Source organism: Centropristis striata, chromosome 15 (genome assembly GCF_030273125.1).
Source record: "Centropristis striata isolate RG_2023a ecotype Rhode Island chromosome 15, C.striata_1.0, whole genome shotgun sequence".
Classification (NCBI taxonomy): Eukaryota; Metazoa; Chordata; class Actinopteri; order Perciformes; family Serranidae; genus Centropristis; species Centropristis striata.
In genome coordinates this window covers 29,006,430-29,150,608 of record NC_081531.1, presented here as the reverse complement: position 1 = coordinate 29,150,608, position 144,179 = coordinate 29,006,430, and the positions used below count along the sequence as shown (strand labels likewise).

The 144,179-nt window shown below is 38.7% G+C and overlaps 1 protein-coding gene across 2 annotated transcripts; it reads left to right on the top strand.

Moving 5' to 3' along the window:
• Positions 1-23,636: 23,636 nt before the first annotated feature.
• On the top strand, positions 23,637-136,190 carry gabra3 (gamma-aminobutyric acid type A receptor subunit alpha3). 2 transcript variants are annotated; one of them, XM_059351564.1, is made up of 11 exons: positions 23,637-24,050; positions 60,131-60,237; positions 82,312-82,433; positions 86,170-86,237; positions 108,009-108,229; positions 114,084-114,166; positions 115,751-115,894; positions 120,084-120,236; positions 125,300-125,505; positions 133,079-133,117; positions 133,261-136,190. In XM_059351564.1, the coding sequence occupies exons 2-11, from the start codon at positions 60,152-60,154 to the stop codon at positions 133,579-133,581; spliced, it is 1,443 nt and encodes a 480-aa protein (XP_059207547.1). In that variant the 5' UTR covers positions 23,637-24,050; positions 60,131-60,151; the 3' UTR covers positions 133,582-136,190. The 2 variants fall into 2 exon arrangements, with proteins under 2 accessions (XP_059207547.1, XP_059207548.1); XM_059351565.1 differs by lacking the exon at positions 133,079-133,117 and having other exon boundaries at positions 23,639-24,050.
• The last annotated feature ends 7,989 nt before the right edge of the window (positions 136,191-144,179 follow it).

Sequence of the window (144,179 nt, the reverse complement as noted above, 5' to 3'; positions counted from 1 at the left end):
CTTTCCCGCCAATAAAGTCCTTTTGAAATTAAATAAATATTGATTAATTCTATCCAATATTGGACCTAATATTTGGAAGGAATTGATTAACTTCCATTTCATAAATTTAATGCTTTTAATATGTGTTATTAATAAATGTCAATTTGGTAACACTTTATATTAGGGAACACATATTCAACATTAATTATTAGCTTATTAGCATGCAAATTGGCTCTTAATTAGTCATTATTAACTAGTTATTAATGCCTTATTCTGCATGGCCTTATTGTACAACCAGCAAGCCATTAACTTCAGAATGATTGCTTATTAGTAGTAAGTAAGGAAGTTGTTGTATATGAGTTACGATCTTAATATGCTTTACTTTGTATGGACTTTATAAGTCTCTACGTATCGCTGAATGAAACCATGGAAACAGCAAATAGCCACCTTCTCCAGACCTTTGACATGACTGGTGGCTCCTTTTGGATGATTGGATGAGGATTGGTAGATTGTAATGTCAAAACTCTACAAAGTGGTTCACTTTGCACCATTGTTAGTCTACCAGTGACCCACTTTGTAGAGTAATGATTGACATTACAATCTACCAATCCTCATCCAATCATCCAAAAGGAGCCACCAGTCATGTCAAAGGTCTGGAGAAGGTGGCTATTTGTCGTTTCCATGGTTTCATTCACCGATACGTAGAGACTTATAAAGTCCATACAAAGTAAAGCATATTAAGATCGTAACTCACATACAACAACTTCCTTACTTACTACTAATAAGCAATAATTCTGAGGTTATTGAGGGAAAACTCTTAGTTAATGGCTTACTGGTTGTATAATAAGGCCATGCAGAATAAGGCATTAATAACGACTTAATAATGACTAATTAAGAGCCAATATGTTACTTATTTGCATGGTAATAAGCAACTAATTAATGTTGAAAATGTGTTCCGTAATATAAAGTGTTACCGTGAATTTTTATGTTTGTTCAATGTGTGCCTGTTATTCCCTTGTAAAGCTTATTATTATTATTATTACTATTATTATTATTATTATTATTATTATTTATTTATTTATTATTATTATTATTATTATTATGTCACAACTTAAAATTACAGACAAATTAAATGTCACTTTCTAATGTCAGCTTCTATTTATTTTCTGTGTGTGAAGAGTTTAATGTATTTTCAACTTATTTAGAATATTTCTCTCACTACATTGTTTTATTTTATTTTTTTCATCCCTTATAGAGTTATCAACTTGTCTCTGTGTTGTACTTGTTTATGTACTTCTTTGTACACTTTTGCTGAACAAATTTTAATCCTCTGTCATAATTTCAGTCAGGTCTTGAGGACACTGCAACCAAGATTTTAAAAAAATTATGTCACTTAATCAATAAATGGTCAAAAAGTTGCTGATAAGTGAGAATTGATAAGATTATCGATACATTTTCATGTATTAATACAGTCATTTAATTGCTCTGACACAAAATTAGGGTTCTTTTAGGAAAATATTTCAAAAATGAAATGTCTTCAAACAACATTTCCATGTTATCGACATGTCCAGTAAACTTTCCATTTAAAACGAAATTTTTTAAGTGAAAGTTTTGATGTTTTTTTTAAATGTATTCTTTAGCAAGGTTGTGGCACAATAATATTGAGAATGAATTTTCTGTTTGTATAGTCCATTTCTAACCGACCATGAAGTTCTTTCAATTAAAATTGAAACATTCCATGGTGTGGGCGGCCCAATATTTTGAAGATGTTCAGTTTATTATGATATAAAAGAGTGAAAGATTCAAATAATCTCTTCCAAGGTTTGGTATTGTTGCTTGGTAAATGTAATATAATGAAAGAAATAGTTGCTTTTCATTTCTGTCAACTGACCACTTGGTTAATTGACAACATATGCCTGAGTCTTCAGAAACCACTTACATCCAAATAAAGGTTGCAACGAAAACAATTTCCAAGGCATATTAGTAAATGTATCACAGCACTGCACAGCGGAGCGCAAGAATATCCATCATACTGCTCTCTCACAAACAGGGAGAAAGACAGCACAAGAAGTTGCTGTCACATTAGCTGTCCAAAAAAGAGAGGGAGCAGACTGCACAAAAGCTGTTTCCCTAATTCATTTTGGATGTTAGGTGCTGATAGCAAAAACAATTACTGTAGCTATAGGCAGCGATTTCACCGGGTGCTCTGGTGCTACAAGAGCACAAATAACAAAGCAACAGAGCCAGAATGCCCCGGCAGATTAAAGTGTACCAATGAATGAGTCTGTGAGAACAGGACAGGCCAATCAACGTGAGTGGATACGATGCTATGATGAGTGAGAGCTTTATAGTCGGTAAGAAAAACTCACCTCCCCATTATATACTGTGTTAAAAGCAAACCTGCACAGGGTCATGCGAACATAAAATCTCAGCATAATAAAGGACGGGAAAATGGTCGACAGAATAGTAGAGAAATACCAGTACACACACTAAAATACCTTCAGCTTTGCCCCCCTCCATCACAGCTTAGTATTAAAGCTGCACCAGCACCACGATTAAATTATCATGTGTGCTGGGCCCCTGCAAGATCATCGAGGGTTGTGATACAGTAATAAAAAGCAAAAAAGGAACAGGATGAGGAAGGAAAAGGGAGACGTATGAAGAAGTAGAAGAGCTTCTGTACTGTAGTGTGAGACTGAAAAATAGGCCAAGGCTAATCCCCAACATTACAGCTCAGCATATGATTAAGGGGTGCTGGAGTAATTGCGCAACCAAGAATGCCATTTAGTCATAAAAGTGATATTATTTTCCAGATTTAACCTTTATCATTCCACGTTTCTTACATCTACGGTAAACACGGTAAAAGCTCGAGCTTACGCGAACCCCTAAAACTAATTCTTTAAGCATGTGAGGCTGAATATTCATGTTTTGGTGGCTGACTAAAACCTGGACAAGCATTATAGCTCAAATCATTTCAAATACTATTTGATGTGTAGCCTTTCATGAAAGAATGTAATTAAAAAGAGCTTAAAAGAGGATAAAAAACAAACAGCATATGTAAAGAAGAATTAATTTAGGAATAAACCTCATTACTATTACATTAAAATCATTTTTAAGTAGCATGTTCTTGGACAGTCCCTTGTATTTTCCTGTCATCACACTTAATTAATTAAATCCCTAATTGAATATGATTAACATTAATCACTGCCAGAGATTTTTGTTGGAATGCATCCGATGGAAATTCTTCACAGCATCACTGTTTATTTCCAGCAAAAACAAGCCAGTCTCTTGAGTTCAGCTGTTGGCATGCTGAGGGGTTGTTCCAGTTAGATAAAAAGAAATACCCAACATGTATTCTTACAATCAGCTGTGATAAAAAAAACATTTGGCAGGTGCTTCAGTTATGGTGTTGGGAGAGTCGTGCATGCACAGCTGGGCCTAATCCAGACTTGTGATGTAAACTATCGGAGGTTTACTTTTTTCTTTTTCTTTTTTCATTATTTTGATGATAACACACTTTACGTGATCAGGTTGCAGATGTATGTGCGGTGTCAGAATCAGATTTTGAGCAGACTCTTCTTGCCTTGTCAAGCTGTGCTCACTGTTCCTGGGAAAACACCAGACGGCTGTGTGTGAGTGAACAGCTACACAGTGCTTATTGGAAAGTAGAAATCAAGAGGTAAATATTTTAGTGGAGAGCTCGTACATTGGGTTGTCAACCCTGACTCCAATATTTTATTTTTATGGAAGTATTCTGTGTTTTCCTCCCACAAGTAATCACCATTAACACGTTCCCTCACCTTAACCAAGATGTACAGTAGTTTCATGATCTTACAAGGTTTCCCTACTGATTTTACACATTTCAGTCTGAGGGACAACAGAGCATATGTGATAACATGCTGTATAAAACCTTTTGTGGCTCCAAAAGTACAATATCTGGCTACAAGTCACTACACCCAAGTCATTTTGGGCTAAGTCTCAAAATAAAAGTAAATCTGGGGATGTGGAGTTGAAATGAGCTAACAGACCTCTGTGCCGCGCCTCATCTCTGCTTGAGGCTTGCAGCTCAGGGCTACATTAGCCATATGTTCGCCATAAGCACACATGCTCCTATGTATACGTGTATTTGCATTTTTATGTACTATCATTGCTTTGTTTTATTTTGTATCTTTGATATCTTAGTTTTCTCCTGAATTTTCAACAAATAAATATTTCTAAATCAGCCACAAACAGTCAACAGCCGAGTTGCATTATGGGTAATGTATTGTAGGCACACTGTTTTGAGAAGCAAAAAGAATGCATGTAATAGAATGTGGAGTGCTAAATCAACAGTTTGCATGAACCTGGTCTCACAGAAATCCGTGAAATAGCCACGGATTTCGCTTAACTCAAAATCCGTGGAATAGCCTCGGAATTGCTCAAATTTCCGTGAAACTGACACGGATTTCGCTACAATGCAAGTTAAAGACAGTCATATCCCATGGCCATCCCATTGATATTTTTTCCTATTGGTTTGTTCCAAGTCACGTGACTTTCAAGGTTCCGGCGGTCAGAACAAAAAACATGGCGGACAGTTCTCTCATTTTTAATATTTTGACTTTGTTTCTGCATAAAAATGGATTTTGATCACATTTCTAGCAAGAAATATATGTCTTATTTTCTAAATATTCACTCAGTGAATGTACATAATCACTTTGAGGTGAAGATCTCGCCAGAAAAATATGACTGTCATTAACTTGCATTGTAGCGAAATCCGTGTCAGTTTCACGGAAATTTGAGCGATTCCGTGGCTATTCCACAGATTTTGAGTTAAGCGAAATCCGTGGCTATTTCACGGATTTCTGTGAGACCATGTTGGTTTGCATATAGGCTTTAAACAATTCAAAAATGTCTGCAGAGAAAATTTTATTTTTCCTGTATACATTTTCTATCCAACATGAAGAAAACTTATGTTACAATACGTTGCATGAATGTGATTCATAAGAGATAAAGTTGCAGTTATTGCAGAAGGCGACTTAGCTGGTGGTTATGGTTACATGTCCCACTAAGATAGTTTACAGAAATCCACTCAACATTAGTTGTAGAGTTAGAAAAACAATATTTATTCCTTGTTTCACAAGCAGGTAATTCCACAGAATCCTCTTGTTGGATATTAAAAACTAAAGAGGACAGGGTACGCCATGAAACACAGCTAGTCTAGTCTGCCTTCTCTCTTCCGAAGTTTTAACAAAGCAAAATGCACAAAGGTGGGCTCTCTTAAAGTGACAGTACGCAATTTTCAATCAATTAAGAAAATAGCCTGTTCCAGACATAAAATGTATTCTTAACACTCTTAAATGTTGAATATATCAAAATATGTAATTATTCAGTGTAATCAGTCCACTTATTAATCTTACTTCAAATATTATCACTGCAAAATGTACAAAGAAAAGAATAGAATTAGAAAACTAGAAAAAAAAACCCACAAAGCTTATCTTTGTCTCAAACACTATTGGTTGGTAAAAATCAGCTATAGAGGCATTATGTGTGATTTAAATGCATAACATACAAAGTTACAAGCACAATTGAGGCTTAAATGGGCATTGTATAATCTTTACTCTCCTGATTGGTCAAAAGTACAGCAGCTGCATGTTGCACTAATTGCTGCAGGTAGAGTGAATCCTGGCTGAGAACGGAGCAGAGGATGAGCAGAACTAATCTAAACAAGAAGAGATGAAAGCAATGATAGCTTTCTGGAGGTCAGTAAGAGATAATAAAGGAGAAAGAGAAAAGACCGAATTCCATCTCTTCACTTGATCATTAAAACAGAGATTGGAATGGGTCTCTTGGTGGCTTAGCTCACTAAAGCGTGCACCATGAAAGCAGCATCCCACTGTTGCATACCAGCATTCTTTCTCTCCAATCAATTCTGCCTTTCACTTTTAGATATAAAATAAAGCTGAACAATGTCTGAAAAATATCTCTGAAAAAAATCCAATAGAGTGTCTGTTAATATAGCAAATAAATCAATTGTTAGTAATTCAGATAGGTATTCAAATGTGCATCCAAAGATATGTTACTGTGGCCCAGTCTCCCTGTAGGTGTGAGCACCTCCAGACAGCGGTAATAAGCACTTGCAGCTAACAGTCCACACACAGCATCAAAATTTATATCCCACCACACAAACCATGCTGCTGTTTGTGGCAAGATCCCTGACAAGCTCTCACAATTTATACTGTTCCACCATCTGCACGGCTGGGAAAGCATCACTGACAAGGCTAGTGCACTTACGTTGTCAGATGGAATGCACTGCAACATGTCAGTTCAATCCCCGAACAAGAGAAAGATTATGCTGAGAATATACTAAAAGAGTGGAGCAGTGATTCTAATACATCTTCCCCATCCATCTGACTTGCACCCATCAGGCAAATTTGAACTTACTTGTGTGATGGGGCAAAGGGCTTCTTCTGACATTACTTCCATACTTTCACAAGTTTTATTTCTACTTTGTGTCAGCAGTTCAGCTGGAACAGTTATGAAATGGGGGCATGTCAATGTCCAATTTGAAAGAGATAGTGGGACTGGCCTTTTCTTCAGGAAGTAAGTCTTTGTAGCCTTGTTGTATAACTGAACACTTGAGAGTATAGAATACAAAGAGATAACTAGCAAAGACAGGGCAGAGATACAGGGAGATACTAACAGTGTTTGATTAAAAGGTGATCATTCTCAACTTGTTAAGTGACATTGTTGAGCCTGATAACCAGACCCAGAACGGGATCTGCATTTTTATATTTTTACTTATTTTATATTTGTCGGCAGTGATCCAGAATGAAAATCTGAGGAATTTAGCTCAGCTTATTTCAGCTCAGCCCAGCCATCTCCACGTTGGTTTTTGACATTAGAGGTGAAAGTCATGAGCAACAAATTCAGGCCAAGACACGATGAATGTCGTATATTTGTTCGTCCCTCAGCTTCGCGTCAGGCTGAACAATGCCCCTTAGCCGTGGTATAATCCCAACATACCACAGCCTGTCGTGAACTATTGCTTTTATAAAACGTTTACCAACTATGGCAATATTAAAGTGATGGACATGTTCCAATTTAAACAGTGTCTATTAACACAAATCATCCATAAAGCGCTGTTATTACAAAGAAATAGTCCCTCCTGGCCGGCAGTTGCGATGGAACGTTCTTTGTTGTTGCTGCCCTGTTAGCTCATCCTAAAAAAGCCTACCGGTTTAGCCTTATCCCCACAGTCAATCCAACCTCATTGACTGTGTTATCAATCAACTAGTAATGTTTGAGGGCCGACACTACGTAGTTAGTCACCATCGCCATTCCTTGTGTCTCTGGAATGCGCCCAGTAGAAAAAACATCCCCGTCACCAGTGTGGAAATTGCAATGAGTTTAGGGGGACGATTCCTCACTTCGACAGCACAGCAGCATGTCCTTTATTCATATTTCATTTTCAACTAACCAAAACACGTATGAACACCCAGATTATAAAAAAAGGTGTGCTACCTTAAAGAGACAGCGTCCCTATAACGTAGCATCAGAGACTAAGCATATATAGCTGAGTAAATTACACAGTATGGTGAATTATGTCCAGTGTCCACTACAATTTGTCACATGTGATCATAAAAGGTAAGTCGGTGCTGTTTGTCGCTGTCCGCGGTGCTGAACTCTCTCTTAAGAACATTCACTTGTACACAAAGACTGAAAGGATATAGATTTTCAGAGGTTCTCTCTCCATTTATTTAGTCCACAGTAAGGCCACCACGGAGGTTGTTGACCATACATGTTTCCATTTTGTATGCTGGAAACCACTTTGATACTAATGGGAGATTAAAGAGACTCCCGCACCAGCTGTTTTGGTTGCTTAGTCACGGCAGGAAGTCCCAAGCACCTCGTATAAAAAGATGAACGCAGAGTGCTGTAGAATCTTGACAAGGAATTGGACGTCATAGCCCTGGTATACGGGATTTATACCACAGCTAACAACCAATCAGATTGCTGGATTCAAGCCATCCGTTTTATAAAGCACTTTTAAAAACAAGATTAAAGGCCAAACCACATGCCCTTTATCGACCAGGGCAGTTTGAGGGCAGGTTTCGAGCCAATGCCAACGCCTCAAACCAGTTCTTAGCATTTTGACAGACAAAGAAATGGCTCTCAGCCAGGAAAATTGGTTGCAGCTTGACACCAACTCTTGACCACGAACTGCTTACGTCAAGGGCTGGGGGGTGGGATTATCGTGACCAACAAGACCAATGAAAACAATGTGACTGCTATTTTTAAAAGCACAGAGCTTCACTATGGATGTGAATCAAAGCAGTGGTCGGTGGAGGAGTGTGGTCCTCGACAGAAGTTCAAAATAAACATGAAAGAGCTTGGAATGGTTCGCTAGTTGAACCAACTACCCTTATACAAAGTGCAGCTGATACTGGTGGTCATATCATTAGCTTTGCAGGTATCTGATAAATAAATATTGACCTGATAAGAGCACTAGGTGAAGAGAGGAGCCCAATCCCTCTTCAGAGGAACAAGAAAGTCAAATTTCATAGTAACCCAATAATTGTTGAGATATTTCTGTCTGGACCAAAGTGATTGGTCTGTCCAGTTGGTAGATAAACATGCTATTAATGATGTGAAAATAGCACAGTGACTTATACCACCTGATGAAAATTACAGCAATTGCAGCCTGTCACTTGCAACCTGTTATTTTAAACTGTGGTCACAGATTTTTTTAAGAACATCAACAAAAGAGGCAAAAGTGTCCAGATGTAGGAGGTAACAGCTGGAGCCACCGCCTCAAACTCATTTCTATTGTGTGAGAAGCAGAAAACCTTCCATATGACAATAGCAAAGGCACTAGAAATGAGCTCCTCTCCAGTGCAAGGTAGATGTGGAAGACCATTGTTCAATTTCTTTTTCTTTTCTTTTCTTCCACCATATAATTCTGTTACCAGTGTGGGGTTAATAAGACCATTCTTGGCTGCATGAATGCATGCTGCAGGGAAAACTCCCCACTGTGGTACCTGAGGGAAAGTGGTATTCATCCCGTACTCCACTGACACAATCCAGGAAAATCTGATCATTAGTAGTGTATGTCTTCGAGATTGAAGTCTGCATTTCTCACCTCGACATTACGGCCCCCTGGCCCCAGTGGTTAAATTTATGGAAAACAAGCTTGCAACAGTACTTCTCTTCTGCTCTGTGCTCAGAGAAGACATAAGAATGATTGTGTTCAATATGAAACTTGTTATTCAAAATAGTGTCCTGCAGTGTGATGGCACAGCCCCCTCATTATCAAAATATTCATTCATCAAATTCAGAGGACGGAGAGTCCTTAAATGTTGGGCCATGTGTACGGTTTCAACTGAGTCACTGTGAAAACCTGACACGGTTTTCTAGTAATTGCCCCTTGTGGGAGCATATAAAGAGGAATAATGGTTCCAGTGTGCTTTGTTGGAGCCAGACAGTGTTATTAGCTACAATGTTTCCACTCAGTAAACAGAGCATCTCCATGCTGTGAAGGACTGTAATCAGAGAAATTAAACAACAAAAGTAGCCCTCAGACCAGACCACAATCTGTTAAAATGTAGCATAGAAGTTATTTATAGTTGATCTTCATACATTAGTTTCATTCTGACAAGTTAAGCACTGGATCTTTATATGGTTTTAAAAATATACATGATAGTTTGATGTTCTTTAAGAATGCTTTTGAAAGCTTTGAGGGCATTTTGGAAATATATTTAAACAGAGGGAAATAGCTTGTCCGGGTCTGCCATAAAGAAATCTCGCTCCCAGCACCTCTGAAGCAGACTTTTTAAAACACTGTATTTAGTTTGGTTAAGACGTGCAAAATCACGGTGTAGAAACAACATGTCCAGTCTTTTGGCTAATCTAAATTAGTTAGCTGTTGGGGGTAGATTTGTACCTACTGTACAGATATGTGAAGACTGGTCTCCCCTCAAAAACGCCCTATAGGTTGTTTGTACGGGCAGCAAAATACGACCCATATTTACGTAATGGCGTCGATGCAGAGTTTAAATGGCGGAAGTCGCTGTCGGGGTCGGTGGGACATACAGACGTCGGACTTTTACCCAGGATAAAGGGGGACAGGTCCCATGTGAAAACAAAAGTAATCAGTGTGATTTAAACTAGGGCCGGGACTCGATAAAAAAAAAATTAATCTAATTAATTAGAGGCTTTGTAATTAAATAATCTAAATTAATCGCATTTTAATCGCATATAATTATTTGACCTGAGAACAGTGAAAAGTCATTTTTTTCACATGGATTTTTAGCATACCATTGAATAATGACTGAATACATAAGCTTAAGCAACAAAAGTATTGTTTATTTTTGTTCAAGTCCAACAGACCAGTGCAATTTTGCCATTAAGTGTAGCAATAGCATATTTAGAAATAAGTCTATAGTACATTTCAGAAATTCTATAGCTTGCACACAACCATGCTCTTATCGACGCTTCCATCCGTTAGTTTTTTGTAACAAAATGTCCCATCATCCACGGGGCCAACCAAAGCATCTCATCAGCTTCTTCCTTCATGTTCACTTTGGTTTGTTGTTGTCTGAACTCATGAACGCTAGTTGGTGCTCCAGTATAATCGGTCCACCTGAAACTCATCCAGTGAGAAATGTTCCGCGGTGCAAAAATAAGTGTGATTAAAATGAGTCAATTTTTTAACGCGTTAATATCTGTGTAATTAATTAATCTTAATCTTAATGCGTTAAAGTCCTGGCCCTAATTTAAACATCACTGAACTTCGGTGCCTCACATTTGTATATTAAGCTTTTACATAACTATGTCACGTTGTGTATTATGTGCCCCTAGGGTGAAAAAGAACAGGTACAGATATTCATTTATCCCCACTTCCATTAGGGAACTAAACCTGGTTGAACGATGATTGTGATGTTGATGGTGATGTTGATGTTGATGCTGGGGACCTACGTGGTTGACACTTCACCTGACATTGCCTTTTGTTGTACTATTGTTTTTTGTTTTGTTTTTAGATATATAGATATATTGAGGCTGTGATCTGAAAGTATGTGTGTTGGAATGTATTGTTTTCATGTCTTTTATACACCTAGACTGCAACCAAATTGCCCAAGTTGGGACAAATAAACTATACTTGACTTGACGTCACCCGTCATAACTACATTTTAACACTTAACACGTATTTATTGTTTGAACTGTCTCTATAACACCTTACCAGGCAGATTTTTGCCCTAAACCTAGATCAGTGTTTTTGTGGCCTAAATTCAATGAAACTACAGCCTCAAACTGTACGTGTATGTATGACGTGCATAATGACGCATGCACTATTGTCTTAACAAATGATCTTGTTGGATAAGGGAGCGGTATCAGTCTTCTACTTCAATGAACCGTTTCTATTTAATTAGGTTAACCTGCTGTGTTAAATCCTGGTTTTGAGAAGCTTGTTCCTAATGGTGAATAATTAGTTGAAACAATCAGCAAAGGTTTTGCTAATTGACGATCTTCTGGTATTGAGGAAAAAAGCCAAATATTTACCACAAATTAAAATGTGCAGATTTTCTGTTTTTCTCCATTTAATGCTGGGTTGTTGTTTTTTTAAATCTTATTTTATAGACTAAAGGACTCATCAAAAAACAATCAACAAAAGAATCTATGATAAAAAACTAAATTATTACCCCTGACTGGCAGTGACCACTGTTCACAAGCATAGCTCTGCTTTCTGTTCTGGTAGAAACCACAGGATGACTAAGACCTACCACAGAGTTGCTTTTGTTGATTTAATATGCTTCACTGGAGTCCTTGCTGCTGTCTCAACTGCACATGGACACACTAGATACTGTCAAGCCCACGCATACCTCTGTGACACACACACTCACATACACACACACACACACACACAAACACACATGCACACACACAGATACAAACCAGCACTTGTTTGTGATCTTGCCGTGGCTGTGCTGCTGTGCTTTGAGTTGAGACTAGGCTTGCAATATTCTGGGAATTTTAAAAGTTGGAAACTTTCCATGTGAATTAACGGGGTTTATGGGAATAAATGGGATTAAATCAGGAATTTACCAAATTGAAGGTTGGCTCTTAACAGGAAACTTAAATACAGTTGGGAAAATATATTTTTGAAAAAATGACTAAAACAACCAGATTTCATGCAAGTACACTTGAATATCTGCTATTCTTCAATCACATGCACAAAGCACAATGCTTACTGCAGGGCTGCTGAGGCCACGCCCCCTGTTGAGGCCACGCCCCCTACATGCACTGTGCATTCCGCCATCACATGTTCAACTATTTACATGTTGAATGGGACTTTTGGGGTGATTTTTTTTTTTTTTTTGAATGGGCAGGGTTAGGGGGTATGGAGGGGGAATGAGTAACATTTAACTGAACATTTATGTTTTTGTTGTTCAATAAAATAATTTATTGTTAATTAAAATAATTAAAACTTGGGGGGGGGGGGGGGGGGGGGGGGGGTGTGTTGATCATTGTTTCCTTTGACAGGTCCAACACGAGGCCATACTGGTGCATTGATCATAGGGAGAATCCGAGCGCTGACAACATAATTGCTCCAGAGCTTTTCATTACCATTTCTCCTTCAGTGATTGCAAAGGTCATGACCTTTCTTGTCAGCCTCTTTCTGCCAACATGTTGATCAATTCCAGTCATCAGGCAGGCTTTATTGATTGTCAGAAAATGGGGTGTAATCAATCATTTTTTAATTTCTCAGGAATTAAAGATCCAGTTGTGATTTAGGTGAACCTTATGATTGTGAATATAAACCAGAAACCGCTATACATACATGGATGAAGTGGATTAGAATAAAACAGTCGGCCGACTGCATTGTATGAACCACAACCTGCCATTACTGTATACCACAAACTACTGTAGACCACCTACGGGTTCCCTTTAGCTGAATTGTTCCACTTTGTGTTCCAGATACAGTAAAATCGTTTCTTTTCCACCACAGCAACTCTTTGCTGCTCTTTTTTATCTGCCTCTGAAGATGCCTTTGGCTGTTGATGAAAGCCCTGGCCACATTTTTTCAAGCTGTAAAGTGTTCACTGTTCAGCTCGGCTGCAGGCTCAGGGTGTTTCCGCTGCCTTTATGCTCTTCCTTCCATACGTCTGATCTAAAGCGTTTACTGCATCTTCCTATGGCACGCTGAGCTCTCCAAAGTAAGCAGAGAGATGAATGATGGACTACTGCAGAAGGTCAAGTCTTACAGGCTGCCGTTTGTTTTCTTTGGCACAAGAGAAAGTTGATTTTTATATGCCTGCCATTCCCGTTCCCCTGTGTATCCAGACTGCCCTAACTGGTGCCTACTCAATAATTCTTTCTTATTTTCTTTCCACCTAAAATGCCATAATGATATATGGTTGTCTCTCATAACACATCAATAATTAATTTCTGTTGGTTTACTTTGAATTACTACTTCCATGCGCTGCAGCAAATGGCTTCGCTGCCAGAGCCAACTCTATCTTCAGAAAGACTAACTCTGCATGCTTTTAGGAGATATCGCAGTTGCTGCTGTATCTCTCCTCTTTCTAGATAAGCTTCTTTGCTTTTTCATCTTCTTCTTCATTGAACATGGGAAACTGTGTCTGCAACAAGGGATTTATGAAATGATATTTTACAAATGGATTTGAATGAAAACAAAACAGAGCTGTTCCCATTTAAACTAATAGTACTGTGAATTAGCAAAGTGTATTAGTGTATTGGTGTTTTGGTGTATTGGTTAGCGGTGGGCTGAAATATCTAAAGAGGAACATATCATATTGCTCCATCTTCTGATACATTATAGATACGCTGACGCTAAATATCAATATTGGATTAGCCAGGAGTTTGACTCTCCAGTGTCCCTACTTCATGACTCTTTGTGGTGAAGCTTATTAAAGGAATGAGTGTGAATGCAACTTGCAATAGAGAAGAACAAACTAAAAAAGTGGAAAGTGGTGGACAGCAGGGGAAGCAAATCAGAGTGGGTTTTTTTGGTTGTTGGAAACTGAATTACACCATTTTAAAACATTTTAGCTGGGAGTAGCTGTGCCTTTCTTGTAAACAATTTAGCCGCAGCACTGTTGTGTTTTCTGGAAGCTTATGGCTATTTTGATATGATGGCTCATGTGGACAAGTTGCAGTCAGTGTTAGTGTGTGTGATAAAGACCACAGACTCGTTGCACTTAGTTGTTCAATTTCAGTTGTCCAAGTTTTGTGAAACTGACACCAAAATGCAGTGAATAAATATGTAATTCCCATTTTGCTGCTTCAATCACACAGATATCTAGATGCATTGTAGATTATTGTTTTGCAATGCATGAGTTAAAAAAAATCATGTAATCACTGTATTGTGATGTCATCGTTAAACTGATCAACATATAAAAGTATTTTATTGTGAGTTAGATTAGCTTAGAAATACTTTAATGATCGCCGGGGGGAAATTGCTCTTTGTTACAGTTGCTGCTGTATAACAACAAAAAGAAATACTTCTGTAAACTAATACAGGTCAAAAGTAAAAAGCACTCTACACTAGATTTACAACAATACAAATACAAATGGTATTCTTAACTAAATAGAGATATGTACTAATAGAAATATAAAATGTAGAATAATCCAAAGTAAAATATAGATATGTACAATAGAATAAAAAAGAAATATGGAAATATAGACATGTACAAACATGTAAATATGTAAAAACAGTGTAAGACATTGACATATTACACATGATTCACATAGAAATTCCAGATTGCACTGGTAAATATTGTAAATGAAGTTATAGATATGGCACAAACGAAAGCAAAAAGTAAAAAAAAAAAAAAACAGGAGCAATTTCAGCAGACTGCATGCAGGTTTTGAATGCGCACCAGAACCAACCCTTGTATTTGTGTTTTGGTGTATTATTGTGGTATGCATATTGTATATTTGAATGTATTTCCATTTTCGGAGTGTATTGTTGTTTTATATTTTATCATGTTGTGCTCCATATGAGCAATTTGGCCTCACAGCAAGAGTCACAAGCTCAATGTTTCTATGTTCTCCCTGTGTCAGTGTGGGTTCTCTCCGGGTCCAAAAACATGTAGAAGGGGGGTGAGGCAGCTTTCAGTTATTATGCTCCTCACCTGTGGAACAAACTGTAGATCTGAGGTCTGCCCAAACGGTAAAAACACTATTGTTTACTGCAGCGTACTCTTAACTTTAACACTTATCTGCTGTACTCTACTGCCCTTACTTTTTAACTACGCAATGTTTGACTTGTGCTTTTTATTATTTTATCTATTTTCTTATCCTGCTGTATCTTATTTTATCTTATTTGTATTTTTATTTCTATTTCCCTTTTTTGATTGACTGTTTTTACTGTTTTCAATTGTGTCTTGCTGTTTTAATGTGTATGTAAAGCACTTTGAATTACCTTGTGTTGAATTGTGCTATACAAATAAACTTGCCTTGCCTTGCCTTGCCTTGCCTTGCCTAGGTTTAATTGGGGACTCTTAAGTTGCCCGTAGGAGTGAATGAGAGCATGAATGGTTGTCGGTGTCCAAGTGTCTGCCCTGTGATAGTCTGGCCACCTGATCAGGGTGCACCCTGTCTCTTGACTAATGTCAGATGGACATAACTTTACATTTAGCATATTTGACTGGAAGGTAGAAAGGAACAGTAGTGAAAGTATACTTAGTTATAGTATGTTTAATCTATTTAATAACAAACACTTGTGCAAATTAAAAGGATGATTTTGGATTGGAGAAAAGGATTCCTGGCAGGAGAAAATTCTTTTAGGAATTGTCCATCCCCCCAAAAAATCTTGAAAGCATAGTTTCTGCTTCGTAAAACCCACATCACAACTGCAAGCTCTTTGAAGCCTATAGAGCTGCCAGCAGACAGGTTCTTTTTCAGTGATGCTACATGGAGCTCAAACCACCAGAGCCCGTCTGGAGATGTACATCTAAGAAATAGTTACTGTGTGATTCTTTTTTACTTAAGATCAGACCTTATGTTAAAGAAAGGTACGGATTAAACATCCCTAGATGAAAACCCGTATACTGCCGGTATGTGAAGAAGACACCAGAGGTTAGGTTACTGGCCTTACAGTTTACATGCAGTAAAATGTGTGCACCTTGCCAACTTTTCTTACAGGATCTGCGCTGCATGTCACCCTCCTAATTCTTCCTGTTTTCATCTGTGTGGTGTAGACAAAAAAGCCTCTTAATAATATAATAAACAATAAGCGTGAATTTAAAGTATTTTTCCATCACAAAGCTAATCTAAAATCACATTATTGGAATATGGGAAATACATCTCATCACTCTCTCTTGTATTAAAAAGAGGCATTTATAATGTAGCTGTTCTTCCAACATTATTAGAATTTTATGAGCACTGTCGATAGTATTCATCATTACTATTACCGTCTTTCCTCACAGAGCCAAGGTTTTGCTGAATTTCTTTGCTTTAATATTAACATTAATTGTACATTATTTATTATGTCCTTATTATTCTATTTAACTTCAGCAGCGTATATACTCAAGATAACTGAGTGATTGATGCAACTACACAGAAAGAGTTCTGAGTTATAACTGCAGCATTATTCAGTTTCACCCCATGGGGTCCATTTCCAACGTTTCCTTGAAATAACAGTTTGTGCTTGTAGTGACATTATGAGAAGATTCTTAGATTTACTTTCCTTTCTAGGAGTTTTAACACAATATTTTTTAGGCTTTGGGCGCATCTTGTTATCCCAGATCACATCTTTTAACCATCGTCAGTTTTTAGGAGACATTGAACAATTCCAAACACTGGGATTAAGTACCAGAAATGTCCCATTATCTGCAACAGGATGTGGTGATGATTTGAGAGTATTGATCAGTAATGATCACATTGATTCTATCTAATGAATGTGCGTTTATGGCTGCAAAGGCTTCATGGGAGATGAAGACTGGTCTCCCCTCAAAAACATTCCTATAGGATGATAGCTCAGCCATGTTTACACCACCCTATAGCGGCTGTAGGAATTATGAATGACGGTGATGCAGAGTTTAACCCTCTATGGTACAATGTTGCCCTCAGACAACGTTCCCATTTTTGGCCTGTCAAATTTCTATAATGCATGTTTTTGAGTGATGTGATACTTTAAAAAAGAGGGAAGAGTATAGGGAACCAATAGCGACGCTTTAATCTGTCACATGACCTCTGGGAGGCCATATTGAAACACTATTTTGCAGACTTTTCCAAAGGCAACAACTTTGCCATTTTGCGCCACAAAAAATCACTCAAAACGTCATTTCCTGGCCCTTTTCCATCTGGAAAAAAATAAATTCCTACTGATAGGTGAGTAAAGATTAATTTCTGATAGTTTCATACACTTAGACTGTTGAAGACATTCATTTCAATGGGTCGTTGGTTCAATGGTTCAAAGTTTCCTACAGGCAACATTCAGACAAGAAAGTGGTTAAAAAAGTTCCTTTTATAATATTTTTGAATGTAAAATGTTATATATTGTACCCTGTTGAAGCTACTGAATCTTTTACACATGTTTATTAAATAAATGATGTTAAAATTAATTTTAAAAACTTTCTTTTTTCACTTGTACACCGTTATGGTACAATGTTGCCTACGGACCACAAACCCCAAAAACTTCCCAAAAAAATAATTATAAAATATTTTCAGATTATGTTTATTTAGTCTATTTAAAGACAAAAAAACACTCCCATCATTTTTTTCCTAACTGGCATCATAATGTGTACCATAGAGGGTTAAATGGCAGGGGTCGCTCTTGTTGGACTTTCACCCAGCAGAACAGGGTTTGTGTTCAGTGTGAAAACAAAAGTAAACGATAGGATTGAAACATCACTGAACTTCTGTGCCTCACGTTTGTCACGTCACGTTTTATGAAACTATGTCACTTCTGGTAGTCATCTCACCCATGTCACATAACTACTTCTTTTCCGGCAAATACGTCAATTTATTTACTGTTTGAACTGTCTGACAGTATGCATTTTCGTTGTGGTTTGATGAATGAGGAGAAAAAGTGGAGATGTGGTCGTTCAATGCACATTTAATCCACACAATGTCAATGATCAGTCAAGTCAGTCAGGTCAATGATTCAGTTCTGGCTTTAGAATGAATGAAAAGGTTACAGAGACTGGAACTTACATACTCGTCGTGGCATGGTGCCAGTTATTCTGGTACATATATCATTTTATATATAATTTCCATGACAATATACAGTCGTGGAAAAAAATATTAGACCACCCTTGTTTTCTTCAGTTTCTTGTTCATTTAATGCCTGGCACAACTAAAGGTTAATTTGTTTGGACAAATATAATGACAACAACAAAAATAGCAAATAATAAGAGAGAACAATAAAAGGAAGAAAACAATGGTCTAATAATTTTTTTTCCATGACTGTATGTGTTTATGTGTGTTCAGGTCAGTGGAGACACAAGTCTTGTTTCTAAAATACACACATACCTAAGTATAAGTTCACGCAAAGCTTGTGGATACATGAAATAATTACTAAGAAATGCATCCTAACTCTGTCTCTTACATCTTCTTACCAGGAAGATTTATATCCTAAATCTAGATCAGTGGTTTTGTAGCCTAAATTAATTAAATTAAGCATAATGACGTGTGCCCTATTTTTTAGAACGATTTGCTCCGTTCAGTACCGCAAAATGCTCATATGTGTCATTATGGGTGGTATTGACAAACGAACTATTCTGTCATTAAGGTAGGAGATCTTGTTGGGTAGATGACTTATTATAGTATGTAGAACATGATTTTCACTTAATAATTCATTTTTTAAGACAGATGTTTATTGATGCTGTTCATCTTAAAAACTGCTGCAGCTTCTGCATGTTATTAAGATGTGTCTGTTATCAATATACCAATTATTCGAAAGAAATAGATTCATACCAACAGTCAGGTAACTTATGGTGTTTAATGTGTTCTGTGCTCGACAGTTAAATAGGCTATAACACACTTCTGGGAGAGTTAGTGCTCACCTAGTCTCACGGGGCCACATAGACTGTTTATACCTCTGGGGACAAGCGTAGAGGGGTTTCAGTTTAAATATGTTCCTGGCCTTCGTTTCAGCCATCTAATCAAGAACTGATTAAGGACCTAGAGAATGCAATGAGCTTCAATTAACGAGGTGATGGGATAGAAAATCAGCAGCACACCGAGTGCCAAGAACCAGGATTGAGAAGCATTGCTGTCGAGCGAGGTGTTTGGCCATGAGCACCTCTTGTCCTCAGAGCAGCCACACATCTTGTGTGGAAAATGCCAGAGTCCCATCTGGGATTATTTTTGAGCTAATATGGTCTGAATTCAGATTGCTGCTGAGTGTTTGAGAGGGTTTCATCTGTGCAGCAGGGAAACCGAGCGGCAGCCGTGATGTCATTATACATTTAAATTAACATGAGGGTGATCTATATGTAACCTTTACAACTTTAGGTCATTTCACAGCACCCTGCTAAATGACCTATTTTGTCACTGTGTTTAATGTAAGACTGTAGGAGACAGGGAAACGGTTACAGAGAGTGGATAGATTGATGGATGGAGCGAGGGCTTGTTAACAAGCAACAATATCTTTCAAAAGCAATTAGCATCAAGCTAACAGTGTTTATGTGCTGAATCCCAAAGCACTTGGTGATTAATTATAAAGTTGACAATGATTTGCAACGCTTGATTTTTATGTGATGATCACAGCACTTCTTTTGTACACTGTAACTCATCCTAAAGCAATATACAGCAAAGTTAAATGTGCACATTTCAACCAAAAACATTTCTGTTATGAAGTGAAAACTTTAGTTATAAGAATGTTTACACGGTTGTATTCGGGCGACAGACTGTCTGCAGGTTTCCCTGTCAGACACAATGATCAAATCCTCCTGGAGGTGTGCAGAACAGAGCAGTGCAGGTCATTATGGGGGACAGAAACATACCACTGTCAATGTATTTGATAACTAGGGAACCAGGAGAGGAAGGACTGGTGAATTCACACAATGATCAGTGTGGCAGAACCACTGAATGGCAGAGGAGCTGACAGTTTCAATGAAGAGCTGACAGCTTCAGTGAACTGCCTGGCATTGAATGCTGGAAGTAATTAGCACTAATTGTGATAAGTTGATGGCCAGCTGATGTGGCATGCATAACTTGTGTTTCCTGGCTGAACCTGTGCATTATCTGGAAATGTATACATTTAACATGTGCATGGCATAGTTGTATGCATAGTGACTGGATTGATTGTTCATTAAATTAAGCACCTACTTAGAGCCGTCACAAGGGGGCTCCATGGTGAGATTTCACTGATTGATGTCATCTGAAGACACAATGCAAGATTGTAACACGCTGCTTCATCTTCATGAAAGAAAAAGCGTCAAGTCTTCAAAACATCTCTCCTTTATTTATTAGCCCAGACAACCCCCGCACCTGTGGCTCAGACCTGGCAACGCACACAACAAGCAGAGCGCTGGCCCCTTAGGGTAGAATCCTCAATATGTGATAATAAATGTAAGAGAAACAAAATACCTCATTTTCAGGAATACGAAAGGTCAGAAAGGTCAGAGTCATTAGTCACAGAGAAAAGATGAAAGCAGGAGAAAACACAAAGCGAGAGATTGGATGGAACAATGAGATGACTTTTAGTTTCGGATGCATCTGTTCGCATCTCGGAGCTGCACAGTGAAACTTTTTGGCTGCCAGCATCTCTTGAGGCTTAAGTGTTTGGCTCAGAGTAACCCCCCAGAAGTAGATCGTATCGACAATAAGGATTTCTAAATCACATCCAAAGTGACCTGTCAACCTTTAAGTCTGCTTCTGGAACAATGTGACAACAGAGATTACAGTGTTTGGACCTGGAATTTGCAGTATTTGATATATTTATGAGCTGATAGTGTTGAAAATGCCACAGCTGCTGAATATTTCCCATAAATTCCCTGTTGTATGCTCCTATTTTTACTTTACACTACATAATATTTATCAAGTGCATTTTAATAAACCAAGGGTACTTTTTCTGCATACATTTTTTTTTCAAAAGCCAATACATCTTTGTCCGCAAGCTGGGACTAATTAACAAAAGCTGCCGAGACATACACATATCTCAGTGTCAGTTTTCCAGAGTTTCTAATTATTAGCTGGAGGACATGATTATGAAAGGAAGCTGACTATAAGGAACTTGGTAACTGTAGAAAGCGTGGAAATGGCACACTGTGCTTAATTCATTGTACTGCTCCAGCTTAGCAACATATCTTAAAGAAAGTAAGGAAAAAGTGTGGTGTTAAATGTCAGCTTTCAGCTGGCCGTATTTGCAAGTAGAGGCTTAGGTTACACATGAAAACAAAAAGGAAGAACAATTTTAGAAATAAGCCGGAAGGCATCGCACAAAACAGGTGGCATTGATGATATAGGCGGAGAGCCATTTAGCTTTGGGAGGTGTGGATGATTTTCGCCCCAAAATAAGCCCGCAGGACCTGAAGTCAGACACCCAAACTGTGTCTCTATTCATGGCTCACAGGCTCCTTGGCAGAGCTGGCCGGCGCTGCTCCCTCTGCTCGCCCACAGGAGCTCACAGCAAATCAAGTTTATTACGGCCTCTAATTACAATTACAGTCTCAAAGGGCTTCACAATGAAACAATAACTGAGAATGATAAATGAAAATGGCACCCTCAACCTTATACCCTCGGTGAGAAGAAGGGGAAACCCTTCCACGGCAACTTAATTAGGGACAATGATGCAACAAAAAAACCTCAGGGTGGACCTCACAGAGAAGAATCCCGCTTTTCACTTTCCCTTCAGAAAAAGCTGTGACTTTTTGTTTAAGTTTTTTTTTAAAGGAAGCTGTGATAAACAGGAGTTTTTTGGGGGGGAAATCAAGCTGTATTCAATGTCATGCTATGGACTATTATGAATGATACGAAACAAAATAAACTGAAATTTGGTGCAGACCTCCACCAAAGCAAATGATGCATGCATGTCTTCCTTTGGAGGTCCCATTTTCAGAGTTGGGAAGTCATACTTCCAACTTCACTGTCTTCATGTGCTTTAATGTGAAAACAACAGCAATGCTACAAAGATGTGTTGTATTTTATTGCTCCGAGCATTTAAGAACATGCTGATAGCAGTTTCCAGTATTTGATTATTTGACAGTGAAGACAGTGAAGAGCAAAGGAAGCTCAGGTGAGCCATATGCTCAGTAAGTTATTTTTCTAATTCATTTGAAACCACATGAATGCAGCACAAATGTGCTATCTTGCAGTGTAAAAAGAAATGCATATATCTGCCCTGTGATTCGGATCTTATCCAAAATTAAACAGTTAACAATTAAACAATTAAACCATGCTGCACCCTTGACCCTTCCACCAAATTTCATGCAAATTCGGCAAGTTTTTTTTTCCATAACCGCTGATGGAAAAAAAAAACAAATCGAAAGCATAAGCATGTTGGCTGTGGTAAAAAAATATATAAAAATAACAGTTTTGGAATAACAGTGAACTATTCAATTAATTATTTCAGAATTTGCCTTGTTAAATTCATTGAAGACTAATTGATGCCGTTTTCATAAGTCACCTAAAGGTTTGGGCATCATCTGAGATCATATGGTAACTTAAATCTCAGAGGGCTCGGCTGCAGAAGTTGCTCATTTATTACTCATGAACATTAAGTGTTTATGTGGTTTTCCGCTCGCTACAGTAGTCTGACTGCATGAGCATCCCGAGCACACAATTTAAACTCCATTGTAAAATAAACTGCAAAATCTTTTTTAGATCAAGGATAGGAGAAGAAGACAGAAGAACATGACATAATCTAGGTTGCAAATTATCATGGAGCTCTCAGCATGCCCCTGTCTCTTCACCTGTCATCACTGTAAATTGAAAAAGCAACCTCTATTTTAGATTTGCATGCTTGTCTAAGAACTACTGGACCAAAAGAATATGAAATCAACATGTGTGCTATCTAACATGAAAGTAAACGCAGCGGGGTGTCAAAGAGGGGCTTGTGCACGGTAAGTAAACAGAAAAGGAGCCCGTGTTACCTCAGCAATTAGCAAATCCATGGAGCAGTAATATTTCTCTCGAATGTGAGATGAAATCTGACAGGTCGCTCATATCAGTTTAGTCTCTTCTGACTAGTTGTAATATATTTCATCTTGTACCTTGAATAGCAGAGCATAAAATCAGGTCAGAGACTGCTTGCTGCTCACACTAACTCACCTGGGAGTTGGCACACTGCAGACGCAGGCTTGTACTATTTGTTGCTGCATGAGCAGGGGTTAGAGGTGACTTTACGGGACATGCCCTGCACAAGGGCACCTTGAGCACGTTTCGAGTTGAAGGAAAGATGTCTCATTTTTCTTTCACACCCCCTCCCCCTCTCCCCCCCTCAGATTTTCCCCAGCTCCTCTCTCTGATTAGAGCACACACCACCCCCAAGGTCACAGAGTGGGGATGATCTGCGCCCATTTCCTACTACTGCAATGACTCAGATGAGATTGCTATATCACTGTCAGCAGCGGCTCACAGGCTTGGCATCTCTCTGTCAGTCGCGGTTGGACCTCGGGCACCTGCGTCAGTGCTCAGACCGCGGAGCCCGCTGAATAAGTGGGCCCACTCACCGCTGTGTCTCGCCTGGGAGCTTGTTGTGCAATAACGCACAAGGAGGGGGGAAAAGAGTCCCTTCCAGCTGTCGAGAGCAACACTGACAAGCTGGTCGGTTAACAGTGAGCCCTCCCGCAAATGTCCACCGCATGTCCATGTGGGCATTGATCCGCGTGACAGATCACCGCCTCTAAAGCAGCCTCGGGTTCAGGGTTTGCCCCTCCTGACCAGCACCAATCTGAGATGGGTAGAAGGAGGGGGCGGGAAGGTTAGTTTGAAGAGGGCAGAGCTTTGCAAGAGGACGTCGATTTCCCTATTATTTCACCGCTGAAAGAAAAAAATCCAAACCCAGTGGACAATAACAGCTGAGGGAGAAATCAGTCGGACCAAACGTCAGAACCTCATTAACTCCAAGGAAACCCAGTCGGGAGAGAGAAGAAACTGCTAGAACGCATCCTTTACTGCTGCTGGTGAGATTATTATTTCTTTAAATGCTTGTCATTACCTGTGCTGTGTTTTATGTCACGTCATTTATTAGGGGTTTAACACATGCCGCTGCCGGGATAATAGCCGGAGATGATTAAAAATGTGCTCCGTGGCAATGTTTCATTCACATGCAACAACTGCTGTTTGTGTAGCTACCGCAGTATAATTGATGGTTTAACAGGTCTCCCTCTCGCATGCTGAAGTGGAGACGATGCTGATGTGAGGATGCGGCGCTGCATGTACACTGTTGTCTGGCATGATGAAGATGTGCTCAGGGAAATTAACTATTGTTTGAGCACTGCGAGCAACAAATGTGGGGCTTTTTTGTGTTGGAATGCAGTTAACACAATGGCGGTGTTAAATGTTTTTTCGGAGAAGCTTGGCTTTCCCAGGACAGTCAAAAGACAACACAATGCGACACTACGGCAATTGTTACTTTCCGTTAATGAGCAATTAAAAACAACGGCGCGTTTCTGTTCATAAATCCGCACCTGAGCTGTGACTCCAGCCTCGTGCTTTGACCCAGCGTGCTGGAAATGCTGTCAGAAACAAGCTACCGCAACCAGTGACAAGACCTTGGAACAAAACCCCGTTACAGCGAAGGGTCTGGCAGCTTTCTGCGTCCCCGCTCACCCCCAAAACAACACTGACTAATAAAACCAAATGCCTCTGTTGCCATGTCTGTGTGTCCGAGATGATAAGTTTAACTGACGCAAAAACCTCAGATTTTCTCCATAATGACGACAACAAAATAACATTTCCATGTGGCCACGCGTTTTTCACTTAACAGATTTGTTATCTTAATAATTCAAACTCAATATAGTTGTTTTGCTGTAGCATATAATGAGGAAGCATAAGCCTTCCTCATTAAAAAACATAATCCCTTCTTGAGAAATCTGTGTGTGTGTGTGTGTGTTTCTGCTTCACTCTCTCCCTCTTTATCCCCTCACCCCTCATCTCTGTCTGTGACCATGCGTGCATGCTATATAGTGTGTTAATGGCCACATATGCTGAGCAATGTCCTATTGGAGCGATGTTTCTACATAACACCAGACCCAAACAGCTTAAATAATTCAAATGTAGCCGGAACATCTCACCCCTGTTGCAGAAACATCCAATATCCAAGCCCCCCCTCTCTAAAATCAGGTGAAATTGGGTCAACACAGAATTCACAAACAAGACACACTCTTTTCTGTTGTATTGTTTGTTTGCTGCCCGTGGAGAAACCGAAATGGGCAACAGTCAGGGGTAGTGTTGGAGAAGGTTCCTGATTGTGCACCCGTGCTCTTAAAGATGATTTTTTGTGATGCATCTATGCACAATGTGGTATTTGGCACTTTTCCAGACGACATTATAAACAAACCTGTTGGCTCTGCATATTTAAAATGCGCATGCATGGGTTGAAAAAGCAGGCTTGGCGTGCAGACACTTCGCAGCAGAAGAATTATGATATTGCATTAATTTCTGCTTCATCTTTTCCTGCTTTTCAACCAGCCAGTGTCAGAGGCCATGGTCTGGTCTTAATTACTGGACATCACCCAGATGAAGGTTATGAGAAGTCTTTCACTTGGAGGATGATTTTCCACTCTCCGCTCTGTCCTTTGCCTGCCACATTTTAACGATCTCCTCCTCTGCACATCACATATTCATGTATTTACCACACCTCTCATTTGATGTAATGCACAATCATCTGTAGCTTCTTGCAGCCTTTTTCCCCCCACTGCCATCTCTCAGTCTGCACGCCACAGGGCTCATAATGCGATGGCTCCCTGGACTCATGAGTGTGACCACAAGTAAATGACTTTTCTCAGCCAGTTTCTTCATCTGTTGAGACATTCACAGCAGAGAACCCCTTTTCACAGCAAATGGCTGCGTGGTGGAAGGGAAGCAAACTCAGATTTATTGTCCAGCAGGGAATGTGTCAGGCAGAGCAGATTTTGTTGAGGGAGGTGTTATCTTTTTCCGAGAGCTGCAGATGGATATGTTGTGCTTCTGCGACTTGCTGCCGTGAACCTGCTACATCTGAAGTGCTGTGATTAGAGGATATGTTTGTAATTGCTATTATTTGGATTCAGCATGCAGATGCAGTCAAATAAAACGGGTAGCAAAGAAAGAGGCAGATTGTTGCGAGGATTAGCATTTCCATATTGTTCCTCGAGGCACAGTAAGGCATGATGCAGTAAAATGCAAAGTATCTCAAGTGATTATAAAATAAACGAGGGTAATGTCTCCCAGAGTGTCTTTTTTCTTCTTTTTTTGCAGGAGGCAAATATTCTGCCCATAAGTTATGTTAATGTTTACAACATGTTTTGGAAATGACTTACTATACTAAATAATAGGTTCACCCGCTGCTGCTGTTTAAAAAAACACACATTGCCCAGCACAGAAGCTTGTTTTGGAGATGACAATATGTACTGAGATCCACCGCACAGCTCAAGTGGAGATGAAGCATCAGTGATGATGATAATGATCACAGCTGACAGGAGGTAATCACGAGAGCCCTTTAAGTATATTGAAGCCTCGGCCATGATCATGTCAGTCATGACCGAGAAGCTTGGAGGGGGAATTTACAGCCTGGCTCCACAGGGGCAAAGATGATGAGAAGTGGAACAAGGCAGGACAATAAGAAGGCCGTGCTGGGTTAATACAGACAGGGAGACTCACTTACTTCACTTATTCAGCACAACCAAACATAATTTGTAGAATGAAGTGAAGAAATTGAATATTTTAGAGTTGTGGAGTGCTTTTACATTACTCTGAATTTCCCAACATAGTCACTGCTTCCAAGAGTTTTACTTACATCGCTCGTTCTCCGGCTTGGTGAGCTTCCATCATTTCGCCATTTATGTGCAGGAGAGGAGTTAGATTAATCACTGAAGCTCTATTCGCACAGGAATAATGTTACCTCCAGACGCCCACTGATTTATGATAATTTCCGTGATTGTCACTGATCTTAATACTGCACAAATTCTCTGCCATTTCTCTAATTTTTTACGTAAAAAAGCTCCACAAACAAATAACTCATATTACTGTATGCTGGCAGAGACAGAAGAGACCTGACAGCGATCTCATGCGAGTGCACATCCCAGGGATTTAGGGACTAAACCTGCTTGCCAAAATTGCATAAAACATTTTCAACAAGTACATAATGTGCAGAGCAAATCATCGACTATTGTTTGATGAAAGACTGTTGGAGCTGTCACAGTTTCACAGTAACTCCGTTGTTAGATCATCATTGAGATTAGATTTGTTATTCAGAAGTCTATTTTGTAATTAACTGTGGACTGTTTCTCAAAAGAAGTTTTTGCGGGGTCGGAAAAAACATAGAAATTAGACATTTGTGCAAAATTTAGCACACCTGCCTCTAAATGACTCCATGAACACTCATCATGTAAGAATACCTGATGAGGAGGATCTGTTGTCACGGCAGATGTTAACCTTTTGTTAAGTACAAAGGAAGGAAGGGAGGAGGAAATCGCCTTCACAGGAGCTTCTTCCACTGTAGAAAGAAAAAAAACAACAAATCAAGGATCAGAAACAGGAACAGGTATTTGATTTATACTTTTTAAGATCGGAGTCACTATAAAATATGTATTTGTGAGCCATAACCACAACACATAATGTCAAAAAACTAAAAATCTCCTCCTGCTTCCTTTTAACTGGCTGACATACTGCACTGCCAAATTTTTCCTGGGAAAATGTCAACACAGAATCTTTCGGTCTGCGTGCTGTAAATCTCTTTGTCTGATTTTTATGGGGAATTGGAGCGATGACAGGAAATAGAAGCTGTATTGGAAAGGTTGATTTTCAAATGTTATAGGTAACAGATTACTAGCTACCATCTTAAAAAGGTAATAAGTAATTTAAAATTTTGAATCACTCCATCAAAATAATGTAACTTATTACATTTTACTTGTTTTTTTTATTACAAATGTACTCATACATTACCGGAGATCATTATTTGGGACCATTATTATAACTATAGATAATGCCAAAAAAGCTTGCAAAACTTGCTATAGTTGAATAATGATTTTATCATTAGCCATACTACAGCTTTCATCTGAACACTTCATTTTTCTGGCAATGTTTGCCCTGTTAAGTCATATTCTGTAAATCAAAAAAGCACACCCTTTAGCAAATGCTAAATGATTCTTTATCAGTGATCTTATTCACAAGTAAAAAAAAAAAAGCCACTTCACTAATTTTACCTTTTTTTAAAGGAGCTTACTAGCCCCTTGGTTGCCAACTCTAGACCTCTACACCTCTACCTGCCTTTTTTACTACTTCACACCTGAACCAGCTCAGGTTCAAGCCCTGATCCAACAAAAAGAGCTGCTGAGTTGCATCAGGTGCATCAGATCGTAAAATCGTAACATGATTAGAATGTTACTAACTACTATTGTTGTGTTACTGACTTATTTTCACTGCTCTGGGCCAAAAAGCTGACGATGACAACCATGCATATGGTAGAAGGGCTACTGTGAAAACACTCTCATGTTATGAATTCACAGTGTGTAGAAAATTAACATTTATAACAGGCAGAGCGCTTAAGCGACAGTCTTCTTGTACTTATTCTTTAACTACCGAACCGTTTGGCAGTCAGTCAGTGTGATGGTTTTATCAGTGCTTATCATTGCACATTAGTAAACAACTAAGACATTTTGAAATGATTCGCTCTCATCTGCAATTTTATGTACTGCTTTTCTAAGATGTGAATATTGTATCAATTACAGCACGCTTTTTTCAGTAAATTTAACAGATTACAATCACATTTAATGCAATTACGCAGCACCGTTACATGCAACTACCAACAACACTGATTCAAAATCATTTCTAATGGTTTCATATGTTTATGTAGGTCATCTAGAGGCACCAGTATTAAATATGAGCCTGTTTCATAACCAGCTAGAAACTCCTTGTATTCGCTTTAACGGTGCACGACTTTCAGGGTTTACTCTGACCTTTAAGGTTGACAGCCAAAGTCTCTCAAATGTCATAATCTTCCTGGAGCCTAAAGCTTCAAAATCACGACTGGCTGTATTGGCAGAATGTCTGCAGATCCTGAGAAACTCTTAAAATGTCTGACATCCTACACATTCAAGACCTCTAATGGTGTTGAAGAAGGATAAGTGCTGTATTTAAAACAGTGAAACCTCTTAAAATGTTGTTTGCTCAGTGAAGAATTGCTCCACTCGTGCATTAATTTGATCAACTGGCACCAAAACGGAAGTAAAGCATTCAGTATTGGACTTCTGATTGAAGTTGGCACTATACTTAAAGGTGTTTAGGCTTTTTAGAGTGGCCAGATTTTGTCCCTGTTCCAGATCAGTTGAGAAATAGTGCTTGAAGGTTATAAGCAAAGACAGTAGGTGCATATTTTGTGAATTAATGCACAAATTGCAGTTAAGTGTGATGTGTTCAGAGAGTGGCAGCGCACTCATGGTGTTTTTGAGGCTGCAGGCACACAGGAATAGACAATTAAACCCTTCCATGGTTGCATAACCTTCTGTACACCATCCAAAACAGAAGTTTTTTTTGCATTGTTTCTCTACATATCTCTATGAAATGTAGCCAACAGTGAGATAAACAGCCATTATCCTGCTCGAACACATCACGGTGACCATCTCAGTCACAGGTCTCCCTCGGTTGCATTTATAAAAGCTTCTGGTGCTGCTTTAGTCGCACACAGTGGAGTAAAAGACAGCGCACACAGCTGTTGCCTCAGCCACTTGGTGTTTTTGGCTGAAGATATGGAGAGGGGATTATTGGGGAGCCGAGGGTCCCGAGGGCTTTCTACGATGTCAAGAGGAGAGCGGAGCTTTAATTGTCTCAGGATTTTTTAAATGGACCTGATTAAATTGTGTGTGTCATGAGTGTCCCGAGGGGGACACCAACTTTAACACTGATCATTTTTACTGCTGGGAAACTGCACTGGATGTCAAGATATAACTCAATCAGTGGGGCGGGAAAGAGCACACAAGTTTTTGTGGCTATTCTGCGACAGCCGGATCCTCGCTGCACAATACTTAAGAAAAACAGTAAATCTGGTGTGTGTGTGTGTGTGTGTGTGTGTGGTCCTGATTTGGCAGAGCGCACTGAATCTTCAAAATTCAATTGTAATTTTAACATATTCCTGACTGAGTGAGCATCTGCTCCTGTCACGGCGCAAAACAGCAATAGCATATAATCAAACATGCGAACAAGAGAAAATTTTCACAATATACCCTGATGTTCTGTAGATAGTGAGTTTGTGCTTGTAACTGATTTGGCCAGCTTCATATCATCCATCAAAAATGTGTAAATGGCCCAAAACATTTTATCTAAATTATGTGTACTTTAAGGGATGGCCCTGGCTTTAAGATAAGACTTCCCTCACAAACCTTGTAATGTCAAATAGTATGTGGTGTAAAACGGAGCTTAACAGTTGTTGTTCAAGTATTTTTCCATGTCCCTGCTCCTCACTAAATCTATTTACCTCTGACAAGGAGGCTATGTGTAGATGGTGAAAATGGACTGCACTTGAAGAATGCTTTTCTAGTCTTAGCGACCACTCAAATCGCTTTGCACTGCAGAAAGCGCTAATTGACTTATTGACTCATTCACTCATTCATATGTGAAATCTACTATACTACATCAGGAATCACACACTGGTGAACACAGCATCGGGAGCAAATGGGGCCAAGGATACTTTGACATGTAGGCTGCCATGGTCAGGGATCGGACCACCTACGATCAGTGGGCGACCGCTTTACCAACTAAGCAACAGTTGGTTGAATGTGTTTTGGTGTTGCCCAGTTCCCAGCAAAACAATTTGGCATTTTACATTTCTGCAAACCCAAAATATGTTGTTTGGGAAAATGTTTGTTATTCTTCACGATATTCTGACAATTCTAATACTTTTGATTATTGAATTTTTGTCCAGGAATGGTATTGAGGTCTCTCAAGTGAGTGCCCTTCTAATTTGGTAATAAATTTAAAAACTCTGAATTTTGGACTGTTGGGCAGGGAAAAAACAAGCAATTTCACAATGGGCTTTAGAAAAGTATGGCACTGCTTTTCCAGTATTTTTTTACATTTTATCGACAAAACTATTGAGAAAAAAACAACCTAGAAAAACAAATATTGGACAGTGGAGTGAGTTCCTGCCTGAGAAGCAGAAGGGTTGTAGTTTAAGCCATGTTTTGGACTCTTCATTACATTATACAGCAAGTTGAACGTGCACTGTTTCAGGCCATGCAGAGGACTGCAATGTTCTTATGTAACTCAATGTAACTCAAAGCTCATTTCTGCACAGAAATCAACAGCTCCCTTCCTTATGAGAAAGCTCACTGAGACCATAGTATAATTTTTTTTATTTTTTTTATCATACGCTGCCAGATGATTGTGGGCATTTTAATGTGCGTAGCATTTGGCCACCCTCATGCTGTCTCAGCCTACTCTTTGTTGCACCAGGTATAGCAAAGAGACATTTTTTCCACAGAGATTATTTTACATCACTATTGCATTGCCATGCTCCAACATGGTGTAGGTGTGATGATAGCTGTTGAAATGTATCTTTGAAATGCACAAGGGGATTTTACAGTTTAAATTATAGCATAAATTGTTCCTGTCAAGAACAATAACTATCAGATTGTATGCATTTACCACAGGAAATCTGTTAGTCAAGGCTATAATGACTGACTAACCTAAATGCCTCAATAAACAGAGGGAGCCATGGGGATAACAAATGCAAAATGCTGAGATCAGACAAAACTGCAGGGATATAAGAAGAGTGAACATCAAAGATGATGAAAAAGAGCTTAATTGTGATGCTGCGATGCTGGAAGATTGTTCATGAGCTAAGAGCCCTGACTGCAACAGCATGGACACCTTTAGTCTTTAACCTTGACACAGAAACTGTCAGGAGGCTCCTGTCTGAGGGTTTTTGTCATGAGGGACGTTCAGAGACAAGTTGGGGCGAGGTCATTCAAAGACTAGAAAAACATTAGCAGTTCTAAAAAGCAATGAAAAACAGGATCCAGTCTTAACTTTAGATAGCGCAGAATTTTTGAACATGTAGCAGCTTCATAGTGAAGAAAAAGTTAAGATAAGTCAATATTGAAATAGCAAGTCTGAGCACTAAAATGCTATTAGGATATCATTTAAAGATCATATTTTTTTATCTCAACCACAAAATGTTCACAACTAATGGAGAGATAACAATAAAACATGATTTTCTCACATTTCATGACGCTGCGAGTCCTTTTATCAAGAGACCGTGCTACTTTATTACATTTGATAGACCATGAAAGTGAATTGTAGACACAATATAGCGCAACAAAATATTGTCATATATCTAAAGTTTACTTGGTTGCAACCAGCCTGGCAGAGGAGCTTTTATTAACATCACATCCTGCCTGAAAAGGTACACTACAAACATGCACTGCACTTACTAATGCACGAACAGCACCTGCAAAGGACCTTTACAGCAGCTTAGGGGCATACCTATGAATACTGATTCCATCCTTAGGTAATCCTAAAACTGGGGCTGTGCAGACTCTCATATAAAAATAAATGTATACTGTAAATGTCATTGCAGCCAGTGCAGTTTCAGTTTGTCCTTATCCAAGTTAAAAAGGAGAATGGAAGCTTATCTTTATATTAAACAGAGTAATTATATATTTAGTAATTTTATGTCCACAAATGTAAAAAAAAAATGTAAAATAAAATACCAGTCAGACAAAAGGCTGAAAGGATAGTATTTTTCTGCAATCAGCAGGGATGGCCTCTGAATGTCACTGAGCCGGACAGTCAGGCCTCGATACATATCCATGAACATCACCAACAAGTGAAGGGACAACTTTGTCGGACTCTGACACCCACATTAAACGAGTTTGACTTCATGCCAAGAATGTGAACACAGTTCTGTGTGAGGACAGAATGACTAGCAGCAGTGACTCTGTCCTCCTGGAAAACCTATCACAGGTTAGTCTGGAGAGCAGGGCCCTGCAGCAGGGCTGGAGAGCAATGCACTTATAATCACTTTTGTTTCAATGGAATCATCAAGATTATATGATGATCCTGTGAGACATGATTCATAATTGCAATGTTTAATTTGGTTTTGGGCTGGAGCCAACATTTTTTTGCATAATTAATGGTCTTGGGCCAACACAACATAAAAAAAAAGTTTTTTAGAATGGCAATCTGAATATATGAGAATGGAGAATCATTTCACTTCCTGATTTGTCTGATGGTCATAACCCCAAAAGAAAAGCAGATGAAAAAATCCAGTTCAAATCCAGCCCGAGGTCCCCTTACCGCATGTCTTCCCGTCTGTTTCCCCCTTCCATTCTATCACTATCTAATAAAGCAAATATGGCAAAATAAATAATCTTTAAAAGCAGATAATTCTCACATTTGAGATCTAGGAACAAATAAACTTGTTGAAAGGGCCAGAGACACACATATACATACGTATATGTATATACATATACGTATACGTATATATATATATATATATATATATATATATACACGTATATATATATATATACATGTATATATATATATATATATATATATATATACATATACATATACATATATACATATATATGTGTGTGTGTGTGTGTGTGTGTGTTTGTCCAATTCCTGTGAATGCAATATCTAAGGAATGCCTTCAGGGAATTTCTTCAAAATTGGCACAAAAAAAGAGGCATTCATTCATTCTATAACTATTCCAATATCACATGAATGCAGCAAATGAAAAGTAATTTGTGCATCCAAATGTAATGGGTTCTTCCTTGGCCCATCCTTTACCATTCCACCAAGTTTCATTAAAAATGTTTTGAATTGAATTGAATTTTTCTGTCATCCTCCTGGAAAACAGACAGACAAACTGCACTGAAAACAACTACCTCCTTGGTAGAGCTAGTCACACAAATGTCTCATAGTTATGATAAAGTGATGACATTTTATATCCCAGGTCAGCTTACCTGTGACATCATTATGCTAAAACATATTTCTGTACATGAGTCAACACCATAACTCAGGAACAGAAGGGGAACAGAATTGGTGACACGAATATTGAAACTGTGCTGACTGCATAAATCTTCTGTGCAGCTGGGTTCAAGATGTGTGTGAAGCATCCACATTTTATAATTTGTGGCTTCTTTACAGCAACATCCATATGCGAAGCTTTGTCCGCTGGCATGGCAACAACTCTGTGTTGCATCCTGTGGCTATGGTAGTCCAGGTGATTGTTATTGCTTCATGTGACCGAGCTCCCCAGCAGTCCTCTCTACTCTTCTGTAAAAAGAGTACTGGACAGACATGCAACTTGACTGGTTGGCATTCAAGCGCGGGTTCCTTCGTCTGTAATTCGTGTTGTTTTTTAACAGGGAGGACCAATTAATGGGAAGTCTTTAATACTGGTTGTTAGTTTTTTTTATTTCATGTAATGTAGTTGATTTGTACCATTTCTTTTTCTTTTCTTTCTTTTTACCATCACTCCAACTATACAGAGGGGCCATTGAATGTACCAAAGGACAATTGTACGAGAAAGCAGGCTCAAGCATTGTGTTATTAATATATATATTTTTTATTATTCATTAGTATTTTATCTTTCTCTCTCGTCATTTCTTTTATGTTTTTTTCCTTTTATCTTTGGGTGGTTGGTTGTTAACTGATGGTTAGACCTGATTTCTGTCATGTCATGTATTTTTTATGTTGTTTGTTTTGTATTGGTGGAATGTATGACCTTTTGTGGAATAAAATAAATAAAGAATAAAATACTATCAATACAGCTGCCGATTAATTTACTTTTAATTGGCTAATCGTGTGTTAATCTTGGATTTGATATTGTATATATGACCATTACAGTGTACTGATGTATGTATCATGAGGATGACATTTTGACCATTTATCATGTCCTTTACTTCATTATTGACTTTCTTTCTGGTCCCTTCCCAGTTGGTGACCACATCTTTAATGGCCGTATCAAGTCATCTAGTGAATCATTAATGGCCTTCAATCAATGCCTGGCTCTTTGTTGTCAGTTGATGCCCCCTGCTTCCCAATGTTTCTGTAGATCAAAGCTTTTCATTCACAATCTGCATATTGATTCTAAATGGCTAAACTCAGGTTGTTGAATTTAAAAACGTCAAATACCAGATTAATGTAATGTAGTTGTGTCATCACATTCGTGTATATCAAGGTGCCAAAAGTTTTTGATTGACATGGGTTGTTTGTTTACTCAGAGCCAGTAATCTTGCAATAGCCTAAAGCTTAAGTAGGCCTACCATATAAAAATGAATTCAAATGTGTAGTTATTTTCTGTCTTAATATGGTCTGTGCCTGTTGGCTGTCTTCTTGAGGATGCTCCTATTTTCACAGCAGACTAACAGGCAGGTGCACGCACACACACACACACACACACACACACACACAAAACTTGAATGACCCAGTGCTTTGTGTTGAGTAACGGTCAGGGTTTTCAAGAAGTTTGCAAGTTTTCAATTATGGATGAGGAAGGAAAGAAAAAAAAGCAGGACAGCCTTAGTGAATACAAACTCCAGTGCATGAAAATAAATTATTTGCACTCAAGCAACATCAATTCAATCAATGGCCAATGATTAACAAAATGACAAAAACAGTGAATCAGTTATTTTCAGTTGACTGACTAATTGATTAATCAAATGTTTCTGCAGTAATCACAACAAACTTTGAGTTTTGAATTGACTGGGGATGACTATTTTGTGTGTGAGTGGTCATGTGTGTTTCATGAGTAATTTCTTGGTTATCTGAGTATGTCTTTGTGAAAACAGTTTGAGAAGATGAAAGCACCGAGGCCTGACATTAACAGTACACTCTGCAGAAAGTTTCAGTTGCAACATGATACAGGCTGGTAGGCATGAAAGACTGAACAATAAACTGCAGAACCTCCTGAAAAAGCACAAAAGAACCAAGATACTCTGTCTTTACAATACCTTTTCTAGCATGGGTCTACTGGGTGGTATTAATAATTAAATACTGCAGTGCATATTGTCACCATGTATTTGTCAGGAAATGTTGGGGAGTGTTGGCACAAATACTCATGTCTATTATATTACTATGTGGATCCAAGCAGCGCTCCATGTTATTCTACTCTTGAATCACGAACCTGTGAAACATTCACGTCTTTGAACTCATCGGAGAGAATGATAGGAACATTATATTCGCTGCGAGAAGTGCCTCAGGAATTGAAAGTACTTGCCACTTTGTTAGAAGCATCCGCTGCCGTTTATTTTGAGACCAGACTGTGATCTTACTAGTTTACAGTATATAAGTGGTACCAAAATAAATGAAAGCTACCTCTCCTTTCAGAGGCAGATGGAAAAAAAACAAACACAGGCGCACTTTGTGATGATTTCTGTAGACTTCACCAGTAGACACATTTTAAAGACAAGGATTGAAGTGGATTCCTTGAAAGAATTGTTATCAGTTACTTTTAAATAAGACTTACTCTGTAAAGTAACTAGTTACTTTGTGCAGGTAATATCAGTAAAGCGTCTATTTAGCCTTACAAACTTTAATTTCCCAACCCCTCACCTGCATGAACTATATCAGGGATGGGCAACTTAAATGCTGGGGGGGGCCACAATTTTTAATGGACACTACCACAGGTTCCACATATAGGACCATGCACTTAACCAGATATGATAAAACTGCAATTTTAAATATGTTTACAGTGCAGTAACTTAACATATTTCATGCTCAAATGCATGTTTAACAGTATAAATAGGAATACAAAAGGTTGACAGCTGTCAATAATGATGTCTCGTCCTTTTTTATCATCAGCATCAAATATCTAAATAAACCAAACGTATGAGTGTGATAAGAACTACCTAAATTTTTACATTGTGTGATAAAGTACCAGTAGTTATGTGCTTTGTTTGAAGTTAAAAAAGGTCTACTAGGTCCACAACATATGCACTTTTTAATTCTCCCCACAAATACTAAGGCTGGTACTGTATACATTTACTCACAATATGGTGCGCATAAGAATCAATCATAACACATTGTACAAAATAGCTTTAAATGTATCATTTTTATGCATATAAGTTTGGTGCACAATCTGGCTCAGCAGTGTCAGACGTCAGTTAAGTCTGCTGTTACTTTTTGAGTCAATGAACAAGTTGTTTGCTACAGAAATCAATTCACTGTCCAGTGAGTCACTTGTCCTGCAAAATCTATTGGCACACTTAACGATGACGTTGAAGCTAGCTGTTATGACAAACAGCTGTGCCAGTGTACTCCAAGTGTGATGATGAGTGCAGGAGCTTTGATGTAATAAGTGTACTTTAGTTTAATAGCATATTGTTCATACAGTATACTTTAACTTACTTATATATGCTGTAAATCATATAAAACCATTCAAGCACAGCTTTTTTCTTGCGTCTGATTACACCACAAATAGCTTGTGTGTCGCTGACCACATTTGTACCCAGAAAACGCATTCATCAGTGTGTGTGGTCCAGATTGAGGAGTACTGGAGCTTATCAGCCTCACACTCCACTGCAGCTTGAAACGGAGAAGCATGCACAGCGCTTAACAGAGTCTTGCTCACATTGCTGCAGTCAGTCAAACTTGTTGTAGTTGTGTTCATCGCAGCCTCTGTCCAACCAGCAAACTCCACCAGAGTGATAACTTGCTGCACCAGCAGTCAAAGCTGCTTTGATCACCAGACCACAGTCTGTCAGACTGTGCAGCAGCAGCCCACACAGAGCTTCTTGAATTATTCCCGCCACAGATATTCAGTCACACTTGCCTCAGTTGGGCAAATGTAGCCACAACCCAAGTAGCCAGTTTCAGCAAGCTGGTGTGTGGTGTGATCTGCCGGAGTTTTAGCAAGAGTTGCTCTCACCCTTGCTGCGTTCAGCATCATTCTCGCCAGAGACGTGCTTACCTCCGCCACAATCAGTCATGCTCACTGGAGTGCTACACAGCCTGAGCAGCTGGCGCCTTACGCTACATGAGACCAAGCAGCCATAGTTGGAGTCGCACTTGCCAGAGGCACCCTCACAGCTGCCATCATTCACACTAAGTGGGATCCTACTGGCCACACAAAAAGCCCCAGTAAACATCTCATCCACAGAGACTCACAGCAGGACCCAAAGCTGATCACAGCCATGTTCAGAGTCACGCTCACCTCATTCACACTGAAGGGAAGCTGATTATTATCTACACTGGCAAAAGGTAACTTGGTGGAGGATACCAGAAAAGCTATGAATTTATTTATGAAGCAACATTCGTGGATCAAATTTAAATATGTCTTCTATCCATCTGTGTGGTGTAATAAGAAGGTAATAAAACTTGATGTGTGTGCCTTGATTTGTGAGATTCACATTTGCAGCGTAAGGTCTTTTTTGAGGCACAGTATCTGCTCTTGAGATAAGATGAAATATTTCTTGCAAGCCTAATGTATTTCAGGGAAGAACACCATCAGTAATATCCCTCTGTGTCGCACAGGGAAAATGGGTGACCAAATCTCGCCTGTGGCATACACGCCTACATATCTGCCTGAATGGCGATAAGTTAAAATATGAATTGCCTTTTTAAAATTCAGTCAAAGGACGTCATTTGTTCAATATATTGACATTTTTAATAACATATATGACAGTGAATACGACAGTTAAACTACATTCTCTGCATTCCAGTGCAAATCTTTCATTACATGCTATCATGCTATAAAAACTATTTTGCTGGTTTATTTTATATTAATTTAATTGACTATTTCATTCAAGAGTTGTGGAGCCCTCAGACACACATTCAGGAGGGCAGACAATGAAAAGTCCCATATAATATCGTCATTTTTCCTTGTGTTGTTAGCGACATGAATTTGGGCTTTACCGTAATAACAGATCAGATTCATTTTAGCTCTAAAAATAAAATAAGCTTGTTGTTTTCATCTTATAGAAGCCCTTTATGGCTCATGGTGTTGTAGTGTACATCCTTGAATCCTCACAGTGTCTCCTTGTTTGGATAGGATAAGAAAACAAGAACACTTATTCAACACAATTTCCTTCTAAGTGGCAAAGACAAGCCTATAGAGCCTCAAGGTGAACCACAGCATGGATGTTTGATTTATGCTTTAAATTATTCTGTTGGGCCAGTCTAGTGTGTGTGCAGGACTCTGCTGCTCTTTGTATGGCTATTACTAGAGAGCGAAACCTTGCATTCCAATTACATTTAGACTATATAGCTGTCATTCATGTTAGTAATGGCTATAGCTTCTACTTACACAGAATCGCCAGCTTGCCCATGAATACTTTATCTGTTAGTGTGATCGATAGCTACTGATCAAGCCACTTCAGAGACGCAGCCTTAAGTTGGATAGATGCAGTGACAGTGTAGAAAGACGCACTCAACTTTCCACCCCAAAAAATGAGGAAGGATGTAATATGTTGTTTTGAAATTTTGTGGGAATGGGATCAAAATTGCAGATTCTTAAATATTCTAAGGTCACATTTGCGACATTGTCACTGCTTGATTGGCTCCAGAAGTCTTGGTTTTAATTCCTGCTGCAAATTTGAACCTGAGGATGTTCTGAGAGGAACAGTGAAGGGATGGCTAAAGTGACGACAACTTCACTATCATGAGATCACACCAAACACCATCTTGGTAGCAGCAATGGTAGCTCCTTAAGAGGTTAGCATAGATGCTGCAAAAGCATCAGTTATATCAGGAGAGAGTATTTCTTCATTTAAAGATTGGCACTGGCTTTTATCAATGGAAAATTTGATTGTTTTCCCCTCTCCTCTTGACTGACTGGTTTGTTGTTCTGATTAGTTAGCCCGTGATAGATGGTTCATCCAATAACCTGCTTATTTTTATATATATATTTTTGCACTTTTCCAAAGAGACTGCAATGACGGCTCTTCATTTTTTAGATATTTCACTCAAAACCACAAATGTCAACTTCCTGTCGGCAATACAGGAAATGTTAGGGGGTCACTTAAGTCATTGTGATTCATCGTCTGGGGGCCACAAATGTCTCTACAAAATGTTCTACCAGTCCATCAAATAGATGTTGAGATATTTCATCAGATCAGTGGAAACTTTGTCTTATTGAGGCTAGAGAGGAAAACTCAGACAAATAAAGGTCCGGACAACACCTGCCATGTTCGTGCACGGACCATTTCGTTACACAAGTGATACGAAGTGATGTATGGAGCATTTGATTGATGGCAAGGGCATGGAAGTCCCACTGGAGATCAGCCTATTTCATGCTTCTGCACTGGTGCGCCTTAAATCTTATTGACACCACGAGACTGAAAGGGCAAGATGAAGTTAGACAGATGTTTGCCCTGTGGCCTCTTATCGTTTCTCACACTATTTCTCTGATGACTTTGGAGAACTATCTGCCAGTCTTGTCAGTTGACTTTATTGAAATATCAATGCTGAAACATTTGTCAGATTCACTTTATGATCCAACAAGCTGTCATTTAAGTCCTGGTGGACTAGCTAAATGGACAAACATTTAAATAGTGACTATTAGTGGCACTATGTATCCCAAGTCGGTTTCAAGGGTTTTGACCTTGTCGGATACATCTTTATGTACCTTTTCGGACCACCCGGAGAGTGGCTACCATTTAGTCCTTCACCAATTAGTGAGACCAACCTTTTGGCTATATAAAAGGAAACGATCTGAGACGTCTGATGCTCGGGCCTATACAGTACATTAAATTGATGGTTCATTAGTATAAGAAGCTGGTTTCAGAGTGGTTTGGAGGAGCAGTTAGAAAAAGAATTTTGCATAGCGCCTGAAAACCCCAATGTGACATGGAGGGTTCAGCTCATTAACAAAACTAGACAGTGTGAAAGTTTAAATAGCAGAGCCGTTGCTTCTGGGCTCGTCTTGAAATGTCTTGTTAGCAATATACTTTATTGGATACTAAACATAAAAAATGAACAGGAATGTAACCTGTACAAAGTGATTCCTTCATAATTTATTGCTCCCTGGCTTGAAGCCGGTGTTCCTTTGGGAGATGAATTTGATGGAGCGGTGACTCAGCGTCTCGCACAGTGGACAACAGTTTGTTCGTAGTCAAGTGATGAATATGTTTTCTCTCGATAAATGACGTTACACATGATTAGTTTATGCACATAATGTGAGTTTTAAATTATTTATTATGATCATCCCGATTTCACTATTATTACTTGAGCATATTCCTTCTTTATTTTAACTTAAAGATTTAGTTGAAGTTGAAGCAATTTCCATAGTGAAATCCATTTTGATGAGTTTCCATTTCAGTGCGCTTATTGCTCGCGGTGCTGAGACTGCTTTAAAACCCATTGTTTTGGGTTATTACTTATTTAAAATTTATTTTTCTCCTGAATTTTATGTGTCAAGAGACTTGTACTTGCACTACTTAGACCACCAAGGACCTTACAAAACTGCATTGTTCCACGAGCTAGACACCAGAGAAATGGCTAAAAATGGTTTAGAACATGAACCAAGTGGTTGAGGTTAATTATAAAACAATTATTGCCATGCAAACAAGTGGAAGATGCTGTTATACATGAATATTGCAGGCACCCCCAGGGCCAATTAGTGGGGGTATATCATTCTTTTAAATGTGGTTTCCCAGGTTATAACTTAGACGCCGCCATGCGGTGCATTATCTGTGGCATGGCTACACAGGAATTTCAAGCTCATTTGAATCTGAGAGTACTTTAGTATGTCATATACCTTGTCTACTAATTTGCTGTGTATCTATAGCACCATAAAGTACACTGCAAATTCCTATGTTCCCTCTCCTCTGACACAGTATTGCATGCTGAACACATTGCATGCTTTGCCCACACTCATTTGTATTCCCATAGCATCCTCACAGCGGTAGGTGCTGACCCACAATATCATTCCCTGCACACAACTGAGCTGTGTCAACAGCACGGTGAACTGACTGCCTAAACATGTGTGTCCATACAGGCAACAAGAGAGCACTCTCACTGTATGTGCACCCTTTGTTGTGTCACTGTGTGTCACTCTACTGTCATCCATCCCAAACGTCCCTGTTATTTTCATCTAAAAGATGGGCATCTCATTTTTTATTTCATTTTTTCTAACTCCTGTACTGCACTGAGCGGTAATGAACTGTTAATGCAAAGTCAATATATTTTCTTACTGCAAATATGTTTTCATGAAAGCTGCAGAAATATCAATCTCAGAACCCAACAGCTATCAGTCTGACAGTGATTGAGCATCGAGGAAACGAATAACAGATATTCAGGACAATATTTCCCTTTCCATGCACTGGTCTTTGTTTATATTTTAGTTGGTGTCTTGACAAAGATAGTCATTGGGTTCTTACATTGTATTTGGTCAATTTGTTCTGCGTCTTGGCCTCTACATAGTGTTTACCCGCAGCCAACCAAAGCCTGCTCAAACATGATTGGTCAATACTACTCAGACTACAAACGGAAACCAGAATGCTTCAGCTACCAAAACGTGATCCTGTTGTCTATGGATTCCCTGTAACTGTGACAAAAAAATTATATGAATGAAACGGTTATTTTTTTATATTTTACTTTTCATTTGTCATTGACCCAAAGCAATTTTTATTCTTCAATATTGTCTCTTATATACGGCATTAATTATTATTTGCATTTGGGTCCTCGCTGCAGTCCAACAAAAGAAAAAAATATATTAATAAATGCTCATTAAGACCTATTAGTAATGTTGGTAGGCTAACCTTGACGTAGTAGGTTGTTTCGTCTTCATAATAAGGTTCAAAATATAGTTTGCGGCTCTATTCTGACATTTTTTCTCTTTATTTTAGCCAACAAATGCACTTTGCAAGGTTGCCGACCCCCGGCGTAGAGATACAGTCACAGGTGGGGCTGAAAAGATGAATCCGTTTTTTCATTTTTGTGAGAAAAAGTTGCACAACATCTATGTGAAAAGGTTACTGTTCTACTATTGTGCAACTCTTGAATCTACAGCAAGCGAATAAATTATGCCTCAATGCCATCTCACTTGGTTCACAACAATAGATACATCCTCCATCCATGTTGTTCCCAGCTCCCAGGGATTACCAAGGGCACAATTCAATACTTCACATAACTCAATGGAAAATGAAAAAATAAAAATACAAAGGATGAAATCCTTCATATGTGAACTAAGACTGTTTAACAAAAGCAATACAACTAATTGACCCACTGGGCCAGCTTTCACTACCACACTGCATATGACAGCATTGTAAATCATACATTTACTTTTCAATCCCTTCCTTCTGGTGCTCACTTCTTCCCATTGTAAGCCAGTTTGGTTACCCCTCCTAATGGGCAAAGACTTTGTTCCAGCTGTAATCATAATCCATTGAGGAGATGCAGAACTTGTCACAGTCTGCACTGAGATATTAATTTCTCCTCCATGTGGGGCCCCGCTCTGCTGGCCATGTAATGCTATCAGCTTTTGAAGGAATCTTGTCTGGTTAAGCCTTTCTCAAACGTTCTGTTTGACATCCATTTTCTTGCTAAGAATTTAATTTCGCTGATGTTGCAAGAATATTCCTTTTCAGAATAAAAGCATTAGCTACCATCCATGGTTGTTTGAGATGCTTCTGCTAGTGTCATGTGAAATATATGGGTTACTTTTGACGTAAATTGATAATTCGTACATTTGATGTTATTTATCATCCCAACTGTATTAAACATAATAGGTCTATGTAATGGAAACCAAATAGGTGTCATGATGCCTGGAAACATTGTTGTAGTGTGCCACATATTTTAACATTTTTTTTCTTTTTCTTCTAAGGCTTCTAAATAAAAACAGCAGTATTTTGTATTTAGTACAGTTGAATATGTAGCCCAGAGGAAATGAAAGCTGCTATATCAGTATGCTCCACCGGCTAGACAACATTAATTATATTGCAGGTTTTATTTTTTATTATGTTGTCCTCTCATTCCATTGTCTTGAGCAAACACTAACTTCTGTGTCTTCCTCTAAAACCCTGAAGCTTACAATGTATCTGAGCTGCAGAACCACTGCTATGATGTTATTGTTGTTGTTTTTTCCAGTTTTTTTAATGATGTTGACCAGTATACAGTTTATCCTGTAATCAGGATTTTCGTCTCTTAACTACATATGGCATTTGCACGCTCAACTACACCATTAAAGAGCACTTATACTTCATATTGCATGTGGCATTTACTTTGCTCCCAGCGCGTGAAACACTACTTTCTGAAGCGTGAATACAAACCAGTATCAACTTTGTCTTAAAGAGAATTAACACAATGTAAAGTATTAACAGTGAAGTCTGCAATCTGAGCTGTGCAGGCATTGAGTTGCAAGCTGTGTAACAAGGCCTGAGGTAAAACATGTGCACAGGTGGTGAGTGCTAGAGAAGGTATTGCTCTTCACTAGGAATCCTTGATGAACTCTGACAGATTTCACCTACAAGGCAGACGCCCTGTCCCTGCTTTAACAGCTGCTTTCCAGTTTTTTATAATTCATGGCTGCAGTGACTTGCATGCAGATCTCCAGTTGTGTCTTTTATTGTAAAAGTCACCCGTGATTTACATGACTATTTTATTCACCCGGTCAGATCTGGTCCTCCAGGCTGTATAATGAATGTTAATTCAAATTTCCCTATTAAAGTATGCTCATAACTGCTTGTGATTTCAGTAATATCAGATGTCTTTTTGAGTTCATTTAAGAATAACTGATTTTGACCTGTCAATTATTAATAGAAATAATCTGTTAGTAACGGTAAGCTCCTGTGACATTGACTTTTCTTTAAATGATCTGGGCTATTGAGTCAACACTGTTCATTTAGCTCTGTTGGTACCTCTGTCTGGGAGCAGTAATTCTAGATTGTATACTTTACAGATTTGATAAATGGATATCAAATATTGTAGATTCAGCAGTATCTATAGAGAATTACCCAGCTGTGCTCTGTGTGCAAACATGCTCAACTGGGTAAGCATTATAGATCTTAACCATTAGTAAGTTGACAGGTGAGAAGTGTTGACGGCGTATAGAAATATTGAGCCAAGGTGTTAGCCAAATCAGCTTTATTCAGACACAGGGGGGACTGTCAGACTCCTCTCACAATCCAACCTCACTTCTACGTGTGGAAGCAGAAGGAAAAATGGGTGGAATAAGATCACACAGGCCAGGGAGCCGTTTTTATGAGGCCATTCTCCGAGCAGCAAGCCATCATGATTTTATGGAAGCTAAGGTGGCATGTCGGTGGGTTTAGACATTACAGTACCCTGAAGTGCTCACAGGAATTTTCACTTCTCTGCAGTTTCTGTTATTGTTTCATCACTTGTCTCTGGTCTGCTGTTGCACAGCTTTGAAGGGAGCTTAAGCCCCTGAAAGCCTCGCCTTGTCAAGTATAAAGTCGTATTCACTGTCACATGCACTGCATTGTCACCACCACATCCGTGTGCTAACAGTTTACATTTTATTTTCCAGAAAGGTTTGAGCTCCTTCTGAACATCAAATTACAAATGTTTAAGAGCTGTGACAGTGTTTTGCTTTTAAGCACTCTGGCCTCATTTTGCAAACCAGATTTCTGTTATTCCCTCTCTACTGTCAGGTAAATGTACGTACAGAGCATGAAAAGTCCCATTCTATCTATAAAAATAACTCCATCTGGTGCTATTTTTTTTTATTAATTTCTTTATGCTAATGAAAGACCCCAGTGAATTTGAGGATGTCGCTTTGTTTTCCACCCTTGTAAATGTGCAGTCAAAAGAGAGGAAGCTTTTTCCAAGTAGATCTTGGCAAAAGCAGCCAGTTGGAGACCTTATACGGTATATTCCTGCCAAGTTTAACACTAATAAAAACATTTATCAAGCCACTTCACCTTAAATTTAGAGAGGAGATAAAATATGTTTAGCTTGGATTAAACTGGACTATCAGGGCACTTGTGCTGTTTTATTCTACAGTTTTATAGTTCCTTTCAGCAACTCTGAACAGTATACTTACACTAAACATTAGTCAGCCAAACCTTGGCACAGCAAGACGAAAATGACAGCATGAAATTTATCTTTCTTCTGCCCCAAAACTGCTACAGAGGCTTATTGTCGTGTGGAGCTGGGTTCATAATGGATCTACTGTACTCTCATTACATGTCTGTGAGGAACAAATCCAAAATCTTGACAAATTATCACTGGCGTAACATAATAGTGATGGGCCCCAGTGGAAACTGTTTTGCCTGGCAGCCCAATAGATTGATCATTTGGCAGCGATGAGGTGTAATGATCATAATAACGCTCGTACCCACAGTCCCTAAACAGAGAGAAAAATTGTCCTCGCTCATTAGGTCCACCTGTGTTCTACAACAGTAGATCCCAACCTTTTCTGTCCAACGTACGCACCCTGACTGTCAGAGGAACCCAAGTACTTCTTCATCAACACCACCCTCCGTGTTCCAGACGTGGTCATTTTAACTTGTTTAAAACTGGTTAAAATGTACACTAAAAATTGTTTCTATTTTCATACAATTGAACTGTTAATATTTTAGGTGGTTTGTTGAAGTTCACATACTATTTCTTGGAGTGTCAGAGGCTGGAAATGTTAACCATTTATCTTGTTACTGTTAGCCAACTATTTCAACTGTTTATCTATTAATATTAGCCAACTATTTCAACTGTTTATCTATTAATATTAGCCAACTATTCCAACTGTTTATCTATTAATATTAGCCAACTATTCCAACTGTTTATCTATTACTATTAGCCAACTATTTCAACTGTTTATCTATTACTTTTAGTCAACTATTTCAACTGTTTATTCATTAATATTAGTCAACTATTTCAACTGTTTATCTATTAATATTAGCCAACTATTTCAACAGTTTATCTATTAATATTAGCCAACTATTTCAACAGTTTATCTATTAATATTAGCCAACTATTTCAACAGTTTATCTATTAATATTAGCCAACTATTTCAACAGCTTATCTATTACTATTAGCCAACTATTTCAACTGTTTATTCATTAATATTAGTCAACAATTTCAACTGTTTATTCATTAATATTAGCCAACTATTTCAACTGTTTATTCATTAATATTAGTCAACAATTTCAACTGTTTATTCATTAATATTAGTCAACTATTTCAACTGTTTATCTGTTAATATTAGCCAACTATTTCAACTGTTTATTCATTAATATTAGTCAACTATTTCAAATGTTTATCTATTAATATTAGTCAACAATTTCAACTGTTTATCTATTAATATTATCCAAATATTTCAACTGTTTATCTATTAATATTAGCCAACTATTTCAACAGCTTATCTATTAATATTAGCCAACTATTTCAACTGTTTATTCATTAATATTAGTCAACTATTTCAACTGTTTATCTATTAATATTAGTCAACTATTTCAACTGTTTATTCATTAATATTAGTCAACTATTTCAACTGTTTATCTATTACTATTAGCCAACTATTTCAACCAGTTATTTATTAATTTTAGCCAACTATTTCAACCAGTTATTTATTAATTTTAGCCAACTATTTCAACCAGTTATCTATTAATTTTAGCCAACTATTTCAACTGTTTAACTATTACTGTTAGCCAACTATTTCAACCAGTTATCTTTTACTTTTACCTAACTGTTTCAACTGTTTACATGTTAGGTTATCTATCACATTTGCCAAACTATTTCCATATTTTAACTATCATTTGCCTATTCCTGGTTGGGAATCACTGATTTACAAGTTGCTTTCATTAAACCCCGGGCTTTGTCAGTGTTATTTGCTTACTTTTTTTTTTTTTTTTGCTTTAATTCAGCAGAGGCAGAAATATATTCTTCTTCTCTTTCATTTTACTTCACAGCTTATCTTCATCTATATCTAAAATCAAGATATAGCTACTATGTTATTGTGAAGCTTCTTATTATTTCTTCTAACAAGTTATGTGCAGAAATGACTGACCTACTTTTATAATCAATCACACAATGGCTGCAGTTTGGATAACAAACTGTATGTGGATAAATTACAGACCATAAAGATCACTGGTAGATGCTCAGTGCATAACTGTCACATCAAACCAAATATGACAGGATTTAGAGCTATTTTTAGTGAACAGCCACTTGGATTACATGGCTATAGAGCTGTGTCCTAAATTCAACAATTACTGCAGTCGACAGTGTTTATTGGCTGATGAGGTCCACATTTCTTTTGGGTGTTAGCCGTTCCTTGACATCCTGTGCAGTAACTGCACCAGTGGGCTTTATTTGAATGGAAAACATACCATGAACTTTGTAATATGACAGTTTGAATTTCACCAGAACCAAAATTGTCCCCAACTGACATCTTTCTAGGAGGAAACCAGGTCCTGCCACTTCTTATTCTACCACATATAATCAGTATTGTTCAACAAATCACTCAGCACAGTCGTCCACTCAGATTATTCAACTAATTTGCATGAAAGGCATTTATAGCCTTATAATTCTGTCAAACGTGATTATATTACTCACTCCATTAAAAAAAGAAACTGACAGTAGAATTGAAAACAAATGTTAGAAGAGTGGGAAATGGAGAGTGCTTTAGCTCTACTGTCACCTTAGGCAAGCTATTTTTAATTTGCCAACAAAAGCACCATGTCTTTTTTCCCTTTCCTTCATTTTCTCTGTTTCAAGCACAAACTGAGCTCCAGGGACTGCTGAGCCCCTCATTTGCATGACAGGTAGGCCTATTGGTAAATCGGGTGCAGGAATGTAGACGGCGGCCGGCGGCCACTCTTTTAATGCCTGTTTGTTTTATTGTTATAGGAAGAATTTGTTGACACTTGTAAGAGCGCTGTCTAGTAAGCTTTCCACATTATTCCTCACTGCCGCTCTAATTGGTGCTTGTGGTGAAGAGACATGAACAGAATAAAGATCCTACAGGAAATGTGATTTATAGACTGACTAATGAGGATAATAACAATATTTTTTCATTCCAGTCCTTTTAAACTTTACTGGGGTTTTTTTTACGGAGCACATTATTAGAGTCTACCAGCATCTGTACTGCATCTCTTTAATGAGAACTTGTCCTACCCTTCAACTACTATAATGACTTTCAACGCTGGAGCACTGTGTTCTATCTGAACTGAGGAATAGAGGAATCAAAGTAGGTTTCAAAGATTTTTTTCATGCAGGACATTTAAAGCTTTAAAGATGACACATATAGGCAGAGATGATCCTCGTGTAAGTGTAAGTGGCTTGAATAGGTGTCAATATGTCAGGAAAATTAGCAATGCAATTTTCAGACAGACATTATAGGAGAGGCAAATTATGCTTCTGACTCCAGAGGGCATCTTGTAGTTTTTATGGTGGACATAAAATGTCTAATGGATAACGATCCAGAAATGGTTTTAACAATAACATAAACCCGGCTTGAAAAATGTACAGAAAGAAAGGACGGAGGGAAAGAGAGGTGGTAGGAAACACTGATGCCTAATATATGCACAAAGAAACAAAAATCTAGAAATTCAGCTGTCTGCTGTTTACCAGCACTTGTCAAGCAACACAAGAGAGGTTTAATTTGCCAGTCTGGGACTCAGCCTGCCCTTCAGCTTGGCATCTGTTGAACGGTAGATGAGGGCTGAAATTATTGAAAAGCAACATTTGAGCTAATTTGCATTAACTGTACTCCGTTTAATAGGCGACATTTATAATTTTGTTTTTAAAGCAGCTACTCAAGTAAATTAGTTTTGGGTGAATGCATGCGAGAATATCTGGATACTCTCATATTGAAGTTATATTTATTATAGCACATTTTACTCACTGGGGCCATCATGATCTCAGTTTCTTGCAATGTTACCCACTTTCTCCGCCAAAGAAGGGTGGTTGACGGCTCAGGAAATAGATGGATGGCAGCATTTGTTGCGACAAGGACACTCAGTCACAGGTTAATAACGGTGACTGTAAATATTTTTACATCAATAACGCCTCATGACTCTTGGATTTATGAAGCAGAATGTCAATGTATATTAGTTCTTGTCAAATCCCCTGAAAGAGCATTGACTAAAATTGTCATAAATTATTAAAAAAGGCTAATAGAATAGATTATTACTGATTTATATTGCCTAGATGTTTGGTCAGTCATATTAGTGATGGAAGACTTTTTTTGGTGTTTCTCTGAACTAAGCTTGTGTGACTGTACACAGTGTACCTCTCCATGAGTCACGAGAAAAAACTTGATTTTTAATTGTTGATATCAGGTGATGCAGCAGTCAATGGTTGAACAATGGTAAGGTAAAGGTAGTGATGATGTAGAACATGCAGTGAAGTATCAATTCATTTGATGAAGTTTTTACCACTGGCTCACAGGAAAATATCTTGGATACAAATACAGATTTCCAGGAAATCATCAGCTCTAATTCCTCACACATAAAAAATATTAAAATAAGTGGATGGTAACACAGTGTCATTTCTGTAGGACAACAAATCTGTCATATTCACTTTGAAGAGTTGCATAAAGTGCATGAGTAGTCCATGCTGTAGCACAAATGCACTTCAAGTCTGAAAGATGCTTCTTCAACCTCCGACTTTGTTCACATTCAGTCAATCAAAGCTGCAAAGCCTGTAGCTTTTCTAGCATGCACCAAGCACTAACAATATACTACAGTCAATTTATATTAGAATGACTTTAGCTCTACTCCTCTCACAGTCAGGCTATGTTTGTGGGGACACTGGACAGCCGTAGTAAACAAATAGCCATAAACGTGGTTATTATATTAACAAAGTGAGATAGAGGCAGAGTTAGAAAATATATTATTCTGGCTAGGCTTGCTGATGGCAATGCAAGGCATGAATTTCAATGTTCAACTCTATGATCATTTATGTATTTATCTTACTTTTATCACAGAGCACCCACGATTTCTTTTTGTTTCTTGTTTGTTCTTTGAGTGTCCAAACAACTGAAAAATCAACACAAACAATACACACAAAGAAGAAAAAGTCAAACCATTCCCAAGGATTGATGGGAAGGGTAGGTTTTTTTTGTTTGTTTTTTCAAATTACTTGTTTCACAGTCATAATTCATCTCGTAGTTGATCGGCTTGGTAAAAAATTATTTTATGAATCATCAATGGAGTAAATGAATGGAAAATTGAACTGTTGAGCTCTATAGCAATAATTTGTTTTTGTTACAGAAGAAAATAAACACTTTCTCCAATAATCGTGACTCTCATTTCATCCAGAGTTGTGCAGCTGGAAGTCACGACTTCTTCACTTCACAAGCATCATAAGACTTATTAGAAGTGGATCTTGGCTTCACTTGACGCTCAAGGATAATCAATATTCAGATAGCTCTTTAAAAGCGAGAGCCATAACAAACGTGTGTCACAGGTTGCAGCATTATTAGTGCAGCCTCCTAGCCTCGGCTGTATCTTTGCATCCACTCATTTGTTTACTCCTCCTGTAATGATCAGTGCTCCACAGCAGCACAGACAACACTGACTCCCCCAAGGAAAGTGTTTGATCTTCTCTCTGTACGGTGGCAGTAAAGGGGAGGGGGGGTGAATCTCACAAAAGCACAATGAAAGCCTTTTAAGTACGACACAGCTGCTGCATGTGTGTATGCTCGAGTGGCCGTGTTACTGCTGTACCTCAGTCATTTGCAGACATTTGGCTTCGTTTCCCCTCATCATCCTGGTGTGTTTTCAGGCTGCATTCATGTATTTTTAATGAGAGGTCATTTAATCTTTCTGTATATTGCCAGACTTCACCCGCCTTGTAATAATTACCAATAATTACAGTGTTAACAATGCAGTTGCTATGCAACATCTACTAGAAATATGAAGGAAATTGCGTACTGCTTTATGATGTGGTTCTTTCTGGGTTTATGTGATGTGTAGGGGTATCTGGTTCAGATACACATTGCCTCCATTAGGGGTACCAAAATATTTAGAGGTAAAAGCTAATTTAGATCAATTTTGCTATCGGAAATTGACTAAATTAATATTTAATACTTTAAATGAATTAAAGTTACTGTCGGGGCACCACCTATTCACTTAGGAATAGGAAAAGATAGCAAATCATAGTTAATCAGTCTCATAAAGTTAACAAATTATCAATTTGGAACATTGATTATTAATTATGAATATAATTATAATCGAATTACCTTATTAATATTTAGTAACGGTTGAAGGAATTTTGAGTTCTTTCCATAGCAGAGGTTAGCAAATCACTCATTCATGTGCAACATTAAAGGGAGAAGCATATTAATCCAAAAACATATTTATTCTAAATAAAGCAAAGCAAACAGAACACACAATAACTAATCTAAAAGACTATTTACAGTGGAAATGTGGATGAGAAAGGATGTGTAACAAAATGGCTGCCGAAAGGCGGTCATTTAAATAAATCAAAATGGCGGAAGCCCTTTTGTTCTTGAAGAACAATAGACCATGCGGTCCTGAAGGTCTATGTGTTGTAGGAAGCCAGATTAAAGGTATATTTCATGTGGATTAGTGTGTGAGCAAATCAAATGAGTCATAGTTAAATTACATGTACAACTTGAGATATGTAGAGCAACATTAATCATACAACTTCAAGTGATCTAACTACACAAAATATCCCAACACATATACTTAAACACACAACAGATCAACACCATTGATTAAAGCTTAACTAACTTACTAACTGCCCAGTACTATACCACAGTGTCCAGAGTTGAAAGGGGAAAACAGCACTCCTTTTGAGGAAGAATCTGGTTCCTGGTTGGGTTTTGGTGGTTGTAGCGCTGGTTGCTGTTGGCTCCAGAAGCTTGGTGAGGGTCTCTGTGATTATGTCCAGTATAGATCACAGGCAGGAAACTTAGAAGCGTCGTGGTGGGCCCACTTGGTTTGGGCCTCACCAGCCTTTCCTTTAGAGCTGGAGACAGAGGGAAGGTGTCTGATCTTCCTCCTGGAAGATCAGACCAGGACAGCAGGCATACTGTTCCTCAGGGAGTTGAGAAGAGAAGAGAGGAGAGGGGTGGCTGCAGGACACTTTTGTGTCTCAACCTGGAAGTTGTATTTCCTGTTGGTATCAGCCAATGAGACGCCTTTAGGTATCTCCAGATACCTGTGGGGGTGGGGTCGTTTGTCTTTGTTTGGAGGGGGACAAAGAACGACCTCCATCTTGAAGCATGGAGAGAATTTGTTGACAATTCTCACTGAATTCAGTCTTTAATCCAAATGAATCTTCTGGAGTAGCTGTGAGCCCTACATATCCCCCTTTTCGGTCGCAGAGTTTCTCTCGATGGGTAATTCTGCGAGCTAATGAAGAAAAGAAGGGTCCACAGTTGAAAGTGTTCATTTGTAAGTTCATTTAGTTGGTAACGTCTGGGCAGTTTATTCTATCTATCTGGCTAAGCAAGAACAGTAGATATAAACAAAATCCAGATAAACACAACTATAATGACATGGTGTGAGATAACTAACACAGTTGAACATCAGGGTTAGTGAGAACAAAAAAAAAAATGTTAGTTGTGTAAATGTGTTAGGTGAGAGGAGAGAAGGGTGTGGTACTATGTATGACTTATTGTGATGTCATGGTAGTGTGTCCTAAGCTAATGTTAAACAAAAGCTGTCTCACTGAGAAGGTACTAACGAGGAGTTGTCCAAGTGTACATGTAAAATTAGACAGTGGTGCTTTAGTCCAATCAGAATTTAGGCTTTAACTCAGTTAATAGGACGATGTCTGACTATTACTGGGTTAAAATTAACTGAAATTTGTTGCTGTTGCTAACAAACACAAGTTTACCTAAGAAACTGCCAAAGAAGAAGAGAAAGGTGAGGTACTGAATCAGCATTTGTTCTGCTGTCAGTACGGAAATGGACTATCCTGTCTGGGTTCAAAAGCGTCCTCTGTAGCTTTTGTTACTTCTCTGCTGTCGTGGCTCAGGGCTGTAACGCTCCATGTGGCCATATGCAGAGATGCTGTCAGAGGCGCTGTCAAACTGATTATGACCACGTTCTGAACTGGATTCAGAGATGCTGAGGTCATCATCTGAAGGGCTCATTGTCTGGTCATAATTCTGGGCCAAGATCTCAGAGTATGGCTTCCTACAGCTTCTACTATGTGAATGCCTATCTCTGTACAGTCGGTGGACGCTGTGATCTGGCTTAGTCTCCCTGCGTTGCCTTTTCTCACCCCCTTTCGGTTTGCTGGGAGGGTGAGAGTTTGGAGCAGGGGAGCTCTGAGACGCTGCCGTGGTTACACTTGCAGGCTCAAATGGTTTCGCTCTAGCTTTGGAATTGACAACAGTTTCCCAAACCACCTGTGTCACTTTCTTTAACTCGTGCATAGAGGGCTTACCATTATTTGTTGTGAGTACAACGTGAGTGCGTACGCATGGGTGGAGGTTTCTCAAGAATAAGGCCTTAAAGTTACTGTCTTCCTCTAAGCCTGGTGCATTCTTGCCCTGAAAATACGCATACCTCAAACGGTTGTAATAATCTCTAGGATTCTCACGACGAGAGTGTTTGATTGTGAGGGCTGCAACTAGAGATGTGAGGTTATCAACAGAAGAAGAGAATTCTTCTATTAATGCCTGACGGAGCTGAGCATAGTCATCTCTGACACTGGCAGATAACGTCAGTATAAACTTGCGAACAGCTTTACCGCTGGTTTGCCACACAAGTTTAACTTTTTCTCTGTTGGTTGCATGGGGCAGGTCAATTAGATTGTACTCTAATACAGAGAAATAATCCTCTACATGTTGATCATTTCCTGGATTGAAAATCTCAACATCTTTTGCTAAAGAGTCAAGCTCTTCCCAGCGGGGAGCCTGTGGTTTCCTCTCTGCTGAGGGCAAGACCAAATTAGCATGTCTGAGGGGAGGCTGATTTGATGCTGACTGAAAAGAAGAGCTGGTAGAAAATCTGGAAGATGATAAGCTACAAATCTCTTCAACATCGGTTTTAGGGAGATGGGAGGTCAGGAGGCTGCTACCTCTGTCTCTCACTGGGAGCTGAGAAGCTGACCCTATCTCCACAGACTTGGAGTCATATGGGATGTGTTCCCATCCTTTGACAGGTGGGGGAGTTGACCTGTCACTAGAAGAGGAGGAGTTAGAATCACAGTAACCTGAGTCACATTGTTCAAATGTCTGTGATGAAGGGAGACACTGGGCTCTAAGCCTGAACAATTCCTCCTTGTGCACACAGAGATTTAACTCAGCTGAGTGCAGATCCTCTAGATAGCGCATGGATTTCTTGTTTGCTATTTGAATTTCCTGGAGAAGAGAGTCATTTTGTGCTCTCAGTGACTCCACCTCCCTTTCAAGAGCAGATTTGCTCTGAGAAGCAATGTTGGCTTGCCTGTGGAAATTCAAAAGCAAACATCTGACCAAAGGGCCTTTAGATGCAGCTTTCGCATCATAACTACCACTGAGTAGGGAGTTGATCTCATCACTGCACTCACTGAAGTTTAACTTATTGATTAGTTCAGGATAGCCAGGTTGAAGGCTCTGTGCTAGGGAGGAGATAAACTTATCTACACAGGGGTTCTCCATGATTAGGGAATCAAAGACTAAACAGGGGGGTTTAGTACAAACAAATGGTTGGCTGAGGTGTTGTTTTGACAGACACCCGTCAGTGTAGTTTTAACACTTACACTGGCCTAACCAAACAAAAGACTGGCTACACTATAGACAATAGCTTCCTGTGAAAGAGGACAGCTACAGCACCAACTAGCGGCCCTAGTGGGTAGAGGTTTTAACCAGAAAATGTAAACCAAAGTTTACAAGGCCGGTTTGCTTTTGAAGCTTAAACTTGCACACTAACTGAAATGCTTGGCAGTAACAGTTAGAGGGTTGTTTCTCAAAGATTGCACTCAAGCTGAAACACATGGAAGAAGCTGCAAGGTACAACAATTATTCACAGGGCTGGAAGCACGCTGTGGCTCTATCTCAAACTCAGTCTCTTCTTTACACTGAAATGCACGGCAGTAACAGCAAAAATACAGCTCTATATGCACAGGGCCAGGGGCACGCTGTGTCTTACTCAAGGGAAAAAAGGGGAGCACTTATTTAACAGCAAATGTCTGAAAAGATTGCATTGAATATCCTGTATTCAAATGCTGAAACAAAGTTCTTAAACTTCTACAGAATAGGTTTACCTAGTTAGTTAGCAGCAGCAAGTGGTTAACTTAGCAGAATGACTTAACTGGTTTAAAAAGTGGTAGTTACCAATACACAAATCTCTCAAATTGCTTTTACTTAATTTATAAATTAATTAATTTACACCACTATGTACTTTTGAGTACAGATGGGTCTACTCCTGTAGCAGACTACCGGTGTAAAATGTAAAGACTTCTGGCAAGTCTAAAATTTGGAATCAAAAATATTTTTGGTGTGGACCAAAAATGAATATGCTGTTATTAATATTGCACAATTATGAATGATTGCCAACTATACTATGCCTCACACGGGGCACCATAATAATGTAGGGGTATCTGGTTCAGATACACATTGCCTCCATTAGGGGTACCAAAATATTTAGAGGTAAAAGCTAATTTAGATCAATTTTGCTATCGGAAATTGACTAAATTAATATTTAATACTTTAAATGAATTAAAGTTACTGTCGGGGCACCACCTATTCACTTAGGAATAGGAAAAGATAGCAAATCATAGTTAATCAGTCTCATAAAGTTAACAAATTATCAATTTGGAACATTGATTATTAATTATGAATATAATTATAATCGAATTACCTTATTAATATTTAGTAACGGTTGAAGGAATTTTGAGTTCTTTCCATAGCAGAGGTTAGCAAATCACTCATTCATGTGCAACATTAAAGGGAGAAGCATATTAATCCAAAAACATATTTATTCTAAATAAAGCAAAGCAAACAGAACACACAATAACTAATCTAAAAGACTATTTACAGTGGAAATGTGGATGAGAAAGGATGTGTAACAAAATGGCTGCCGAAAGGCGGTCATTTAAATAAATCAAAATGGCGGAAGCCCTTTTGTTCTTGAAGAACAATAGACCATGCGGTCCTGAAGGTCTATGTGTTGTAGGAAGCCAGATTAAAGGTATATTTCATGTGGATTAGTGTGTGAGCAAATCAAATGAGTCATAGTTAAATTACATGTACAACTTGAGATATGTAGAGCAACATTAATCATACAACTTCAAGTGATCTAACTACACAAAATATCCCAACACATATACTTAAACACACAACAGATCAACACCATTGATTAAAGCTTAACTAACTTACTAACTGCCCAGTACTATACCACAGTGTCCAGAGTTGAAAGGGGAAAACAGCACTCCTTTTGAGGAAGAATCTGGTTCCTGGTTGGGTTTTGGTGGTTGTAGCGCTGGTTGCTGTTGGCTCCAGAAGCTTGGTGAGGGTCTCTGTGATTATGTCCAGTATAGATCACAGGCAGGAAACTTAGAAGCGTCGTGGTGGGCCCACTTGGTTTGGGCCTCACCAGCCTTTCCTTTAGAGCTGGAGACAGAGGGAAGGTGTCTGATCTTCCTCCTGGAAGATCAGACCAGGACAGCAGGCATACTGTTCCTCAGGGAGTTGAGAAGAGAAGAGAGGAGAGGGGTGGCTGCAGGACACTTTTGTGTCTCAACCTGGAAGTTGTATTTCCTGTTGGTATCAGCCAATGAGACGCCTTTAGGTATCTCCAGATACCTGTGGGGGTGGGGTCGTTTGTCTTTGTTTGGAGGGGGACAAAGAACGACCTCCATCTTGAAGCATGGAGAGAATTTGTTGACAATTCTCACTGAATTCAGTCTTTAATCCAAATGAATCTTCTGGAGTAGCTGTGAGCCCTACAGATGTATTATCATGGTAGTGTTTGGTCAAATTATGTTTATGGGCTACTCAAAATTTACATCATCTCTGATGACCATACACTATTATATGGAGAAACTGCCAACTATAAAGCTAAAATATTTAAGCCAATATGTACAGTAATAGTAAAAACTATAAGACCAACCTTGTTTTCTCCAATTTCGTGTTCATTTTAATGCCTGGTACAACTAAAGGTACATTTGCTTGGACAAATATAATGATAGCAACAAAAATAGTTGATAAGAGTTTAATTTAAGAACTGATATCTAGACATTTTCCATTGTTTTCTTGATAATAATTTTGGTTATTATCAAGAAAACCATGGAAAATGGCTAGAGAAAAAATGGTCTTATATTTTTTTCCATGACTGTATCTTTATCTCTAGCAGTGGTGGAAGAAGTATTCAGATCCCTTACTTAATCAAAAGTTGTAATACAGCACTGTGAAATTATATTATTGTAAAACAAGTGTATTATTGTAAAAGTACAACAGTATCAGCATCAAAATGTACTTGAAGTATCAAAGTTAAAGTACTCATCAAACAGAATGTCCAGAATTTTTAATTTTCTCAAGGTAGAGCTACTTAAACTACTTAATACACTGTTATGAGGTTTAATTTAAAGAAATTACTTTACATGTATCATGTTTTTCATGTTAAATCTCAACCTGAAAAGTATCTAAAGCTGTCGGCTAAATGTAGCGGAGTAAAAAGTACAATATTGCCTCAAAATGTAGTGGAGTAGAAGTATAAAGTTACATAAAATGGAAATACTCATATAAAGCAAAAAAGTGTACTGAAGAGCAGTATTTGAGTAGATGTACTCAGTTACATTCCAACGCTGATCTCTGGGAGCTGCTAAATGAACAGATATTATCATAGTCGTTGAACCAGTAAAGCCAGCTCCAGCTCTGTGGCTGCTAACAGGCTTATATACTTTTTTTCCCTGTCATTTATACACTGTAAAAAGAAATCTGTATAATTTACGGTAAAATACCGGCAGCTGTGGTTGCCAGAACTTCATCGTAAAAAACACAGTGAGTGGGTTTTCTACTGTAAATTTAAAAGTAAACATCAAAAACTGTAATTTAGACTTAGAGTAGTCCCTTTATTTTGAGGGGTAACTGTGTCCTTGTGAGATTATGGTATTTCTCCTTTAATTTTATATGAAAAAAAATAAATAAAATGTTTTCTAAAGTTTAAAAGTTTTTTAATATTCCTTGATTTACGGCAAGTAAAAGCATGTACTACGGTGATATTACATTTTTCATACAGCCTTTTTCTGATGCAATTTGACAGTGTTTTACTGTAATTGTAAAAAAACCCAACATATTTTACAGTGTGTTCACAGCTTTTGCTTCTGTTTTTGCTGCTGTGACAAGTGAATTTCCCTGTTGTGGGATCAATAAAGTATAATCAAATCTAATCTAATACGAGATCAGCTGTTTGACTGTATACCACAAATAACGCAGTCAAAATATTCTGAGATAACCAGGCCTGTTAACCTGGTGTGTTTTGGATCAGCAGACAGAGACTCAGAGGGGACTGTTTCCTCCAGACAGGTGCGCCAAACAGCGCGGAGCAAATATCACAACCCAAACTAATTACTGTCGGGAAATGTCCACTGCTCACTGACGTGCCGGAGAGAGGGACACAGCATGCATACAAACAAAGCATTAAGCATTTTGGTTGTTCAGTTAACTGTGGAAGAACAGATAGTTGTGTGTGTGTTTCAGGACAAAAGAAAATTTGTACAGAGCACAATAGTAGTTTCACACTAGAACAGACAACCGGTCTGTTTTCTGCACTGATTAGTCGGCTCGGTGGCAACATGTGATGCTGGCTTCATATCATAAACACCCCAAACCCCTTTCATAAACTTTACACATAGATTTTTTTCGCATTTAAAAAAAAAATCCCTGCTGGATTTATGTCACGCTATTAAATGTGTTTGACAGTCACATGCTGGTAAATATAAAAATGTCAGAATCAGTTTTAAGACCAAACCAGCAGCATCAATCATATAAATCAAAAATATGAACTCCATAGGAGCGGGCAGGGGGGTTAAGTGAGGTGCCGCTATAAACGTGAGGGTTAAAGGAATGATTAGAAATAAAACTACCAATTTGTCGATGATTTGATGGCCATTAAATCTGCGTTTCCCTGTTAAGTTGTAGCCAACATTTTACATCATTTTCTCAAACCACTTGTGAGCAGTTTTCCAGTCTGTGTCAGTTAATACTGTATGACATCATCTTCCTCTCACTCTTCTGTCATTTCTGCAGGAGTCCTCTGTATAAACTGATATGGCTGCTGCACTGTGGAAGCCTAAATCAGTGGACCTGGGCTTGTGGATCTTCGTCCTACTTCTCATCCTCCTTCCTGCAGCCAGGTACAACAACAACACACCGTATTTCACCTGTCAGCCTCCCTCTTTATTTACCTTTCTCTCCCCCACTTCATCCCCCTTGACTCCGTCCCTTCGGTCGATGTTCAGGTGATGTGTGCTGTATAATACCTTTATTAATCAGGCTCACTGTTGCAGCAGACATTGTAATCTAACCAACACCATTAGAAGAAGAAGTTCATCCATATTGTAAGCAGAGGAAAGGCAAGACATGTTTTTGTTATTACACAGTGAGATGGTCTCAGCTGTGACTGTCAGTTTGGCAAATGAAATAACCAGACCTCTGTAATGGTGCCGACAAAAGCAAACTACAGGACTACCTGGGGAAACCTGTAGCATTGGCTGGCCAAGGAAACAACAGTATTCCCTTTTTCTACTGCAGTTTCAGTAGATAGTTTATGCACTCAAGGACTTCCTGGACAACACGACTTTTACATTTTTTGGACAAAGATTAAAATAGAACTCATGCCACCTTGTCCTAAATTAAGCCTAAAAAAAGGGGAAACAAAGTGAGCTCATCCTCTCATCCAAATGTAGCTTGTGCTCTCCTCTGCACAGGTCTGAATTTCACTGACTGGTGAATTAATTTGCATTGTGCAGCACACCACCACCATGATTGTCCATTCGCAGCATTTTCACTCCTGCATCCTGTGCAAATTTTTTAGTTTGTGTGCAGGAGTCAGCAAAAAAAAAAGGAAAGAAAAGCTCCAGCGTGTCTACTGTACAAGGAATTCTAACCACACTCCTTCAACCGAAGAGATTGCACAGGTTGCCATGTTACCATTGTTGATAAGGTAGGATGTCATGGCAGGGCGACGCGGCAGAGTGTAAATCACTTTAAGATTTTGCATGCTAGGAAAAGCTCATGGAACCTGGAAGAAAGCTGCTGGGGAGAGAAATCAGAACTGTGTGACAGGGATTAGCCCAGTTTGCTTTGTCATTGTGCCACTTGGCTCTCCTTGCTTATTAGGAGCCCACAGTTTGTAATTACATATATTAAATAGAAATGTGCGGCCAGGGGAAGGTGCTGGCCAAACCTGGCAAGAGATCTTTTACAAGAATATGCAAGATGGTGATACTGTATCCTTTTCCCATTCAAGGACACGGTGTGCTGTAAAGTTGTTCACAGTTTGAGTGAGACCCTGTAGTTCCAAAGAAGGAAAATCTTTCTGCTACATCATTCAGTGATGTTTAGCCACATAGCTTGCTTCCAACACTGCAACTTTGACGATAGAAGGTATAATAATAGTTTTCCCAGTTTGTTTTGGAAAAACTTGACAGGCCAACAAAGAACCCTGACTTCAGCCCCATACAACACCTTTGGGATGAATCCAAACGCTGAGTCGGCGCCAGACCTCATCTCCCAACATCAGTGGTTGACCTAACTTAAGCTCTCTGGGCTGAATAGGATTCAGAGAGAATCCAAAATCTCGTGGGAGGCGTTCCCAGAAGAGTGTACGCTGTTGATCTGAGACGCTGAGCTGCAATCTGTGTCAAAATTAGTCCTCCATCTTGACCTCCCTGCTAAATTGATGCTAAATTAATGCAGATTACATCTTTTTTTACCAATATTAGTTGGACAATGATGACATCAGGATAGTCAAATCAACTCGCCAGTCTCCAAACCACTCTGCTAACTTCACTGGTTGAAGTTTTCAAATGCAAACATCAAAATATACACTGAGAAAAAGGCGGAGAAGAATCCTGACTACATGAACATTCAAGACCATCTCTGCGCCCATCTCCATCTGCATATCAAGAGGGGCATGGAGGAAAGCATGGAGGAATTAAACACTGGTTGCTATTCACAAATCTTCTCTGCCAGGTATCCTGCTGGCGACTGAGCAGGCGTTCGATAGTGAGCTCCGTGCTTGTATCGGTTTCCAGCGGGATGAGGGGAGCTGTGGCGTCTTTTGTTTTGCAGAGACTTTGTTGGATCCTGGAGTGCCGTTAAACTCTTTATCAGTGTGCCAACCTGGCGGCGTCATGCTGCTTTACGATGAATCATGCACAAGTTGAAGTAGCTGACACGGTTGCATTTCATTGGAATTGTACCTTAACAAATTGATTGATTGAGACATGATATACATACCCTGTGATTCAGTATGCCATACATGTTCTGAGGATATAATTATTTCTGCTAAATCCCTCTAACTCTAGAAGTTGCTTGAGAATAATCACTTATTTAAGTTTTCATAATCCAGTGATAGTCGCCTGTAAATCCCTAGGCCAACTGCAAACAGAAATGCTAATAGATAATTCAGCGTCCTTTAATGGTGCCAAAATGTTGTCTGCTGTAGTCAAGCTGACTCAATAATGTCAATGGGGGAGCCCATAGTGTAGGACATTGGAAATAAATGGTTTAGATACAATCAGGGTAAAGGTTTAATTAACATTCATGCAAAACATGTATAGTTTTCATTTGTTTTACATTCACATTGGGAACTGCAACTAAAATGTGTCACCAGTTAATTAGTATTTACATCATTTAAATGGCAAAAGTATTGGAACCCTGACCTTGGTTTTGGTTTGATTATGCAGTGTGAGGCCGATGATTGAATTATTTCCATTAGTATTCAGGATGTTAATAAATATGGGAAATCATTAGATGTGATGAGAGCAGCAGGTTGATAATGGAATTGTATGAAATATTGACATATTCAGGAAGAGAAAATTGTCATCACATTATTTCCAGCAGGGCCCAACAGTCAATGCAATTCATTATGCATGGACCTAACAGCATGTGACAAGGATTTTCACAAATGTTAATCTTTCTAAAATGACATGATGTGGTGCACATATGCAAAGCCCTTGCACTGCAGTCTTTGCTTACCACATTTTATTCAGTTTAACCTGTACTAAATGAAGCTTTGCTATAGTTCATTTGAGGCAAGGCAGTATTATGCTGCCTCTCGAGAAATCCAAACCTCTACAAAAAATGGAATTTTTCTTGGATATTTGCATCTAAAAGTGAAAATATACATTAATTGTCCATCAAAGTTCAAGTTGTCGGAGTTTGGAAATAATCCTTAAACTGTCAGCATGCATGCTCCCAGAATATCTGCGTATCAGCAGAGCCGTTTCTCTCTGAGAACTGCCACCTCCCTGATGCCCACTGATGCTATCGGCTGGCTCCAAATCGGCTTTACTACAGTTGAGGCAGGAGACTTTCCTAATGGATTAAGGTGTAACAGACAAATCCTCTATATAAGGGTCTGTCATTCTGCACATCACCAAATTTCCTCATTTCCCGCACACTGAAAGACGAGGCTGATTAAGCTATTATTCCCAGGAATCCATGTATTACAGATAATGACAAGGCTGTGTTTATTTCCCTTCGGCGAAGGTCTTTCAATCCTTCAAGCTCGCCTCACTTCCGACCCCCACCTTCCCATCTACAGTCAACGCCTAACAAGTGTGGACACTCAGGCTGTCTTGTTGTCTATTTTGTTTGTAATCTATGGCCACGCTGCTGGCTAACGTGGCACATAATCAATAGCTATAAGGATGAGAGTGCTATATGTACACTTTGACTATGGATTGGCTCTGAAGTTGCCCAGCCCGACTGGCTTTCTCGCCTCGTCTCACATGAATTATTCACAGCATGGCAAAGAGGGGCATCACTTTGAGATGTGACCTGGTAAACAGATAACATTCTGTTTCGGTAGTGTTGTCAAGGTTAATGTGTCACAGGGCTGGACAAGGGTAATGCATTCATAGTTGAGCCCCTTTGCTGATTGAACGACCATGCAAATAGTTTTTACTTGGAGTCAAAAGAAAAGAAAGTCAAAAGTTCACCAGTTGGAACTAATGCTGAATCACAGAATATAAGCCTCCTGCTTTAACAAAACAACATTTATATGTATTTCATTAAATAAATTGTTTAAAGTGGCTGGACTCTAATCATATTTTTATTTGAGTCCATGGGCAGCACAATGGGTCTGTTCTATTCAACATCATGAAGGAATTGCATGCAGGCACAATTAGTGCAGGTACAGTAGGTCAGAGTGAAACCAGAAACTGCTCTGTCAGATCTAATGGATGATTAAAACTGTTGATGTTATTCATTCAACCTTCACCTTGTTTCTTACTTACAAATAAGTGGTTTGGATAAAAGAGTTTTGTTAACCTGTTTTATGCCTCTTAAACTGTGTTTGCCTCTGCCTCTTTCCTATTTGAGCTCAAGTGAAAGGAATAAAACATTGATTAATCATTTCAAAAGGCACTCAAATTTCTTCCCCATAAAAGTGCTGTACACAACATTCAGAACTTTAATAAAGTAAACAAGCATTGCTGCTGTGTTGAAAGATACAGTTATGTCATCAAGACAATAGGCTCCATCCCTTTGTGTTGTAATTTCCCAGTACCTACTGCGTTAAAAAGTGAGGTCAAAGGGCATTCATGTGTGCTCTGAATGTTGTGCACAAGTTTAAACCCTTTTCCTTTTTACAGTGTTGTTAATTCTTTTGAATATTCTAGTCAAATGGCTAGGGACATGTTAAGTACATGACTGAAAAGCTTGAAAGCATGAAGACTAGCTGTAAATAACGCCACAGTAGCAGCAACAGCATATGAAACCTTCCAACATCCCAAATTCTTTTAAAATGTCATTGATCTCCAATTACTTTTGAGTTTCAGTCAATTCTGTATTGATGTGCTGAGCATCTTGCCAATGATCTTCAGAGTAACCAATTAGTGGACAAGCCCAACAGGCATGAGTCAGACTGAAGCTGGACTCGATTTCCCAGAAGATGTCTGCACAGCTGCACACTGAACATTCAGTCCTGAACTAAACGCCTGACGCCTCTCAGAAGCAATCCATAAAATTGTGAATTTAAATTGTCTTTATTGTTCTAACACAGCTCAGGCTGTATCTTTGTTGTATTTATGTTATTTCTTTTTTTTTCCTTGAGGAAATGTCTCTGACTCACTTTGCATGGAGTATTGTCTATGAAACACAATTATTTCAGTACATCCCATATCCTGCGCCCCCAGCAACATCCACCCCCTACTCCTTCTGAAGATGCATCTGCAACTGAGCTAATGCTTTGGCTAAACACTCTGTTCAATACAGATTAAAATCCATACACCTAACTCTGCCTTTGAAAATGAGGCACAGACTCATAATAAAGTGTGGGTGTACAATTACACAAGGAAAAATCTCCTTTCTGTCTGATTTATAAGGGCAAGTGAGTTTAAAATAGGGTTCTATTATCGTTATACCTATAAAACTTCTGTGTTGTTGCAAAACAAACTGCATAATAAAACAGTTTTATTTATATGAAATCTAACTGCATTCCCCACAATCCTTTCCTTTTGCCGGAAACTCTGAACTTTCTTCCAACAATGCTCAAGGCTACATACAGTTTCTTGTTTATTTCAATGTCTGGTACAAAGGTACATTTGTTTGGACAAATATAATAATAACAACAACAAAAATAGCTCATAATAGTTTCATTTAAGAGCTGATATTTAGTTGTTATTATTGTATTTGTCCAAACAAATGTACCTTTAGTTCTCCCAAGAAATTGAAGAAAAGAATGGTCCAATGATTTTTTCCGTGACTGCAGTTTGTTTTCTGGTAAACTGGTGAACTTGCAAGAAGATTCCTTACTTTCATATAATAAGAATCAACACTTGCGAAAAAGTCTATGTGATATTATATTCTTTATCACCACACAGCTTCAGTTTCTTTACACTAAGCAGCTGTACTAGATATTTTTAACAACTCAAATAATGCATAAGACTTGGCAGTTCATCAAATTGTTTTTGGTGAACAGACAGTCTAATAATTCCTATAGGGTGGTTGGGTATCATTCTTCAGCCTGTGCTTTTTGAAATTTAAAGGTTTGTTAGACTAAAGAACAGTTCTTTGTAGTAAATTAAATCACACAATCAACATAATATCCGTGCACTTTAAATTATATTTGACACTCGTTTTGCCCATAAACATCAGCTTTTATCTGCAAATGTTTATCAGGTAACGCATATTTTTAATATTGTGATTGTTTAACATATTACAGCTGCAGATCTGCTCACAGATTGGGAATCACTTACCAGATCAATGATGCTAAACTGACCAATAATTACCCTTCTGTTATTTCATGGCTCGTCCTTTCTTACTACTCGTTACTTGGTTTGGAGCTCATTATCTGTATTATTGCAGCTCACTCGCAGCTTGTTCTCCCCACGTTTAAAGGGGAACAAAGTCTGGAACAGGATGAATGTAAAATGAGCAGTAGGCTGAAGTATTGTAGCTCTTGTGAAGTAGCCTTGAGAGAATGCCAAAATGTGTCTCAGACTGTGTAGTTTGGAATAAAGTGCACATATTAGTCCAGGTAGTCAGATGGCATCTGGGACTTTGGAGGACTTGGCCTAGTTTAGAGAAACAGGTTTTTTGGCAGATGGTTGGACTTAAAGTAGAGTACACGTGTATGCATTTCATTATAACTGTGATTAAACACACAAAAAACTTACTACAAGAAGTTCAACAATGTATCAACATTTAAATACAACATTATGTTGTTTGTTTGTTCTGTGATCGAAAGGAAAAGACAACTACTTAGTAGACAGCAAAAACGGCTCAGTGCATTTGCTATATTGAAAATAACTTGGGGCATTAGGCATTTTTGGACCTAGTTCGGGCAATGTGGACACAATAAAAATAAGTTTCTGAGAACAAAGTTCTTAGAAAGATGAAAAAAGTTCCTCCAATCTAAAAACACCTAATTTTGCTTCCTTCTCAGAGCAAATTACCAAGTATCAGGCATTCTTTTCCTTTTTGTATCACAGATAGATTGTTCAGGACGCCAGGAGAGTATTAGACAAAAGAAACAAACGGAAATCTCAAGGTTTTTTATTTATTCTTGCCCTTGACAGAGAAGACTGCATAAAAAATGATTGAACAAGATCCTTCGAAAGAGAAAAAAAAGTGTTTAAATTGATCGTATTATTCTTATTTATACCCACTTCCATGAACTCTGGATGGTTTAACTGTCTGTTAAAGTGGTGGCAGTAACACTGATTCATATGATGTTATCATAATAGTGGGACGCTAGCAGGAGAACATTCATTACACTGGTTTTGGGACGGTTACACTTGGCACTTAAAGTCATCGACCAAGGACAAACGATGATACAGCGGGCAGAAAATCTTGGAGCTTGTGCCATTTCTGTGGTAGTGTTGGGTACAGTCCAGTTATTAGCTACAGGTGACTGCTTGTCTTTTATGGATTGCTTTTAAAATGACTTGAAACTGTATAAATTGGCAGGATAAACTGTTTCTTATCCACAGTATAAGCTCAACGTTTTTAACTCTTCAGCTGTACAATAGGAAGCTATTGTTCCTTCTGTACACTAATGAAGAGGAATACAGCAATAGAATAACAGTACAATCTAACAGCAGCACTGCTGATACCTGTGATCACACTTTCACAGGTTCTGTTGTACCTGAAGCTTTACCACCTTCCTGCGAGGTCTAACATGTGGAGGTGTGATGTGTGCCAACGATTGATGTCTTCACATCTTGCGTTGTGGGCAATGTAGATGGCAGGTTTTGACTAAGAAGAAGAATAGGTGGAATAAGGTTCTGATGCATCAACTGATACTTTTATCTGTTGAGTATAACAACACTGTAAAAAAAATCTGTTTAATTTACGGTAAAATACTGGCAGCTGTAGTTGCCAGAACTTCACTGTAAAAAATACAGTGAGCGTATGTAAATGTAAATATCAGCAAAAACTGTAATTTTTTACTGAAAAATCCCATTACTTTTAGGGTAATTGTGTCATCATGGCATTTCTCCATAAATTGTACATGAAAATTTTATATTTACTGCAAAACTATGTGTTTTCTACAGTTTATGACAGTAGAATTCAAAGTTTTATGCTATTCTTTGATTTACGGTAATTAAAAGTGTCCACTACGGTGATATACAATGTTTAATTTTACAACCTGATGCAATTTGACAGTGTTTTACTGTAATTTCTACAAACATTTTTTACAGTGAATGTTACAGGCGTGTAATGTTAAAATTGGTGGTCTCAGCAGCCCTGCAGTCAGCATGTGCATGTGCATGTGATTGAGGAATAGCAGATTTTCAAGTGTACTTTAATGAAATCTGGTTGTTTTTAGTCAAGATTAAGCTAAAATATATTTTCTACAACTATATTTAAGTTCCCTTTTAAAGGCAAGCCTTCAATTTTGTAAATTCCCGGTTTATTCCCATAAATTCTCGTTAATTGCCATGGACAGCTTCCAACTTTGAAAATTCCTGAAATTTTCCAACTCCTATAATGTGAGTTGAATGAATTAACGATTATAATCATTTTTAAAAGCAAATCAGCGAAACATTTAACAGTTTCACCTTCTTAAGAATTTGCAGATATCCTTTGTTAAACAAACTGAATATGTTATATTATGGTGGTCAGACAAAACAAACAATTTGAAAATGTTTAGAAAAAAAAATTAGCAACATATTCAATAATCAAAATAAAAATCGCTTTCTCTCGCAAAAAAAAAATCACATATATTTCAATATTATTTCATCACAAATTTACTGTTTTTCCAGCAAAAGTTGCAGATCTTTTCTTTTGATCCATATTAAAGAAAAATGTATTGTACATTGAGTCCATAACTTGTGGCCTGAGTGCTGTAGTGGTGTGTCTGTGTGTCTGGAAGGTCATCTGAATGTCCTTAATGTCGCAGTGTGGTTGGCATGCTGAACGGACCGCTGTGACTGACACAGGTTCCCTTGGACAGGCTGTAGCTGCAGAGGCTATTCTTTCAACACCTTCATGAAGGAAGGATGAAAACTTGTGATGATGTAAACTGACAGATGTTTACTTTGGAAGGTGCATATTTGCCCTCCTATCCATTAAAAAACACTTCCATACATGTATTCTAATGCAGCATACCTTCAGTCGTTTCAGGTGGAGTCAGCAAAATGTAGAGAGAAATCAAGTTGAAAGGAACATAGTGATCAGAGATGAGGAGAGAGAACATGTGTTAGTGAGATGGAAAACGATGAAAGCACACCGCTGCTGTCAAGGATGCGAGTAATCAGAAAGAGGAGCTCCTATATTTCCAGCCTCTTGTTTCACAGAGGACCAAACGCTATAGCACATACAGTGCTGAGCCAGATGGGGATGCATATGTTGGCTGTAAAACCCTTCGAGACCCTGCTGTATTTGTCCTTTACCTGTGGCTTTAGGATCACTAAATCAGGCCAATTTAGACACTATAAAAGGAAATGTATACACACACTCCCTGGGTAGGAATTACATGGAGTGCAGCATGGCCTGTGCAGCCAGGATTTATGTGTAAACTCAGCTGCTCCTATTTGATGTATTGGATTCTATTTGTTCTCCCTCCTCTAGCTATAATAACGCTGTATTGCTTGAAATTGTAATGAGATTTTGAATTAAAAAAGGGTGAATGTCAGCTACAAGGTCACCAGCTCTTGAGTTGTATTTAATCAAGCCTTCCTGAGGCTTTATAGGATGTTATTTACCCTATGGACTCGTCAAGTGGTCCAGTCTCCCTCCATGAAAAATAACCGTGTGTTTTTAAAGAGTCAGGTTTTACAGCACTATATAGCGTGGAGTGCTACGAAGCATGCTTACAGTTATAAATGATCTCTTCATTGCTGCTGATGCAGGTGATGGCGCTTTTTTAAATCCCTGTAGATATCAGCGCTGCATGTGACAGCGAGAGCCGTGGCTTTCTTCTAAAAACGCCTCAGAAAGTAGGTTGGTGTCACAACCGTTGATATCACACATTTCAGATCCTATCTTTATGTTAGATAATTTCCTGCTGCTGTAGGCAGGCTGTTGTCTATATCCAGCATATTTCATTTATGGTGCTGTATTTCCAAAAATATGTCTCGTCTTGTGAAATGCACGCCCTTTAATCACAGTTACATGATTTGTTCCTTTAAATGTAATGATAAATGCGCTATAACCTTTGCTGTGGGTCCAGACGATAAGCCTGGACTGCATTTTATGATTAGTTTGAAACAACTGTTTGCAGTGTCATGATGGGAATACTGAGCTGAGCCAGCCGAGCTCTCATTATATTTCAAACAACATTTCTCCAGTTTTTTCATTTCGTATTTCACCGAGCCTCTCAGATGACGGGTTTGCTTTCGTTTTGCAGCCTGAACAGACACCGGAAAGACATTTCCCTGCCCTCTCTCCGACCTTGGTTGTCATGGCAGTGAATTAAAGCCAGTTAAAGATCAAGGACAACAAGAGAGGCGAAAACTGTTAAAAATCCAAGATCAAATAAGGCAGAGGCTTTTACAGCGATGGATCAGGGAATTGAGACTGTGTGTGGGAGGAAAAGACAGGATGAATGTGTACAGAATGGAAAGAGGAACACAGTGCTGCTGTTGTTAAGCTGAAGACAAGAATATGCACCAAATTACTCTGTACATTTAAAAAAAACAGCTTGACATTTGAGTTTCATCAGTGAGTCATAACTGAACTTAAATATGTGCGATTTCTCAGTGGGTGAGGGAAATGTCACAGTAAACACATTTATGTTACGCCATCAAACTAAACTTCTATGCAGAGCTGAGACTGCAAACAACAACATTATTGAACCAACTTCCACAAACAGTCACAGATAGCATCTTTTTTTCCCCAACACCATCAAGTATAGGGCATAGAACAGCAGTGTTGGACGATTTGTCGGTAGTACCAGCTGGAAATTAACATTTTCCAATTGATTTTATTTTCCTGCTCTTGTTCTGCTGTCTGAACAGATTGTGCCTGTTAAACACAGTCTCCAACTTTTGGCTTCTCATAGTGATCAATGGGCCAAGGAGGCCCCAATTGGCCTCCACCTCTTGCTTTAACTGGATGTGTTAAACAGATGCCGGGGAGAAAGTGCTGGCCATGGCTGTCATTACTGCTGAACAACTATTGAAAACCTTTTCCCAAGTTGAAATAGTTTTCGCAGTCCTCTGCTCTGAGCTAGAAAGCCGATGCAAATCTCTTGGCACTGTCTGAATATTTGTAACAGTGTGTTCTCTCAAGTCAATACAATGGGTAAAAGTAGTCAGCGCTCCAAAGAAATGTTCCCAGCGGACACATAACCTAACTTGGCATGTAATGCAAACACACATTACAAAGTGTTTCAGTGGAGGTGGTTGAAGCATTTGCTGAATATGTCCCTCAGGTGCTTGCTGTAAGAAGTGTGCCAGGTGCTGCCAACTGGGAAAAGGCCTGGGGGCCAACCCAGAACATGCTGCAGGGACTCCAGCCCAGCTGGCAGGGGGGGGGGTGTCTGGGCATCCCGCAGGAAGAGCTGGAGGAAGTTACTGGGTGGACTTGGTACAGCGACAATTCTACAGTGAATATTATGTAAAAGCTTTGAAATTTAATTTTTAACAAGACTAGGAGTCTACATCAGACCTGGGCATTAGGCGACCCGAGGGAGGTGAAATTAGAAATAGACACAACAGAAGTGCTTTTATTTTGAAGGAGATTTATGCATGAGTGTGTCCGCACGTGCGTGTGTGCATGTGTGTGTGTGTGCATGTGTGTGTGTGTGTGTGTGTGTGTGTGCATGCATGCATGAAATGCGCAGCTGCACAGAAAAGCATTCCACAAAAAACACTGAGTTACCTTGTTGCTAAAATGGCTCAGAAGATGTTGGTTTCTTTGGATCTACCTACACATGTGAACAAACATTCTATATCCAGATACAGATCCTATCTCACTTCGGATAGCCTCTCATTCAACCAGACTTCAATGCATTTGAAAAACATCAAAAACACTAACAAATTTTTGCATAAAGTTAATAAATTGCAGGTTTACTGCAAAACATACATGCTCTTTATTGTTTTTGTGGTTTAATGTATGTTTTGTTTATAATAAATGGAGAAGTAGATAATGATTGGAGTTTTTACTATTTGTACTGCTATATTTGATTTACTCCACATTAACATATTCTTATCATAACATGTATTCTTACCAGTAGCAGCTCAAAACCAGATCATTTACTTTAGAATTTAGTTCAGTGTTTTGGTCCGGCCATCCGCAACCTTCACAGTATCTCATGTGGCCCCTTGTGAAATTGAATTACCCACCCCTGGTCTACATGAACGGATCTGACTTGTATCAGAGTCCATACAGGACTCTTTATACTTTGTGTGAAATTCTATCGATAACAGGATAACATGCACACAATGACAATGCTAACATACTGATGCTAAGCAGGTATAGCATTTAGCATGCTCATTATCTTAAATTAGCATGTTAGCATGCTATCATTTGCTAATTCGCACTAAACTCAGCAAACTAAGCTGAGGCTGATGGGAATGTCATTAATTAGTTAGTAATAACAATTAGATTTAATTGATAATGCCTTTTAGGGCTGGGCAAGATGATTATTATATATAGTCAAATTGACATAAAGGAAATAATATTTTTCTATATCATTTCAATCATGATGTCATGCCCAAACTGTTACGGGTATATTTCTGTGATCTGAATAAATCTTTATGTTCTGGTCTTTGGGGGCAAAGCTGAAGCTGTTTTGGATATTTATTGGATATGCGGATATGGAGTATTGCATTTGCAAAAATAGGTTTTCTTATGGGGTTATTTCATATGAACTATTTATTTATTGATTTAAGGTGATATATCCATAGCCAATATTAGCCATATTGCCCAGCCCTAATAACGTTCGATTAAAAGCTAAAGAATAATGTGACTTCATCCTGTAGTTAAGATATATTAAGATATATAAATAACCCTCTCTGCTTATCTGCATTCTAAATTTAATGGTTTCATATTTCATTACACAAGTTTCAGTTTCCACATTTTTTAAGATGAGTTTTTAGGGCAGCTCCTCTCAAAAACTCTAAACCAAAGTGGATGAAAGAAGTAACATTTGTCCTAGATGAACGAATATAGATATGACAGTTGTCTCTGGAGTCAGCCAAAACTACTGTATGTTAGCAGCCATCACAACCCCCTCTTCTGCTTCTCTCCTGTGCATATTATCTGCACAAAACAGGCAAGTGGAAGACAGAAGAAAGAAGTAAACAAAGAAAAATCAGTCATATTGTAAAGGCTTTGAATGATACAAGGCACCAATTGGTAAGAGACAATATGCTGCATAATGAGCTGCTGCATAACATTATCAATATATTGTTGGTAGACTTGGAGAGAATATGAGTGGGAGGACCTGGTAAGGAAGATTAGTTATGTTGTAAAGGTTAACTCATGCATGAATTCAAGCTTGGAATTTGCTATTTATTAATAAAGAATGTGCTAATTAGACACCCCCTTCCCCGGGCCTTTCCACCCATACTGGGATTTAGATGACAGGAAGATGGAATTAAATATTTCTTGCCACATATATAATAAATAAATTAGTGCCCCTATGACAACCGTCAAGAAAAGTCATCAGCTTCCAATATATCTTCTCCACAAAGCTCCGAGCAGCCTCACTAATCCCCTCCATTCGATTTCGGTTGCCCCTGGCTCTCAGCAGGAAGACAGTTCAGCGAGTGCGTCGTCTGGGCACTTCAGTGGTGGATGGATATCAGGATTCTTATCAGTCATCCACGGCTCACACATCACTCCAGAGGGGGTGACGCACACTTAGGGAGAGATGAGGTAGTTAGGGAAGGATGCCGTGGCATTTCCGGAGGTGCCCACTTTGAATTCAAGATGCATGAACAGCAGCAGCAGCAGCCAAATGTTTGTTGGGACGGGAGGGAGTCAGAGAGTTTGTCTCTAGCCTCTCCCACAATCTTTTCATCAGAATTCAACAACCTTTCAAAGCTTCATTCAAAAAGCGCTACACTAATTTACCCTGCGCTCGATAACACCATCAGACTCGCTAGACAGAAAGGAAAAGGATCAAAATTGATGCAGCAGAACCAGAAATGTGGTCTTTTTTATCCACTGCGTTCTTCTTCTTTGTCAAACAATGCAGCTCGGTTACAGACAGCTGGGTAGGAAATTCTGGTGCAAGTAGCCACAAATGTAGCCTTAAGCTGCTAAGCTGAAGCAGAGATCAGGAGCAGGCTACAGAAGTCTGGTGAGCTCACTCCACACCCCCTAATGACACTAACTCAAGTGACATCACTTGAGCCAATCAGAATTTACAAAGCTCCATTTGAAGCCACTGCATTAGTGGGGATGTGTTGCTGCAGGAAGCAGTGAAGCACAAAATACAACCCAGGAAGTATAATTTTAGTTAGAGATCTATGAACTATTAACAATTATTTTATCTTGTGAACAGAATAAATGCAGTGTTCAAGTTACAAAAGTGTGTAAAAATACCACCAAGAATGTGTGTGCTTGTGTGTATCGTTATCTTGTGTTGAAGCAAAAGTTGAGCCAGGTTAACTTGTCTACTTCTAAGCAATCCTGCATTGTTTTTGCAGAAGCGCCGCAAAACAATCTTTAGTTGCCAGATTACACTCATTCAAATGAATGACAAGGTCGCATTTAAAAAAATAAAAAAAAAACCTGAGTGTATGTTTACAAAACCAAAAGTTTCAGTTTAAACATAAAATATATTGTTGTTGTAAAGTTAATTTGCTCAATCAATTGAATATATGTCACAAAGGATTAGCAAATGATTGCATCCCATCTCATTTATGGTGAAACACGTCATAGTGAAGTCAAGCCAACAAACCAATGGCCATTCTATCAAGTGAGAGTGCCAAAGCCCTTTAGCTTATACTTCAGATGAATCCGTCACTCTCTAATATGCCCACTTAACATTCTCCTTTAAATGGAAATACTTACTTACTATACTTACATTAAGGAATTTAATACCAATTCATGGGACCTTTAAGTCAGGAGTAGCCATGATGCATAGCTGGCACAGGACAGCTACATTCATCACAGTTTTTTGGCTCTTTTGGTCTTAATTTGTTCTTCTGATCTCTCTTGATACCCCCTCGGGGCTCTTTTCTTTATCTGATGAATGCATGTGTGTACATAGAGATGTTTGTTTCCAGCTGCTTCCAATATTCCACATTTTGAAGCTATAGGATAAAATAGCTGGCCTCGTGTAACAAGTCAAATCAGTCACTGAATGGAGCTCGTTTCACACTTTAGCTGTAACTAGTACGGTTCCTCCTCCTCACTAATCTATTTGCCATCACTCTGTCAGCTCATGAAGCACCTTCATCTCACGCTGCCCCCAAGCAGCTCTCATTACTGCTCACTTTGCTCCAGCTTCTCATCTCACTCTACCACCTCCCCCACACGCCTCCTGGCTGGCAGCAGGCACCAGTGTGCCCTGAGAGACCACCACTACATCTCTTCCCTGGCAAAGCCTGCAATCCTTCACCTGTCACACTGGTTCAGTGCACTAACCTTGGATGAGATCCAGTCTACTCGCTCAGTTCATGCCGGTTCCACTAACTCAGACTGCTCGGCCCACACACATTTGTTCTCACCAGCCTCCTTCGTTGCCAGTCACCCACCATACAGAACAGGAGCTCCACAGTAGAAACTGGCCACTCAATGATCCGCAACATGAATGCCAGCCCAGTAAAAGTGGACACCAGTGATATGAAAGAATGGAGAGGTATTTATCAAGGGCTTTTCTTTGTACAGACTATGGTTTTTGGATCTAACTCTTTGCATATTTGCACAAGTTTAATATTTGACAATCTCTAAAATATTTTGCTTCTCTCATCTTTGAAGGAGAAAAGAGTCCCCTTCATTTCAGCTAAAGAACGTTGAAATCTGGTGCAGAAATGGGACTACGCAATAATTAAAGAGACGGCTTCTACAGAACACAGCCAATTAAGAAACTCTATTTTTGCAGGGTAACATTTCAAGGCAGTGTATTTTCTTCTGAGAGATTACACTTTCAATAAAGTCTGTTTGCACACACAGTACAAAGCTGTTTAATCGTCCAGAACATAAATTATCCTTGACGTAGCTAATGATGCCATCAGAGGATCTGACTATGAAGCTGTTGTGTTTAATGTGCACCTGCATCATACTGCTACCAAGAACGTCATACCTTTAAATCTCAAATTCAAGCTTTTTATGTAATAATGACTCATGTTAGGCTGCTCAAGCGATATGTACAATTCAAGTATCAGCATAACAACAAAATCCACATTTGTTTTTCTTGCAGTTAAACCTGCCTTGGGTTAGCGTTGTGCACTCTTCACTGCTTCATTAAGTCTGAGGTGTTGTTGGATGTGGCAGTGATTTTTCTTGTCACAAACTGTGAAGCATGATTTGTCAATTTTGGTACTGTAAAATGTCAGACTGGTCCGTTTCTATAACTGTGTGTGACGGAGGATAAAACAAGCAAAGAGATAAAAGGTGTGGAGACATCTGTGCAAGTTTGAGGATGATCCAAAAACTGAGTGAGCAGCAAAGAGCCGTAAGTCAGGTGTTGAAAGCTGACAAGAAAACAAGTTGGTGCCCAGCTGGCCGGACACGGATGTGCTGGAGGAAGTAAACACGGCCACTTTGAGAGATCGCACATGGCTTATCTGGTGAATGCTTTGTTAGCGTCTCATACCTAAAGCCAGTACTCCATCTCTCGAGTGAAATCCTTGATGCTGAGAGAGAAAAAAAAATATCTAACCAAGGACATGACGCCAACCATGTTGAATGAAAGTACTCAGATCATTGGACACTGCTTCTACAGCTGTCCATGTCTCTCTGTACACATCCTAGCACATACGACCTGGAAGACATTTCTTCCCTGCTTCAAAACTACCCACATCAAAAATAAAAAGATGGATGACATCAAAGACAAAGCAGGAGAAGAGATCAAATTACTGCTGACAGAGCAACAGGCAGACACTACAGGCACTTCATCAGCTCTCCCAAGGGCCACAGCCGCCGCAGCAGCAGCAGCAGCAGCTAAACCTGAGGTTAAAAAAAAAAGAAAAAAATGGCCAGTTTAAAATAAAAAAAAAAGAAAGAAAAAAACCGGGGCAGCAGCAGCACAGCTGGGAGCAAAGCAACTCTCTAAGTGGAGCTGACCCCTGAGCTGGACAGTAACCACGACCCTTTGTAGTGGTGGGAATGTCACAAAGCTAGCTAGCTAGTATTTTTGTATTGTGCTCCAACTGAGGGAGCGTCAGCACGAGTAGGAACATTGTCACCTTCCAGAGATCCGCACTAAACCAGATACTGTGAATTACCTGCTATTCACAAAACATGTGGAATGTCTCGACAAGCTTTAACTACAAAAGCCTGTAGTCTTTGTAAGGGTGCTGTGTGCAGGTTACATTCTTGAGGTTTCTTGCATACCTGCCAAGATGTTGGCACCAAAGTATATAATTAATGTGATCTAAATAGAGGATTGTTTATTTTTTCAATGGACAAACAAGAGCAATATAGCCCTTTCCAATACTTGAATTCTGTACCTTTAAGGTTAGTCATGCAAATAAAATGTGTTTATTAAAGGAAGAATGAAGGGAATTGTGATGGAGCAACAGAAGATTCAACACTTACATGCCTTAGCTTGAAGGATAACATCATTTGAAATAATATTCGGTGTGTTTCTTACTATTGCAACAGAAATATCTCTTTGAATAAGACATTATTGAAAATCTCTTTCCATTTTCAACTCAATCACTCATTCCCACAATTTCCACTCTTCATACAGAACTTCAGTTTCAAATGGAGCGAAACTGACTTTGCCACATTGAATTCAATGGAAACTCCTACTTTCACATTTTTGACACCACAAATATAAAATCAACATCATTGCTTCAGCTGACTCTCTCCTCTCTCATCATAATAATATTTTGCCGGGGGCGTCCCGGTGGCTCACTGGTTAGGGGCATACCACAAAGGCTGAGTCCTTGTAACATTTCAAATCCGGCCCCATACTGCATGTCTCCCCCTTTGTCTTCCATGCTCTCTGTCATTATGTAATAAAGCATGAAAATGCAAAAAATCTTTAAAAAACAAAATAATAATAATAATATTTTGGTGTTTGGTTTTGGTGTGGTGTTTGAGGGGTTCGCCTCAGCTTAATTTCTATGAAATTAACTGTCTGATTCATGAGACACTTAGCAGACACCATCACCATGGAAACATTTGGTTGCAGCTGGAGACACAGCTGATTGAGATGAGCTAATTGGTGCAGTGTGACACACACAAACACACAAAAACACACACACACACACACACACACACACACACAGTGTTTTAATACTTGATCAAGTTCTCTGTTATTCATACTTCTAGCTAGAAAACATTCAAACCTTACACTTCCACATATTTCATACTTCATTTTTAAAGCAATTTAAAGTCAGCAATTCAGTTTAGCCTCAGCTTTTCAAAAAGAAACTTCCACATATTTTATCCAGTACTGGTATTATTCAACTTTAAAAGCCAGAAAATCAGTTTCTTCAGAAATCACCTTCTAATTATTGTTATAAATGTAGAATAAAAATCATAAAGGTGCTTCCTATACATTCTGACAACAACTTTTGGTGAACAATTTATTATTTATTTTTTTTAGACAGATATGTCTTTGGGCATTTTACCAGCATAGTTTCCCAGGCTGCCTCACACAGCATTGTTTAAGACATATCGCATGATCAAATGCTCACAATTCTCTTTTAACCATCAAACTTGGAATTTCACAGCGACCACACAGAATAATGCAATCAAACAGCATGGCAGTTATTAAAAATGAACAATGTTTATGTGCCAAACCCATGACCAATATAAATAATTTATGAATGCAAGAGTAGATGTACAACAGTGTAAGGCTTTGTGAAACATTGTGTCAAGTCCCTGGTGTTTACACCTACAGTACCTTTTATGCTCCTTATGTAACTCGTTCTGCTCCGGGCGAAATTCAGACAATCATACAACAATGTCAGTGCTGACGCAGTTTATTCTCTTTAAAGATTTTTTGTGTGAAAAAGTTGAAGAACAAAATGACTGTTCTCTCTTTTTCTTTTCTTATTATGCATTATATGCAGTGTGAATAAAAAGAGCAGTGGCACGATTATAAAATCTGTGTGTTTTAACAAAAATTATGTCACATTCAGAGGGAACGTCCCATTTATTCTTCCTCATCAGGGAATTTAGACAGCTGGCCGAAACTGAAAGATGTTAGCATATGTGTGGGAGTGTTCATGTGTGTGTCAGAGTACTTCCGTACAGCAAACAGATGCTACACACTACACAACTACTTTGTTTTTCCGAAGTGGATATTTTAATGTGGAGCAGACGTTAGAATGGTTTCACAGGGACTAAAGGTTTCTCATTAATTTTTGAGTTTCCACTGGTGCTGTCTGAGAGGCCACAGAGGCTTTTTGTTTGATGTATGATTCATGTTAAGTGAGATATTACCTATTGCAGTTTAACTCGTCCCTGCTATTCCTGAAGCTTTTTCTATTTGGTGTTTTGGGAGTCTGAGCTGCCTCAAACATGGCTGCTTGTCACTTTTTCTGATAAGTTCCTGATGAAAAGCGAGGAGTACACTGTGATATTTTAACATATTTTTGGCAGAGCTTAATTATTCACTTAGGTACCCATTAACAAGCAGAATATATCAAACTGTGCCCCACTCAGTGAGGTGCAAACCGTGAGCTTAGTGTTAAAAGGCTCAGTCTCAGAGGAGATACTGAGCCTCAAATATCTGACATCATCAGGCTCGTCATTAGTACTTTCTTCCTAAAGTTGTAATTCTTAAAATGTAATTCCTGGTTCGTTTGCAGCTGTTACAGCTAGTGTGAGGACAGCAAACATCCCTTGTGCAGCTACTTATGCAAAGCATAAATGCAACAGAAGAGAAATTGATGCATCTGTTTACAATGCAACCAAACAATATGTGAATAAGAAAGTCAGTTAGAAATCAATTCAGGACATCATCATCATAATCATCATCATCAATTAAAAAAAAAACTTTATTTATCCCAGAGGAAATTTCTGTGCCAAAGATTACTTAAAACAACAGCATATAAATAGGCCATAAATACTTTTATACATAAGAGTAAAAATTTAATAATAATAATAAAAATAGAATATTACATTTAAAGTAGGGCTTTTTAAGTGCCCATTAAAACAATTAAAGAATTAAAAATTTGCTCAAGGTTAAATAGAAAAGTAATATTGCACGTTAAACATCACTGACAATAAAATTACTTACTATAGCTGTAATCACATTGCATGATGAGGGGTGTCAGGATTGTGATCCCTATTATAAATTCAATTGAAATAAGCTTTCAATTTCAATTATCAAAAGCAGGATCTGCGATTTAAATAATCATTTATATTTGACCATATGGCCTTAGTGTGGTCCATTCCAGAAAAATATGGCAGTTTTATCATATATTTGTGTAAAGAAGGACTTAAAACAATTGCACAGCCTTCAGTGCTACAAAAAAATGATTAAAAAATGAACTGAACCGTGACCTTAAAATCTAATGTCTAATGATGGATTAATGAATTTGGAGGATTATGATACAACTATAAATGACGATTGAAATTGTAACCATGAAACGTTTTTAAAAAAGTCAAAAAATCTTAAGAGCTAGAATTAGTTCACATAAAAGCTATAAAAAATGTGTGATTTGATTAAATAAAAAGATGTAATGAATGCATTAATGAACCCTTCAGTCCTTCAGGTCGCTGGCCATGACGACTCAGCATCTACACAAAAAAATCAGCACTAGTGGGACAGAAGAACTGCCTAACAGTGACTGGAGTTGTGTTAATGCTGCATTCACAACTTTATCATGCCATTTCATGGCATTAGTTGTTCCCCACTTCTCATCCCTTTAATAAAAATGTCACTTTCTTTCAGTTTCTGGGCTCCATCAGCCTTAATGTCCTGATTTATTATACTGTACAACATGGGGAGCATTAGAAGAAGTGTTCACTGGAACATGAGGGAGCCCTGATGCTTAATTGATTTAATTTATTGCCCACGTATGCCTACGTAATAGCCACTTAGCTCGGCTGAAGTCATTAGTCCAAATGCCTGAATGGTGTATGCACAAATGTCATTCTGAACCCCCAAACAACCCAATAATGATTACAACTGTTTACATTTTAAGTAGTGACCTTCACCCAGTTAGTATTTTAATGTGGTTACAGCTCAGATGGACTCTAATGTTGAGTTGTTATTATAGGACAGATTAAGCCACAGAAAGCCCTTCTAAGAGGCCTAGCAAAGACAGATTTTGTGTTGGGAACGCAGGCTTCCCTTTAAGCAACATTCAGGGAACATTCAGGGATACTTTTCACGCACTAAATTCCTTAAAGCTGCGTCTTTGCCGCGCAGCACAACGCCGTGTCTGTGATTGTGCATCCCGACATGGACTGGTTGTTGATGGGGATTACTTGGATATTATAGGTCAGCTCCTCAGGGGATTTAAGTTTAATTAAAGGCGCTACTCATTAACTCATCAGTGTTCCACCTACAGTATAGTGGCCTTTTCATCTCACCACAATATTGTTCTGCTGGGGATTGTGGGCCATGTAAATTAATAACCAGTGGCTGATAGCGTATGATGAATTCTCTAACAAAACGCTGCAGAGTTTGCCTTCCTGGGAAAGAATGTATTACCATAAATTCACTGTTTTTTTTCTAAATATGGAGCCCTTAAAGAAGAATATAACAAAACAAACACCAGACTTTATTATCCAAATATTGATTGAAGCCTGAGGCTGATTGTTGCATGAGATTCAGAGTGTGAGAGAAATGTTAAACAGGCAGGTGGAATTAGAAATAATTGCTTAACAGAAAGGGGTCATATTTACAGCATTGGATGATACAGAATTGTTTAAATTCCCAAATAAAATGAACTCAAGTCATCGTCACATCATTCATTTATACTGAAAGCTGGAATCTGTATTGTTTTAACACATCTTTAATATATCTATTTGTGTGGTGCATAGAAGAGAATATAGATCAACTTTGCAATGGCTGACAACACACAGCAGGCTTTCACACCACTGGCCACTGAATGCCAGTCTCAGAGCTTCAGAGGAACAATATATCAGTTTTTATATTAAGTTTTTATTGCATTTTATATGATTTTCACCCTTTGACTCCTCCCTGTCTCCATTTGTTCCTGCAGGGCAGTAGTTGGACACAGAGAGCCGTTACCTGATGATAGTAAAGACAATATCACCATTTTCACCCGAATCCTAGACAGGCTTTTGGATGGATATGACAACAGGCTACGTCCTGGGCTGGGAGGTAAGAAAAACTACACAGTATATGAGATAAATCACAGACTGCCCACTGTGGAACTGTTTAAGCTGTTGACAAAAAGTTACAAAAAACAGAGTTATGGTAAAAGAAGGAAACCTGACTTGTCTACGCAACCAGCAGATGGACTGGTAGAAAGAACAGGATACTATTCTCACTGACATTAACATTATGCTTGTTGCTGTAATAATTATCAGACACTATACTGGTCTTGCTAACACTTTGCTAAATAGTTTATTTCAGTAGAAGTCAAATGGAAGTCCCCCTTGATCTAAAAGTTGGGATGTTATCACAAGTTTCATCATGATACGATATTATATTGATTCTTTGGACAATAAGTCAGTTGAGTCTGCCACAGTCAATTTCTATTCAATTTGATTCAGGGCCCTGAAATTAAAATGAGATGATATAATATGCAGAGTTAACACAGTTACATGCAATTATACCATTTTAGTACTGAGCTTTTTCAGACATTTAAATGAAAAAGAAATTGGGAATTTCAAAATACAGCTGTATCTTAAGGATGATATATTTCAATATTGTCCCTTTGCACCAATGATATTTGATCACAGAATGACCAACCAACACAGGGAACACACTGTCATGTCACTTTATGTAGAAAATCTGCTGTCCCTCATGGGTGAAAATCTTTGTTCAATCAAGCCCAAATGGCAAATGAGCACATGTCAGTAGAAATCCCTCTAATTGATGCCATTTCATCCAAATATTTACACCCCAAGGATAACAAACTGCATGTCCACATGCTCAAGCAGACTTTGCCATTTCCCAGCCAGCCAGCTGGAATGGTCATTTCTGCTCTACTGCTTGCTGCTGAAGCCACTAGCATGGCTACCAGGCTGGAAGACCTGGACTCCATGACAGCAACCAGAGAAAGGAACCAGGCACAAGACGTTAATGTCATGTTAGCCTCTGTGGGGAGTTTCACATCTCAAAGGGCCAGAAGATGCTGGACTCTGGGTTCAACAACCCATACAGTCATGATGGTTTCCTTCTGTAGCAGCACCTCAATGTTCAGACCTGTGTGGTGCAGTGAAACATAGCAGGCTTTTCCCCCAGACCCAAGAGACTATTAGAGGCAGGGCAAGTCAGTGGAAACACAGCAACCACATACAATAACAGCATGGCTTGCACCTTCTAATATTCAGCAAATTCTCACTGAGCCACAAGCACCAGTAGCATTATAACAAATCATTCTGATTGGCTGCAATATTACACTTGATCCATAGGCCAAGAGAGCATCATTACTTTAAAAGTTGAAGATGGTTTTTACTTGAATTTATTGCATGCACTATGATATATTAACCGATATTTCAATGAAGGCTTATTATTGTAAAAGTCTCTCACTGCAGATACTGTTTGTCTACATTGTAGAATGTAATTATTAGGTTGTTTTATTTTAATTGGCTGTCATTTCCAGTAGGTTAAGTGCAAGTGTAATAACGTTATTTTTAAAATAATTTTTAATCCAATTTATTTTTATGTATTATGTATATATCCCCCCTTTCATTCTTATTTCTGTTTTTATTTTTCAGTTGATTTATTAGAAAAGTTAAATAAAATCCAATGTTAATAGGACAATAAATGCATGATGTTTCCAAAGTCAATGAATATAGTGATTCATACAATGAATAAATGTGAACTAAAATGAGAAAAAATGCAATCCATGTTTACATTGCAACACTATGGTATATAACAATTTTTTACATAATTTGTCAAAACTTTTGAAAAAAATGGTTGTATTTAGAATATGTCCTGCTCAATATTGACGATATGTGTAAATGTAGAAATACAAAAAAAATGTAATTTGATGTTTTTTATATCGACCAAAATTATTTTGATTATGACTTTTAGCATTAATTGAGTAGACGTACAATACGAGCAATACTGAAAACACTATGGATAGTTCTAGTATAAATCTAGTTGATATTACATGTGCCATTCTCTGATAGCAGGACAGGGTGCATCAGTCATGTGTTGCAGATGGATCTACATTCATCTACATCCTTTTCAATATTCTAACCATCTACCTGCAAACAGTTGGAGCCCTCCTCTGTATGGCCAGAACACTCAGTCAAAGTCAACAGCTTCTACATGAACAAGGCTACCAATCTTCCTCCTGTTGGCCATCCCCGTAGCCACCACCCACAGTCATATGAGACCATCCCAGACAAACAGACGGGATAGAAAGTGGAGAAAACCCATTTAATTTCATTTTCAGTGGCATCTATTAGCTCTGCCCTATGCTCTGGTGCATTGTTGCTAACAGAAACGGGGCAACTCATTCTGTTCCCCTGCCATGCAAACTGCTGACTGGGTGTTGTGATAATCACGCATTTGTGAGAGCTATTTGTGTCACAGGAATGATTAATGTGGAAGTGGATCTCCTCTCTCAAGGGGGCCCTTTGCCAGAGGATTGGAGACTTCACCTGTGGGTGGTCGGTTAGATCTGGGACGCAGTTAGAGCCGAGGATCTATTCACATTTTGAGAAAAGCCTCATCACTCTCTAGTTGTTGCACCACTGGGAGCAGCTATTTGTCTCACCAGTGGCCCAAAAGTCTGCTTCACACATTTGGCCCAGAGGAGCTGATTCAGCCCACACTGAGGAGGGCAAATTTTGATCTGTCACGACTTTCATATCACGCCCTATTTAATGCATTATTCTAACTATTTGTGAAGTATTTGGAAACAATTACTCCACAGCTCACAATTAATACCCCATTTAAATGATCTGACTAATTAACTGTATAATGATCAACTAGATCACTGTTACATTATCAAGATTAACTCATGAATCATTGTGACAGATCTGAAGCAGTAATGGAGCTTGTAACGTAACGTAACGTGCAATGATACATGTAATTATGATTAAAGAACTACACTGTAGGAACATACAGAGCTGACAAACTTTCTAACAGCCATAACAGATCCATATTACAATAGACTACATCCTGCCTAATGTGATTATAATGTGTGCATAGAGTTGTGTTAATAGCAGTAAAGTGTGCCCATTATTTGAATAAAAAACCAACTGAGAGCTGCATTAACGCTGACTGCTGCATATTATTCCTGAGCCAGTAGTCCCTTAGGGACTGTTTAATGTTTTTGGGGCAGGCTAACTAAAATTATTTTGGGTCAAAAGGGATGTCTCCTCTCCAAAGATACACACTTGGGCCTGGCCCAAAGCAGATTTTATGCTGTAGTGGACAAAACGGTCTTGAGCCAAACAAATGGTAGTTTTACTGAACTAAAGACTTACAAAACATCTGTGAAGCTGCTCACAGCAACATTTTGCTCCTAAATTGAAGTTGAAGAAACCCTCCCGGGCCAAACACCGAGAGTACTGTGTGTCTAATACCATTGGTCCAGTATTATGTCCTAAAACCTGCAATCTGCTGCACTCCAAAGTTGACATGGTTTTGACAAAATGGTGCACAAATACTGTTAGAATCCAGGTATTAAGCCATCCGACCGGGGCACAAATTCTTCACAAGCGTGCACAAATCTGGTTTTCCCCAGTTTGAAGTCTTCCTCTCTAACCCTTGATTACAGCTGAATTTTTGCGAAGCGGCTTAGTTAAATGCCATCAGGCAAACTTCACCGTCATGTACACAAACAATCAGCTTACAGACAGAGCTGCTGCAAAGCTTTTTGTGCACAGACTTCACTGTAATGTTCTCTGCTTCTTGTTGTTTCTCTCGTCAGAGAGTGTGACAGAAGTGAGGACAAACATCTATGTGACGAGTTTTGGGCCAGTGTCGGATACAGACATGGTGAGTGTGTTTCTTTTCTCCTTCCTCCTCACTCCAATCATCACCATGACTCATCACATTGGCGTTCACTTTACTTGTGATTGTTTAACTTTGACAGAAGTACTTGAAGAGCATTTGTCATTTTGGATTGTTCATTTTCCTCTTCTTTATTTGGAGTCTGACTCAGAGCTTTTTTATTTCCAAGAGATACTTTGGTATTCTGACATCCTATCATTCCAGAATTCTTTTTTCTTTTTTTTGTTTCTAGCTTATATTTCAAGTGCAAAAGATCAGTGGGTTTTTTTTTTTTTTCAAATAAAGCACTTTAATTCAGTCAGGAAGTGCTGGGGGTAAGTATTAACATTACCTTTATGTGTGTATTTGTTTTGTACTTCTAGTAATCAGTTTAGTAATTTAATAGTTTATGATAATAATTTAATAATCAATAATTAGCACCCTTTCTGTTTCTTTCCTACTCCACTGAGGGTAATACTGAGTCTGACTGTCTGAATTGTTGAAACGTACGCCAGTTTCCATTTCGAATGGCACAATTTTTCTTAGATAAATACCAAGGACTGTTGCATCAGCAAGTGGAGCTGCACCAAGTTTTTACAGATCAGGTAGGAAATATGTGAATGAAAAGGAGCAAATTGTTTTCATGATTTTTTTTTAAAGTGTATTTGGGCTTCAAAAACACACAGTTCTGGTATTGAGAGCTGATGGAGGACAGCTGTGTATAGTGAAAGGTGTGTCAGCGCTCGAGTAGCTCAGCTAGCGAAACGGGAGAGAGTACAGCATTTCTGTCTTCGTAGTAAGAAACTAAGCATCGATCTAGTTAACACGATGCATGTTGAAACATAATGTACTGTTATCTAGGCAAGCCCAGGTTTGTGTTCATGAGCCAGCTGTGCCTGATGTGTTTCCTGGCAGATCGTTAGCAGTCACAGGCTGCACAAGAGCCCTCAGGTATCCTCACTTTCTATTTACTCTCCTATACTCCAAGTAATTCAACCTTTTATTCATTGCAGTTGCAAATTGCAAAAGAGATAATATGTGGTAGGAATTACTGAGGGTATATGCATGAACCCTCATGTGTTCGTAATGCAATAAAAGGAAGATGTAAAGGGGATATTGCACCTGTTATCCTGTTATCAGCCTGCAGAGTTAAGGATTATAGGCTGTGGACGAGGCTCTGCAATGGCGATGGAGTCAATAGATTCAGAGGCAGACAGGCAGCATGTCATCTTCACAATATGTGCAAGGGAGGGTTTCATTATTGGTAATGTAAAAGTACTCTAATGAGTTACTTTTCTCATTGTGGAACACTGTAACCAAGCAAGTTTAAAAAAAAGTAATGTTACAGTACATTAACCAACCAAAGCAAATACTTTTCCTCTTTCTACAGCCACAGTCTCACAGACTACACACTGTAAAACCCAATGTTGCTTTTTTGTTATAATAACAAAATTTTCCTTTTCAATACAACAAGATTTGTGCAAAAAGTCATTTTAACCTAAAATATTGACTCAAATAGCAAGATTCATTTGAGGTAACTCCTTTGCCTTTGTTGTCTTGACATAAAATTATTTCGCAGCATTGACACTCAAATATTTAAGTTGTAACAACCAGTGGGTTTTACAGTGCACTTGTTTTAAACCACATGCTTGTTGTTGCGTTCTCCCTGCAAACCTCCTTACAGATGATTTTGACCTTGTTGATCCATGTAAATCAATACTTGAACCACTTCAGGAAAAATTCAGTCGTGTCTTGTTTACAAAAAAAGGCCGGTACTTAGGTAATTTATTTTCTATATATGGTTTAAACACTGCTATGCTGCAACACTTGAACTCCTTCTGGATAAACCAGGTCTTGTGTTGTTTTGTATAAGTACATCCAAGTACCCACTCTAAAATGCTGTTTTTCTATCAAGGATTGACTTTGATCATAGAAAAAAATCTAACATGGCAGTGTTATTTACTGAATTATTGGGGAATCATATTAGATTGTGTTGGGAAATATAATCACGTTAAAAAAAAATCATTGCTAATGTGATATGAAGCTGATGCAGGTATTAGTCATTCGGCCCCACATTGTTAATTTCACTACTCAGCTATACATGTTAAATTATATTAACAATCAGCTGTAGTGCAGTTTTTACCAGCAGGGGAGGATGACATTTTACATTGGCATTGTATTACAACAACCAATGCCAATTATATTCAAACCTTTTTTAAACGCCACTATTCTGGAGAAATTCCATTGCCAGCCCAAGATGACCTCCTATAAACAGCAGATGCTGAAGATGGTTCACGCTTTGTCTTGAGCCCTTATGTGGCATTTGACATATTTGATCATGCAGCTCTAATTGACCGCCTTGAGCACTGGGTTGTTTCTCCGGCTCGGCACTGAGCCGGCTCGACAGCCTGGATGACGTAGCAAGATTAGTGGGTTTTGGAGAACTTTGAGTTTTTTTGTCTCACCAGGGGGCTGCTTCATATTGTAACAAGTCTCTACATATAATATTCTCCGGAAGGCTTTGTTTTTTTATGTGAAATTAGGTTCATTTGAAGCTTTATTACTCAGTGTATGATTATTTAAAGCTGGAGTGCTGGACTTTTACATATGAGTGAACATCTGTTACATTCACACCCTTGCTGAAGGGGTTGGCTGATTAAGTCTATAATTGGGGTTGCAAAGGGGAGGAAAATGTAATGTAAATTTCCAAAAACTTTCCATGGGAAGTTAGGCTGGGGAATTTTGGGAATATTCAGAATTTAAAAAAACATGACATTTCAACAGATGTATTTGTAAGTAGAACTTTATCAAGTTTTAATGATTGATAAAATGAACAATCAATTATTTCATTGAACATCAAAAAAATGAATGTTGAGTTAAATATTACTCATCACTCCACCCATTCAAAAATTAAGTCAAATGACCCCCCCCCCCCCCCCCCCAAAAATGGCCAAACAAAAGTCCCATTCAACATACGTTAGATGATTAAAAAAAACGAAGTGAGTCCTTCTCCCTCCAAAAACAAGTCCCATTCAACATGCAAATGTTGAATTGAACATGTGATTGAGAAATAGCAGATATTCAAGTGTACTTGCATGAAATCTGGTTGTTTTAGTCAAGATGATTCTAAAATATATTTCCCCAACTATATTTAAGTTCCCTGTTCAGGGCAGACCTTTACTTAACTAGACATTAAGTAAATTCCCTGTTTATTCCCGTTTATTCCCATAAATTCCTGTTAATTCCCATGGAAAGTTGGAAAGTAACTTCCAACTTTGAAAATTCTGTGCATTTTGCAACCCTCATCGCCACCAAGGAAAGCCGTCTTATTCTGCAGTATACCAGAGTTGTGGTATTTTGTTCCGGTGCAACAGAAATGGTGAATTTTAGGTCACCCTAAAGAGCTACAGGGGTCAGGAAAGGAGGAGAGACCAAAGTAACAGAGTTTCTGGAGTGGATGCTCTAGATGAAAAAGAAACTTGGTGTGCAGAGGAAGGATTAAAGTCAATAAAAGGAAGCAATCAACAGCAAGGACAAACACCAATCACCATTAGTGTGGTGTTCCCTTGTTGGAGAGTGCTGAAAGAAAATAAGGAGCCAAGAGCAGTGGTGTTTGTAGAAGTCTGCGTGTGCTGGCCACTTGTATATGCATGACACAATGAAAATCACACCTAGCTGATTATATGCAGCTCAAACTTCAAGGGGCTTTATTTATAATAACACAACTTATCAAAGTCAGTTCACAACTGTGGCACAATTCATTTTCAATATATTCAATATAATCTCATCGTTGTAGTGCTGTGATCGGTGGGTTTGTACCATTTCCCAGCTATTCTGTGACTCATATAAAAGGCCTACATTATTTAGCCATTATTAATTACTACATGCCATTCACCTTTGCGTATTAACTACAGTGAATTCCCTGAAAGTGATTAATTAAGAAGCCGACAAACATTTTCAATCAGTGCAGCTCTGGGTGACTGTGAATACATAATCTGACATGTGCTCATACTTCTCTGTTGATTAACCATTTTGTAAGATGTAAAAAAATGTGCAGGTTTTTTTGTCTTTGATATAATTCTGTTAGGATTACTGAACAGGCTAACGAGGGGCATTGGACCAAACCTCTGTAGAAAGTGAAATGTTGCTAACATTTCCTGTTGGGCAGTCAACAAACAAACAAACAACTACAAGGTGACCACAAATTGACACAAAGAAAAAAATATGGAGAACAACCACAAACACAGTCGGCAAACAACTACAAAGTCTTCTCTTAGGAGGAGTAGGGAGACTTTTACGTGTCCACATGCCCATTGTCTCCTGATCTGTCCATGGATGTCAGGCTATTTAGGGGTGACAATAGTTGTGTTTCCATCAATTATTTTATATGTGTGTTTTAAAGGTTTTGCATGACAAAAGCACTAAAATGGAAACACTAAAATCCAACTTTCTAAAAAGTTTTTATGCTCACTTGAAATGTTTTTGTCTTTTTCAAAAAATAGCTAATGCGCTTAACGGGAGATGGAAATGTTTTTTTCTGTTTTGATGTAGTGAACATTTAACTCACATGACTGATCAGCTGTTTCCTCTGACATGAAAGAACGATTAGAAGTTGCCCAGTTGAATCCAGTTATTGAAGACTTCTCTCCTTTTTCTCTCATGGGTTGCCAAAGTTGTCCAATTAGCAACCTCTTTTTGTTGTTTGTTGTCTTTTGTTTTTTCCCTCTCATACAGTCTCTACTTCATCTCCTGTTTACTGACGAATTAGCCTGCAGCAACACATTACACCACCATCTTCTGACAAAGTGCTTTGTTTATTCGATCTAAACCATTTGATGGAAACGTCCCTGATTCCCTGTTTATGAATGCGACATTTCAAAATTTTGCCTCAAAATCTGCTTCGACTTTAACAGAAACAGTAGTATCTCAGTCCGTGGGGATGTTTGGTACCACTGGGCTGCTGGTTCAGCTCCATGTATGAACTATCAGTACAGCATAGCCTCCTGGGTTCTCCCAAGGTGCTCTCTCTCCGTTCAGGTATGTGATAAAGCTTTCTCCTCACTGTGCTACAGAAGATGTTTTAGACCGCTCAGGGGTTTTTTAGCGTGTTTTAGCACTTTTACAAGTTTTACCTTTTGAGGGGTTTCTTTCATGGCTTTGAAAAAACCATGAAAGAAAAAGGTATTATTTTAGAATAGAATATTAAAAGGTTGTTTATTTGGCCTTCAATTACTACACTGAAAAAATAATTATTAATCATGCAATTTATTATTGCTCAAAAAAGGTCAGGCTTGAAATTTAACAAATTTTTGCTCATTTTACGAATGTCCCCCTTTCTCTCTGTGCCCCCCATTAAAAAGCCTCTATGAGACTAATTCTGCCATTTTGAAAATACAGTGTGTGACCACAGTATGTCAAACTTGCTTTGTGCCTCTTTTTACCTCATTGCAAGGGACAGTGCTTCATCTTTTTCAGCAGATATCACCTTACGGGTCTCTCAGGGCTCAATTCGAGACACAATTTTTTATTCTCCTCACATGCTCCACCTGGCAACATCATGAATCAACGAACGGCCCAGAGTTCAGTCAGTGGCACACAGGACATGGCAACCTACTTGTGGTAATGTTTTGTTAGTGGGGTTGCAGCAGGTGCTTTCTGTCTGCTTTCAAAAGGCAAAATACTCCAAACACACTCACACCTTCCCTCTTGTAATCAATTACTTTACAGCTGCCGAGGTTTTCACTGCTCCCAGATGTGAGACATGAACATATCAAATTTCTTAAATTCTTGCATTGCTTAGTCAGTTTTAGATGATGTCAGGATTTCACTGATCGTTATCCAGGCGAGACTCTGGCCCCGGGCTACGCTGCGTGTTCTCTCTCTATCTGCACATGAACACTGCAGAAAGGCTTCAAGCATTTCCTTTCAAGATTTTGCACAGTCTAGCCTCAAAAGATGCTCAGGCTTTAGTCTTCAGGAAGCATCACACTATGGATCAGACGACTTTGTATCATCTTGTAAAACATGCTGCGAGTCTGCAAATGTATGCATTGCAATGTGTAGGTTATACACTTCTTTTTATCTTCTAAATATCTCTTTTTTCATATTTTCTATGTTGACATTTTTGTGTGCACATTGTAAAACATGCCTTTACATGTAATTCTGTGCATTAGCCTACATTTTAAGCATTTTAATTAAACGACACAACAATGCATGAGTGAAAAAAAATACTGAAATGACTTCCTCCTACTCTATCTACTTAATACTACCTCCACATTGGTAGCATTTGCTGCAGAGCTACTGTGTGGGATTCAATGATATCCACAGGAACAAAGCATTGGTCACATCAGCTCTAGGAGCTCCAAGGCCTCCACTCTGAGGAGGGAATCAGAGGACAAGACCGACGATTACACAGTACAGTGAGCAAATGTGGATAGTTGACTCTACTAAATAAGTAGGTCTTGACTCTGGACTTCAATAATGAGCAGTCTGAATTGCTGAAATGTGCGCCCGTTTTCAAAGGCAGGGCACCCTCTGAGAGTGAGTGGGTGGCTTGGTTTTTGGTATTGAGTTTAGAGAATAGGAAGTAATGTTGAATAGCAAAAAGAGAGCTGCAGGTTTGCAGATCAGGTAGGGAATGTTTGATGTACTGAGGGGTAAGTTGTTTTCATGATTTTTTTTTAAAGTCTATTTGGGCTTTATAGGCACAAAGTTCTGGTATTCAGAGCTGATGGAGGGAAATCTACAGTAGGTCAGGGTCGTGCAATCGTGTTTTCTGGTTCATGTGTTTTAAGGCTACTGAGTTCAGAATGAGTCGGATGTGTTGTTTGAGAGTGGGGCAGGACAGCCCCGGAGTATTGAGCATCACAGTAAACAGTTCAGAGACCTAGCTTTCTGGGTCAGTTAAAGGAGAGGAAGTGACTAATCCTGGAGGTATTTCAGAGGTGAAAAGAAGCTTTTTAAGATATTTCCTTGATGTGTTCACCAAAAGATTGTTTGAAACTGACTAATTTAGGGCAGCTATCTAGTCATTAAAATAAAGTGAGGAAAATCAGCTGTATTCTGCTAAGGACATTTTAACGTAATCTTATTATCACGTCGTTACTGCATCATTGTTTTGTCAGAGCTAATTGTTTCCCCTCAAGATTCCTTTAATGAGTAATTTAATAAACCTTGTTAACTCCTTAATGAGCTTTAAACTGAAAGTGGCTCCTCACAATAAACTAATGTCCATAATTGTGGCTTTTGATGCAATGCAAGAACCCAGGTTCACCCCTGGGTTGAGTATCTGTGAGTATACTCACTTCAGTCAGTTTTTAGTTTAATTTAGAAGTGAAAGTGAAAATTTGGATATCTGTGCCAATTTTGGCATTCATTGGTTACCTTGAAGCTGTTAAAAGACACGAGGAGATGATTTAAGGTTTGTGTTTTAGATGAAATAGAACAACATTCAAGGATTAGAGGATGGAGATCAGCATACTGCTTTATGGGAAGGGGAGGATAGAAGAATCACATGCAGACTGAGATAGCACCAGATTGTGCTTGGCATATAATAAATCAAATCGTGGATGGATTATTAATAAGTTACTAAAAAAAATCTAAGAGTATACATCCAAGCTAGCAGTTGTGTGCAGCTGCATGTAGCATTTAGCTCAGTACTGCAGCACGTAACATCAGCATCATTTAAGTTTTTGCGTGTTATAGCGACTTTACATTACACCAGCAGTATTTGGAAATTAGCAACAGAAGTCAAAAATGGCAAAACGGCGCAACAAAATCTCCAACCCAAACAACAGAATAGGTCTTTGGTCAGTACCACCCATTACAACCCACATGAGCGTTTCGTGGTACAGAGCAGAGCGGAGAGTTTGAAAAATAGCGCAAACGTCATTAAAAACCATAGACTGTATAAATAATGGACATAGTCACTGTGAAGTCACCCATCAGTTTGTTGACTGCCCGTTTGAGGCATCGAGTTCAGTGTTACACTCTTTGACATCTTGCGTCGCCATCTTGTTTCCGATACGGGGAGCAGACCATATTTGGACTGTGGAGGAGCAAGGGGGATCTGATCACTGACTACAGCCTCTCTACACCTCAACCTGACTGAGAGGAGCTGCTGCTAATTCATGTTAGCATTAACTGGAGCATTAACTGTGATGCTACTTTTGGCTAGCAAAAAACAAAAACAAAATGTACGTTACTTACCTCAGAAAACTGAACAGCGACTCCTTGGAGTGTCTGTTAGTCCAACCAAACACTGAACAAGACATTTTAATAAACAAAATGTTCAAATAACTTAATTGACACGTTGCCGTGGATATGCATTGTTCTGCTTCTCTCCTGATGATGGCTCGCCTTTTTAGCCACCTGTCAATCAAAGGTAGCCACACCCCAAATCATATGATTCTTTATCTTCTATTTTCTTTTTTACTAGTGATTGAGACTATAGTGTTGTCCTAAAAAAAAAAATCTGAGGTAATAAATCAAGTGAGAATTTTTCTCATTTTGAATTGAAATAAATGGACACAAATCCTTATGCAACCTTCGTCAGTGCCCCCTGTTGAAATTTTTGGTAGAATGCAGCTTAAGGCACTCCCTGGTTTGCCTCCCTGCTCAGACCCAGAGGTTGCCGCCTGTTATAAACGCATGTTTTACGCAGGTTGCAGTTGTAAAATAATAAAATAAAAGGCTGCATCTTTGTTGGATTTAGGCTACAAACCCACTGATCAAGGTTTAGGGAAAAATACTTCCCAGTTAGGCGTTATAAAAGTATAAAACTGTTCGTGCAACTTCCGTCATTTATAATTACTACGGCAACTACTGCTGCCCGTACAAATGACCTATGGTGTCTTTTTTTTTTAGGGGAGACCAGTCTCATTCATTATCAGAGACGCTATCCATGAGATCGGGCAATGTGTCACACACAGTCAAGAGATATTTAAGAGTCCAAATCCTTTAATTTTAGCATTGTTTTGAGTTGCAATTAGAGCAGCAAAGACAATAAGAGAGAAAGATACAGAGCAAGGGAAATATCAGGGGGGTAACACCTGCAACAAAGCACACAGCAAGCATTTTATGCATCCATTTTTGGAGCAAAGAACTCCGGTGATATTATAATACTTTGATATTTCACTCAAAAGCACAAATGTCAATGTGCTAGTGGTGCTGAAGGAAGTCAGGGATTCACAGCAGTCGTCAGGGACCATTAAGGTCCGCTACATATTGTGTCAATTCATCCCACAGTTCTGAGCTGTTGTGCTGCTGAATGAGGAGTTAAGGGATCAACGCAGTTATTAGGATTAATTCTCTAAATCTCATGACGGTTCATCCATCCGTTGTTGTTAAGATCTCTCAGTCTGGACTAAATTGATAGACCCATCCCAAGGGTCGCACCGCAAGCATGGCTAAAATGTGGAGCATAAATGCTTGGAGAAACTTATAAAACTGCAAGGTTTGGAGACAGAGGACACTCGATCACCCAAGGCATCTCAGACTTTATGTCGTGTACATCCAGTGGTCCAATTACCCGTCTCTGTTACATCAACTGGCCCAGAAATGTCTGCTTCTCGCTCAGTCTTAGCTTGGACCCCAATACGCCACATCTGCCTTTAGTGTCCCACTATCGCCAGCAGGAGGGAAGCTAACTGTATAATCTGAGGGAAACGAGTATTAGGACAATAACAAGGCACGTTGTTCAGACACGTATCTGACCATGGCGTATTTCTGCAGTGTGTCACACCAAGACCCAGAATGTGGGTTACAATGTTGACGCTGATCTCTGGTAAATAGGTGGATGTGTTTCTCTACCTCAAGCACACTTTCTCACTTACTCTTGCTGATTTATCTTTTTTTTTTTCCATCCCCACCCCCCTCTCAGAACGTCTGAAGAGTCGCATCACATTCACATGTATGCGCCGTCATTGCATATTTACCAGTTTCATGGTGGGATTTGACAGGCCTGCTCTGATGAAATAGGAAGCGATTGAGGCTGTCACAGGTACTGTGTCAGTGATGGGCAGATCTCCCCAGCATGGTTTCACAATCTCTGGGAGTAAACATTTTAAATATCTCATGTGCCGAAAACTGAGGAAACTCAAACCCAAAATGCCAGAGCAGTTCAAGGTCTTTTGAACAGAACAGATGGAGGTTTGTGTTACTAAAATCTGAAGGTGAACTCCTGGATCCTGCATCAATCACAACGACCCTGTTCAATGACTTAGAAGCCCCTTTTTCATAAGAGTTCTTAAATTTGTCTCTATAAAACTATACTATAAAAAGTATAGTATCAACTTTTTTTCACTCACTGTACATGTCATGTCCCTGTTCAGTACATGAATCTTATTGTGATGGTGGTGAACAACTTAAAAATAGAGCATGCACAGTCTTTTTACACCCCAACACCCTTTAGTTTATTATTATTTATCAGCCTCACATAACTGAACATTCATTTTTTTTAATTAAAAGCAAACTCCATATTTGTCCTAGTTTTAATATTTTCGTTTTCTAAGAAGATAACGCAGCTGCAATAATATCCAAAGAGTATCCAAAGAGTATCCAAATCTCCAATGAGAACCAAAACCTTGGTTGTCGTGGGATGGAACATTATTCACTGTTCAAGGTAACACTGCAATAATGTTTTTGCTGACAAGGACAAAGTGTGAAGAAAACTTAAATTGAAATGTCCATGGACAAAGCCGATCGAAGTGTTCCACGTCACAGCACGACCAGGTGATTGAGTGTGAGCAAGAATGAATAGGTTTTGGTCATATAGAAAAGCTTATTAAAATGCATTATGACAATAATGCAATGCACATTATGATAATTAAAGCCACACTGTCGGCCTCAAAGCTGCCATTGTACTTGTTAAATATTGAAAAAGTCAACAGTGGGGGGACACAGGATGGGACATGTTTACCTTTTTAATATTTAACTAAAACCGCAGTCTTTGCAGCCTTACACCGTGTCGACAGTAACAGAGCAGCAGCAGCTTCAGTGCTCTGCCTGTGTCACAGAATTGAACACAATACAATACAGCACGATCATAGCTATTGTGTGAATAAAACGAGAGAACTTGAAAAGGGATATTATGCCTCAGGTTGGGTTTACACAAGCGGGGTCAAGCTGTTATAAGTCCGTGAAGACAGCTGGACTGGTAAAAATAGGAGCATAATTTATGGTGACTAAAAATGTAGATGAAACAACTCCTAAAAACCCAAACCCCCGTCTCTGGTGTCAAGTCCAAAGTCTTTGGAAGCCCATTATCCACCCCCATCATCTACAGCAGACCCAGGCATCAGGCGGCCTAGGGGCCACATCCGGCCCGCTTGAGGTTATCCGGAAATAAGAAGTCAATACAACTGCAGTGCTTTTATTTTGAAGGCAATTTAAGTAGGTGAGTGCATGAATTCACACCTGCACAGCTCTGCACAAAAACACTGATGACCTTATTACCTTGTGAAAAACCATTATGCAGTAAATCAGCAATATATTAACTTTGTGCAAAAAGCAATAACATACATGCTCTATATTGTTTTTGTGGTTTAAATGCATTTTGTGTTTAAAATAAATGGAAATGTGAGATAATGATTGGAGTTTTTACTATTTGTACTGCTATATTTGAGTTACTCCACATTAACATAGTCTCATCATAACATGTATTCCTACCAGGAGCAGCTCAAAACAAGGTAATTTACTGCTTTTTATACGTATTAGTCCGGCCCTCAGCAACCTTCACAGTATCTCATGTGGCCCCTTGGGAAAATGAATTTCCCACTCCTGATCTACACTGTACAATTCTACAATGTCATTTAGCAGACGCCTGTATCCAAAAGCAACGCACATCTGAGAGTTAATACAACACAAGCAAAGATGAAGTCAAGAAACAACACAAGAAAGTGCCATGGGTTAAGTTGGGTCCTATTAGGACGCAAGTGCTTTTAGGACACAAGTGCTTTTAGGTAGTGAATGAGGACAATGTGAACAGTTTTTTAAATTGAATCATCAATTATTATGTGTGAAGGCATTCAGTAAAAGAGCCTTCAGTTCTTCAGTCTCTTTTTAAAGATTGAGAGGGACTCAGCAGATCGGATTAGCCAGGGTATACCCATACTGCCTTGCGCGCTCGATTTAATTTCGAACTGCGAAAGGGTCTGATGTCCATGGCCGATTCTTAGCCCTGTTTTAGGGATCCAGGACGGTAAGACTATGACATGTACTATTGGACAGACGGAAGCTTGTAGTCTTGTAGATTTCTTACAGATCCAACATGGCTGCAGCAGACGCGAAGCTCTCTTTCGATCTAGCTGTAGAAAGTGTTGTAGATAGTTTAGAGCCAAAGTTTATTTTAAAAGAACAACATTTGACTTTACACTCCTGTTTCACCATGAAAAAGGATGTTTTAGCCTGGTTTCCGACAGGATTTGGCAAAAGCCTAATCTACCAACTAGCCCCGCTACCGCTCGCTGCTGTAACGCCGGTGATCTCGCTACGAGCCGTGGGACAGCGGAGCCGCTGAGAGACCCGCAGCAGCTCGTCTGTTGTTTGTTGTAGCGAGCAGGAGGCTAAGTGCTGTGCTAATGTTAGCATTCGGTGTGATGTAAACAACAGTCACAATGACTACTGTCAGCTCTCTCTGTAAATCAGTCTGCATGAGACTGCCAGAACCTCTAAATCAGGAGAGCAGTGGTTGTCAATGATCCTACTGTTGCTGCACCAGTTGTTATGCACAAATACACAGAGGCCCCTCCCCTGCTCTTACCCGAGTCCGAGTTCCTGTCTCAGTGATGATAATGACACTGCAGTTCCGGACAAAACCGTTGGATGCGATCTGTAGTTCCAATTCGTCCATTTTCACCCCTGCGCGCCGCCATCTTGAGAGGCTTGGGTTGCACTTTCTACATTTTAACCAAAATTTCTCTTCCCTGTCATTTTCTTCTTATACATCAGCCATTTCTGTTAATTTCCCCGAGAGCAGCTCAAAATAGCCATAATTTAATAATGTGTCTTAGATTTTAAAAATGCATTATTTTTATGCTGGCTTAAATTGACTGCACAAACTTTGTTCACTGCTGCATGTACTTCATTTGTTTAGCACGTTCAGTTTCGAGGCTGATTTGTGGAACAAAATGCTAGTGTCTGAGTTGTGACACAATGAGAGTGCTGGAACATGTTTTTGCCTCAGAGCTGCAGAAGCTGATGAACACTCAAGATAATTGGAGTTGGAGTGGGATTCACAGCTCATTGCGAATCTCGCACAGGTTACACTCCCAGCAGGGAAAGGTGAATGGTGCACAAGAAGCGAAGCAAGAGAGAATAATTGACAACCCCAGAGCAAGAAGGACCAGTAATTAGACTCGACATTCATCAAATCTTTGACTAATCATTACAATGCCCAGAGTGAAGTTCAGACGAGCCAAGCCGCGTAGATGCGCTGCCTCCGGGAGGCCGTCTGATTCGTCGCCACACCTGCTAATCAAAGTGTTATCTCCGCTCTGCTGTGCACTGTCAAAAACAAGACACTGTAACATATATCATGAGCAATATTTCTGCACAATAAAGAAAGGAAATGTCTCTCTCGCACAGTATATCTTGTCGGGGCACTAAATCAAACTTGTCAAACCAGTCAGCTAATGTAGATAAACAAAACGTGAGGAAGTAGGAACATCGGACAATAAGTTACTGCGCAGTAATAATCTGAAATCTCAATTTCCGGGGCTCAGCAACTCGTTCAGGTCACTCTGTCTTCAGGAAATGTCATTAATTGTGTTTTTGTAGTATATTTGAAAAAAGGGACAATATATTGCTTTCAGAATGGCAAATATGTGGTTTTATTAACCAGATAACTCAATAAAATGTAAAAAAAAAAAAAAAAAAAAAAAAAAAAAACCTTGCACGTGGGCTGTAAAACCACAAGACTGAAATCTGAAATTAGACTGAAATGTCCTGATCCATCTAGTTAAACCAAATTAAAACAAGATGTCATTATTAAAATGTGATCGAATATCTAAATGTTTAGAATTTAATGAACTCATTAATTGAAGATAAAAGGCTGCATTAATATTCTATCAGATATTAGACACAACCTTCCTGCCATTACGAAAGAACCAGACACTGTCGTTTTTTAACGTCTAGACTCATTTAGCCCAGTCTACTGTACATCCTACCTTAACTGCCACCTTATCAGCCTTTATCATCCTCATTTCCTTTCATTCTCTTACTACTTCAGCCCTCCTCCGCTCCTCTTCACACTAGCATATGAGCAAAGGAGACATTTGTGTGTGCGTGTGTGACAAGCTTGTTCTTCTTCTTGTTGTTTCATAATTCCTATTTTTATCCGTTTGTTCTTTTCAACACGGCTGTGACAGTCCGACAGTATTTACTGAGATTGTTCAGTAATTGACCTCGACTTGAAAACATTAGAGACACGTTTAGTTATGGCATATAGGACAATGACGGTTGTTTCTACATCATTATGAATCATGCAAAAAAAAAAAAACGCAGATAGTTTTACCTAATTCAATCCAATGTTTTGGGCTCTGCAGAGACAGTAGATGCTAAACTAGGTGAAAGTCTTATTGTGTTTGTGGTTTGTAAGTTTTTTTGTGTTTTTTATGGCTCCATGCCATGAGTCCATGCAGAGGACTTTTATTGTTGTGATGAGTAACGTGATGTCATATCCATTTCAAGATAAACAAAGCTGAAGCAAGAAAGCAGAAAATAGCGTGCAGTCTAAGGTCACAAAACTCCAGTCAGTGCCGCGTAGCAACTCAAATTCAGCCAAAGTAAACCCCAGCACCCCCCACTTAACTTCCTGTTACCTGTTATATTGCTATACAGGTTAGAACCATAGACTGTATAAATAATGGATGTAGTCACCATGACGTCACCCATTGGTTTGTGGCCCGTTTGAGGCATCGAGTTTAGTGTTACACTCGTAGCCATCTTGTTTCCGATACGGGGAGCAGACCATATTTGGACTGTGGAGGAGTGAGAGGGATCTGATCACTGACTACAGCCTCTCTACACCTCAACCTGACTGAGAGAAGTCGCTGCTAATACATGGGATGTTGGTTTGGGCTAGCAAAAAGAATATGTATGTTACTTACCTCAGAAAAATGAGCAGCGACTCCTTGGAGTGTCTGTTAGTCCAACCAAACGCTGAACAAGACATTTTAATGAACAAAATCTTCCTATAAACTGTCATTGAATTAAAGTACAGTGTGAAAGGGTCAAAATTATGAGACCAAACACAGAAACACGGACAATGACAAAGAAGTTCACGGCTGGATAGGCATTGCTTTTCTTTTCTCCCATTCTCTCCTGATGACGGCTCGCCTTGTTAGTGACCTGTCAATCAAACGTAGCCACGCCCCAAATCATACAATTCTTTATCTTCCATTTTCTTCTAAATGAGGCCATTATCTGAACTATTAACCTCAAATTGTCTTGAAGAAGATTTTTTACTTGTGATTGAGACTATAGTCTTGTCCTAAAATAATTTTTTGAGGTAAGCAATCAAGTGAGAAGTTTTCTCATTTTGTATTGAAATGAATGGACCGGAATGCTTTTGCAGCTGCTGCCAGCGCCCCCTGTTGGAATTTCAGTAGAATGCAGCTTAACGCACTACCTTGTTTTCCTCACTGCTCAGACCTGGAGGTTGCCGCCTGGTTAGAGCAGAGGTTCTCAGTGTTCTTTTCAGCCAAGAACCCCTTTCAAGACCGAAAATATACCATACCATATCATGTATGTCCCCTGGAACAATGTGAAATGTTTTACACTGCTATAGTCAGCTATGTAAAAGAAGAAGACAGATTATATAATATACTATTTGTTGAACTGTGAAGCATTTTTCTTTTTAAATGGCATAATTTACTTTAACTTTCCCCTAGCAAAGTGCCACGTATCCCTGGGGGTCCCTGCCCTGGCCCCACTTTGAGAATAACTGGGTTAGATCCAGTGCTGGGGTTCGGGCCAGCTGAACTCAAGTTTTTAGTGCCACGACCCGAAGACCCATCTGGGAAGCTGCCCCCTGCTCTCCTATTGGGGCAAAGTAGTCCTCTATCGGTGGTAGTGAAACTAAGGGGCCGTAGGGTTCGTTAACTTGTCTTTTCTCGTTTGTGGTCTGATGAAGAGAGAGAGAAAGAGGAGGGGATGAGCTAATGAATACCCTGCTCACAGCTCTACGTTGAAATAAGATTTGGCCCATTTTAAATATTAAAAAAGTTGAAAATAGATATGCAATAGTTAATGTTGATATTGTAGCGACCACCACAAATAAATCAAAGTATGGAAAATCCTTCACCAGCTTGATATATATAATAAAAAATAAAATTTATTTTTATTCATGTACATTTCACAAACCTCTTTTCTATGAAATATACAGTGCTGAAATAAAAGTCAGAAACATGGACATGGCATGTTCATTGTTTTTAGAAATATGTCTCATGATATACAGCCTCTAGAATTGTATGATTCCCTTTTTTTGCATTGCAATAAAACAAAAAAATCGAAATCATTGAAACATTATACTTTTAAAAAATCGCAATATATATTGAATCTGCGCCCCAGTATTGTGATAGTATTGAATGTGGAGATTAGCATATGGTCCCAGCTCTATTGCTTTAAAGCTTACAGTATGAGAAAGCATACCGAGTATGCATTGACATATTATCACTCTATACATTTCATAAGGCTGAGCAAAGAGTTGCTTATCACACATCATGCAGACACAGTGCAACATATTTCCAAGTGAAGTCCAACATTCAATCTCTAACTAAATATTTGGCTCTTTAGTTGCTGCTAATGCTCCACTATGTTCACCAGCTAGTCGCCAAGTTTGTGAGTCTGCCATTTGGTGCTGGTGAGGAAGTGTACACTGGGTTTATCACAGCTTTTTAGTTGAAAGCAGCTGCCTCCTGTGACTGGAAATAACATTTATTTAGAGAAGTGAGAGAGCCAAAACATAAAGTAAAGCTGTGGGCCGGATAGCAGAAACAAAGAGTTGAAAGACGCTGAAACTGACGTGTTTTTTGGCACTATGAGTGACCCCTTTCACAATATACGAAGGCTTTTGATCCATTGTTAATCTAAAAATTTGTAGCAGCTTTAAGTCCCCTGGCATGCTACCCCCTCTTTCTCTCTCCCTACATACCCTGAGTCCCTATACTATACTTCCTAATACAGGCAGGATGCCAAAAAATATATGTAAAGGCATAAAAAAGGGATCTGTCTTGTATGCGTGAAGAGTTATTCTGTATTCATGAATCTATTTGTAACAGGTGCCATAAATGTGTTTTTAAAGTGCCATTTAAATTACAGTTGTTTGCTACAGTAAATCCATTCATGATCCTCGTTGCTATAAAAAAGACATTTTAAAACTACTGTTGGATAGAGGCTCCGCTCTGTCTCCTCTGTCAAGGAGAAATCAATCACTCAGTCCCTGGAGGAACACCAGCTGGCTTTTGAACTGATTGTGCCATTTGGCCCTGCGTATAGATTGACTTTGCTTTTCCTCATTCCTGTCTTTCAATCTTTAGATGAATTCACCGTGTTTACAGGAGATCTCCAACAAACAAATGATGGCTTCACCAAGCTGGGCCAAGCACGCTGCTGTCTGTTTATTCATCACTGGGTGTTTCACACTGATTAGGATGAGATTTGGCAATGTTGGATCTCATAAAGAAAGGGTGGGAAAAATTAAGTGCATACAAGAGTTTAATGGTGGTAATGGAGATTTAAATGGTCCAAGTTCTTTCTGTGCCAGGGGAGAGAAAACTTTCTTGTCGTGTTGCTGGAAAGTTTTGGCGGAAGACACACGGGACAAAGAGCAATAAATCTCCACATAGAGTGCCTGTCTCTGTTCATCGGTCTCTCTTGTGACCTGGGGAGTCCTTTGTTGTCGGCAATGGGCATCTTATTTGTGACCAAACTCAATGTGGAATAATTAGTGTTAAAGTATATAAATTACTTTTTTTTTTATCTAGTTTACTCTTGTTTGTTTTTTGTGTCTATCTGTCCTTTTGAGTATTTTAAAAAGTGTCATTTCACTTAATTTTTTTTAACTCAGGTATTGTACTTTGCTACAGAAGTCACACAAAAGTCATGATGAACTGTGTAACAATGGAAGGAGAAAAAAAGAGATGAATCAGCCGCAGCAGGGAAGAAGCTGCTAGTAGTATGACTGCAGCAGCAGGAGGGGAGAGTTGAGTCTGACGTCATTATGGGTTATGGTTAGGATTATCATTACCTTTGCATATTTAAAAAAAAAAAAATAATATATATATATATATATATATATATATATAACCCAATAAGCACGCCAAGTGATCCAAATGAAAGAGACCCGGTAAGTGATGCTCACGTGGATCCTTCAGCAGTCTGCTCAGGTGTGTGAGCCGCTCTGCTCTTCTGCTTTTTTTACAATTACAGTTCAAGATAAAATATACAAGAATTTGATCTTTAAGTCATCCACATGGACAAAGTAATTGCAGGTATAATGTTTACAGATATGAATAGGCATATCCAAGCAGGTTTATCATATACAGAATTCATACAAAATCTTGAAAGTTTGGAAATGCTGAATTGGTTTGTTTTCAACTATATGAATATGCTTGAATTTTGTGGACCAACAAGGTTGACTAGTGGGACAAAACATTGGTTGGACTTGTTATATTATGCATTGAGAATATATGAGGAGAAAAGTTTAATATAAAGCAGCATTCACCCAAACTTTCAGTTGAGTGACCCCAAAAAGTCGACTATCAAATCAGGCTCTTTGGATCGAACAGAGGAGGGAAAATGTGGTTTTCAAACAAGCTGATTATTCTTTCCGGGCTACGTGCGGGTGCTGAGAATGTCTAGTTCTACACAGAATAGCTGGTTACTTAAAATATATCATGATGTGTATTTTGGTATAAATATCAGCCTATTAAAAAAATCATGTGGTGCGGGAATATAATAGCACGGAAGACTAAGTTGTACTCTCCAGTCGTGCAGGATCATCAGAGCAGCAGTTTGGCCTCTAAAAGGCTAAATATAAACATCTTATGGCTACTGTTTTAAAGGCATTTGTTTATTAATCAAAGCCTCTACATAAGAACAAAACACTATCAGAGCTCTACATATTTTTTTTAAAATCATGAACAATTAATAAATTATAAAGGGGAAGACTATTAGAAACAGTTGGCTGAAGCTTGCAGCTTGCCGGTTGTTGTTTTTGCTATTTTTCTATACATGAATCGAAGATCAATGAGCCAAAGAAAAAAACAAAAGCAGCATGTTTTCAGGCTGTAGTTGCTGTTGGGTTTATAACGTCTTTAACATCTGTGTGTTGTTGCCTTGGTGACGCTTTATTCTGCTGTTAAAGTCGCAGGTTGTATACATAGCACAGAACTACTTGATTACTCACAATAAAACATGATATGTAGCCTATTTTTATTTATTTTATTCTAGTAAAATGTGATGTTGTCCGCTTGTTTGTATACATTATAATAGATACTCAGATACTAATCAATATTAAAAATTAGCTAGTGACTAATTAAACAATGAGCGTTAATGTGGGAGCTAGGCAGCAAACATCAGTGATGCTCGTCTGCAACATTATAAGACAGTGCTCATTTGTTAATAAACAGGATAGCACAAATAGCACTTGTGTGTGAAAAGTGTTATGTGCCATTTTTGCACAACCTTTTTATATACATTTATATATTTTTGTCATATAACTAGTTATGCTACTGTCTTTTTGCTCTACGTAAAAAAAAAGTATGCCTCTATAATTTTTTGTTACTTTTCCCCCGTGCTATCGAATATGGAAAAGAGTATCCTAGTCAGTATCACATTTAAAATTTCTAGTATCGTGACAACCCTTATACATTGAAATGTTAACACATTTTATTTTGTTTGAAGGCATTTAATTTATTGGTTTCACACATATTCAAGTTTTTTTTTGTTTTTTTTTCTACCTGAGTAAAGAGTCTGTTCTTTCTTTCTACTTTAACTTGACTATAATGAACAAGAACTCTTTCCATCCAGGTGGTGGAGACCTAAGACATTACTGAGACTAAATGAGGACCATAAGTCAATAAGTGGGGGAAAAAAAAGAAAGTTGTTGAGGGAGTGCCATTTGTCACACTCTTTGCTTTTATCTGTCTGTGATGATCACTTTGGGCTTTATTAAGAGCACTATTGTGCAGACAGGTGCAGTGTAATTGTTTTATGGGACTGTATGCAGGCCGCCAGGAGGTCAATCACATCAATTAAGAGACGTCCACCCTGCGCTGTTTAGAGGAGCCCTGTTGATGTGTGTACACCTCTCCCGCTGAGGATGATGGCTTCCTGTTGCTAAAGCCACTGAGAAATGACTTTATCAGTTTTTCACTCAGGGAGAAGCCAGTTACAGCTCACTGGTGAGCGATACACTGATGCGAGCCCTTTTAACCGCACGAGCAAAAAGCACAAAGCGAACGAGAAACACATACGGCGAGCTTTTATTGATCACCAGTAATGTGTAGTGTTGCGTGAGATACAGACAGCTTATTTCCATCTCACTCCATTAAGACAGCTGCGTTCAGTCTGCACAGCCACTGCACGCAGCTGATCAGGAAGTCTGTTGCTAGGACACCAAGTCCTATTGAATGAATAACGTGAAATAAATTCCTTTCGAAGGGCCACTTCCTGTATTCACTTTATTTTATTTAGTTTTTCGTGTGTTGGTGACAACACCGAAAGACTTTGTTACATATTAATAAAGCATGAAACAGATGTTTCTCGCTGAGGCTCATTTGTGTCTGAGTCCACGGTTAGGCTTAAAAGATAAATGCGTTGACAGTGTTAACGGAGCAGTAATTACATAATGTCATGACTTTAAAAAGCACAATATATTCTACAATTACTGATGTAAGGTGTTACACATTTATCCTGTTGGATAGAGGATACATACACTAGCAAGTTTTTGTTTTTTCTTCTGTTGAAGCAATTTGTTGATGACAGATAGTAAATCATGACACACCTGTGTATCTTTTAATAAAAACAATGACTTACTAAGAACACTTTCAAATACAGCTGACATAAGTAAGAATATATTCCACAGCAAACACGTTTGTGTTCTGTTTGTAATTAATCATGCAAGAAAACGGATCCTTAGTCGAATTTTTCCTTTTTTATCCCTTCTGACATGAATATTGACCACAATAGTTAAAAAAAGATCTTGTTAAAGTGTCCCAATGAGTCAGTTACTGAGCCAGAGCCCTGCTACTAGATCACTTAAATTGAATGCAGCTATCATTAACACAATTAATTAATACAGCTGGGCTTGAACAGTACACCAGGGAATTTAGAAATCCAGACGGTTGGCTTTTAAATATCGTCAAAAAAAGACAGACGCTGCTCTTTGAGGCTGTGTATTAAAGTGATAGAGAGATGTTGTATTTTCAGCATCCGCCACCAGGGGTCAGGTGGAACAGGCATCTGAACTGAGAAACATGGCGACTTACAGGTCTATTAAAAGTAAAAATGCATCTGTTCCTGTTTGAGAGTATTTTGGGTTTAGTCCCGATGATAAATGTGAGACAGTCATTTTTTTGTTTTACACAGTGAAATGTCAGAAAAGTGTAACAGTATGAAAGAACAGAGCCTTATTCCATCTGTGCTGCTTCTGCTTTGAGTCAAAATGTCTTATTAATGTTAAGGGTTAAATATAACAAACAAATGGATACCTCTATGAAACCCTTCCCATGTCCCATCTCTGTCAACTTATCTTTTCTTCTCTGTTCCCCTCAGGAGTACACCATCGATGTGTTCTTCCGTCAGAGTTGGAGGGACGAGAGGCTGAAGTTTGACGGGCCCATGCAAGTGTTACCCCTCAACAACCTCCTGGCCAGTAAGATCTGGACTCCCGATACCTTTTTTCACAACGGGAAGAAATCGGTGGCCCACAACATGACAACTCCTAACAAACTGCTACGACTAGTTGACAATGGCACGCTTCTCTACACAATGAGGTAAGACACTTTTAAATTACTGACCTTTTTGTACTTTAATAAAACTAGTCGACAGCAATGTTGAATCTCTTTGAGGCTTTACCTACATTCACAGTTAAGGAGCTAAGTGCTGCTGTTAAGACACTAACATGCACCAATTGATAAGAGGGTTGCAGAGGGATGGAAAATTTCCGATAAATTTCCCAAAACTTTCCATGGGAAGTTAAGCGTTGTAATTCTGGACATATTCAAAATCCAAAAAACATGACATTTCAACAGATTTATTTGTAAGTAGAACTTTATCAAGTTTTAATTATTTTATTGAACAACAAAAACATGAATGTTGACCTAAATATTACTCATCTTCCCAACCCCACCCATTAAAAAATTAAGTAAAATGCCACCTCCCACCAAAAAAGTCCCATTCAAAATGTTAAACGAAAAAAATTATCTCTATCAAAAAGTAAATGCACAGTGCATGTAAGGGGCGTGACCTCGGTAGGGGCGTGGCCTCAGCAGCCCTGCAGTGAACAGTGTGCTATGTGCATGTGATTGAGGAATAGCAGATATTCAAGTGCACTTGCATGAAATCTGGTTGTTTTGGTCAAGATTATGCTAAAACATATTTCCCCAACTGTATTTAAGTTACCTGTTAAGGACCAACCTTCAATTAGTAAATTCCCTGTTTATTCACGTTTATTCCATTAAATTTCTGTTAATTCCATGGAAAGTATCCAACTTTGAACTTTCCCAGAATTTTGCAACCCTAATTGATAATGCCTCATGGTGCATTCAGGTGCATCTCGTAAATACTGGAAAATGCATTTTTAAAAGCAATACAGAAATCCCAACAGCATTATTGCATTATATCCCACTATATTTGTTTATAACTTGTATTGTAACTGTTCCTTAGCATGTAGGCTAAATAAAAATGGTGTTGAAGGTGATGCTATAGATTAAAAATAAAGTTGTTGGGAGCTTTTTGCAGCAACAATCTAGATCTTTTCATCTGTCTCTTCATCTGAGTGCCAGATAAGTGACTGATCCACAGGTTTCATAGACTCAGTGAATAGTCAGTTGATTGAATAGGGCAATTGTGCATATGTCATTTCTAATACAAAAAGTAGCATCAGCTACCAAGCGATTTAGTCCTTGAGTACCATATCTACACAACTGGAGTAGAATAATTCATTGGTTTCAGCCCATCTCATCATTGATTCTGTCAATCAGCCTTTATATCAGAGCCTTGAATCACTTTAAAAGAAATACTTTTATGATGCCTCTCCACAAGGTCAGTATTGATTTTCAAAGGGTGAAAATGAAACAGTGAATTTTTATTTTATTTTATGTGTCCACATGAGATTTGTGCTGTGGTTACACTTCTGCAAAGGCCAAGAAAGACATCTGAGCTCAATTGAGTTTACATAACCAGGTAAATGTGCAGTTAGCTGAGGAAACAGTCAGACAAAAGCAAAAACTATAACATTGGTAACAGTTTATTGGTCCCCACATATCCAGTTTCAATTGAAGTTTATTCTGACCATGATCTTTTTCTTTACAGAATTATTAAAAACTAAAATTTCTCTTTTGACTCTGACCCTGCAAAACTCATCAGGCTGAGAAGATTGTCTTCTTTGAATCAATACTTGACAAGGGCTTGAAAGTGTTCAATTCATGAACTCCCTTACTTTAATAATGGAGCGCTGGCTAGTTATTTGAAGGGGAGCTAGATGTTTTCATTTATGTGGCTGTATTGTGAGACTGATGACTCAGAAGTCTGGCTTTAGAAAATAAATCCATCTATTTTTATAGGAAGTTTAGTCTGAAGTGCATTATCATAGAACCTTGTTGATTCACATTCCTCACAAAACCAACGCTTAAATCCATTTAATCAGCACGTTACAGCATCTAAAGTGACAAATGGTGTGAAGCCCGCCGCTCTGCAGGATTGCACCTTTTTCTTTTGCATTGAGGGAGCTGCTATTGTGTGCTAGTGCTGTCGCAGTCTTGTTGTTGTGTGACAACATTTATTAAACTATATGTGGTTACAGAAACAATTCTGTTCCCCTGATAGGGACTATTCATTTATTAAAAGTTTGAAATGTACTCAAAGGCAATGGTGTATCATTTTAGTCAAAACTTTTGAATTAGTTTACTCTAAACTGGACTAAATAGCTTATGAACCATCAAAAACAAATAAAACTGTTGATGCAATGCTGCCTTAAAGTAAAGAGTCCGACTCCTGCAATAAAAATGTGTTTTTTATGTGTAGGTCTCCTCTGACTCGTCACTAGAGAGGTGTTTTTACAATCCTCTACTGAAGGGAGAAATGTGCACCTCCCTGGAATCAAATGTATGCCAAGCTAGGTTAGGTATGTCAATACCTTGAAAAGCCAATGAAAAAGCCATAAAAGAAACCTGTAACATCGTAGCAGATATTATTGCATGTTTTATAACTTATATCTGCAGACCTCGGTGCAGTGACCTGCAGCCGCCTCGCACTGCTCTTTCACCGGTCAACCTAGTACATGATGAGTCATTTCTCAGTGAGGGAGCAAGAGTAGATGCGTTTCCATCCAGGCCCTTTTGAGTTTTTTTCTTTACCTTTTTTTGCTAGAAAACCATGTTGAATTCAATACGTCTCAAAAGAGTAATTTTTCCATATTTCCATATTTAAAACATCTCTAGTGGGGACCTTGTTAGATTTAAAACATGTTATATTCAATGAATGGAAAACTAAATATACTCTGTGCTTCATAATTTACAATTGATCACCTATTATGCCTCCACAGCAGAAACTACCATGGCCAGAAATATTATGTTTTTGCTTGTCCGTCTGTCCATTCTCATGAAGGCCTCGGGGGGATTTATTTGGCACAAATTTCTACTTGCCCCAAGGATGAACTGCTTAGATTTGTGAGTTTAAAGGCCAAGGTCACTGTGAGCTCAAAACAATGATGTGCCTCAGCACAGCCTCGTGAGCCACGAGCATAGCTGCAGATTCTTGTTTCCTGTATACTTCATATGAAGTTTTGTCATTGCACAAAGACAGCCTGCTTTGTTTTCTCTGATCAAAGTAATTCAAATTTTGTTATCCGTTTCCTTTATTGATTTATGTTGCCTTTGTTTCTGTCAGAAAGTCAGTGCGGCCTAGAAAGGATATGAATTTCATCAGTTAGTTTCTGGTTTAAGTGCTGTATGATATGCAGCGGTGCGTTGCTCACATTTGATTTATGTTGTATTGTGGTAATACGTAGTTACAGAGCCACTTATCATTAATGAGGCAGCACCATCGAGCAGTCAAGAGGGTGTGAATAAAGGATCACAGAAGTGCTCCATGATGTTACTTGTTTTAGTACTGGGGCTGCAATAAACTTAATATAAAACTGTTCAAATTGGTGAGAGTAAACTACTCACAAGTCAACACTCACTGGCCACTGCGTTAGGTACACCTTGCTAGTACGGAATGGCTTTTGCCTTCAGAGCTGTCGTTAGTCTTCGTGGCGTAGATTCAACAAGGTGCTGGAAACATTCAGAGATTTTGGTCCATATTGACATGATGACAGTAACGAGTTGTTATTTCAGTTACTGTTGCCTTTCTATTTTCTCAAACCAGTCTAGCAATACTCCTCTGATATCAACAAGGCATTTTGGCCCAGAGAACTGCAGCTCACTGGATATTTTCTCTTTTTGGGACCATTCTCTGTAAACCCTAGAGATGGTTGTAGATCAGCAGTTTGTGAAATACTCAGAACCAACAACCATGCCATGTTCAAAGTCACATAAACCACCTTTCTTCCCCATTCTGATGCTCCGTTTGAACTGCAGCAGCTTGTCCTGACCATGGCTACATGCCTAAATGCATTGAGTTGCTGCCATGTGATGCTGCTTAGATATTTGCATTAACAAGCAGTTGAACAGGTGTACCTAATGGAGTGGCTGGTGAGTGTACATGTTACACCTCAAATCTGTACATGCCACCAAGGCACATGCAGCATGACCAAGCAACTATATTCAGTATAGCTGACATTTACAAATGAAAAATACACATATACTAACCACATTTACTCACTCAGATATTCTGTTCCTGTCCCGGTGGCTCAAACAACCCAATTTTGAATTGATGCATGGACTATAAATGTTGTAATTGAGTTACAAAACCCAGTTTGTGGTGCATTTATGAGTACCTCAGTCCACTGTAGGACAGCTTTATGGGTTGCTGTTTTGTTTGAACTCAGCAAATGTAATCCCCATGTTGATTAAACATGTATGAGTGAGATAATATGAACCATTTCTCTATTTACGCACACAGTGCATTTTATGGCTCTGCCATCTGACCAAATGAAATAAACCCGGTGCTCTCTGGAGATTATTGTTTTTTCTTTGTTGTCAGTCAGCTGAGCTCTAGTTTCTACTGGTGACTGCAGGAGGGAGAAGAGAATGTGTTCTTCCTCCAGTTTTTATGACACAATTACTGCACAGAAAACATACAATGTGTATTAAACTTCAATATATATTATACTAGATTTCTTATATTCATATTCTGTGCTATACTACTTAACATTATGTAATACTATATCACTTCCTGTCATTTTTTATTGTATTTTATGTCCCATAAACTTTCTGTAGAAATACAAAAGAAGAACACATTGTATTGCTTATCATACTATTTATTATTATGTTATAGGCTATTATAATATATGTAGAGTAACATGATGATACCATATAATATATCTTTCAGCAACAATGTCACTTTACTTGAGACTTCTGTTCATTTAATTACAGTACTGTTTGTCTTTATTGTATATACAGTTATTGCTTGTACTTTATTAAATATTTGAATTCTATTTTTACCTTACATGAGTTCCTGTATATTTGTGGATATGACAATCCCTCCCAGGTGTTTTGCTTCATGTTGTATATAGTTAGGTTGGTATCAGAAATGGACACTTAGACTTCAGGCATATATGACAAAAAGGAAAAGAACACATCATTATGATTATGTTTATATTTTATATATAATTTATTGGTAATGATACAACACCTAAATGATAAACACATACCTTCTACCTATTCTTCACTACAATTTAGGTGCTTGCTGCTGATGTACTTATATTTTATTTATTTTTATCTATTTATTTTACTTATTTATTTGTATTTCCCTTCATAAATGTATATTTGCAATTGGTTTTGTTACTGGTAACTAGGGTTGCAAAATTCTGGGAATTTTCAAAGTTGGAGAATTACATGGGAATTAACAGGAATTTATGGGAATAAACCGGGAATTTACTACATTGGAGGTTGGTTCTAAACAGGGGACCAAAATACAGTTGGGAAAATATATTTCAGCATGATATTGACTAAAACAGCCAGATTTCATGCAAGTACACTTGAATATCTGCTATTCCTCAATCACATGCACATAGCACAATGCTCACTGCAGGGCTGCTGAGGCCACGCCCCCTACATGCACTGTGCGTTCCTCCATCACATGTTCAATTCATTTACATGTTGAATGGGACTTTTTTTGTGGTGGGGGTGTCATTTGACTTAATTTTTGAATGTGTGGAGTCGTGGCAAACAAGTAATATTCAACTCAACATTCATGTTTTAGTTGTTCAATAAAACAATTAAAACTTGATAAAGTTCTACTTGCAAATAAATCTGTTGAAATGTCATGTTTTTTTTATTTTGAATATTTCCAAAATTCCCCAGGTTAACTTATCATGGAAAGTTTCTGGAAATACACCAGAAATCTTCCTTCCCTTTGCAACCCTACAGGTGACATGTGTCATGATGTGCTTGTAACCACACTGCAGCCTGACCGGTGGAGTAATGTCTCTCCCTCTCCGTCCCTCCCTCTGCCCCGCCTCAGGTTGACCATTCATGCTGAGTGCCCCATGCACCTGGAGGATTTCCCGATGGATGCACACGCCTGTCCTCTGAAATTCGGAAGTTGTAAGTCAGTCCAGATGGTCACAACAGAACAGATTTTAACATAAAAGTGGAATTGCAGAAACAGTCGTGATTGTTCTCTGCAGGCGTTTAGACGCCTTGGCTGTCCTGGAAAAACTTCAGAGGACTCAAACCGCACTTACCACTAGGAAAATGATACTGTGGGATAAGTTTCATGTGAAGAGCTTCTTTTAAAAAAACGCAGAAAAAAGTAGTCAACCACTCAGGTTGAAGTGAGAGTTCCCTTGATCAATTCTTACCCAAGAGTGTACAGTCACCTCTATGGTCTCTGTGAGGCGGTACTTACATGACTGAAATACCAAAATTAATTAAAATTAAAATACAAATTTATCAGTCAGTACCAGTAAAACTCCATGCTTCTCGATTTAATTCCAATTTCTTCCTGAACGCCAGAGACACTATGAAATACCTAGCTAGAGTTCACCGTCATCAAGGTATTTCATACAGTCTTCAGTGGTCAGGAGGGATTTAAAGAATCTCAGTCACGTCTCTACAACTCTACTTTAGCTCCGAGTAATTTTCCTTTTTCTTCACCTGGTGCAGAGCAGAGAGAAAGGTGCAGTGACAACTTGACTTAACTTGTTGCTCTCGCAGCAATATTAGCTGCTCTGTTCCAACGTAAGCCTGTGCTTGCAGACTAAAATTCAACCACATTGTTCTGTTGGGATTAAAGGGAAACTCAGGCCAGTCTCCATTCATTCTGCAGCGCACAGATAGAGTTTGCGTTACTTTGGGTTGCGTAATTTCTAAAAAGAAACGAACAAACGAAAATCAAACAAATGTCGGACTTTCAGCCAGGAGAACGGGCTGAATGTCCCATGTGTAAACAAAAGTAAACATTGTGATTTAAATAGCAGTGAACTTACGTGGCTTACCTTTTGTGCATTTCCTTTTTACATAACTGTCATTTCCGGTAGTCACGTCCTCATAACTACTTCACTTCTGGCATTTACGCACATTTATTTACTTTTAACCTTTCTTACCAGGAAGTTTTTCCCTGAACCTAGATCAGTTGTTTTGAAACCTAGGAATCTGCAATCTTTTTTTTTACAACCACAAATTGTACGTGTGTTTATTGAGATGCAAATATGGGTCATTTTGGGTGGTATTTACAAGTTGTTTAAATTGGAGATCTTGTTGGGCACTTGTTTGTCTCCAGTAGGGAACTGAGGATGCCCAAGTGGGAACACGCTTAGAGAACTTTAGATTTGGTACTGAAGTATCAATTTTCATTACATTTTCATCCATATTTTCCATCTTAGTGTAGTGTGTTGATGGTGATCAATAGCAGCATCTTCAGTCAGAGACTAATTACACCAATGTGCAAATCAGACAGATACAGGAGGTATTTTATACTAACTGCTATAAGGTTTTATAATGCATAAAAAAAACTTTGCACTTATGTCTGTCTTGAAGATGCGTTGACACTGTAATGTCCTGTAAAAGATTAATAAAGGATCATGCCCCCATTTAGTAGCACTAAATAAAAAATACAACTGAGGTAAATAGGAATGTTATAAGTTTTGCAGCTATTTTGTGCCAATTACTGTTCTCCCTGTTGCCCAGACGCTTACACCAACAACGAGGTGATCTACCTGTGGACCCAGGGAGACGAGAAGTCTGTCGCTGTCGCAGAGGATGGCTCCAGGCTCAACCAGTATGACTTACTGGGACATGTTATTGGCAAAGAAACCATCAGCTCCAGCACAGGTACACTACACAGCATCCTCAAGCTCAGAGAGTATACAGTGTACTTGCTATTACATCCCATTTGGTGTGTTTGAACTAGAAGAAGGTCAGGTCCTAAACCAAACAACACACACCATTATTATTGTATGCCTGCAGTGCAAACAGGTGACAGACATGTCTGATTTAACAGCAGTTTGCAGACCAAAGTCTATTTAGATGAAGGATACAGCAGCAGTGAAACTAAATGATTGTGTGATGGGATGAAACGGTTACGTTTGAAACATAAACTCTTATTCGTTTTTCTGCATACAGTTTGCAGTAACCTAAATTGCCTTCCAGGTTTTTCGATTGACATATATTGGCCCTATTTTGTTTGTTTTTCATAAAGTTGCAGTCTGCACTTTTCTCCAGTTTCTGTCATTTTGGATTCAGATTGCATTATTTGGGTCCATTGGGAAAATGATGACTTATCGGTTTTACGGGGCGCTATTCAGCATATTTACAAAGATAATATGAGGAGGTGTGCCAGAGGTGAAAGTCTTATTTTTATTATTTTTTGGGCTATGGCCCAGAGCCAACTTCAATAAGCACAGAATGAAAATGAAAATCTGCCATCCCACAGCTTTTGATAACACATTCATTTAGTCTTAAAATCTCATCAGAAACCTTTTATCTGTCACACACAATTTACATCACTCTTTTATTTTCCTTGTGCTGATGGTAACACTCACATAAAAGGGATGAAACAACAAAGTGTGGGCTGGGTATTGACTTGCACAGGCAATTCACAGCAATTATCTGGTAAAATATAAAAGAGTACAACAACCTAAGACAAAGTGCTGTATTATTTTAATGTTTATTAGGAGCAATTAGTAGTGATTAGTAAAAAAACGCAAGATGCAAGTTTGCTTGATAGAGATCTATCAGGCAAATAATAATATAACATTTTCAACATCAATCTGCAGCTTTAGATAACAGTGTAAGAAGACTGGAAAAAGTGCTGAAGTACTGATTACTGCACAGCTTTAGATAAAAGGTGACTTCAGTGGGGCAGTTGGTAATTACTTTAAGAGTGCACTGCTTACAACTGAGCCATACTGGCTTTCCATTTTGAGAGATTTAAGCTCTTCGGTGAAGCTGTTTGCTTGTGCAGCTCTGAAGAGGTGAGCTACCGAGTCACAGAGATCTTGTGTTCGGAGACTAAACCATCATGAAACCGCTTTGTTGGATGGCACTCAGCCTTTTTCCCTAGGAAGCAAGAAGTGTGTTAAAAGCTGTTGAAATAACAGCACTTGTGTAAGTTTTGAGGTCCAAAAGACAACCAGTCTTTTTGAAGCTAAATGCAGAATGAGGAGGCAGCAGCAAAAGTTCAATGATTTAATGGAGGGAAAAAAGGCGCCTCACAGCGGAGAGCTACTTGACACGTTCAACAATATCGATGAGGACTGGCAGGTCCTAGAGTATGCCAGGCAGGTGCTTGTCATTAACAGTTAATGCTCCGTTAGCATCTCTAATAAATACACAAGGAGGGCGGCGTGATGAGACACCAGTCAAACAAGTCATGGTGTCTGAAAACAGACAAAAACAAGAAGCACAACCCCAAACATGTCAAATAAAAACAGAATGGGTCAAACTCAGAAAATAAAAAGAAAAGTTTATAAGTTTGAATGTAGAGTATATTGTCTTTGCAACTTATACTACATTTCAGACTGTAAATAAGACAAGCACATTTTGGTTTAAAACATGACATGACACAAGGCACATACACTACCAGTCAAAAGTTTGGACACACCTTCCTATTCATTCATTCATTCATTCATTACCATTAACTGCTTATCCGCAATCGCCAGACTATCGCAGGGCCCTTCCTATTCAATGGTTAATTATTTTTTATTTTCAACACATACGAATTGTGTAGTTTAAAAAAAAGGAAAAGTGTTAAACAAACCAGAATGTTTTATATTTTAGATTCTTCACAGTATCCACCTTTTGTTTTGATGACAGATTTACACACTTCTGTTATTCTCTCTGTCAGATTCATGAGCTGCTCACCTGGATGGTTTTTAATTATGAGGTGCACCTTGTCAAGAGTTAATTTGTCGAATTTCTTGCCTTCTTAATGTGTTTGAGACAATCAAAACAAAAGGTGGCTACTTTGAAGAATCTAAAACATAAAACATTCTATTTTGTGTGACACGTTTTATTTACTATATATTTACATATGTGTTCCATCATAGTTCTTATTTTTAAAAACGTTAATCTAATTTTTAACAATGTTAAATAATAATACAAAATAAAAACATTGAATGAGATGGTGTGTCCAAACTTTTGACTGGTACTGTCTATGTAAAAATAAATCAGGAAAAAGTGAAACCCCTAAACCTAAAAAGCATCAAACTCCAAATAAACGGTGGAACATTAACAGAACTAATATAAGAAACTAAAAAAAAACAGGCATCAAGGATTCTGGCCACAACACAGTACAATATCACTCTACAGAGGACACTTTCCTTGTGTTGTTCAGTGGTTTAACATTAGGTCAAGCGAAATGCAAAGTCCCAACTGAAGTCTGGCCACAAGTACAAACATTTAAGGTTTCATAAACTGCTTCAGCTTGTGGATGTGAAAAAAAAACATAAAATTTCTTTCAACTTTAAACCTAATGGACTACAGTGAGTCAGGGGAATGGGAGGTTTTTGGCCAGTTCAGCTCGAGTTATGTGTGCTCAGAAAAGACACCTCAGGGAATGTTTTTTCTCATATCTTTGCAACACAGATAACAGACATGGCAAAGAGAGCTGGTGCTAAGGGGAACAGTTGCTGCCGTCAGTGACCAAATCTGAGCTGTAGGAAATGTTCAGTATCAAGGGTTACAATGACGCGGGCGAATGTTCAATACACAGCAAAGAGAACTTCAGAAAAGTGTACAAATTTATTTAGAGCGCTGAAAATCTATATGCTGAGAATCAAAGGCTTGTCATTATCTTAAAAGATAGCTCTGGGAACATTATGCACTGCTCTTTTGTAGAGGACACTAGACCTCCACAAAGGATCAAGTAACAATCCTTTCAGAGCAATCATCTCTGCGTCCAAAGGAAGAATAATTTAAGTATTCAAGTGATGAGGGAAGTTTATTGCTAATCGTGAATGTATTACAAACTACAATGGCAATCCGAGAGGAAGACCTTCACCAAGGCCAATGGTGTATTCACATGCTCCTCAGATGGTCCCATTTCCTGGAAAAGTCGTTCAGGTGTGTTCAGGAGCTTTAAAGTGTAACGCGGAAATAAAAATACACGACATAGATAGAGCCATTAAAAACGGGAGAGAACGTCCGATTATTCTGACATCACATGAATACAGCACAAATGACCTATCTCGCAGTTTTAACAGGACGGATGTGCAATCAATCGTGTGTCCGCCCAGTGCTTTGGCTCCACTCCAAAATATTAATGAGTTCTTTCACTGCCCGTGCTGAAACCATCCACCAAGTTCCATGAAAATCAATCGGCCTGTTGTTTTTCCTAAATCCTGCTGAGAAACAGATAAACAAAAGGACAAACTGCTCCAAAACACAAACACATTTTAGCTTCTTTAACCTCACCATAAATATTTTTCTGACCTTCATGACGTCCCAAGAAATTGGCCGGCATTTAGAAATTACACTTTATTACAGACCTCCAAGTTCCTTTTTCTATTAACATTTGTACCTCGACTCAAGGTTTCCTCTGAAATGAAATTGTCCTTCTATTGTGTGAAAAGCGCTTTGTGATTTTGTGGCGTTTTTTTGCCCTGACCTCTAAGTTCTTTCACAAAAAGGACAATTGTATCATCAAATAAAAATAAAAAAAAACTGATGTCCACCATTTCAAATCCCACCTTGTCATTTGTCTGAACGGGTCCCAGTTAAACGGAGGTCAGTTATGTGACTTCTTAGATACAAAGTGCACATTACATCCTCTTTGGATTTTTTCTAAGCACATGGTGTCCTAAGCAACATTTTCTTTCTGATTTTATATGGTATAATGGCTCTTCTGAGGGCCTGAGGACACTCCTACAATCTACTTTGATGATGCAAATGTTTTAACTTTCATAAATCTTTCTTTGAATATTTCAGCTTATGTTGCTCCCAACAGGACATAGCTGTATTAATAATTATGACCCTGTGTGTCTCTCTCCATCTCTTTCTATGTTTCTCTCCTCTCCCTCAGGAGAATATGTAGTGATGACAACATATTTCCATTTGAAAAGGAAAATTGGCTATTTTGTGATTCAAACCTACCTCCCGTGCATCATGACTGTCATACTGTCTCAGGTCTCCTTCTGGCTAAACAGAGAATCGGTTCCTGCTCGCACTGTATTTGGTGAGTGCCATCTTGTGTTTATAATACAACTAAAAAACAAAATAAAATAAAAGACTCTCTCAAATGATTGAACAGGTTTGATAATTTGGTGCTTTTAAATTATGAGGTAACTGCAAAGTAAATGAGCAGAGCTGCATTAGTTCACATCAGATGACTCAGCAGACAAGAGAGCAAAGGATTCCCCTTGAACACTTATAATTAACATAACTGTGGACAAAACAATAGTTGGAGCATTAAGTCGTACATGGGAATAAATTAGTGATTCTTTTTTTCCAAAGCTTTTATCCCAGTATTGATTTTCTCCTACCTCTGTAACTGCAAACACTAATTAATCAAAGAAAAGTCAAAGAAAGTTGGAAAGTATTAAATTGGAAAAGTGAGGCAGGTGATAGACGATGTGTTGCATCTCCTGAAGAGGATGTTGGACTACCTTGTCAACTATATCATCAGCAGCCTGAAGTGTTATTACTCACTGAGCTCGAGCTAATTTAGAAAGAACCAGACAGACACATCCTTTTTATCAAGACTAGGTGGAAACTGAGTATATGGTGCGACTGTTTCTGATCAGTGGACTAAATTGTGGCCAAAATGTGGGATCAGTAGTGTCTATAACATGAATTCCATTAAATCTTCTAAAATTCTCGCACTGAAGTAACATCACATGACAGGGTTAAGCTTTGTTTGAGTCAAATAATCGAGGACTGCTTTTATTTAGTAGATTCAACAATATAAATCATGCTATTTCCAACTATTTGTTGTTTGGGATTACTCATCTAAAGTGTTACCGCCACACAGTGGACAGACAATGGTTGGCATCGCTCTGTTAAAAAGATCAGACCCAGGTTTAATCCTTGACAGTTATGAACTCTGATAGAAAACATAGCAAGATAATTTTTGTGCTTCAGCTTTCTAGAACATGGTCTGAAGTATAGTGGAGACTAATTGCTTTCTTTGGGTCTTGGTCACTTATTCATAGACAAACCTGCACCGCTTCACCAACACCTGAGCTCTGAGCACCCCCCCATCACTCGACCATACACCTGCTGCAGTCACACTCACACTGAGCTATTACTCCTATAAAATCTCCATAAATAGACTGCAAAATCTGGAGTCAATGGGAGTCAATTACATTTTGCTGGACATTGATTGCCTGCAGGTGAACAGTCCAGGTAGAGTACAGAACAGGCAGAATGCATTGGTTGAACTGAAACATATTGACTATCGTAAAATTATTTCACTTTTTATTACTTTAGATAATTTAGCTAAATTGGCTACGTGTGAGGCAATCCTGTTACAGCCGTTGTAGCTCAACTCCAACTCCATTCTCAAGTCTTAAGTCATTAACTGGACTGTAAACAATGACAAGAGCACTACAGATGATTTCTCAGTCTGGATATCCACTGGTTAACTGGTAATTCCCCTACAAATAAAGGCTTGCACAGCAACAACAACCACTGATCGTGGAGGCAAAGATGTTACAGCAGAAAGTCTGATGTGCTTTATTTAATTTCCAAGGAGCAGTGGTCAATTAGGAAAGCCAACGCTCCGCCACCCAATGGTGTAACTTCATCACTAATACCCCTTTTCGACCAGAGACAATCCCCAAATTACCATGGACTCTTAATAAAGGGTCAGATCAAAGGTTTTTAGCAGTGTAACAAAACAAAAGACAATGGAATGGATCAATCCTGTCTGTGTTAATATCGAGGATATAAGATATGCTAATATTAAATGTTATTTAAAAAGAAGTGGAATGCATGTGTGACACGTGTTACCCTGCTCCCCACTAGGGATGTCACGATTACCCGTTTTCACGACTAATCGCGGTAGTAAACGTTACATTTAGTTAATCGTAACATTTCCTAAATACCGCCAATTTCCGGAAAAGATTATGCTGCAACCATGTTGGTACATCAGCGCAACTCACCCCGAACGAAAATAAAGTTACACAACAACCACGTGTCACCACTTGTGTTGCTTTGTTTTCAGTCCGTGCAGCTGCAGACAGAGGTGACAGGAGGTAAAGCATGGAAGGGGAAGAGCTATTCCCTCCGAAAAAAACATGTAAAATCATCCGTGTGGGAATGTTTTTGCTACCCAAAAAATGACCATGGTGTCAGGTGTAAAACATGCCACAAAAAAGTTGCTGTTAAAACAGGCAATACATCAAACATGTTTAAACACCTGCGAGATAACCACCCGGCGTTGTACGACAACGTAAAGGTAAATAATAACTGGGTTAAGTCATGTCAATGTTTCCCTAACATAACAATGAATTGGTAGTAAATATTTACCATGTCATTTGCCGTTAATTGTGTGCGACACTGATTGGGCATACAGTCAACGGGACAAGTTAAGCCGCATCACGTAACGTTACATAAAGCCCAACATGTCTCATAGTCGTGAGTGAGTCACCACAAAGTTTCAGTGTCACTGTGAAATGACCTGTATAAGAAAAAGTAATGTAATCTTCTAAAGGTCCTCAGTCAGGGAACGTTTATCATTACCTCCTTTTGTTTCTGTATTGAGCAAAAAGCAGTAAAAGCACTATGAGATGTCCCTTTCATTTATTACTCATTTATTTGTGGCAATGTAATTTAAAAACAAAATTAAAGGACCAAAATAATAGATATATATATATATATATAGACATATTTTTATCTGGGCACATAAGATTAAACGAACAAATTATTAAAATGACGTTAATAGCTTAAACATTTAGTCTATATGACATTCCCCCTGGGATTATTATAATTTTTCTTGTACTTTTTTGTAACTTTACATTGCATCCAAAGAGGGAAAAAAATAAGACCTATAAGGAGTGTTCATGTGATTTAACTTATTCATAGTCATAGAAATTAATGAATGCAAAAATAATCGTGATAATTGTAATATCGTGATTATTTCTCTGACAGTAATCGTACCAAGAAAATCTGTTATGGTGACATCCCTACTCCCCACTGTGATTAATATTGGATTCAATTTGCAGCACCATTTATGTTGAGAACATTGTGTCTGCTTAGATCACCCCATACTCAAAGATGAGACGTAATTTGCCCTTCCCTTTCTTCTTTCAATGGTTGTTGTTGTGCTGCATAATCTATTGAAGTGCACCTTAATCTGTGTTGGAATAATTAGCATATTGATTTGAAAATTAAGCACACATGTACGTGAGGAAGCACACAGTGCACAATAGATGTTAAATGCTATGCAACACAAGAGCCCTTTTCATCATGTTAGGGAGGAAATAAAAGCCTGTTATAGCTACCTGTCCTTTCCTAGGTCCTTCAGTTCTCGCACACAAGCACACCCACAGGAACGTTTTTCCCTGAACCTTGAAAATCATTTTGGTCATACAAGGAATTACATTTTTAGAGAAGCGTCTCCTTCACATGTGGAGAGAAGCTGTAATCAGTGTCATTGTCTCAGTGGAATGATTGAAACATTATCCGTGAAGGACACAGCGCCCAGCAGTGTTCACATCTGTTTTTCTTGTTCACACAGTCGCATTGATCAGCTCAAATAAGGATCCGTTCTCAGCTACTGTGTGCTGGAAAACTAATTTATCACTGCTCTTCTCCAACAGGCTTTCAAGTTGAATTTGCTCGGCATGATTGAACATTTCTTTGAGGAAGTGGAAAGGGGGGGTCAAGTTTTAGTGATTCAAAGCCTGATTTATACCTGCCTTTAGACTAAACAAGAAGACAAGACAAGGTTCCCCTGTGAGCACTAATATGAATAATTAAACAGAAACATAGCACAAAGTAAACAATTTGTTAAATCAATCTCCATCCTTAAAGAAAGTGAAGATACTATCAATCTTTTTGTCATAATTTCTATCCCATTAATCAATGAAATGAGTTGACCACCCTGTCCTACAACACAAGATTCGTTTTTAAGAACTCATTGTGTAAATATATTTTTTCCATCAGATGAGACAGGTTGGAACAGATGAAGTGATTGCTCTTCATGTGGTTGGATGGACAACCATTGTCCGACACACATTCAATTCCCTGCAGCACTGAATGTAAAGGCCAAGATCTGAAATTATTTGTGTAGACGACAGGGCTGCACAATGAACAGAATATTAAGCGTGCTCACGATTTTGGCCAGCCACCAGGGGGCGATCAAGGTGTTTTGGCTTCAGTTTGGGGGACCTGTCATGCTGCTGCGCGCCCAGCCTGCAGCGACAGCCTGTGAAATGATTTCCTAAATGTTATGGTTGCGTTCCTGATTATAAGAGTAATAAACAACAGAGATCAGACGGGTAGAATAAAAAACAAATGTCTCAAGCAGAAGTCTAGAAAGCTAGTCTCTCAGCATAGATTGTTATTCATTATTTGGAAGCATTTGGGATTAAGGGCAACAAACTACCTGCATAGAGTGCATGAGCAACACAACCAACTTAAAATACAACAAACTGCAGGATGATGAATGCTCAAAATGTAATTTATATTTTCCTTCTATTTTGCTCTCAGTCTAATGTTGAATCAGCAGGAATGTACAGCATGGAAGTGAAAGCAGCGCTCTGTTTAGTAGATAGAGGTCTGTTTTCCCTTTCCCATGTTTATAAGGTAAAATAATTTAAGCATTTTTCCAACTTGGGTCTTGGTTACATGGTTTATTATGGATTTCTATTGTTACTGTGGATTTAGCTTTGAAAGGGAATCTATCCGTGTGGGAAAAAGCCTCCGTCAGACTGGTTTAAACAGAAATACAGACAGAAATGGAAGCTTGTTCCTTGTAGTTTGAACCTGCAAAACTGATCTGGTAACAAGGTTCCTGCACCATTGAATTGTATTAGTAGAATGTATTTCTATTATCATATTAGTTATGTAAAGTTAAAGCTCTCCAGTGCAGTGGCTAATATATTTTTATTTTTATTTATTTTTTTACTTTTGAAGCACACAATAGTAATTAATATAATCTGTCTGAAGTTTTCTCTGATATGCACTCAGCTTGCTGGCTTGCAACACTTCTAAAAAGATCGCCATGATTTGACCCAGGTTGTAAAAGTGTGCACAAAAAGGATCCATTTACTGATATTTTCATTTCATCCTCAGGGGTCACCACTGTCCTAACCATGACCACCCTGAGCATCAGTGCTAGAAACTCCCTCCCTAAGGTGGCCTATGCCACTGCCATGGACTGGTTCATGGCTGTGTGCTATGCCTTTGTCTTCTCTGCCTTGATTGAGTTTGCCACAGTCAACTACTTCACCAAGCGCAGCTGGGCATGGGATGGGAAAAAAGAGGGCATGGAAATAAGGGTGAGTGATTCCTATTTATTATTATTTTTTTAACATGGATGTGACACGGCCACACTTATCGCGCTTAACTAACAGTGACAATCAAAAATAAGCCATGCTTATAACCAAAATGCAGCACAGATTTTTAAGAAACGCGTTTCTTTCTGCTTTTTTTCTTCAGATTAATTGTTCCCAGTCTTATCATTTGTAAATCTTGTAACCAACTTGCTCAGGAAGTCCTCATTTTGACACTGGAGGAGTGACGTGGGCAAATTGCACTTTGGAAACAGTGATAGAAAATTCCCTTCTTAAAGCAGCCAGGAGTACTCTATAAAGACTATAAAGAGAGCTTTTATTTATTCATTAACAGCCAAATGGAACAGAGACAGTGGGGCGGAACTAGAGAGCAAAAACAGAGGTAAACTCCCAGAGACACTGGCCTTGATTTATGATGGCAGCATCCTAAAGTCAGTGTACACCCATCTACCCCCTAAAAACAAGCCCCCCTAACATCAAGTATGTACGTAACAGACACACTGATTAAAAAGTGAGTGGGCATTATCTAAAATGAATCACCTGAGGCTGCAACTCGCAGACTTTTCATGTGTCAACAGTCCAGGTTGTTTGTTGTTCGGACGGTGAGCGACATGAGTTTAAATTTAAGGACTAGTTTTAGTTTGAGGATGCAGGGGTCCAAACAAGACACTGTTCTCTGATGCTCACATGAATAAAACCTGATAAGTCCTTCATGTTAACCTCAGGGCTTAAATTACGCATGATTTTTTATGATGTTTTATAAGTGCCATCATTAAATGAAATATATTCGAGGCATGAGACAGACACTGAGAAGCAATGAGCAAAATTAAGCACTTGGTTCTGGGCTGAACGTATCAGATAGCTTTAAAGAGGCTCATTCGTTTCAGTAATGAAATGAACAAATACATTATGGATCATGATTGACAGAATCAGGTGTCAGCAGCCTACTGTGGTTTGATTGACAGTGCTGCGAAGTAGACTGTGAGATATGTTTTCCTCCTGTCAAAACATATTTACATTTACATCCCCTCAATAATAATAATAATTATAATAATAAATGGTTGCCCAGATTTATGAGGTCAGTTTCTTCAGCAGCAGCTTCGCTTTGTGCTGAGAGGATGTCAAGGAAAAGCATCAAATTAAATTTTGTGTACTATTTGTAGAACCGGTGGGGTTTATGAAGTCACACTGATTACAAACAGCAGGAGAGCTGGTAAACACCACCAAATATTATATGAGAAACTGAAGTGCAAGGAAATGTATAACTTCATAACATTGCTTTATATTAAATAAGTTTCTTTTCTTTTCCTTTCTTTAACTAATTGGAAGTCTCAGTGGGCTTTAAAAGTTCTTTTTAGGAGAAAACTAGTAAAAAGGCAGCAGCACAAAAACAGTAAAAACAATACAAGCGGGCAAAGGTGAGTTAGTAATTGTACACCAAGATAAATGGAGGGATTTATTTATTTGACGTATTTTTATGCTCTAAATGGATTCACACATATGAACAGTGGTAATATATAAACTAGAATGGCACTAGGAGAGCACAGACCTCCACCAAGGCATCTCGCAATGTTAAATGTTCCAACTAGAGTTGAGTAGATTTCTGGTCTGGTCAAGTGTGCAACCGGTATGATTTTATGCCAGCTGAACCCTGAATTTCTCATTATGACACGTTCTGACAAGTGATATGTACCAAAGTTTTTTGAGGTGATGAAATGAGACACAGCTGTTAGTAAGTGTGCCAATATGTCAGAATTTTGGTCTAAAGGTGAGCCTCCCTCTTCTTTTTTTTTTCTGTTTGTCAGTTGGCAAACCAGCTAAGAGGTGCATTACCGCCACTAATTAGACTGAAGTCGCTACGCTCAAAGAAACGGCTACCGACGCAAGTGCGACACCTAGTGGTAGAATCCAGTATACCGATCCGATCCGCTGTTTGGCTTCATTTAAACGGGTTAAAAAATGTTAACACTGTCCCAACCCTAGCTCTAACTTAAGGGGTCATTCACATTAATTTTCCCAGTCGAAAACTATTTTTTCCCCCAATTATTCCAACACCGCATGAACGCAGCACAAATGCCCTATCTCGCAATTTTAACAAAAGTGAAATTTAATATGTGTTTCAACCCCATGATTTAGATCCGCTCCAAAATTGTATTTGCAAACACTTCTGTGGCCTATGCTCCAACCCTCCACCAAGTTTTATGGAAATCAGGCAAATAGTTATTCCATAATCCAGTTGATAGACAAACAAACCGACAGCACAGCCAAGCCGAAAACATGATGTCCAAAGAAGTAAAACTACAATAAAATTATGGCCTTTTGGATTTGGTACTTTGCCTGTAAATAACATGAAAATGAAATCAGAAACATTATGAAACCGTCCTATATGGTAAATAGTGGATAGATAAAAGCTGCTGTTATGTCATAAAATGCTGGAACACATCTATCAGCCAAAGACGCATCATTGAAAAAAAAAAAAAGTCTCCGACTGTGACAGACTGCACCACAAATCTATTTTCTGCTACTAATGTACAAACTGTTTGACACAATCAGTGCAGCCTTTACAGTTTTTTTTATAGTTTGACATTCAGTCCTCTGAGTGATTGGCAGAAATGCATATTGCTGCCATGAAACTTTTCAGCCGGTGAGGATAATTTGCAGCGTTATATTGCAGCAGAGTGGAGGGTTTTTCTTTTTTTTTTTTTTTTCTTTTGATGCCTCGTCTTAATGGCAACAGCCTGGGCTGCGTTCTCGCGGGCTGTGCTGAGCATGCAGTTGTCATGATAGATAAAAAAGAATGGGGTCACAGAAGGAGACATGGCACTCCCATCACACTCCCCGCTAGAATGAGCAACTGGAAAGGAAAGGGCTCAGACTCCACATGAATTTTTTCCTTTTTGACACATTCACAACAAAAAAGGAACCTATAGGAGCAGAGAAAACCCTATAAGTAAAGAGCGTTTCTTCCAGGAGAAGTTTTAGCTCAATAAGTCCTTTTGAAAATACCATCACGAGTCATCAGAGGCAGGGTTTCAGCCACCACCCTTACCGGAACCAAACGATGACTTCATCGCCCTCAGGCTCCTTCTTTTTTAGGACTGAAATGGTGAGCTGCAGACGAGTCAATGTGCACTAATTTTATGGCTGGTTGTGGCGTTTCCATGCCATTTTCTTCCTTTTTTGTCGCCTAACGTTCTGTTTGACAAGCAATCTACCTAATTAGCTCTCCCCTCACCAGCTGAAGGTGTGCTTATTACAGAAATTAGCCTGTGGGGAGTTTGGTTGAAATGAAAGCCTGCATATTCTCCTCACTGCATGACACAATGATTGGACAAATACTGTGTTAGATATGAGGGGCTGGTTTCATCGGCAGATGCAGGAGCACTGGCTCATTGTGCAGTGGGCTTCACTGCTGGAGCCAAGGAGAGATCACTGTCTCACATGTATGAGTCACACCTGCAGCACCAATATCTACAGACATTTCAACACAAAAGTTTGTCAGGAAATGGTGGAAATACAGAGAGTATCATCATTCTTAGCATGTTGCTACAGCTAAGTTTGACCAAACTTCAAGTTCAATTTCACTGTACTCAGGTGGAGTCCACTGAAATGTCAATTTCTGGAGACCTCTTGTTCTTCTAAACTCTTTTTATAGGTTTTACTTTTTGTTTAAGCTGGAGGTGTCGTTTTTTTGGGCTGTCATGATTCTTCAAATCCCTGATTTGATTACACTATTGATTGAAGTTCCAATTGAATCATTGTTTTTCCAGACAGCTGTGTCATTGTTAGACTATGGAGTCTAGATCTGTAAAGATCAATGGTTTTATGCCCTGACAACTGCCATTTACATGTTTTGATTGCTCTTTAAAGAGACAGGCTAATTGGTATAAAGTTTAATATAACTGGCATATGCTTTTGCCATGTACCATAAGGCCATATGGACAAATTTAAATTAATTATTTAAAATGTAATATCTATTTCACCAGTCAATTGAACAAACTATAAACACAAAAACAAACAGAGGAATCACTCCTGAAGCTTTTGATTTCCGTAATTGGGATTGAATTAATTGAATTGGCTTCTTGGCAAGCTTCCTCTAACCTCTGAGACTCGCAGTAACCTTTGTAATATTGAAAAAAATAGATGGTTACTTCTGACCAACCATTCCAAACATCAACACTGGATTCAGAGTTTTAGGTAACCACAAAGGTCGAAGATATACTTGCTGTTAACTACGCAAGCAAGCCTGCATGACAGCTGCCTCGTGTATCCTGCATCTCTTTCAAACATTAGTTGTGCACCAGAAATGAATGCTATGCATCCACAAGATACAATATAAACATGAACAGTAGAGGCAGCGTAGGGGCAGTACTCACAATATTCACAGCATACTTTATTAAAGGCCCTTATATCTCACCTACGATCACTTTTTCTACAGTGAACTACTGGAGACTTGCCATGTTTGTCATTTGCATCCTGCAAATATGGTAGTTCCACATGGTCTGACTTCTCTAGCGTGCCCTCTAGTAACAAACCTTTAGTAATCCACATCCTATACAGAGAAGAACATGAACAACTCTGTTCACAACGCAGCCGGTTGTGTACAAAACGCATGGTTAAACAGCAAGAATATCTCTGGCCAGCACCACCTGCAGTGGTGAGATCAAGATCATGCCACCTCTACAACTACCAGATTTTCACAAACTTTCATAGTGCAAGTGCCACTAAATACACATACACACAAACATACTCACAGGGCACGAAAGGGGACATTGTGGCTCCCTAAACACAGTCTGCATGCTCATACACCCACATGGTCACATAACTTGAGGCTATTAAATATGCCAACACCTCATCTCCAATCTTAGACAGGGACAGACTGTCACAAGGTTCAGTTACACGCACACATGCACACACTGAGCTCCACACAGCAGGACACAGCGAGGCACAATTACCCCGAGGATGCTTAATCACACTCATAAAAAAATTCTGATGCAACAATTTGCAGAAGATACAAAGACAAGGTCAATAGATGCATTGTATTCGGGAGGGTATTTGTGCCTGCAGCTTGCAAAATGACTTTGAATAGTGCGCAAGAATCTTTGGCCGGAGGTAAATTATGTGCTGTGTCACATTAGGTTCATAACAACATGCACAAAGCCCAATGCCACATGTGGTTTCCCCAATAATTAGACCATATAAATTACTGCAGAAGACAGTCCAGATAAATAGTGACTGAAAATGACTTTGCTCGGCTCGCTTTTCAAGTTACTTGGCAAAGACCATCCTCAGTTCCAAAGACTGAAGAGTTTAGAGGGCTATGATTAAGGTCATAGAACACGTTAAAGTAGCCTTTCGCTTTTCCTGCTGATGTAAGCCATCACAGTGATAGAGGAGGCTCGTGCTGGTGTTGGATGTGGAGGAATCAATATCCTGGGAAAGTATCTGGTTACCCAAGGGGCACTAGTGCGACTCTTCCTCTCCCCGTACTAATTGACTTGAGATAGACCCCTTCAGGCAGCAGTTCACCATTTCTCTGCTTAATGCAATCAACTGTCTGCCAGCTTTGTTAGCTGTCCACGAGCCTCGCTGTTTCTGCAGAGAAGCTTGAAGGATCATCTCCCTCCAGTTCTGCTCACTTGAGAAGGAAACACTCATCACACTGAACGTGTTTTCTCCTTAATCCTGCTGCCTCCATCACCTTAAAGCTTAACAATGCCTGGATAACCTTAACCCATTTGTGACCAAAGTCTATATTTAGTATGACACGGAAAACTGCCTCATTTGTTCTGATTGGTCTGGAGACTTGAAATTTGGAAGAGATATACTTTGGGCGAGCTCACATGAAAAAAAAACACAATTTTATCAATTGTCAGATTTTGAGAGAAAAATCAGCATAACGCAGGCATTGTGTTCATTTGATTATTTCCATAAAAAGTATATTTTACACTGCATGTTTGGCTACCTTAAATCTTCTACTGAACTCGATTGGGGTCCACTTCTGAAATATAGCCATTTTCTTATTATAATATATTTGGTGTTTGGGCTCATGGGACAACTGTTCTTTCCTAAAATATAATGAAGAATATCAAGATCCGTCCCCCCATGTGCCCAAAGATAACTCACTTTTTAGCTAACAGTTTGGCTGCTTTTGAAAAGTTCTTCACATTTGTGCTTAGGTTAGCCAAGAGAACACTTTGAAAGGGAGTTTCAGTGCAGGCACAAATGGGTTAAAAGTGGTCTACCTGTGCATCATAGTGACACAGTGGTTTCACACTAACAGCAAATGTCTTGCCACATGTAATGCCAATTTTCTCCCTCGACTTGTGAGGTTGTGAGAATATCGGGGATAAAAGAGCAAACAAAACACGTGGTGATGAGCTGTGTGCGGAGAAAGAGGCACCGTGAAGCATTTTGGAGGAGGGGTAAGAGGGGACATTAGTTATGCTAATTTAAGAGATGGAGTCAAAAGGAAAAGGAAGGAAAATTAAATGAAGCTGAAAAAGTAGAGCAAAAATTAAAGCTGGGCTCAAAGCAAAAGTGAAACAGGGAGCATTGAAAGTGACACACAGTGCTTTAGTTGTGCAGCAGATCTTAAAGTGGCCACAGTGGGGATGAATGGTGTGAAGAAAATTACTTTGGTACAGACTCACACACTGTATGCCACACAGGAAACTAAAACTGTGCCTGGTGATCAATCTTAGTGCCCTACTTGTTCTCTCACATTTAGCGTGTGCACTGCACTGCACTCTTTTAGGCTGACAGGAACCTCTGGTGATGCAAGTTTAGCTATCTGAGTGTACCAATTTAGCAAATGAAAAATTCTGTCTCCCTGCGCGATTTCAATATGAAAGACAGTCAGATGATTTCTCTCTAGTAGTAGGACGACGACAGTTTCTCCAGCCAGCTTTATCAGACGCAGCCTTTGTCATGTTTGTTTTATCGCGAGCTGTTTGCCTGAAGAGGCCTGGCTGCTCTCATTGATACAGTTTGTCAGACAAGTTTTCAGGCACTGTTATTTTGCTTTGTTTCTAATCCTGCTCTGTGCTGCTACTGTCAGCAGTATCAGACGCCAGTCCAGCCTGGTTCTGCAGTGATACAAAATATCATTGTTCCCATTTCCACCCTCTTAATTTTGTCCAGAAAACACAGGTGCATAGAGGAGTTGCGGGAGGGATGAGCAGATCAAAAGTTGCAAACAAACAACAAACGCACACTAACTATCTTGCAAAAAAAGATTTATATGCAACCTTTCGGTGCTAGGATTTTGCCTGATGAAGGTCTATAAATGTGTTTTTTTGCAAGTTAGACAGTGTGCAGGAGTTTGTTTGCAATTTTTGACCCTCTTAATTTTACCAGCCTGAGCATTTCGTCATGAATTTTTATCATGACCTCTTTTCTGCAATCCAGATTTGTATGATGCAGATTTGAATTGACAATATTAATAGTGTAAAATGTTCAAAAGTACTTCCAGCTAGATACTGATGAATAGAGTTTGTAAGTTGGGTAATTTTAATATAATTGGTAAACCTTTTTTCTTTTCTACTTTTCTTTTCAGGAACCGTTTCAGGCTAACATGGCCAGGATTAACGATATGGTTAGGCTTTTGTTTTGTTCTTGTGTGTGTCGTGTCTCGTGGTGTTGCTTCTATTTCCTCTTTATGAGTTCAAATGGAAGTATTGTTGAGTCTGGTGCTTCGCTCCTGACAACCTTTACCTTTACTGCCTTCTTCCTTTTCAGAGAAGAGAGTCTGCGACTTTGTCCAAAAAGGCAAACAACACCTTCAACATTGTTGGAACCACCTACGCCATCAACGTGGCTAAAGACCAAGGTTTAACAACCATTTCCAAGAGCGCCCCCGGACCGTCGGCCAAACACGCCTATCTCCATAAAATGGATGATCCCTACACGGAGGCCAAGAAGTCCTACAACCGTGTCAGCAAAGTGGACAAGATATCGCGCATCATTTTCCCAGTTCTGTTCTTCCTTTTCAACTTAGGCTACTGGGCCACATATGTCAACAGAAAGCCCGCTATCATGAAGGCAAACAACTCAAACTGAATTTGACCAAATTGAAGGTTTGATCTGGTTTGGTTTGGAGGGTAGACAAGTTTGCAGGAGGCCAAGTCCATTACATCTTATCGTGTGTGTGTGAGTGTATGCGTGTGCGCGTGTTTCGTGTGTCTGTTTTTTCTTAAGAGTTTGATATTTTGCACGTCTGTATAGATGGAAGGCAAATTTTAAACATACAGTAGACTCACATATAGTATAGTAGACCCTGGAGGGAGCACATTCTCACATCACACCATGTTTGTGCAGCATTTCTTTTCTCCCCTCCACACTTAGCTCTGGCCCTGTCCCCTGTTGTGAGTAGTCCCTTTGCTGTATCTTGATTGCTTGCCGTTCTGTAGAGAAGTCAAATTGTATTTCCACTATGTTTTGACATGTTTGCGCTTTGCTTATAATAAGTTAGAGCAAGCATGCGTTTGAAGTTTTCATTGTAGCTCATTACCAATGATAAGATTTTGACACATCCATCAAGTTAACAACGTGCATGCACAGACGCAGACACAGACATGCAGTGATGCATTAGAAAACGCCAGAAGAGCCATTCGTCGGTTGCTTTGCGGCGCTCTTTTAGCCGGGGGCAGCACGTATAGTTCCATAGGAACATCATTAATAATCGTCAGTGTCTGGCCTTCAGCTAACGCTGAATCTCAACAGACCCAGGGCAGTATCATCTGGAATTGCTATCGCATCCCAAGGGGCTGCCTGAATATTTTCTCATCCAGTGGCTCTTATTGTTTTAACTGGCTGAGTATGCTCAATGACAGAGAAGCTATGTGCCTTGGTGAATACACACATTATAAAGAAAAAAGGCTTTGACACGCTCACATTTGCATTTGCAGCACACATATGCACAATGGTCTGTGTGTATATTACATGCAAACATATACTGGTGTCCACAGGCTCCGTGCACTGCAGTATGTGGCCGTGCCTCACCCACCCACCCATGGGTATGGGCACCAAGTGTAAAATTGCCCATTAGTGTGGAAGGTTAACAGACCTCTGCCTGTGAAAAGATGAAGCAAAGAGATTAAAGGAGCGTAGTCCAGAACAATTATCATGTGCATTTATGTTTTGGCTCATGGTGCAGCGTCTCCCTGAGCCAAGCAGTCATAAACTACCACCATTACCTCAGACTGATGTCGAATTATGAATCACAGTTTATCATATGTTTTCCATGGAAATGCAAACAACATTAGATGTTTTTTACATTAAATACCATACCAGACACTCTCTCTCTCTTTCTTTCTTTCTGTTTGGAGTATATTGTGGGCAGGCACCCCGGTGCCTTTATCTCTTTGTTTTCTCTGCATCAGTGTTTTTAGCTCCATTATGATTTGTCTGCATTTCTGCTTTGTCATAAGCAAGATTTTAATTCATGTTGTACTTTTGCTGTTTTATACTTGATTGTGTTCAGTATATATTGGTGTTGATTTTGATTGTCTACAAATGCTGTATCATTTTTGTGTTGAAGTAGACAACAAAGGCCAATATGTCCAGTCATACAGTATTTCTAAACAAATTTCAGAGACACGGACATCCCTGGAGACTTTTACAATGCAAAATGCTGTAAAATTGGTCAATGAGAATTAAATAATACAGTAAAATAAACTTAATGTAATTGTGATCACACTAAAGAGCAAACTAATGATTCAGTTCTTTTATTTTTAATGTAAAACACGGTTTCAAAGTTGTAAATCAGATTTGACTCCAGTTGTGGCAACTGTCTCTCACTTTTGTTTTTCTGTTTGTTCAGTGACATCTGTATTTTTGTTTTGTGTTGAATTTGGTACGTGTTTATACAGGCGTAATATGATTCTAAAGCAATATCTGTTGCTTTTTTCGGCCGGATGCACTCTGGATAATTTGCATTGTCTTAATTATAGACTGATGGCCACTTCATCCAGTGGATTCAAACTGCATCTTCAGTGGTAAGCATAGGAGAGCGAGTGAACTGTGTTGTGGCCTCTTTAAAAGGTGTGTTAATAACACCATGTACAATGTGTCATAGGTTTATGCATGACAATCTGTACACGTGTATTTCTGCAACCTCCAATAATGGTGTTTGTCACACTGAAATAGGGCTTAGTATCCGTGTTTCTGTAGTTCATCCCAAGTATTCATCAATTACCTATTCATAACCTCAACAACATCTGCATAAACGCACTTAAACTCCAATTATTTGTGCATATTGATGTGATGCTAATAATTTACAGCTGGCACAGCGCTCTGAAAGTGTTTTTACCCTCATTTGATTGCACACAGATTTTAAGTTTAACACACGCACACACCAGATTGTCTCTACATCATCTCAGTGACAAACGTTTAAATACAAAGTGAGAGAAAGGAAAGCCAGCTTGCATGAGAGTATGGAGAAGCACTAACACAAAAACTTTAGCAAATGACTGGACTGGGGCTGTGCTGGACGGAAGAAACTCTTAGTGGACTAACATTCAAATGATTTGTCGACTAATCGATCAGTTGATGTAATCGACAGATCTGTAACACTGGGCTTTAAATCTTGTTTTTGGAGGAAATAGGTCAGGCAGCCCTAGACTAGACTAGCCATGATAAATCACAAGACGGTAACACTTTAATTGAAGGTATCGTCATAATAGTGACATGATACTGTCATAACTGTGACATGACACAGTCATAAACGTGTCATAAACATTATGTCAATGTCATAAACGTTTATGACTGCTGTCATTAAGTGTCATTCGGTTTTTGTCATGGCAAGTTGACATTCCTTAGGTTGTCTTGATTATGACAACTTGACTTTAATCAAAGTGACATTACCACAAAATGTCTTTGTCATGGCAACTTGACATTAAATTTGTTTGGGATGTCCTTATTATGACAACTTGACTTTAATCAAAGTGACATTACCACAAAATGTCTATGTCATGGCAACTTGACATAAACACAAATATAGAAACATATTTTTTTTATGTCAAGTTGCCATGACAAAGACATTTTGTGGTAACGTCACTTTGATTAAAGTCAAGTTGTCATAATCAAGACAACCCAAGGAATGTCAACTTGTCATGACAAAAACCGAATGACACTTAATGACAGCAGTCATAAACATTTATGACATTGACATAATGTTTATGACACGTTTATGACTGTGTCATGTCACAGTTATGACAGTATCATGTCACTATTATGACGATACCTTCAAGTAAAGTGTTACAAGGCTATAAACTCTGGATGTGAAATGTCCCTGTTCAATAGAAATGTTAATACCACAATCAGACATCATATCTCTGACACGGTATGGCTTTTTGAATACCGTGAGGACTTCTTTGAGGCACCAGGTCTCTTTATCCGACTTGATTTTATCATTTTGCCTCAAACAAAAGGTTTTATGTCTCAAACAAACTGATATGCATCTGCTGAGGGTGTTTAAAGGCGGCTGGCTGGCTGGCTGGCTGCTGCTGCTAATTCAGGATTTGATGACACAGAGAGTTAATGTTTATGTATGATTCTGTGAGTAATGTGATCGAGGTACTCCAGGTCGGTGGTTATGAGAAGCAGCAGCAGCCGGCGAGTATTTGATGTGAATTTGTGAGATAACCTGCCTCATAGACAGCTGTCCTCTGAGTGGCAACCCTCTCAGTTATAAATATCACCAACAGCTTCAGCCAGTCAACATTTGCAGCTTCTCCTAAAATTTGGGGACCAAAGATACATTCACAAGCTAATGTCATGTCATAGTGTAAGAAATCCTATTTAATTTCATCCACAGGGAGAAATATTTTTATGGGTAGCTCATGAAAAATACATAATAGTACATGTTTATATTCTTGACCCGATAGCACTGCCCCCCATACAAGATATAAGAATATTTACATAACAAATGACTATGTATTTCAAAAGAAGTAAAAGTCAATATTTTACTGCTGTGTCTTCACAATGGTTATTTCTGTGAAGTTTGGTATATGCAACTCAAATATTTATGACTATTGTTCAATACGCACAAGACAGCTAACACAGCCAAGGCACAATAGATCGGTCTAGATGTGAACAATCACAATATTTACTTACCGTCTAGATTAAAGTACATGTCTATATTCTTGACAGGATAGCAATGCCCCCCATACATAAGAATATTTAGACAGAAATTGGCTATATATTTCAGAAGTGAATTTTGTTCCTGCTGTTTCTTCACCAAGGTTGCAACAATATATTGGCCAACTGCAATTGGCAAATAAGATGACATTTAGCAATGTTTAACTGATTGGTTTCTTCAGTTTTTCGCAGGCTAAATGTTTTATTGTGCATTTGTGGTTCAGGTATTTCCCATATAATTGAATTCCTTGCACAAAATGATTAATAAATCACAACAAAAATAAAATAAACACAAAAAACATTAAGTTTAAGCATTAGCTATCAGCCAAATTGTTATTTTAAACATATCAGAATTTAGCCTATTTAACCTATTTTATTTGTTTTATTACTCTTGAATGTAATGTAATCATCATACTGTATATACATACTGAATTGTCTGCATCAGATAACCACTTTGACCCACTTCCTGATTTGTTAAAAGTCTTTAAATTTTATTTTTTTTGGATGAGCATGATATGCAGGATAAGCTTATTTATTCACATCTTGTGTGTCATGTGGGAAGCAAAAAAAGGGGAGAAAAACACTTCCAGAGCAGCACAACCAGGACCTGCCCTCTGCAGCTGAACTACAGTAGAATCTCTGTCATCCAAACTTCTCAGACTGATCACTGAATGGCCAGGGCAAACAAAACATGCAAAAACAAGGTTATTTTTCAGTTTCAAAAGAAGTAATGAATAAAATGTATTTTGAAGGGTATGCATGTGCAACTAGCATATTAGGTCAAGAGTTTGTGGTATTCATGAACTATTTTTAACATCTGTGTTCCTGAGGGGTTTTGATAAACAGGACTCTACTGTGTTGTTGCCATTTAGGTTTGGTTATGAGTGTGTGACTCACGTGGTAAACCTTTTCCTCACAGGGCCAGAGTTAACTTCAGCAGAAACATTTCATTCTATAAGATACAGTATATTAAGAGTATATTACTATATGAATCTATTTATGCTATTCAGTACAGCATTAAATATTATGTTTTATACGACATAACCTCGACAGCATTGATGCAAATCTCTTGATGGCTAGAAAGTCGTAGACAAATAGATTAACTTAAATTATTATAAACTAAATGGCAACAATTCTAATTGCTCAGAATAGTGTTACCAAGTTGTGAATTTGTAGATATTGTGAAATCAATTCTAATAGTTTTTTGTGAATATTGATATGTCACGTCATTTATTTTAACATCTGATAGGTACCGCTGTCTTACGTTGAGCTCTGTAACACTACGTGTTATGGTATTTTAAAGACGTACAGTAGAGATAATATTCATCGAGCTACTTACAAGATCTGTACCTTGTGTGCACTTTTCAAACCTAACTGTGAATTAGCAGCTGTCTGCAAGCAGAGTTGTACACACTGTGTTCTCTCTCCAGCAATTTCACTGCATGTCCCTACGCATTGAGAGAACAAAGACTTCCTCCACAAAGACAGCTCCGGGAACATAGTGGACTTTGTGTTTTTGTCGGGGAGTTGCTCTCTATATGCTCAGTGACTGGACTCTGTATGTCGCCCTCTCTCGTTCATGTTCTTACTGTATGAGATGTAGCAAATGGGGATTAAAAGGACGTTGTATTTTGTCTCGGAGTTATAAGACCCTTCTTGGTCGTGTTCGAGCCACAGCAACTTTCAACACGGTGGACTCATCCGATGTTACTTTTGAGACTCATTTGAAGTGTTTTCGTCTGATTCTTTGTGTCACTGTCGGGACTGTGCATGCGAGTCGTTTTGTTTGTGGTGTTTAAACTGTGATTTGTTCGGGATAAGATCAAGCAGGACAGTGTGAGGACATCCTACAGGGAGCAAAACATGTTGCGCATATTCAAATCACAGCACAGCCAATTAAAATGTCACAATATCTACGACTACTGTGCATTACACACAACACAGCGAACACAGCCAAGGCACAACCGATAGCTCTAGATGTGCACATTATCTCACTATTTATCTAACTAATGTTGTGCTTCTATATTACAGTTACTGAACATTTGATTCCTGTCCAATAGTAAGTCATAGTCCAAAAAGGCTCCTGAAATGGCAGCTAAATATTTGGTCCAAAGGGTCAATATTTAACAAATTCCTATGGAAACTGCTGGTAGGAACATGGTAAAGCTGGAAAACTGTTGATCAGAGAGAAATACTTTGCTCCTGCAGAGTCTAAGATAAAACATGTTTAAAGGCTGCACTGGTGAACTTTGTCCAGAAGGTGCTGCAACAATTCACCTATTTGAATTCATTAATTATTTAGCACTGCAAGTAATAAATGTAAATCCTCGAAGCCCTTCTCTGTGAGAAAACTGCCAAAAAAAGCCCAAAAGCTCTGTTTTTTATAGCATGAACAATAACAACAATATCAATATCTAAACCTGAGATTTACAGCCTCTGAAAAAATCAAATCTACATAAGTCTGTACGCAGCAATGAACACAGTAGAGGGTTTTCAGTAGCTCAAACATTACAGAGTGTTTTCAATAAAGGAGGCTGTGCTGCTGTCTACAGACTCTGAAGGTTACCGTTGCTGCCTGGCTCCAGTCCAGTCCTCACTGCCCTGTAGGTGCCTTCAACTGCACACGAACGCCATTATGTTGAAAGTTGAAGCACCTCATTTTTTCACAGCACGCCGTGGAAAATGAGCTCTCTAAAGCCCCCCACATGGACGTATAAGGTTGTTTGCTTGCTTATGCTTGCTTTAATAAATGGAACAATCCCTCATAGATTTAGTGGCTGTTGCTCTTACAGGAACATATAGTGGTTTGTGTCTGTGAGCTGCACCGTTGTTGTGCGCATCTCCCTGATCTTGAACACAAAAAACAGCAGAGAATTGGATCACAATAAGGCGAAAGACCTGCACACTGAAGGCCATAATATACTGAGATAATAGGTCTATTTGCATAACGTGCAGGATCGAGTGAAAAATCTTTTCTAATCAATGAATTTCTGTGAGATAACAGATGGTTATTAAGACATAACGCAGAAGCAAAACACATTATTAGGAGTAATATGAGAGGAAGTGTGAGAAACAATAATCAAAGTGTAATACAAATGTTCTCTGTGTAAAGTAAAAGAACCTGGACCAAACAATCAGTTACAAACTGCATGACTTTTTATTCCCAGAAATGACACAAACATGCAACCTAACATCGCAGGATATCTGATCTCACTCTGAGAAAAATGCAAGTAGAGAATTATGTTCATCATTCATGCATTAAGGAAGGTATAGCGCAATTGTTAAAGTGTATAATCGTACAAGCCGAGGACCTTAGCTATTATGGCCGGCCAGTGGATGCGAACACTAAACAAATAGGGCTAATGTGCTTCTCTCCGTGACCTGAAGTCAGAATTGTGAAGAGAAGATTTCATGAAAACCAGGATGAGAAGGAAGTTATCCTCTCCTGGCTGACATTAAAATGCTCCTTTGTTTAACAGTTTTGAAACGCCATTTGTTTTTTTTAAACTGCCCACCTTTCTATTACCGAGGTTTATGTTTGGGCCTACTGACACACTGTTTCCTTCTCCATCCTTTTGTCCAGGTATTGCTGTTCTTTACAGTGAATAAAGATTAAGTGCTTTCACGTGTCTGTTAGTGTGACTGTGTGTTTGGTGAAATATACGACTGATTTCAGTTAATGAAAGACATTACAGAGAAGCCCAAAGACATCCACAGTAATTGTCTGGTCCGCCAAAAGCCACTCGGGGGAGTCTTCAATCTCACAGACACGCAGTTCTGCACAGGGGGGTGACACCATTATGCTGCAGCCAGCTAGGGGGCACTGGATGTAGTTCAAAAGGTGCAGAAACACATCTTAACATTTCAGTCAGCCAACTCACATGAAGCAGATTTATGTCAATGCAGAAGGTACAAGGTTGATGTTTTGCATGTAAGCCCTGCATGGCCTTGTTATTTCCTGCAAGCAAGAACCCACCGAGTTCAGCACTCTGTAGAAATAACAGAGTGACAATAATAAACTACACTCCACCATAATCACATTACCCGACACTAGATTATGTAGAGCCGCCATGTGGCCAGCGCCTAACAAAGCACCTCCAAACATTACAGGAAATAAACTTTATAATGAACTGACATGGAAAAGAATCTTTACCCAACAGTCCAGCTGATATGCAGCAACAGGGAAATGTCATCTGAGCTGCAAATAGTTATTAACTAAAGCTTATTAAACTAGGAAAAAAATGCACGGTTTGTAGCTGCAAAATCTCTAATGATGTAATGTTATGCAGTGTTGTTAAGCAGCAGATGACCTGAGTACTTGGAAATGAGTTTAGGTTGGCATTAAGTGCATCTGAGTATAGCAGCAGCATAAACTATAGAAAAAAGCTCAGCAAATTAGAGGTAATTATGACCCATTACCTTGAGCTGAAATATTTCTATAACGCTTAGCTGGATATAAAGTGTCTGTGGAAAAAACATGTGAATTTCACGTTCTACATTGTGTGCATCACAAAAGCCTTGAGTTTCCAATAAAGCAAACATATTATGGAGGAAATAATTATATGAAATAACTCCACACGAGACAGTCACATGTACACCCTTAAAAGCCAAAATGTTTAAGATATTCTTTTCTCTACTAGAGACTGCTCTTGTGTGAGTCCACTAAAATAACAATGAGAAGCTTAGAAGAAAAATAGCTGCCAATGCAGCTCATAATACTTCAAACATTTGGTCAGATTTGCAGAACAAATATGTGCCACTAATGGGAAGATCTATAGTGATCTGAAGCCTTACTAGCAAATCTCTTTGTTTTACTTTCTCTAATTATTCATTGGAGGGCATTTTTTGGAGAGGTTTGATACATAATTCCTCTAATACAGCCTAAAATATTGGAAGCACTGATCCAATACCATGTTATCATATAATCTATCGGTTAATTTATGCTACACAGGAACAACAACAACACCTGTCACTCATTAGATAGATCTATACAGGGTGTCCATAAAGAATTTTTGCAATTTAAACAAATAATTACATAGGCAATTGATGAGATATCTTAATCAAATTTCTTGTATGTACTTGGTGGTTATCCAAGTTTTTAAATCACATTGCATTTGTGTATTTCAGGTACCCTGTTGATGAAATAAACTACGCACAAAAAGTAAGGCAATTTGTGTTTGGTATATTATTTTGTTATTGTAACAATGATTTTTGGCAAAAAATCTTATACCGTTGGAAAGCTTGAAGCCTCCCCTTTTAAATGGTACCACATTTGCAAGGAACATCCTTTTGTGGGATAAGCAGCAGAGCTGAGTATGTAGGTTGCACCAAAGAAAAATGTGCCAAATCATCTCTGCCAATGCCTAGGCTACTTTGCCATTGACTCTTGTTTGGTGTTTGGTGGATTGGATGATTGAAGTTTTAAGAAACAACACATACTGGCATAATTTAAGACATAATTTAACAATTCATTAATTTAAGGAACATGAGCCTCAGTAGCGTGTGGAATAACCATATACAGCCACAACAGCCTGGCACCTCCTCCTCATGCTGGTCACCAGCCTGGTCACACTCTGCTGTGGGATGGCATCCCATTCTTCAACCAGCATTTATCGTAAGTCAGCCAACCTGGTTGTGTTGGTCACTCTGGCACCAACAGCTCTGGCACCAACGGTATAAGATTTATTGCCAAAAAGCATTGTTACAATAACAAAATAATCTACCCAACACAAATTGCCTTACTTTTTGTGCGTAGTTTAGATAGTGGTAAATGAACCCCTATAAAAATGGCTACTCCTCAAGAGAAGGCACAATGTGTATCATGGTTTATTGAAACTAAATTGGATATGCAGACTCAGCGAAACTACAGAACGAAGCGTGGAAGAGATCCTCCGTCACATCCGTCAATTCGAGCATGGCTCAAGAAATGTATGGAGACAGGGACAGTGTTGGATAAAGAGAGGAGTGGACGACCGAAAACATCTGATGTGCTTCATGCAACTAAAGTTAAATGAGGCAAAAACTTCAATATTTACTCCTCATTTTATATATGAAACAGAGCACGGCCCGGAAGGGTCTATAACACTGGACTTGAAAAAGGTGAGCGATGATGAGTAGATGTAGCTACTTATTCACTCATAAATTATTATAATAATGTAATGCCTTGCAGGGATTTCTTCTATCAGATTACATTTGAAGAGCATTTTCTCTCCTTTTTTAAGTCTTATTTTAAAGACAATTTTCTCTGAGCTTTGAAGTGACTGGACCTTTTGTGCTTTTATAATCATTAAGTATCTGCAAAATAGAGCATGGCTTGAACTCTGCTATTTGATTTGGAAATGGTTGTTACAGATTCCATCAAGGCTGAAAGCATATTTGAAATCGCCTGTTCTGATATAAGACAGGGGTTCTCGAAGTTTTGATGACTGAGTGCTAGCATATGATTGAGGGCCACTCTCTTGAGAGAGAAAAACTGCATTTGTGTGTCGTTAACTTGTACCAAACAGCACTAGCATTGA

What these genes read in the sequence shown, in the direction of transcription:
- gabra3 (XM_059351564.1), top strand. Translation starts at nt 60,152, where the DNA reads ATGGCTGCTGCACTGTGGAAGCCTAAATCAGTGGACCTGGGCTTGTGG. An exon ending in TCCTCTGAAATTCGGAAGTT is followed by an intron (nt 114,167 to 115,750) that starts GTAAGTCAGTCC and finishes CCTGTTGCCCAG; the next exon opens with ACGCTTACACCAACAACGAG. An exon ending in TCCTGCTCGCACTGTATTTG is followed by an intron (nt 120,237 to 125,299) that starts GTGAGTGCCATC and finishes TTTCATCCTCAG; the next exon opens with GGGTCACCACTGTCCTAACC.